We start from the raw sequence: 144,179 nt of genomic DNA on the forward strand, positions 1-144,179 counted from the left end.
AACTAAGCATTAACCATATCAGAACTGCTTCTCATATATAGGTTAACCTAATTACAATATAAAAATCAGGTCATTCATCATAAGAGCCAAATGCATATAGATAAGTGATAAGGCAACAATATGCATGATATGAAACTTAAATTGCAACAACCTATATACCGTATGAGATCAAAGCATCGAATTATATGTAAAGAACATACATAAACCTAATTTGATATCATCTAAACACCTCTCACATGGCTCTAATGCCAATCTATGATCGTCGATTGGTGTTAGACCATGTGTTTTACCTAATCTAAGCAAGAAGAAGACAAGAGAGATTGATTACGGAGTTCAGTTCTTTCGAACCTACATCTCCGGGACTCTAGATAAAATCCGATCCACTATGATTGTAAACGATTACAGATATCAAGGGAAAAAGAAATGTACAGGAATAACCGTATATGGCAACCATTTGAGCTCAAACCTCCATCGAGTCTCCCTCTTCTCGTGATGAACACACGCCCTTCAGAAGCTCCTCAAAGAACCTTCAAGATCGAAGAACTGAAGCAAAACCAGAGAGTTCGAAGCAGCCATGAACAAATCGCCAGAGAGCTCAGAAATCCCCAATTCGTGTAATGCGACCAACTGATTTGAACCAGCCCAAAAGCATAATATACAAACAAGTGAACCAGCCGGTTCAATAGAAAACCAACTTAAAACACATGTAAAATACCCAGATTACCCTTATATTTACTACAAGTGGTTGATTTTGGGACAACTCTTTGCAACATAATTCTACGGTTCTACCTTGATAGGCACAATTGGGTCGCACTGAAGATCCACCCAGTTTATCCACAAGAAAGGAGATTACCGATAGATTTGAATATGGTTTTGAAACATGAAATTAAATAAGGACTAGCTAGGAAAATTGCATTAATATGATATCCTTCCCGTCCCTTTCGACTATACTAATTAGAGACTTAGAGTCCGTGGGAGGAGTAAACTACCCAATATACCCCTACTTGGGTACCCTCAATATCTAAAACATTGGTAACCTAGAAATGGGTACTAAAAACGGAAGGTAGATTTAGGATAGATTTGAACATGGTTCTAAAATTTGAAAAATAGTTGTTCCCTACGTATTCAAAAATTACCTGATGGCAGAATTTAATGGACCACACCAGGGTTGCTCGATTGATAAGATCAACATTTCTTAGTAAAGAGATCATGGGTTTGACTCTTGCTAATAACATATTTAAAAAAATATAAAAAAGAAAAAGCATCATAGGTTGTAATTTGGGATTTCTAGCTCTAAATTTTCTAAACTGAGTAGGATTGAAATTATAATTTTCTTTAAATAATCCGAAAAATTCTTTGCCAATCTTGATTCATGTTGAATAAGATTTGGCTTTTCTGGCTTCTATAGTTATTTTGTGATTTACAACATTCTAGCCCTTAATGTGGTGATCTGCTTTGTTGATTGGTGGTGATTCCATGGTTGTATCCCCCTTTCTTATCTTCTTTATTTTCAGCCTTTATTGTGCATTGTTATTATGTACTTCTAGTCTGTTTTGCTTTATTATAAATTATTCTCACTTTTTCCCAACTTCATAATTTTATGTTCATTCTGTATTCAAGTTCTAATTGAATTCTCTAGTTAGAGCCGTCATCTATCCCTCAAGTTTTCAGAATGTTACATTCTTGTGTTCTAGTTCTTGCTTTCTAAGTCTAATTTTTAGTTTTCTATTTTCTAGTTTTTTGAAGCTACTTTTACTCCACTATGTTAGTCTTTGAAGTTCACACACATGCTCTTTGGATAAAAAACGATAATACGAATCAGAGAGTGTCAAATAGTATTCTTTCAAACTGACCAATCTTAATTGAAATTCTTGTAATTGAAGTATTTGGATAATCATTCAACTTATTAAAAATAAATAGTCTAATTTAGTCCATATTGTTATAAAATTAAAAAGAAAAGTTTACCTGAGATTTTTCTTATAAGTTTGTAATACTTCAATTGCCTCCAGTATATCAAGCTTATTCTTTAGAGAGAAAAAAAGATAAATTGAAAATCATTGTATTAAGCTATAACTAAATACATAAAATAACCACAGAAAATGACAATAACTACGAACATTTTGATTATCCATGATTATTTGTTATCATAAATCATGCATAATATATTTATAAAAATAAAAAATGTCATGCATAATATATGAACAAAATAGTTCTAAGTCACCAAGAACATGCCTCACGTGATTCGCATTTTAATTAACATCATAATTTTAAACATTTCTTTAATTATGTTTCACTTTATTTCACTCCTATTCACTATTTCACATTATAGTTTGAAATATTATTTGTCTTTATTAATACATCCTAAAACCTTATAACTAATGGCCACCAACGAGTATAACTTGTGATAGATTTATTTGGTTGAGAGCTGGCCCAACCTAATTTTGATAAGTTTTACCAAATTTTCGAAGTCCATAGATAGAGTATTATGAGTTCGCTTAGTATTTTTGTATGCAAATATGAAAATTAATTCATTACTATGTCATATATATGAGATACATTATTCGTCTCCCTAGTTTGATATTTTTCTACATCCTCATATATGGCTACAAATACACGTGCACCTAAAAGTTTACTAGTAAAATATGAAAACCAATTAGCTTCCTTCTCTACAACTCCTAAGGTCATCTTCATCTATAAAGGTGATAGGGATAATGGATTTGATGGAATTGCAGAGAAGCAACAGTGGACCATCTTCATATGTTGAAGTATTGAACCTTGTACTTCAGAAATTACTATTGTCTCCTTCATTTTTGTTAAGTGACAGCTAGATGTTAGTATACAATGATCCTTTTTTATATTTTTTTAAACTCAACCATTAATGAAACATCTATTTGATCATCATTGAGATGAATTATATTAACAAAAAAAGAAAACACAAAAAGTGAGCTCCATAAGATTATCACTTTGTTCTCATTGTTCCTTCATATCCCTATCACAAAAAGTGTTTTAAGGCCTCCATTTTGGGGTGCCAGTACAATTTGCTAAAAAAAAAAGGTGAATCAAAATGAAACCCCTCCACAATGCGAAGTGATGAACCATTTGTTCATTGCCTCATCTAATTGTGTAATTCCATGCATAAATTATAGTGGAACCATCTTTAACCTCGATATCTGGAATTGCATGGATGGTGGTATCTTATCACCCGCGACAATCCAGATCCTCTCTACCCAAGCAGGGTGTTTATCCACCCCTCGGGGTTTGGTTGCTTGTGTATCAGAGGTAGGGGGAATGGGTAAAAGCCCTGCCCGGGTGGAGAAGATCTGGACTCCACCCGCGCTTCATTTGGTTCTCTTGCCACTAGTTGAAATATCGTTGTTAGTAAACGATGGCCCCTTCACCGATGCATACCAATTGCTAATATCATTAGAAACTTCCTTACGTAAAAAAAATATATATAAACTTTTTGGTTTTGTTTACTGGAATCAGAAAGATAATGCAGATTCATTTTTTAAAGGGTAATTTTAATCTAGACCCCCTAAGATTTGGTTCATGTCACTTTTAGTCCAGAAAATGTTCCCCTTTGCATATGGCTCCCTTGAGGTTTTTAAAAATGACTAATTAAGGACAGATCATATTTTGATGACTAAAATACCCTTATGATGCAATGGTCAAGATTGTACCAAATATCCATTTCGATGTAACAATTTATGTTAAAAAGACAAATTATAATTACAATTTTAATATTTTTATCTTATATTCAAAGGCTCTTAACATTTCAAATTTACAGACTTATACCCTTGATTGAAAGAAACTAAATGAAATCCCATTCCCATTACGCAAGAAGAAAAAAAAACCCTACTTCTATGAATACTGAGATCTACAACTAGGATCTGAAACTATCCTATCAGCTTATGTCGTCTTTAATGGAGGAAAGCTTAGCAAGGAATCCATGGCGGTGCTCTAAAACTTTTGTTAGATCTCAGCAATGAGTAGAAGTAGGGTTGTGGATACGATAGTTTAGAATAGGTAGAGGAAATCCATGGCGGTGCTCTAAAATCCCATTACCATTCCGCAAAAAAAGAAAACCACACTTTTGAGATCTACAAAAAGTTTCAGAGGAGCAATCGAGAAGATCTCGCTGCCGTGAGAAGCCCTAACAATGCGCAGGAGCAAAACCATTCTTCTATGAGTGCGATGATATCGGTTGTTTGTTTCTACTAGCTTATTCTGTGATGAACTTCAGATTGCAGAGGCCACCGATGAAAACAAATCAAATAGTTATTGCATAGGACGTCTGGAATGCACTCACAGCTCCTGAAGCTAATCCGGATAATGGTCTGGGCTCTTCATCCCTAAAATCTAGCGAAATACCCACTCTTAGATGCAGAACCATATGCATTCAATTAATAATTAATACAATGGAAAATTAAGAGATCAATGTATATACCCCAAAAGAAAATCCTTTGCCACCAATGTGGGTTGTGGGTTGGATCAAGACCCAGAACAGAGTAATAGCAGAGGAAATCAAACAAAGAAGAACAATGGATGAAATAGCATCAATAGATACAGATTAGAAAACGTTCAAACTTCAAAATGTACATTTTCATAAGCTTGAACCCAGTTTTTTTTGACACTGATGATAGATCACTCAATGCAAAATATGGGAGCTTAACCCCGTCATGGGTCACAACAGAATCCAATCCATATCTTGTATCTTTGTTCGATTTTACCACTGCTACGTCCCTACAACCCAACTTAACTGTCAGACACTGAAACTGAAGAATCAATAGAACATCAAATTCTACCATTACTGTGATATAAAATGGCAGGCAATGGGCTTGATACTCTTAAAATTCCGAAACACCCTATAAAATTTTCTTTTTACTTGCGGAATGGGAATGGGATTTCAGAGAACGGCCATTTCAGGTCTCAGCAATGAGTAGAATAGGTATTTCCTCCATTAAAGAGGACATAAGCTGATACGGTAGTTTCAAATCCTGGTTGTCAATCTCAGTATTCGTTTTCTTTTCTTGCGTAATGGTAATGGGAATGATATTTCAGTTATAAGTTTGTACATTTGAAATGTTAAGAGCCTTTTAAAATGCAATTATAATTTGTCTTTTTAACATAAACCGTTAGATCGAAATGGATATATGGTACAATATTGACCATTGCATCATAAGTATTTTAGTCATCAAAATATGGTGGATTAGTAGAGCGGTTAATAGCCCAACTTCCCATGGGAGGTCCTGGGTTCGCACCCATCCGGTGGCACCTATATTAGTAATATTCCCCCACCCTATATATAAACTCTTCGGATTCAAAAAAAAAAAAAATGATCTGTCCTTAATTAGTCATTTTTAGAAACCTCAGGAGAGCCATATGCGAAGAGGAATATTTTTTGGACTAAAAGTGAAATGAACCAAACCTTAAGGGTCCAGATGACTAAAATTACCTTTTTTTTAAATAACGTGAGCAAAAAGGTAAACAATTTCGAGTATCTAAGTCATTTTTTCTTTTCTTTTAATAAATGAGAGTTTACAGATTACGATAATTAAGGCTCTTATTGGTATCAATTCTCATTCTCTATTATGAAATTTTTTCATTATTGTAAATTGTTTGGGATTCTATTGTAATTTTTATTTTTATTTAAAATAATAGAAAAACCTCCAAAATCTACAATGGATTTTTTTTTGTCCATTATGGAATATAGGTGAGAATCCGTTCTACTCATTTATGCGGTGATATACCTAAAATTTTAAGATTAAGATGGGGTACAATAAGAAATACACACTATTTTATAAAAACTCATTTCAAACTCTCTCAAACAATAACGCTACCCTAGTATCGATACCTGCAAAAATTCTTCTCATCTTCGAAAAACCTCCATGTCTCCGAGCTTCGGGGTCAAATTCATCTGTTTATGGTTTGCGAGATTTTAGCTCCGGTGGCAGATCGGTCGGTTTGTTGTTTACCAACTTTTTCTTTTTTCATTCCATTTCAACTAGTGTTTGCAGTCGATTCATAACTTTCGGATTTGAAGATGTAATGAGTTCGTTTTTTGCACTCGTCTTCCTTTTTTTAAACTTTTCAACCAAACGATTCCGTTGAGAGATTTGATTTTTTTTATGAAGATTGATTCCGTCTTTTTGGCCAGCTATGCTCCATTATTTTAATCCCAGACAGTTCTTAATTAAAGACAGTAAAGTCCCTCCAGTGGGGTAAATGAGTTTGATTAAATGCTCCTATATGTAGAATCATTTTAGGTCAAACCTTCTATCAAACTATACTAGTGATACCCCCAAGTTGATTCTCTTTAAGCCAATCCCGCTGATCTTTAAGAGATGCTATGAGATTTTGCATCTCAGCGTCAGATGGTCCAACTCTTAACTCTCATTTTTCTGCCGAAGCTCTGGGAATGTTTATTATTGTTTGGTGGGCAGATAAATCCAATATTTCCATGAAAACTGTTGTTTTAACTTTTAGGCCTAATGCATGGAATTTTTTTTTATTATTTTAAAACTCCACATATGAATCTTGTAATTGCTGCACTCAATTGTGTCTCCTCGACCCTACAGTAGTGGGAGCCTTGTGACTGGGATGTGCTTTTTTTTTTCTTTTTTTATTAACTATATATTTGTGTTATATTTATTTATTTATTTTTATTTTGATAATATTATCACTTGCAATTTAGATCAAATAAAAGACAACATATCAAACATGTAAATATAGTGCGAGATTATCACTTGTAACATAAATCAAAATGAAGCAGAATCATTCAAACTTGTAAATAGCATGTAGGATTCTCACTTATGATACATATTAAGATAAAACACAATATTTCAAACTATAGATAATATAAAGAGTTATTACTTGCAATTTATATTAAATAAAATGCAATATATTAAATACACATTTATTCAAACAAGTGGATGTACAATTATTTTTGTTGGAAAACAGAATATAATATCATGGGCAATCATATAAGACAAATGAAGACATACAATCATAAGAATCGAAAACTTATCTTATTTTGAATAACATGAATGATCTCCTTGTTGAAAGCATCGTAGTATACATCCATCTAATGATGCACAAACAAAGTTAGCGGAGTTGAGACGTGTCGGTGGTGGCCGGCACTTTCTTTAAGGTATTTAAACGCCCCGAATAGTGCACACGGGTTCTAAGTGCGTTTTCACCCCCAAGATCAAACAACCCCTCCATCGCAGACGATGCACCCGTTGCGATGAACTAAGGATCCAAAAGCACATCACCAATCCATAACTTTAAAACAACTTCAAAAAAAACTCATTGAATAAACAACCCCGCACCTTTATAAAGAAAGTAAAGGACACCATAAGGGTTGTTCCAAAAAACATCCCTTCCCAAGGCTTGTTTGTTAGCTACCAAACAGCCTCTCAAAGAAACACCTATTGGTAATTTAGGTGTCCATTAGGAAAAGATACAATTGATTAATCAAAACGAGATTTTTTGAATTTTTAAATAAATAAAATTACAACAATCCCCCACAAAATTCAAAATTTCAAAAAAACAAAACTTCAAATGGTGAACATAGACACGCGTTATAGGTGTCTTTCGGACTTGAACCACACTAGGTCTAATGAACCTCGCACGAGTACGAGTGAAGTCGACTTCTTGAACCTTCCTCGGGGTAGGGCAAGCTCATCAACCATATCCATCGGCCGACTTTACATGATAAGCCCTTTTATAAAATTTATTCTTTTGGACATTTTTCCTCTAAAAGAGAACAGGCCATGTCCAGATCTCGACCTCATGGATGTCTAGAGAATTTGCCTATAAATTCTCATCGAAAAACGACCTTATTTTCTACATCCACTTAGGTTAGCGGTGTGCACCACAATTAACACACCCCCACATTTTGTAGGCTTCACTAATTAAGAACATCTTGTTCAACCTCTTTCCTTGTGATGGTACTACTTTACCATAATATTGGAATGAATTTAGTAGTACTCCTCAAGTCATCCCATGACTTCGTTGTTTACCCTTTGAACCTAATTCAGGATTATAACCTCTTCACATAGGTTGGGTGTCCATCACATGACCTTGGATAGGCTTTCACGATTCATTCCTCCAAACACATCACATTAGTGATTTTGCGGCTTTACACAACTTTTAGTCAAACTATTTTATTGACTACACATAGCGCTATTTTATTAGCCTCACTCAACATATGTATTTAGGACATAATGTCCCTAGCTTCCATGAAGGTATATGTTTAAGACACAATTAATGTCTTCCTTTTCCTATTGATCATGCCATTTTACTATGTTACATGATCATTTACTGCCATATCTTCCATTGTTCATGATAAATATAAACCCCCACAATTTAGGTTACCATGCATAAGATTCAATGGGCATTATGACCACACACACATAATACTGATATAGTTTTGATTTCACATACCATATTATGTCATTGGCAGGCACTTAGGTTTGACCAACTTTCACTCTAACATGACCGAAATAAATTAAGGTCACTTTGAAGATTTGCAAGCCATAACCTCTCTCTCTTTCCTTTTTTTTTTTTTTCTTTGCCAAGTGCATGACATAACTTCACATGCATGATTGCAATGACAGTATAACACACTAGTGCCAAGTTCTCATAATGTAGATCATTAGCCTCATTATTTCTAATCTACCTTCATTATGCATGTACTTGGTGGAACTCAACATATAGTAACACAAAGGTATGCCATTCCTCATAATGCATCTGGAATATAATATTACCAATGTTTGGTTGTTGCCCCTCATTGTTTTATTTTATTGTAACAACAGTGGCCCTATTTGTTAAAAGTTTCTTGAAAACCTACATTTTCCTCCTTTTAACAGTGGTCTATAATTTACCATCGAGGACAAACCTCCTTCTAACAATGGTGAAAACATGGAATTATGATTCCCTTCATTTGTCCAAAGATTCCCATCATCATGGATTTTCCTGCCTTCATTTTAATTACAAGCTGATGCACATGCTTGTAAAGCACCACTCATGATAACTGCATGGGGTTCAAAAACCCCTCAATATCATCTTTTTAAAGGCAATAGTAACCTTAGAAATCTACTTACTTTGATAGTTTCCATGTTGGGATGCAACAAGCAAAGCAATGCTTACATTAGGATTAATACCATATATTTCAATCATAATATCCTCAACTGAATATCAAGTATTGGCTTGATCCTTATGCCTAACACAGACTATCATCCCGTGCTCAAGGTTGACCTCATCGTCCTACAAAGAGCAGAGTGTTGCCGGCACTGCCATTAATACTTGTTCCTCCACAGGCTTCCTCCAACATGGAAGCTTCATGAGAATAAGTAGGAAATGCTACAGTTGAGTTGACAACCACTAACTGAGTGGCCACACTTTGGGCATCTTTTGAAGAGCCAAACAGCCAACCCATTAATACTTGTAGTCCCTTTCAAACCATCCACCATTGTTGCACTTCTATTTGAACATTCCAAAATAGAAGAGACAACTTAAGGTTGTTCACCTAGAACTGAAGTAGATGATGACACAACAAGAAATATCAGACGCTAATATTTCATTGTTTTAGATGGATGACTTATACACCACCCATAAGAGACTCATTTTCCCTAGTGGGCATGCAAAAGATGTTAGCCCAGGATTCTCACCATTAAGCAAAAAGAGCATTCTGATGTTTCCACATTGTTTTTTTTTTTTCATCTGATTCTTCGTTTGTTTCCTTAGCCTTCTGTCTTTGACTTCAGCCATCTTACTAAGTAATAAACGGGTTACTAATAATGTTAGAACTTCAAACAAAGAGTGTGTTTCAGGTTTATCATGTTTATATTATAAATGTGAATATAGTAAATTCTCCTTGAAGATATTGCTAGTAAGAGTATGAAATAGTCGAAAATTGACTCCTGCATCAGCACACATTTCATCTCTAGTCATTGATGTACTAATGCACCCAGCGTCCATCTTTAGTTCTATGAAGTGATAGACATCTGCAACATGTTTTTTAAAAACCATGCGGAACTCTATTCTGAGCTATACTTATGGCAGCCACAAGCATAATCTCATCCAACCAGCAACTTTAGCCTAATGCAGATTATAGAATAAGTCTGTGTTGCAGCGTATGCAAGTCCCAGCCACAAAACATGATAGATTCTAAGCAATAGAGGGTCAATCGGATGCAGAGAGACCACCTGTATTATAAAGATCTCCAGACTAGCAAGCATTAGAGGGTCAAATAAGATGCATAGAGACCACCTAGATAATAAAGCTCTTCCTTAGACTTTATTTCTTTTTCACCAGAATAGGTAAAAACCATTTATCTAGAAGTACTAAGAAAGTAACTACGGGACTTTCAATAGTAAACCTTACAAAGAAAATAGCAATGCAGGAGAATTTGCATGGGATAACAACAGAGATGAAATCCAGAACACACATATTGTAATGAACAGGTTAAAGAAGGCATTACCGTCCTCTATCAGCAAGATGACACAATTCTGATTCAGTCCTTGATACATCACTATCAGATCCATAGATCCATAGCTAAACCTTGAAGGTAACTCCTTGGGGACCCATCAAGGGCCAGGTTCTACTTCAAAGGTGAAGAGGAGTTGCCATTCAATTCGGAAACCACCCATTGTCCATTGACGCCAGGCTTCTTAACCTTACCAAAGATCAATGGACACTCGCTTGTTGAGTAAAGACGCTGCAAAATAATTCCAATACATAACAGCAAAGCACGAATTCAAACCCTCCAATAAAGCAGACAGATTTGTACAGATTCATGAAATGGTGGTAGAAGACAAATAATATCTATTCAATGGTTATAACCTATCTCGGAACACCACAACCCTTGATAGAGTATGAAGGGGTACGAACCCATAACCAGTGCTTCATAAGAAAATAAAGGGGTACGAACGGACCATGGCGAACTCTCTATATTCATCAACCAACAACAAAGATACACCTGATGAAGAACGACCCTATCAATGATGATCTTTCTCACACCATTTGAAGATAGGCTTCTTTCGCCATAGATCCATTCTTACTGTTTTAGTGACCAAACAACCACACGCACATGGCAAAGCAGAGTTAAACCAAACACAACCAAAGGTAATCGTGTTCTATAAGCACCATCTCTGTAACACATTCATGGCCTCTCAACCTATTGTTGTTGGCCAAGTTATTTTAGACATGATTATTCCTACAGCCACTCCATACAATCCAAGTGCACAATGAAGATCTCCATAAGCAGAATTTATTTTTTTGAAAAATAAGGAGTCCAAGACATTAATGAAGATACCAAATCAGACAAGAAACAGATTATGGAATACATCAGAGAATCTGGCAATACCAGTTTGTAGTGAACAATAGGAAGCCAAACGGCTAATATGATTTGAAAACCATGTCGCGTAAAACCCAATTGACGAATGTTAATCCAAGTCTTATATGACGTTTAAATACCTTCAAACTGTTGGAAAACAGAATATAATATCATGGGCAATCATATAAGACAAATGAAGACATACAATCATAAGAATCGAAAACTTATCTTATTTTGAATAACATGAATGATCTCCTTGTTGAAAGCATCGTAGTATACATCCATCTAATGATGCACAAACAAAGTTAGCGGAGTTGAGACGTGTTGGTGGTGGCCGGCACTTTCTTTAAGGTATTTAAACGCCCCGAATAGTGCACACGGGTTCTAAGTGCGTTTTCACCTCCAAGATCAAACAACCCCTCCATCGCAGACGATGCACTCCGTTGCGATGAACTAAGGGATCCAAAAGCTACATTCACCAATCCATTGTTGACACGGTTTTAAAACAACTTCAAAAAAAAAACTCATTCGAATAAACAACCCCTTGCACCTTTATATAAGAAAGTAAAGGACACCATTAAGGGTTGTCTCCAAGAAACACATCCCTTCCCTTAAGGCTTGTTTGTTAGCTACCAAACTAGCCTCTCAAGAGAAACACCTATTGGTAATTTAGGTGTCCATTAGGAAAAGATACAATTGATTAATCAAAACGAGATTTTTTGAATTTTTAAATAAATAAAATTACAACAATTTTTTATTATTATTTTTTTTTTGTACAAAGGCGCTTTTTTTTTATATACAGGGGATAGAGATATTACATATGCCGCCAGTAGGAGTTGAACCCATGACCTCTCCACTGAGAAGTGAGGTTCCTAACCATCCTACTACTCCTCCATTGGCAGGATGTACAATTATTATTCCCCGGTAAGGTGAATCCCTCCCCCTATTTATATGCAAGAATTCATAATAACAATTAAGTAAATTAATAAAACTCAATGTATGATAAATTCTTAAGGGATTAAGTATTTTTAATATAAAAATTAATTTATTATATTATATTTTAACTATTAATGTACTTTGTTTCTTAAGTTTACAAAAAAAAAAAAAAGAAGTGTTAATTTTCTTAAAGTATAAAAATGTTTACGATTTATTAAGCTAACAATCATAATAAATATTTAACTGATATATTATTTATTAATTTAATATTTCAGTTTATTCAAGTAAATTGACTAAAAACGATTCACTTATTTGGTTTCGTTAATTAATTAATTTTTCATTATTTTATTATTTTCTAAAGAAATGGTAATTACTATATAGCAATATATTACAACTAAATAATATAATTAATAATTATTTAATGACAAAAATACTCTTAGTATAATCTAGGGGTATTACAGTTATCATGTATACAACCTTACCCAAGCTTTTGCAAAGAGGCTATTGTTGTTCCAAGAACATCACCAAAAATAAAACCACAAGATAAACAAACTTTAGATTAAAAACACCATTGTATTAATCCTGAATAGCCTATCAGACATTGCTGAGAAATTGTTGGGTGGCAACAAACACCATATGAGATGCTCTGTAACTATTGAGTCCTAAAATTGCAAATATAGAGAAATCCACAATTTATTAATGGGACTCTGCAATTGAACTAGATACAAATATAGAATCCTATCCAAGTATCCACCTCAAAATTGTTGTGTATCCCTATCAAAAACGATCAGCTTTCAGTGGTTGGGGTTGATATGTCCTCAATAATGCCTTTCCCATCAATGGCATCAAAGAAGAAGAAATTCTTGAAAAGAACACCTTTACCCGATATTGCTTTAATGACCTCCTATTATGTTCACATGCAACAAAATCAACTTACAACAAAAATAAATAAATAGGAGTAAAGATTTGCATATTTCTTCACTATACACTCTATGGGCGATATCCTCCCATGCGAGGATCCAATCTCATAAATATGAATATGTCATCCCAAAATCTGTGCACAACATAACTTCAAATATATTATCTTGAATTTAAGATCCAAGAAATTATTCTCAAAATAATTAATCTTGTGACAAACAATATTAATGCCGAACTCATAAAGTATACATAAATGTTGAAGATTACACCATAAAAAACTTCTTTATTTATATTTTTGAAGTACTCCCCTGCAGTTGTTTTCCTTTTGAATCATTTGGTGAAATATAACCTGTCACAAACCAGAGCTCCAGAAATTTCTAGGTCAACTTCTCCTGGTAAAGCTGATTTACAGAAATTTTGTCCTGTTATATCCACCGCCTCCTCCCTTCGGTTGGACCATCAAATGCAAATTGTCCAAGCTTCTAATGGGCTGCCCATTACTCAAACAGTTACCCATCTAAGCCCACCTGGGTTTATTCCCATATCACCCACTTCTATTGTCTCTGCCATCGATAGCCCAAGCCAGCCCATGGCGAATCACAAGAACCCATCTAATTTGAAAATAAGCAGAAGCCTCTCCTCCCAATCCAGTTCCAGAAAAAGAAATATCTTGAACATGGCTGAGCCCTCTAGAACTGTCTTTAAGGGTAGAAGGGGACGCCCAAGGAAGAGAGTGGTGGATATCTCTGAATCATCTCAGTTTCAGTTGGAGGAAATTGATCATTTTTTAGAGTCTGGACTCGTGGAGACTGGGGTTTATCAGTCCCATGGGCCCATATGAGAATTATTAGCTGGAATTGCCAAGGTTTGGGGAGTACCAGGGCAATTCGGGCTATTAAAAACCTCTCCAACTCGAAACTTCCGGACATCTTGTTTTTAGCTGAAACAAAAAGCCAGCAGGGTAAAATTGCGGAGTTGAATAGAAAGCTTAAATTTGAGGATTTTCTATGTGTTAATGCTGAGGGCACGGCTGGTGGTTTGGCTTTATTTTGGAGAAATGGGATTCATATCAACATCATTTCAGCTGATAAGAATATAGTGGATGTGGAAGTTAAGGGTGAAGGTAATCTTTTATTATGACATGTGTTTATGGGGCTCCTTTAAGACAACAGACAAAGTGTGTGGGATCAAATCATGAGAAAAAGCAACCATAGAGCTGGTGCATGACTTTGTTTGGGAGATTTTAACAGTTTTTTAAGTTGGCATGAAAAGGACGATGGCAATAGAGTTGGAAGCAGGGATATCAAGCGTTTTTAGGATATGGTTTCTCATTGTGGTCTAATGGACCTGGGGTCCCATGGGCCTTGTTTTATGTGGAATAATAGGCGTAGAGGAAATGCAAACATCCGGATCAAGCTTGATAGAGTTCTTGCCAATGTTGAGTGGAACTTATTGTTTGAAGATGCAGCCGTTACTATTAAGCCTACCTTTTGTTTGGATCATAATCCAGTGCTCTTGGATTCGGTAGGAGGCAAGATTAGAGGGCCTCATCCGTTTCGTTTTGAAGCCATGTGGATGAGACATCCTAGATGCAAAGAGGTGGCGGTCCGAGGGTGGAGGGCGAATAGTATTAGGGATGGTAGGCACCCCTTTTGCCAAAAGGCTGAAAATTGTAAAAAAGAATATAAGCGGTGGAACAAGGAGGATTTTGGCATTGTTCAGGAGAAAATTAAGGAGCTGAAACTGCAGATTGAGGTGATTCAAAGAAAGGCTGATTATAAAGAATTTATGGAGGAGGAGGAGAGGCTGAAAGACCTACTTGATGAGGAACTTGCAAGAGAAGAGATGATTTGGCATCAAAAATCTAGAATTGAGTGGATCAAATTGGGTGATAAGAACTCTGCCTTCTTTCATGCTTCTACAATCCAAAGGAGAACAAAGAATAGAATCTTAAAACTAAAGAAAGAAGATGGGGGCTTGGACTGCCAATGAAAGTCAACTTCATGATTTATTATTAGATCATTTTAGCGGGGCAGTAACATCTAAAGGCATCTCCCAAGTGGCTCTTGCTCAAGCTCTAGATAAGGTTCATCCAATGGTTGAGGATGATGTGAATGTGTTTTTGTGTAGGACCCCTGAAGATTATGAGATTCTCTCCACTTTGAAATCATTGGGGCCTTCAAAATCCCCTGGGCCTGATGGGTTTCCTCCATTATTTTATCAGAAATACTGGGATATCACTAATGAGGAGGTGTGTCGAAGCGTGAAGGAGTTCTTCAATAGTGGAACAATGTCGAAGGAATTGAATAGAACTTTTGTGTGCTTAATTCCCAAATCTCCTAATCCTGAGATTGCTGATCAGTTTAGGCCTATCAGTCTTTGCGGGGTGGTGGTGAAGCTCATATCTAAAATCTTTGCGGACAGGCTCAAAAACTCTCTTACATGTATTATATCCCCATCTCAATTGGCCTTTGTTCCAGGTAGGCTCATTTTTGACAATATCTACATGGCTCATGAAATTTTTCAGTATGTGAAACATCGGAAAAAAAAGGGAGAAAAAAATTTCTTGTCATGATCATGAAAATGGATATGCGGAAGGCCTATGATAGGCTCGAGTGGCCTTTTATTAAAGCCACTTTTCTAAAACTAGGGTTCTCATTGAGATGGGTGGATATGGTTATGGAGTGCATCACTTCGGATGTCTTATTCTCTTTTATTAAATGGGGTGGAGAAAGGGTCTTTTTGCCCCTCTCGAGGCATTCGGCAAGGTGATTCCCTTTCTCCTTTCATTTTCATTCTTGGTTCCCAGGTACTAAGTTCTCTTATGTAAGAGGAGGAAGACCTTAATTTAATCAAAGGAATCAAGGTGAAAAACAGAGCTCCTCGGATTTCACATCTTCTGTTTGCTGATGATTGTCTAATGTTTTCTGAAGTTAATCTCCAACATATCAACCACCTCAAGGCAAATTTGGACCTTTGTTGCCAAGCCAGTGGGCAAGCGATCAATGAAAACAAGTCTTCTTGCACTTTCAACCCCAATACTTATCTTCGGTTTAGAAGGTGGATTGCGAGAAGTCTGAAGATCAAATATGGGGATGGGCCAGTGAAGTACCTTGGGCTACCATACGAATTTGGAGTAAAGAAATTTGCTTTGTTCAAAGAAGTGGGGGAGAGAATCAGTAAGAAGACCCATGGTTGGAAAGCTAAATTATTATCTCAAGCGGGGCAAGAAATTCTTATAAAGTCGGTTGCATCGGCTATGTCTTCTTATGCAGGATCTCATTTTCTTCTGCCAGCTTCGTTACATAATGAGACAAGGAAGACTATTTCAAATTTCTATTGGGGCCAGAAGGATGAGGAAATTGAAAGATCCATTGGATGTCGTGGTCGAGGCTGTGCAAATCTAAAAGCAAGGGAGGCCTAGGGTTTCGGGACCCCATTTTACACAACTTGGACCTGCTCTCTAAGGTGGCATGGCATCTTTGGGTTTAGCCCGAGTCTACTTGGGCAAAATTTATGAAAGCCGTGTATTTTCCCAACTGTAATTTCCTGGAGGCTCATAAGGGAGCGTGCCCATCGTGGGCATGGCAAAGTATCCTGGAGGGTAGAGAGGTTCTTAAGGCAGGATTAATCTCTATAATTGGTAATGGGCTGAACACCTCAATATGGGGACTCAAATTGGATCCCAAGTCTCCCAAATTTCAGGTTATTCTCATAAAAACCTAGTTGGTGTTCTTTCCAGTGGGTATCCGATCTTATTGATCCCACTTCAGGTTTTTGGAATAGGCCATTATTACATCAATTGTTTACAAATCAAGAGGTCTTGGCAATACAAAAAATTTAGATTGGGAGATTACCAGCTGAGGATAAAGTTATGTGGGGAGCCGCTGCTAATGGTGTGTTTTCGGTGAAGAGTGCATATCACCTGTTATGCAACAACAGGGAGTCCCAAGCTCTTTCATCTCCATCAACATCTCGAAAGCACAAATGGGAAGAAGTCTCTACAAAGGCATGGAAGCTAATCTGGAAAGCTAAATGTTATCCCAAAATACAAACATTTGTCTGGAAAGCGATGAATCAAGCTGTGGCTACAATGGAGAACTTACAAATTAGACAGGTGAAGATCGATCCTACTTGTGGAAGATGCTGCAAAGGGATTGAGTCTATAGATCATATTTTGTTCAAATGTGAGTCCTCAAGGGCCATCTGGTTTGGAATGGGCCTTTCAAACATCGCTGAAGATCAAAATCATGGGTCCTTGATTCAGATTTTAAATAAATGGGATACTCTGCAATTTCTGAATAAAGAAACGAACAGGGAGGTTCTCAGTTTGTTCCTTTTTACCTGCTGGTTTGCTTGGTTGGCAATAAATGATCTCAGCTTTAAAGGTTCACTATGGAGCCCTGATCAGATTGTGGAAAGAGCGTGGAAAGCTTATCAGGAATTCTGGAGTTCTTCTGTGCAGGTGTGCGCTCCCTCTGTGTGTGTGCCTAGAACTTGGATCCCTCCGATAGAAGGCATGATGAAGATGAACTTTGACTTCTCGATGGCGGATGGTGAAACTGCTGCAGGGATGGGTTTTGTTCTGAGAGACCCAAAGGGTTTCTGCATCTCTGCTGTTTCAATCCCGGTTGATTGTTCAAATGTCTTCACGGGTGAAGCCCTGGCGTTAAGGGAGGCGATCCAGTGGAGCCTGAATTTAGGGATAAGACATGTGGTGTTCGAATGTGATTCGCAGAGGCTTGCTCACTGTTTTGTGGACCCTTTTATCCCTGTGGAGTCTGATGCTTATCGGGTGGTGGAGGATATTCGCCAACTTCTAAATTTTGAACCCTCTTGGTCGGTTCAATTTATCTCTAGATGGGCTAATTCGGTAGCCGACTATCTAGCTAGGAAGGCCCTGTCCTATGGAAGTAGGACGGTTTGGCCTAATTCCACTCATTGGCTTCTTGAAGCGTGTACTCAGGATGTCTTGGCTTTTTCTTGCCACTCTTCTAATTAAAGCTTCATTTACCAAAAAATAAAAAAAAAAGAACCAACGTTTACCCAAAAAAGGAAAAGTACTGAACCAAAACAATTCACACCCAAAAAACTTTCTTTGGTATAACACCAGAAGTTGAATAGATCAAAAGCAGAGTAAAGAACCAACCTAGAAATTTGGGGGGGGGGGGGTTCAAGGATATGATGGTTATGTAGGGATCAATCCATCAAAGGCTTGAAAATCTTAAAATCCTTAAATCTTTTCAATGAAAGGATGGCCAAAATAAATAATGGAATAACAATAGCCAGGTAGTAACCGATCATCACTACCATACGCATCTTTTCACCCATATCTTTTCTCCAAAGATGTCTTTTCTTATCCACAAGGCCCACACTTGTTGTAACTAGTGGGTCATTCTCCATCTTGGAAACAAATGGAGGAGGAGATGAAGAAGTACAAAAATATTTGTGGGTATCATGGTCGAATACTTGGTCGTCTTCATTCCTCTGAATCAAAACAGAGGAATGGCGACTGCTTCTCTCCTCTTCCTTGTTGTAACCGTCCAAGGAATCTTTCGACTTCGAAGAGACATCTCCCTTTCAACTTACAACTCTGGATGGATGCTCTCCTCTCCCTGGCTATCTCTTCTATAGCTAAATCATTGGTTCTCACCTTCCACACTTCACCACTAGACATGGTCATGGGTGTGGCCGTGGGCAAAGAATGCTGAAGTTGGACTCGCCTCGGATTAGATTGCATTAAGGTGTTCAAATCCTCCTCTAGAAACTTTAGTTTCTTCGGTAGTTCATCTTCTTTTTATTCTTCTTGTGATGATTTCTCCATTGACCCGTTTCTCTTTTTGCCTTTATTTTCCTTTCAATGGATCTTCATTATATAAGACGTGAGAGGAGAGGGACTTTGAAGTGTAGTGAGATGCAATTTTGTACCCTAGAGGATAAAAAAGAGGAAGAAACTACCCGAGTCTTGAGAATTCTCAGTTTTGAACTTTGCTACAAGTGGTTGATTTTTTGACAACTCTCTGGGTCATGAACTCTAGTGGATAATCATGGTAGAACTTCGGTGGGACCCACGTGGGCCTATCAAGGCTTGGGCTCCTCCAAGTCCCAACTGGTGAAATATGGTGCACTAGTTGGATCAACCTATTGAATCTTGGTTTCCATTTATCAACCCACAAGGGGTGGATTCAAGGTTTCCTGTTCTGGGCCAAAAGCAAAAAGTGGGTTAAATGCAGACCGGGTGAGACTGCACTCTAGTGATTGTGTTACATGCATGACAGTCCACACGTATTGTGAATACTAGATTTCACCCTTCATAACCAATTAGCTTCTGGCCATATTTGGGATAGGAAGGGGGGAAGTTGCTTGCCATTTCAAGAAAACCCAGGAAATTCTCAGATGGCTATAAATCAAACTACAGCAAATATATGTAAATCATTCAATCGATAAGATAAGCCTTTCTACAGAAAATTGCAACTACACTAGGGATCTCTATGTGGCTAGGCATACTATTTTATGGAAATCATTTTTGCACATGCCATAAGCAATTCATGCAAATAAGATTCGCAGTATAACTTCATCCTGTTTCTTGTCTATTTCTCTTAGTCCTTCAAGTAGTATCTTCTGAGCCTACTCTCCCTTTCATTGATGAGTATATGTATGTTTAGAGTTCGTTATGCTGTATATGGAAATCAATAAATGCTCCTCAGGAAAGGACAACTCTATTTTTACATGAAACCAAGGCCAAGCATTAAATTTTGTAGATCATGAATTGATTATTAGTGCCAAGAACTTTTCTTCCATAATAGCAATAAAAGGATTGGTGGCTTGAGGTGGAAAAACATTTACATCCCCCGTCGATTTCTTTCAATTGTATGGTTTGGTTACCATTTAAATTATCTTGTTTATTTTTGGGAGCAATTTTATTGTATGGCACCTTGGTAGCTCTGTCAAATCCTAGGGATGGTTTAAAAGAATAAATACCACATGGCTAGATAAGTTGTAAATGGGGATGAAATTTCATGGGATCTGAAGACCCAGGTTGCATTTCATGTTCCCATCAAAATGGAAAAAATGAAGCCTTGGAGATCTAGTGGAATAATAGTTGTTGAAATCTAAACGGTGCTTTCATTGGAATATTCTGAAACTTAACATTGGTTGCTTACAATTAGATCGAAATAGATTGTTCTTTCATAGTTGATGAAATCTTGGGTAGGCTTCTCCATCCACGACGGGAGAGTGTTCATTGAGTTTGGCACAAATTTGGAGATGTGTAGGTCCACTCAAGTTCACTCATTTTCTACAAGTCTGAGCCATGCACAACAAAAGAAACTAAAGCGAATAAATTTATTTTCCTGAGAAGGAAGATATAGGTTTCTGGATGGATCTCGCTAGGATGGTGTGTGAGTGTGTCTCACGTGATGATGTATCAAAGAGCACATGCAAATGATGACAACTTAAGTGAAATACAACATTTTTTTCTTGAACTAAGCGAACCAGAGCTGCAGCAGTAGCAACTCAAAAGCACCAGCCTAACAAGATCTGTTTGGGTAGTGTGTCTGAAGAGGTGGTGTCTGTGGTGTCCACCATTGGACGCACATCACATGGATTTCATTAAACCCGACTGCATAGAACACCATGTACACTTATAATCAACTTAAGTGAAAAGATGACTGATTCTTTTTTTTTACTCCTTAAATCTTAATAGAATGAATACAAAATAATTATTTTGCCCTTATTATGTAAATGTCTTTAATGCCCCTGCCCCTTCACTCTAACTCAAATTTTCGTCACAAACTCTACTTCAACTCTGCAACTCTCCTTCCCCTTCTCTCTACCTCTGCAGGAAGAGTCAAAGAAAGTTTACAGTTTGACCGTCAAACTCTTATGGCGTTATGTTGGTTACCCTGTTCGAATTTCTGAAGATTTTGGCTGAACTGGTCAAACACAAAACCTATAAGGAGTTTAAATGACAAATTTTCACCTCCTTCTCCATTACCCCCTTCTTCTAGTCGACCAAATTTTATCTGCTTCGCTTTAGCTGCAATCCCGAAGCTAGAAAATGGAAGTCTTGATCGGCAATTCTGTCGATGCGTTTTTCCTTCTATAAGACGTGAATGCAAGATTCAAGTGGTGGAAAAGCATCCTTAACTACGTGGAAGGAAGCAAGGAAATGATCACTAGCAGAAATCATCACTGACATTGCAAATCAAATAATACTTGCATTGCTCAACAGATTCATAAAATCTTCTAACGAAGCCAGAACAACTATAGTAAACAATTCGACCGCCCAACCTCCAATATAAATAAATAACTAAGCGCAACAACACTACAATAGTAGACCAGATCCAGAATTTAAAAAAATTCAAAAGTAGTTGACGAGCAAACTCATCTACATTGATCCGGTTGGAGTTTCAGATTTTGATCTTCACGAGGAAATAAGGTTTTCATAACAAGTGAATTAAATGTTAGGAGATCAACATGGTGGACACAAAATCAAGAGATGTTCAATCCATTGAACTCAAAAAGTAGTTCTGATCTTGAGCCAAAAAGAATAAAACTAATATGAATGGACATGGAGTGAGGGTTTGGATCCTCTCCCAGGGAGGATATCTCAGGGTTTTGTCTACATCTTCCCCATTAGATCTGAACACTCTCCGAGAGATAAATCTAAATTTTTTGAAATAATGACTTCTTTTTCTTTTTCTTCGTTTCTTCTTTAAAAAGGAAAAAAAAATGGTAAAAAAACTCCGAAGGACAATTTTTACCAAAGTACTTAATCTCGGACAAACAATATTAATGTAGTACCCAAAAACTATACATAAATGTTGAAGATTACACCATAAAAAACGTCTTTATTTATATTTTTGAAGTACTGAAACAAGGTTTACCGGAAAAAAAATACCGAATCAAAACTATTCACCCAAAATTTTTTTCTCTCGAGCCAACTTATAGAAATTGAGGTGGTTGTTCAAGGATATCATGGTTATGTAGGGATCAATCTATCAATGCTTGAACATCTCCAAATCCTTCAAATCTTTTGAATGAAAGGATGCCTAAAATAAATAATGGAATAACAATAGCTAGGTAGTAACCCATCATCACTACCATATTCATCTTTCCACCCGTATCTTTTCATGTCTTTTCTTACCCACAAGGGCCACGCTTGTTGTAACTAGTTGGTCACTCTCCATCTTGGAAGCAGATGGAGGAGATGAAAAAATACGAAAATATTGGTGGGTATCAATTCTCCATCTTGGAAGCAGATGGAGGAGTAGATGAAGAAGTACGAAAATACAGGTGGGTATCATGGTCTTCTTCATTCCTCTGTTTTGAAACAGAGGAATGGCCACTGCTCCTCTCCTCTTCTTTCCTATTCGAACCATCCAAGGTGTAGATTTCGAAGAGACGTCTCCCTTTCAACTTACCACTCTGGATGGCTGCCTTCCTCTTCATGCTTATCTCTTCCATCGCTAAATCATTGGTCCTCACCTTCCACACCTCACCACTAGACACAGCCGTGGTCGTGGGCAAAGATTGTTGGAGTTGGACTCGCCCTGGATTGGATTGCGTTAAAGTGTTCCAGTCCTCTTCTAGAAGTTTCTTCTGCAGTTCATCTCCTTTTTCTTCTTCTTGTGATGATTTCTCCATTGACCCTTTCTCTTTTTACCTTTCTTTTCTAGGTTCTTCAGATAAAAAAGAAACAGAAAATGGCGCCCTTATATAAGATGTGAGAGGTGAGAGGAGATCGAGGGAGTTTGAACTGGTTGATTTTAGCCATGGAGAATCAGGGCTGGATCTTAGGTGGGACCCACGTGGGCCTATAGGTAGAAGCATGTATGTGTATTTCTTTATAACACAAATAAAAGTGGGGCCACCTTTGAATATTAATAAATGAATTCATGTGGACCGCACGCTTCGGGGGACTATTCACCCTTTGATCATCAGTCGGGATGATAACTTGGTACCCCTTGGGAATACTAAAGCTTGACTTAAACCTATCTAAGTCATCAGAAGAAAGAGAGAAAATGTAGAACTCAGGTCCCGAAGAAGATTGAACGAAATCGATGTGCCAAGGAGTTAAAGGCTGGGATTTCGCTAACGCCAGGGCATCCCGATCAAAGTTTCTCTTATCAAGCTTACGAGTAATGGTTCCCCGAAAACCACTAGGACGCCGGAATGGCGGACGGGGTGGGGCTTTCCTAGAAGAAAAAGAAACTCGGGACGAGGTCAAAGCTTCAGGAATCAAGAAAACTTGGGGAGAAGAGGTTGAGGGATCATGAGAGGTGGTCGTAGATTCAGGCCTTAAGGCACTCTGGGTAGAAGGGGTAGTAGAATCAGAAGCAGCAGAAGACTCGGGATCATCTCGATGTTCCTCATCCCTAGATTCAACACTAGGAACTTCATGAACTTGAGCCTGAGCAGCTTGAGCCCGAGCGGCTTGATATTCCCTATCCTTACGGTTCATCTCCCTTATCTCCTCAAGAATCCTAGGGTCATCATCAAGAGGACTATCACTAGAAGTACGAGAGCTTTCATCGTCCAAGGACTGCTCATGAAGGTCCTTTAGGCGATTCCCGGTCAAGTTAAACCTCCTTGTTTGATCGCTATCACCTTCACTCGCATATCCTTCGGCCCGACGATGCTTCTTTTCCCGATAGATAGGGATGGGAACCTTAGGCTGATGCCTAAAACCTCTCAAACTCACTCTAGGTTTCTTCGGAGTCATGAAGGAAAGAAACTTATTGCTTAAAGACTTGAAGGATCTCGGGAGCTTAGTCGGAGCAATTCTTAGTCGAGAGCAAAGGAAACTGTAAATCAAAACGAAGATGAAAAGGTCCTATTTATACTGCCAGAAGAAGCGTTACACTTCCTGATCGAACGGTTACGACGTTTCACAATCGACGGTTCAGGAAGAGAGATGATGTAACTCCCCGAGGCAGTCATTATGACTCTAGGCATAGCCATTTGATGTTGCAAGGCCATAATGGACGGGGACTTCGAGGAAAACCATTACAAAAATGGCTAGTCACTTCATACCAGGCATTTAATGTGCCCGACGGCAAAACTCCCTCATTTTCCCGAATAAAGTAGAACAACATTCGGGACAAGATGTTTTTATCCTCTCCTTGGTCGGGACGAACGATGAGACGACATATGATTGCCAAACATAAACAGATATTTCTCTCGCTCTTAACCTAACTTTCTCTACATTACATAGAGCGATCCTCGGGACAATCACCAACGGCTCCCTCGATCATGGATAACCAGTATTCTCTCAAAAGCTTGAGATTGAAGTGATCTTGTATGAAGAGGACCCATTAAGATTAGGAGTCGGGAATGATAAATGCACCCGACAGCTTAACTTCCTTACTATCCCACACGTTGTAAACAATGATCGGGATAGGGGGCTTATGATACGGAAGTTTCCTACCCGACCGGGTCAGACCGGCTGGGGCTCCACACTCAATTAGGATAAGAGTCGACTGGCTTGATCAAGGCACGATGTATGCTCGACTAATATGGCAACCATTCTCAAGGAGGAAAGTCAACTCCGTCGTTGATCGAGCGGGATCGACAACGGGAAGGCATGATCTCAGGAGAAATGATAGCCACCGTCGGGTAGACTTACCAAATACATAAAAGGTAACATTAACGGTATAAGAAGAGGGACATACCCCTCCGGTAAGCATCCAATACATTTTGAGCATCCTCTTGTGTAATCTTTGCACGAGATCTTAGATTGTTCATTGTTTGACTTAGCCATCGGAGGCAGTTGCCCGGTAATCTAGCCGGCCCGCGTCTAACTCTTTTTGCAAGACTCATCGTCTTTAGCTTGAAGGGGGCTCAGTCGGGTGCAGCATCAACATAATTGATACGCATCACTTCCTTATCTCAAAGGATGGCTTCTCAGTTAAGTCTTTAGTTCTCATCCAATTCCCAAAAACCACATCACCAATCTGTAACTCTAGATTAATAGGAAGTCCTTTGAATCTCGGGTACCCTGTATGTTCATATGAGATTTAGTCATACATTGTATGGAGTCATGCTCTATCACTCTACAAAAGAAGCATAAATTTGGAAGTTTCAAATAATTCAATTCCACCCCAGCTGGCAAGATTCCAACCTAATTGATTAGTATACAAGGCCGAAATTGGGGGATAATTCTTCTCTCTATTTTTATTATATTGGGTTTCTTAAATCCCTTAGCTTGTTGGATACCTTCCATTCCTTGAATCTACCAAGTTGACATCCAATCTACTTTGCCATTTCTATATTTCTAAGTTTTAAAGGAAGATTGGACACCTAAACCTCGATTTTAAATCGATCAAAGATGACTTCTGTCAAAGGAATGTGGGATTTCCAAATTTTAAAAACCATCAAATGGCCTTCAATCAGCCTATGACCATGATTCAGAGCCATTGCAACTTCTCAAATATACTGCTTAAACTAAGAAAAAGTTGCTGCCCACTTGTTGAACCTCCAGATCCCTATTTAGTCTCCAGACCGCTATCAAACTATGAGTCATTGTAGATTGCATAAATTTTTTCCTCAAAATTTGTTTTCCTATTAGCACCAGTGACTAGTTGATGTTTGAATTTCTTGGCTCCTCCATGGTCATCCTATTACTCTCCTCTGTTAACATTATTTTAGGCGATTGAGGAGGAGAAAATTCCCCCATCTTTATGTTGCTTGACATTTCAGTTGAAAAAACACCACTTTCCAAGAACATGTTTAGAGCAACGAGATGCTTATTTAATAGATCTATTGTTTTTTGTTATCCTCTTTAGTGCTCCACTCACCTGGACAAAACCATATCAAGAGATTTTAAAAAGTTGTTTGTGCATTAGAGAGTTGACGGGTACGGACTTCTCAAAACGAAGAGAGATTTTAAATCCTCATGGTGTCGTTTACCAAAGGGAAAGTATTTAAGGGCCCATCCATGCCACCTATTCACACCAAACTATGTCGATCGTAAAAAGCAACAAAAAAGTTACAGTGAAAGCCCTAGTTCAATGGTGGACATACCAATGGCAACAAGGAAAAGGAAAGCCCTAATGTAAGGGAAAGTAATCAATATAACAAATTATTATTATTATTATTATTTTAAAATCTTTTCATTAGACTCAACATCATTAATAGGTTTCTCCCATTTTTATCTTTTTTTTTTGTCTGAAAAATTAAAAAGGAAATGTTGTACTTCGTGCATGAGGTTCACACATGTAGCAGAGTTATGACGTTGCTCTAATGTTCACAATCTTGTCTCTTTAATATAAATTTAATTCAAAACAATTCATAATCTTTTTAATGTAATAGTTTAAAAGAAACCCATAAAAAGAGAGTCCGGATGACCTCCTTGTGTGGAAAACATATTGCTTCCTAAACGCTTTATTGCCACAAAATTGAATGGAACCACATCTAAATTAAAAAATAAAAATTAGAGGTGGAATCCCCTTAAGATCTTACATAGGCCCCACCTAATTTCGTGGTGACAGTAGTATGTGGCAGTGTGCTTCCCCCATGGAGAGGTGATCCATACTTGTCAAAAGAATCACAACCATCCAACTCCAATCGGCCGGATCTCTGATCTGAAAAAGAAAACCAACCGGACCAAACCAACGAATTAGAACGCAAAATGACAGTTAAGCCCAGGATCGAGCCAACGAATTTGAACATGACCGTTAAGCCCTTTTAAATTTCTCGAATAATGTTTATTTTCCAGTTTTTTCATAAACCTCGAATATTTCACTTTCATATATAAAAATAGTGACGCCAAAACCCAAACCCTAAAAGTCTCCATCCCCCGCCCAGATTCGAAGTCGGTCGTCGAGTCGTCGTACTAAAGAAGTGTGCGCTCGCTGAACACCGCGCGGAAATATTTATTCCCACCGTCTCCTGTAAAGGGGTTCAGGGGTTTAGGAAAAATAAAGAGGATTTCTGATTTTGTTGCAGAAGCCGAGCTTGGAGCTCTTAATAACTGCTTCAAGGTATCTCTTTTTGGCTGCAAACATGGCTACGTCAATCTCATCCCAGTTGCAGGCATTGGTAAGCAAATCCTTGATAATAGACGATGCCGAGCCAACCAAAAGACCCTTTGCTCGACCATCCATCATCTTCGACCCCAAAGAAGCTGCCGACATCGATTTAGATACACTTCTCTCCATTGCCCTCTCAGGTAACTTCGATTTTACTGATGTTTCTACCTTTACTGTCTCATTTTTGTCTTCAAAGTTTTGTTTTTTAAAGTTTGTCTGTGCTGGTTCTGGGTTACAGGTTTGGAGGCTCTCATCAACACGAATGAGCGTTTTACCAATTATAAGAACGTCCTATTTAGTCACAAGAGTAGAGAGGTAGATAGAGAGTTGATGGGCATAGAAGAGAACAAAAGCATCAATTCATCTATTAGTTCGTACCTTCGGTTACTTTCTGGTCATCTTCACTTGCATTCTGCCCTGCAGACGCTGGAGTATTTGATACGTAGATACAAGTAAGCGCCACATATTTTACCATCTAATGTGGAGGTAGTTGTTGAGTTTTCTGTGTATATCTTTGAAAGTTTGAATTTTAGTTTGAATTGGATGTTTAATTGGATATTTCAGGGTTCATGTGTACAACACCGAGGAGCTGATACTCTGTGCATTGCCTTACCATGACACCCACGCTTTTGTTAAGATTGTCAAGTTATTGGACTTTGGGTGAGGAAATTTTATATTCCAAGACTGGTTGGACATAATTCCCATTTGTTATGAGGTCTGGAGATTCTTATTTCATACTTTTATGATGTAGATATAGAAATAGTAAGTGGAGATTTCTTGAAGGTGTCAAAAACTCTGGTGCACCACCACCGAGAAAGGTTATAGTGCAGCAATGCATCCGTGATATGGGGGTATTGGTGGCAATTTGTGACTATGTGAGACTCAATATCTGTCTGTCTATATTCTTTATTTGCACTGCAAATCAGTGAAATGCTATTTTATTCAAGTAACTACTTGTCCTTTTGTAGGCAATGCCATTGAAGAAGCATCAACCTTCTAGACCTGTGGTTGGCTTTGGTACTGCAGTTGTGATTGAGGTGCTTGGTTCCTTGCAAACCATTAATACTGATGTGGTACAGAAAATCCTCCCTTTTGTCCTATCTGGCCTCCGACCTGCCACAGAATGTGGACCAGATCATAAGGTGAAGTATGATGATGTATTTATACAAAGTGTAGGATAGTTTCAGCTGCATACTCTGTGGCTTTACTGCTTTTCAGCTGTATACTCTGTGGCTTTACTGCCTTGTTGCTATTAAAAAAATCCAGGCTTTTTGGTGGTTTCTTGTAGTGTTTACCAAAAGGAAGTTAGAAAAAGGACAAATATATATGATTTTGCATATGTGAGCTTTTTGTAGTATCACAAATAGATAACTGAGTAATCTCATCCAATGTGCTGTTTTCCATATTGGATATAGAACAGCTGGTAATCATATGCATATGTGAACTTATGTCTTCCTAAATCAATGATTTAAAATTCTGATTGATATTTTTCCCCCTTTTAAGTTTATACTGTTGTTGTCCAAATTGACCATTTACACTGTAAATCTGTATGTGTGAAGACCTCTGTTGTGTTCACCTGGATCCACAAGGTGCGCTGAAAAAAAACAATTGAGTTGGGTCTATTGGATGGGATTTTTTCTGTAGTAGGTATGACTGGTGGATAGGAAATGTAACAATTAGTGGGCTTCGGTTTGTTGAGTAATTTTGTTCCAGCTAGCACACGAGGTTCTTAGTCCTATTTGTTTCTACTATTCCTTTCTTCCTTTTTCGATGTTGTTTAGCCTCAAGTTTGCTTGAGTTTATGGTTTGCTGGAGCCATGGAGATGGCTTTAGTGGATTCCCTTGTATAGATAGGGTTAAAAAAAAGGAAAGGAGACTCATCTGGTTGGCTCAAAAGGGCCTAGCTGGTGGTTGGGTTGGGTTCTGGTGCTTCTGTGATTGTTCTTGCAGAATCCCAATTACAGGGGTTATTTGGGGGATTTATTGAAATATCCCTAGAGCTCTCTCTCCAATGTGAACCAGGATCCAGGGTTTAACTGATTGTTGCCATCCCTAGGTCTAGTTCCACCTTAGTATCCTCTTCAAGTGAATGGGCAATCTTCTAGGGTTTGTAATACCCTATGGTTGTAGAAATTGGGTTGTTTTGGAAGATTGAGGGTTGGGAGTGTGGTATTTGACTAGTGTTTTATAGCCTTTAGAAGAAATTCACATTAAGACTCAATTTTAGAAGACAAATGAAACTAAAAGTGATGTAACCGGGCCCAGCCGCCACTCCCTTGACCCCCACAACCCCCCCCCCAAAAAAAAAAAAAAAAAAAAGAAAAAGAAAAAAGAAAAAGGAAAAAAACCCTCAAAGATGGACCCTAGAACCAAGGGCTGGCTGAATCATATCCGGGGGTATTTTGGTGCTTTTACCTCCTCTTATGGAGCCCTAGTAGGGCTAGTCAGATGCAGGCCATTGTCAGGGGTCCATATCTACTTTTATTCTTGAGTTTGGTTGGTTTGATTTGGTTTTGGTCAAGTTATTAAAGAGTCCTTGTCCGTGTGGGGGTTGACCCCCTGGTCAAAACCCTAAAGTGGTCCATTTAGGGCTGGCTGAAGCCTAAAAAGGGGAAATTTGGTCACATTCAGCCCTACTTATCTGTTGGGATTTAATTTCTGAATTTTGGATATAATTTTAGGCATCCAATCTTATCTAGAAGTCTTAGTTGATTTGTTAGTTGAGTTCTTGAGTACTTGGGAGGACTGTTATAGATAAGTTAAGTCTTTTAATTCAACAGGAGTTCTTGAGTCTTGGGACTGTTCTTTTAAGATAAGACACTCAACAGTCTTTAATTACAAGAAGAGTTCCTTTAGTGTTCAAGTCTTAGAGGGAATTTATTTTCAAGCAGATTCCATTCAATCTTTTATTATTTATTTGGATGGTTGTGATTAAATGTAACGGGATCCTAATCTATAAAGGAGTCTCTCTTTGGTTTAGAGTCTTTAATAGGTTATAAATAGCCTATTCTTTCTTTGTAAAAGTTAAGTCTTCTTCAAGTTTTGCATCTTCCCACAGCGTTCAACAATTTCCAGCAGTAGCCACCATCTTTAAGTAAGTACAGCCCCTACCCTGCTATCCAACCAAGAACACCCCCCACCAGCAGCACCAAGAACAAAACCCACCCCTCCAAAACCCTGTGGAACCCACGTGAGCCCCTTCTAGACCTTGCGACACATTCCCTCCCCCTTTCTTTCCATTCGACCCTCTCTCTGTCCGTTATCTTCCTTGTGGCAGAATCAGAAAAAACAGAAAAAGAGAAAGAGAAAGAAAAGAAAAGAATAGAAAGAAGAAAGGAAAAAGAAAGACAAAAAAAGAAAAAGAAAAGGAAGATCAAGGAAGAAATAGAAGAGATCCTTTTCTTCTTCCAAACATCCAACCTCCATCCATCATAGGATCTCTTCTCAAACCCCATTCTATTTTGAAGCCCCAATTTTATCCTTTCCCCCAATTGATGCCTACTCGTTAACTATTCAGGTTTTACCTTCTACCAAAAAAAAAAAAACTATTTAGGTTTTCTCAACATCTCAAAGGAACCCATCTAGTATTCCCAAGTGTTCCCATCCATCCCTATCTGTTTTAGAGCAGCACTTAGGTTCCTGTATTATTATTGGTTTATTTGCTCGGAGATTCTAGGCATCCCTAAATTTTGGGGGACATTCCGAGAAAATCCTAACCCTAAAATCGGCTTTACATTGCCTAGTTATTTTTCCTTCAACGTAAGAAATTAAAGAGAGCCACACACTCATGTAAAGCCAGACTTGATGAATGCAAAAACTGAATTGAAGGAAGACTTGAGAGTAGTCGTGGTTTTCCCTAAGCTGAAGGGTGCTACTGTTTCTGCAATTTCCAACAACTTAGGCTTCTCTCGCCCTCTCTTACACTTGGTGGTAGCTCTGAAAGTCAGGTTATTCTGCAGTTCTTCAAGAGACCCTCTCCCATGAAGTAAGTAGACATCTGCAGCCCTTCTAACCCCTACCTACCCTAACACAAGACACCCCACACCTCTCTTTCCCTCGCAACTGCAGCACTCCACCCTTCCCAATTCTTCCCTCTTATCCGCAAACCTTCCCCAACCCTTCCCCCTTTAGTTTCCTTCTTCTTTTTCCCTTCTTGATCTTGTGGCAACTTGGGAAGTCAATTAAAGGGGGGAAAAAAAAGGAAAAGAAAGAAAAAGAAAGAAAGAAAGAAAAGAAAGAAGAAAAAGAAAGAAAAAGCAGAAAGAAAGATCAAGAAAGAAGAAAAAATAACTCAAGAATCATTTAAGAATCACTGTAGAATCCAAGAATCATTTAAGAATAATTCAAAGATCAGTTAAGAACATTAGAACAGCCCCCTACCTTCACCAGTTCATTCGTAAACCTATCCTGGACCTAATTGCAATCATGGTAGAAAATCTCGCTCTTGAGCGAGATCTCACTACCATGAAAAACCGAGATCTCGACCATCTCGGCGAGATCTCGGTCGAGATATGTCATTTTGGGCGAGATCTCCGAGATATGCCATTTTTTGAGTGTCAACTTGGTAGCCCATCTTAGTGGGTTTTAGGGTTCCAGTTGGGCTAAAACTTGGTATTTAGCTTGTTTAAGGCCTTTTGAACTCACTAGTGGCCTTGGATTTGTGAGAAAACAGCCTTAAGTATGATTTCTAAGTCTACCCATAGTGTGAAACCGAAATGCTGTAGGATTAGAGAATGCAAGGTTCTATAACATGTATAAATGAAAGCAAGTGTGTCAAATACATCAAATAACTTAAATTTCATCAAGATTCCATCCATATGAGTATTACCATCTTGGCTTTCGAGAATAGAATGATAAAATTATACAACCGTTTGAAGTTCTATATAAGTTATTAACGCATAAGTTCATAAGACAAGTAGAGAATGATTGAGCTTCCTCCGATGTTGTAGATGTGCCAAGAGTAGTTGTAAGTGAAAATTTGGCTGAAACCGCAAAAAATTGGGCAAAAATTGAGAGTTCCAGCTAGATATGGTGAGATCTAGGGCAAGATATGGCGAGATATAGTTGCTTAATAGTTTATGTGTGAAGTTGTTAGTCAAGTCAGAGTCCTAATTAGAATTAGGGAGTCAATTTGAAGTTAATTAGGTTTCTTAGTTTGAGTCTTATTTTGTTTCTTATTTTCAGGCTTTAAATAAAAGCTCCTTACTCTGTAATTAACAGGTTGAATTGAATAAAATTGAGTGTTGCAGACAACTAACTCTTGGCTTCCTTGGGAGGGCCACGACAGATGTGAGAGTGCAAGTTCAGCCCTATCTTCTTCAAGTCCAGCTTTCTTCTTCAAGTGCAGCAGCCAATCCCCCCAACTGCAAGTACAGCCCCTTCTTGGGAGAGCTAAGGCTGATGTTAATTAGGTTCGGATTGGAAGAGATCTAAGGTTTTGAAAATTCTAGTGTTAGAAATTCCTAATGAAGAATATGAATTGCTGAATTTCTAGGGTTTAGAGGTCAAGGGTGGGCTGAAATTTGGGTCGAAGGTAGGGTCAAAGGAGAGGAGTCTAAGTCCTGAAGGGGTAGGTCTAGCTCATAGGGGTTAAGGGAATCTAAGGTTAGATTGTTGCTGCAGCTCTGGTTTTGCAGTTTCTGGAAATTCCAGAACTGCCACAGGTTATAGAGGAAGGAGGAGGAGGAAAAGAGAGGGGAAGGGGCTTGGATTAGTATTGTAGGGTTGGGGAAGGTAGTGGGAGGAATGATGGTGATGCTGCAGTCTTTGGGAGGGGAATGGGATGATTCTCACAGAGAGAGAGAGGGGGCGTGGGGGGAAGGGGCTGTAATGGCAGAACCTATGGTTTTAGGGATGGGGATGGCTTGCGGATGAGGGATAGGATGGTGCTGTGATTGGTTTGTACTTGAAGATGAATAAGGCTGCTGTACTTGAAGGTGGTTGCTGTAACCTCAGAAAAGCTGCTGAATAACACTCTTTGAAGTAGGCGCAGGCTCCCCTAGGAACCCTCAACCTCCTTCGGTTGCCTCCAAAACTCATTCATAATTTTATTCATCAAATTAAGTTTGCTGTTTACAAGGTTTGAAGGCTTATTTATAGCCTACTGAAAGAAGTTGGACTAGGACTCAACTTTAGAAAAGAAATGAGACTTGGATTCTAACTTGCAATTCAAATCATACTAAAACTCTTAAGGCTTCAACCTGTGCAAGGAAACTTCATAACTCTCTCTAGAGAGTTCCAATATGATTTCTAAGAGTAAATGTTTGTTCCTTGCAGGGACTAGGAAATCCCTAGTGGAGTAATGGACTCCTTCACAATCTAGGAATTCAACACTAACGAGGACTCTTCAATAACTTTCAAAGTAAGGACTCAAATTCAAAAATAAAAGTATATCCAGGGTCCTACACAAATGCTGGACCTAATGGAACCCTAGGTGGGGAACCCTAGGTTGGACTCAACATAAGTTTGCAAAAATACCCAAATACCCATGCTGTTGGCAGAAATTCTTTGGGATGCTGGTGGGAGCCATATTACACTGGCCCCTTGGGCCCTCATTAGGCGGTCCTGGATTTGGTTTACATCTCATTTTTATGAGTCAGATTAGCAATTTTAGGAGGTCCATATATGTGTAATACATCCCCCCACTAGTTAGAGACGATTTGTTTGAATGATATGAGCATTTTATTTGAGTTTCGGTACTGTTGAGCCATGATTACGGGATTGGCATCCCAAGAATGACTTCTTTTTCCTCCTTTGAAGAACACCTGCTACAGTTCTGCCAATCAAGCTGCTGTCCAAGAAGATCTTCAACAACTGAGTTATCCCCGACCTCAACTCTTTTGATTCAAATCTTTTAATTTCCCGAACCTTACTTCCTCTTTTTCCTCTTTTTCTTTTTCTCTATACCCCATGCATTAAATCGTATCTTCAGTCCAAAATTACCTCTAAAGTCCATTGGAGATATGTCTCAAAGCCTATACACATGATATCCTTCACCCTATCAAGAGTACGCATCAAATTACCAATCCAAGTCCAAGGTTTCCATCTTTCTTGTGTTTTTGGGTTCCCTAAGAAGCCTAATTTTATTTTATCTTATTTTTTTTACACTAGTCTTACTTTTAGATCTGTCCCAAACTGTTGGGATCATCCTCATAATTCATTACCTTATCCAAGTTAGATCATCGTCCGATGACTAAAATTTTAGTTTAGTTTCATCATCATTAGCTAGAAATTTTAGTTTCGGTATTTCCAGATAGGAATTGGGCATTCTCAGAAAAAAGATGTCTATAGGATTGCTGTTGGCTCTGGGTTTTGGATGGGGTAGTAATGAATGGCTAAAGAGGTTGTATGCCAAATTAAGGATCAAAGAGATCTATGTAGACATTGTAGAGAAGGTTTTCACAGAGATGTTAACAGAGTTGTAGGGTACGGCTCTAAAGATCCTAGTCAGATGGGGATGAAACTTAGGAGAAGTGGAGATGATCATGTAAGGGGATGGTCCCTAAAGTTTGATGATGTTCTAACTGGCAACTTGAGCTAGATCTAGGTTGTTCTCTTCAGGATTTTAGGCAGTACGAGAATTCAAGAACCTTGCTGCTTTTTAGGGTCAGGGTTGTCAGGATGGTTGAAGGATCACACATATCTTGACAAGGACCAACTTAAATAAGAAAATAAGATTACGACCAGAATCCCAACAAGATTCTGGCTTTTCTTGGATCAACTTAGGTTGGACCAGGGCACCCAAAATAATGCCCCTAATCTGGCCAAATTTTCTTAGCTGCTGGGAGGGCCGCTGGTTACTGGCAACCTCCCTAGGCCTTCTTTGGAATGGTCCTGGGTCCAGTTCACTTCAATCCATCAACATAAGCTTGAGGCCAGGTCAGACCCCACGGCAATCTGACCGTTGGATTAGTCCAAAGTTTAGAACCTCATCCCCTCAACCCAAGTGATCTTCCCTCTCAATTTTAGCCCTATTGGACCATCCAAACTCTAGTATAAGCCCTAATTCCTTTGCTGCTCTGATTCCCTAAAACCCTTGAAACCCTAGCCTTCTTTCTTCAACATCTGTCAAATCCTTTGCCTGAATACAATTTACTTTTAGGATTGTCTTGCCCTCTTTACTCCTTGTACTTGATCCCAATTAGGAACCCTAACTACCCCTAGGAGGCCTAATTTCTAACAAACCCTAATCTTCCTAAACCGTTGACTTGAAGTTTCAATTCAGAATTTTAAATTACAGGAAGGTATAAGTTTGAATGTCAATAAATCAAGCCAAAATCCAAAACCCAAAACCCTAATTTACTGCTGATTCAATTGAGCGACCCTGAAGAGTAGCCCTTGATTTGGGGTTTACATCATGGTCAAGGCTGGCTTGTATGAGGCTGTGGAAGAGCTGGAGTGGACCAATGTAGGTTGAGTCCTCGACCAAAACAAGATTATCTTCACGAAGAACCCCAAATAATTCCCATGTAGTGGTTCCTTACCAAGCTAACACTAATTGCTACTTCGATTAGAAAAACATCATAAATATGCAGCAGCAAAAGCTGATGAAGCCAATATCAATAAGCATCCTGCATTCCTGCCTATTGATGGAGATGTTTATATATAGCTTTGCATATGAAATCCTATTGGAATTAGGACATGAAAACTGACTTAAACGAGGACTTAAACTTGGGAACTAACTTGGACTTCTAACTACAATAGTACCTGGACACTTGAACTCAAATAAGAGAATAAATCCAAATAGCTAATTAATATATAAAAAGACCTATCTACCTTCAACAACTTAAATCAGACCAGAAAATATAACACTTGAACCATGGTTCAGTCAATATTATAAAAAGGGACTAAACTAAAACTGAGTATGGGGAATCACGTAGTCAACTCATTTATTATTGTGTTAGGTCCATTAAGCTAGCTGATTTACATTGATAACCCATAGAGTGAAGGCCCAATATTTGTATGACCTACTCGGGCCAATTCCTTAGAAAAGGACATAATTCGGTTTTGGATCGGCATTAGTTAGTTGAGAGTGCTAAGTTCAGTGCCTATAATTTTATTTGATTGATGGCATTATAGAGTTATAAATTGAACTTATTTATATTTGTTTTGCTTCTGAGAAAACTCAACTTCTTTTATAGGCTGGGACGTTGATGATAGTTGGTTTACTGGCAAGTAAAGTAATCTTAAGTCCTGAGCTCATAAAAAAATTGATTGTATCCATAGCTAAGGCAGCTCAAGAGGATGCAAAAGGATCAGCCGACTTGGCATGGCTTCGTATGTCTCTCATGGCTATTATCAACATTGCTCAGGTACTCCTGTAATTGTTACACATGCATTTCTTGCAATAATCAGTACTGAATTTTTGATATCCAAGTTCTGCACATTCTTACCTTAATACTAAAAATTTCATATCTTTTGGCTTGAAAATCAGAATATTTTATCTCATTAGCCCAAAAGTTTCTTTTTGAACAGAACCATACCAAACCAAACCAAACACTGGTCAAAAGAAATTTGTAATGCAAGAGGTCTGGTATTTTACATTCATTCTTCAAGAAGGCACCTAATTGATCCTTACAAGTGATTCCCAAAGTAAACAAACACTTGCTGCATGCAAAAATGAGAATCTGGTTCATGGGAATTAGGAGCTACCTTTTTTGTTTTTAAATTTAAGATCGTCAGTGGGAAAGAATAAAAATATCATGGAATTACTCTAGTTAGTCAATTCTATATTCAATGCAATAGTCAGTAAAATCTCTTGAGTATTAAGAAGCCCTTGGGCCCCCTTTTGAGAAATGATATGAAGTATTCCCTAGGTTTTCTCAGGGTACATGGTTTAGGTAGTCCTATCGCAATATGCTTCGCTAGGTATTCCAAAAGTTCTTAAAGCCATTGTGGCTTAGAAAGAGTTCATTCAGTTGTTTATATCAAGGAAATTGAGATAGAACCGATTTTTATTTGGACCATACTCCTATCATGGATCTCTCGATGCTGTTATACTTCATTTGATAATCTTGGATGAATATAGGACCATCAATTCCTATGATACACTCTTGGTGAGCCTTCTAGTGTTTTACCAGTAAAAGAGGCTCAAGATTAGTGCTTCAAGTTTCTTCAATAGCGAACAGGCTACACCAATTGCAGATAGTGCTAGAGAGATTTAAATTAGCAAATAATTAATCTCATGAATTCTGCAAAACTAGTGTCACCTTTTTAAGCATGTTTTAGGTGTGTTCCAGTAAAATGATTTTATAGAATCTGTTGGCAGTTATTTGTTTGGTTAATAATAGGATATTGTATGAAGTGTTCTTAGCATAGGTTTTCTATCATTTGGGAGGTGTCAAAAGCCATCATAATTTGGGACACGGAGATACAAATTAACAAAACTAGAGTAGCATCACCATAAGACCTAGAATAGTTTTGTAGGCAAATCCCCTTAAAATAGTTTTTTAAACTTTGGGACCTAAAATTATTTATATGAAAATGACTTTGATTAAGCGGGTAACTCAAATCTGAAGAAGCTAATTGGATATTCTATGGGGACTCTTGATGCAGACCAGCTGTCTAATTGCAGCCTTGGGTTTAATGATACCTCTCTGCATGAAAAGTAAAAATCATCACATTCTTGGCTGTAGTATAGAGTATTTATATTTTGTAATATTGTTTTAATTTGTTCATCTTTGATGTTGTAAATTCCAATATGATTTCTAAAGTGACTGTTCAACAGAAAAGTAATCCTAGTTTGAGTTTGAAAGCTGTGTCAGCCATAGTGGCTATAACATGTAAGTAATTCTGATGGTTCCATTATTTAATAAAGAAATTTTTTATTTTGACCATTGCTTTGACTTGTGAGAGCTATTTAGCTCTCCATCTCCTCCATCGTCTTTTTATCTACCCAATGTGCCATATGCAATTCGCTTGAAGCTTCCTTCCTATAGCTGGAAAATTTCTGTAAGCTGAAAGATATCTTCAAGTATTCAACTGGCTGTTCATCAATAATCAATTAGCTGAATCATTTCCTGACTTGGTCTTCTAATCCTCTATCCTCCTAACATTAACCCTAATTCTAGTATTCTACCCCTTTGGTTTCGTCAAATTTTTTTCATAAAATCCTGTTTCCATCTGTGAAACCCCAATGTTGACTAAAACATTCACCTGCGAAAGTTGGGTTCTAATCCAATTTGTAGCTGCTGTTATCCATTAAGACTCAAGTAAACTCCTGATCCTGTGTAGACCTAACCAGCCATTAGAAAGCTCCTGTATTTGGTTCTGATCACCCTTGTTGCCTGTTGTAGCTTCCTAGAGTTGAGGCCAGAGGCCAATGGCCAAGGTCTTATGACAGAACCTGCTCAAATTGGGGATATGGATGCAAATGAGATGATCTCAAATGGGTATTGGGTAGTTTTTTTAGGATGAATCGGGGTAATTGGGGGTGTGATGGGTATCATTAAAGATGAGATAAGGGGGTTTTGGTGTCAGAAATTTGAGATGGGGCAATGAGCTTTTGCAGGGTGATTTTTACTGATGGGATGGGGGTACAACTAGGATCTGGCCTAGTGTTTGGTAGTTTTTGAATGGTTGACCTGGATTGTTGACTTTAGTCTAAACTTGATTTCCAAGAAATTGATGGATCTAGGTTTAGACTGGGAAGAAGGGGCAGCGAGTGGGATTGAAGGTCTGGAGGCTTTTTTCATGGTTTTTTTTTTTTTTTTGGGGGGGGGGGGGGGCAATGTGCGTTTGCTTATGAAGTTTGGTCAAAAACTAATAGAAGAATTGGGAGAAACAGGGGTTCTTGGAAGAAGAATTCTGCGGCCAGGAGGGGGGGTCCTTCGGGTTGTGACTTGGAGCTCTCTAATCTCTATATAACCATGCTTCTTCAACAACTGCTGCAAGCAAAGGCCTGAGGTTGGATGGCATTAAATGCTGTTTGTGTTTAGGACTTGAAGGTGTGACTGGAGCAAGATGTGATCCAATGTGATCCAAAAGCTCTAAAAGCATAAGAGAAGTAGGAACACACATCAATTGTGTGCTTCTCTGGCGGAAGGCCTATTTCCCTTCATTATTTCCCTTCATCCCATAAAAGTTCTGTTGAAAAAGTGAAGATTTGGGATCATGTTGATATCCCATTGATGCACGGCGGATTCTTTTTGTTTATTTATTTTTAAATTTTTAAAGAAAGGTTTAAACTTGGGGAAGACAAGGTAAAAGTTCTGAAAGGGGGCTGTCTGTTGTTCAATAGAGGCCTTTTACTATGTGTTTTGGGGGTCCAGATGGTGTGTTGGAGAAGACTTATTTTTGCACTGTACCTATATGGGTTGTTTTTGCCAAAGCTTCTCTTAAACTATTAGATGATACGTGCTTGTAAGTTTGTTAGGAAGTGTGGTGGGGAGGCGATTAATTACGGATAAAATGACAAAATCTGTGGAATATTTGCTTTATGCCAGATTATGCATTATTCTGGTATTTGATGGTCATGGTTTGACTTTCAACCAAACAGTGGTGTATGAGTGGCAGCCTCCTTTATGTATAATGTGCAAAGTGTTTGGTCATTCTGAGGCAGAACATGGGCAAGGAGAAGTGCAAAGTTGCGGGCGGCTGAAATCCATGCAGAACAACCTCGAGTCGAGAGGAAGCAGGTATGAAGCAGGTTTGCTTCAAGGAGAGACAATCTACAGGGGAGGGGAGCAGAAGCTGGGTTGACAGTGGGTCAACACATGGCTAATGGTAATAGGATTTACAGAAAGGCATATCAACAGTAGGGAGAATCAGTTTGAAGTTCATTAGAGGCTGGAATCTGAGGAGGTATGAAGAGATGGATGCTTAATGGGTTCCTGGAAACCTGATGAGGAAGGGAGCGTGGAGTCCCAGCCGCCTTGGAGATGGTCAACCGTGGAACCGAGGTTAATTCAAATTTTGAGGGAGAATGGAATGAGGAGGCATCAGAAAGTAGGGTATCTGCTCCATATATCCTACATGGGATGGAGGTTGTTGAGTAGATATTGGTAGGGGATGCTTCCCATAAGGAGAATGGGAGGGTTGACCAGAGTAAGGACTCTGATATTTCTGTGGGGAATGAAGGAGTTTCTAATCATTAGGATAGTGTGACCTGTTGATAGAAGTGGAGGTGGAAGAGATGGAAACAAGGTAGCGTTCGACCTGGAATTTGACACTGATTTAGAAGTTATAATCCTTAAGGATGATTAGATCCACAATGATTGTGCCTAATCAGTAAAAGTCTGGGGAAGAGGGCAACCAGGAGAAGGAACTTAGCATCATGCATGTAGTTTCCGATGGGACCCATATTGAGTTGGGTCTAGTGGGTCCATGCTTTAAAGACTCGGGCTGAATTACTTCCAGTATCGGAAATTAAAGAGGATGAAGTTGTAGAACTGCCAGATGGTCCTCTGGGGATGGATTCCAGAAAGATGAACGAGATAGCTAGAAAGTGCTTTGGGAGTCCCTGAGGCACAACAGCTGGGGCCCCCAAGGAAGGATATCAGAAGAATGAGAAGTCTGAGTGGAGTTTTCTAAGGACAGAGGACTGAGATTGTAGGTCGTGGGTGCCTACAAGAGCTGGACAGAATGGAATCCAGCAGCATGGTTATGACCATGGTCAACCCTTTGCCCCCCTCATTCAGACAAATGCCAAGAAGAAACTTAATCCAGGTTGGAGATCTGCCAATAATTGTACATCAAATGTTTATCCTAGAATTTGGGTTGGGTAGGTCCCAAGTTATTTAAACTATGGAAGTGCTTCATGTTAGACCATAGATTAGACTTGTAAGGTGCAATTGTTGGGAACTTCAACAAGGTTTCTTTGTTCTGTTGTGCATGCTATCAACTTGTTAGAGCGGAGAGAAAGCTTGTTGAGGGATGCGAAAGACTTTGCGGAAACTATGAGAAACCTTTGGAGTGTATTGGGTGATTTCAATATTGTTCATCAACAGAGTGAAAAGATAGGGAGGATCTGGTTGATTTGCGACCACAATAGGATTCAATGACTATTTTTGAAGCTAGACCTGAAATGAAAATGGGTGATCTTCACTTGGACAAACAATGAAAGTAGTGTATAGGGTGTTTTGTAAACTGGATAGAGTGCTCTGCTGAACAATGAGTGGCTTGATAAACTCACAATGTCTGAAGTGGTGTTCTTATTCTCTGGGTTGTCTGACTATAGTCAAATTCTTCTGCAGACCCTTGAGGACCATAATCAAGTCCCAAACCATTCAAGCTCTTCAAGGCTTGGACTCCCAGCTAGACTATCAAGGTGTTGTAAAGAGAGGATGGTGCATGTCTGTGAAATTACTATCAAAAGATTTGGGTTAGAATAAGGTATAATGCAAGTTCTTAGTCTATGGATTTGGTGATCAAAAGGTTTGGGTTATAATAAGGTACAATGCAAGTTCTTGGTGTATGGAATTTGTAGGAAGGTTTGGGAATGGAAAAAAGATCCAGATGTGTCGATAGATTTGCCGAAAGTGGAAAGATTAATTCCTTCTTGAAGTGATTTGCTGGTTTGGAAAGTGAATGCTACATGCCTCTTAACAACCAATTCAGCTTTGCTCTAACATAAATCTTAGGAGGTGGATTGATGAAGTGATTTGCTGGTTTGGAAAGTGAATGCTACATACTGGGACGCTTATGAGTTTAAAATTGATTAAAACTGATCTTAGGACTTAGATATCCACCCGAATTAAAAATCTAATTACATAATTATCCCAATAAATAAATAACAAAATCTTAAATTATCTCTAAAACTCCTGTGAAACAGTTCCTATTTTATCTCGTTGCAAGCTGGACTTTGGGCCCACCAAATTTGAATCTATCTCCACACAAGCTGGACTTGGGGTCCACCAAATATGTAAATTATCATCTAGAGTACTGTTCAAGTTACTGTAGTGTGAACAGTAACTTTTGGTTGTTCTGCATCAGTTTGGGTACTTGATGGGGCTTTCAGGGTTCAAGAAAAAGGAAAAAAAGAGGAAAGAATGTGGGTGGTAGTGGGAAGGGCCTGGTCTGCAATTTTCCTGGTGTGGGTTTTGTTCTTCAATGGATGTAGTGGATAATGGCATGGCAGACTGGACGACAGTCACCGCTAGGATCTTGGACATGAAACAGCAGGAAACTTCAACCACCTTGGACTTTAAACACCAAGGATCCCAGACTTGTTGACTTCAACCATCAACTAACGAGATCTAGGTTAGAACATTTAGATCAGTAAGTCTCAGATAAAAGACAGCAAATGAAAGCAATTAAACAATAATCGGTAACTCTCCTGTACAATGGGGTTATTTATAAAGGGGCATTCAGCATTACAGGATGTCCTAATTGGGTACTTGGGGTAGGACCTGGATAAATTAACGTAATTAAAACATGATTTTGCCCTCCTTTTAAGTGCACGAGTCTACTAAATAATAAATAGCCTAGAACTCTGTTAAACAAATAATGGAAGGACTATTCTATCCTTTAAGTTGGAGCAGGAGTCACACATATTGACTAATGAGCCAAACAAACCAATTAGACTGTGGTCCAATCGAACTAAGAGAAAAAAGAAAGGAGCTATATTGCTACTACTAGTACCCAACTATGTTGCTGGGCGGCAACTTCAAGGGTCCTATTTGGGCTACTTCTTGCAGATGTAAGTCTTCAAGCCTTCTTTATGGCTCTAGGATTGCTTGATCTGATTTGCAGCCTCATCCGATTGTCATGAACCCTAAATTTTCTCAGGTTTTTCTGACCCAAAATCTGGAAACCGAACTCTGATTTTCTGTTAATCCAATTTCAGCAGCACTCAAGCATCAACGAGACACCAAACTGTCATTGATAGACTTCCCTTCATCATAACCTAACCCTACCATCAGGCCCAAACCCCAGATTTTGTCCTATGTGAGCTTACTAGTTCATCTTAGATCCTGGATTTTGGTTCCTAATTGGATCCTATCCAATGTATTGGCTCTTTATGATTATATATGTATACCAGTTGATGTTTCAAGCATGAAAAGGGTTAAAGGCCAGTTCTGTATCTAACCTACTCAGCATGACCAAGAAGCACATTCTTGGGTCATCCTCTGCATGTCCCAAAGAAATACTTGATGCTGATAATGGATGGATGACTACTAGTGGCTTGACTAGTTTCAACTAGCTGACTGGGAGCTTGATGAAGTCTCATGTATCAAATTGGGAACGGGAGTGGTTTTTCTCCCCTTCTCTTTCTAAAGAAAAGCCTAGCTCTGTCAAAGTCTTAAATATCATGCGGATTAGTTTAGTGCAGCCTTCATACATGTGAGCATGGGGGAAAGTAACTGTCCATTTGTTTTTTCACTTTAGTCAAGTTGGAGGACTTAATAGTCAATGGTTTGATGAGTTTAATAAAGATGTGATAATTTTTTTTTTGGGGGGGGGGGGGGTGCTGTTGGGGACGGATGCACAACCACGAAGAAGAGGAAAAGTAAAACAAACTCACAACTGTTAGCAATTCAATGTGGCTCAGCAAGATTGCCTACATCCACCCGAGAGAAAAGGATTTCACTGTTACCTGAAAACCTCACCACTCTTAACACCTTATAAAGTGCTACCCTTTGCTTGCACTTCATGTTACCTAGGTTAGCCCACAGAGGCTATTTATAGGGAAATCCAAAACCCTAGTACCAATATAATTACAATTTTATTCCTGTACAAGTAATTGCCCCAAAACCCATTCCAATTACAAATACAACCAAACTATAGTTATATGGACACACAAAATACTAGACATTTGAAACCAACATGTTTGGGGCAGGGTGTGGTTTGCACTCGAAGACTGTGTTTTGGTGGATTTCAATTTCATGGATTGTGGAAACCTGTGCAGACAGATTTCGATACTGAACCATTGGTCGGATAATTTTACTGAGGCAGAGAATTGAACCCTGAGATGGTATAGCCCTTTTTTTCTATTCTATGATTTATGTGTGCCTATGTTTGCTACCTAAAATCATTACTTGAGGAGGGCTTATTGTATGGGAAACTCTGCATTACTGTAGGTTGATCACCAGCTAGGGCTAACTTTTAGAAATAAAATGATATCAGAATTCAGAAGACATCACTATCTTTTGTCATAGTCTTGTGAGGAAAGTGACCCAGGAGAATGTAGAATGCTGTTTTCAATTTTGAAGGTGTAGAAGACTCCTATGTTCAGTAATTGAAGAAACCATTTGGACAATCATGATACAAGCTTCATAGATCCTAGTCATTTATATATGGGTTACATCTTGCATTCTTGTTTATACTTAATACTTTTTGGATGCCTTCTCATTTTTTATTTAGATTATTGTTTCATGCTGTTTATTTTCAACATACAAATAATCTGCGCAAATGATACTAATGATGTGCTATAATGTATTTTCTTTGTTCTTGTTAGTTGTTACTGTGGCTGATTGATGTAACTTTTTTTCAGTTGCAATCTGTGCAAATGGTTCCCAAGAAGGCTTTGGAGATTCTTAATGATATTCGGTAATTATTCTAGCCTGTGCTCTAAGTTAATAGTTTTTCTTTGATGGATGTGCGTATTTATGAGCTATCTGCATTGGCCTTTCTCTTGCTTAAGTGACTTGCCTGGAGTGCTTAAGGAGTTCTTGAAGGAGTTTAATGTTGATAAATTTCTGTCTGTGTACTTGAAATCCTTGGCTGAGTACAGGTATTTTACCTTCTACCTTTTGTCTGTTTTCTTCAAAATTTCTTTTTCTTCACTTATGGAACTGGTTTTAAGTCTTTGTCAGCTATTTGGATGATACCTCCCGTGCCGCTTTAGTAACTTTCATAGAGACTGCCCCATTGAAGGGCTTTATAGATAGCATTGTATCAAATCTGCTTACTTCCTGTATGAAGCTATCAAAGAAAGTGGATAACTCATCACTAGCTGATTCAGGTATCTGCAATTTTCTTGGTTTTTGTTGTCACTGTTTTTCGTTTGTTGTAGTGCTGTGTACGGTTCATTTTAACTGACCTTTTAGATTCTGCCCCCAAGTCTGTTTATTTAAGTTATCATTGGGTTTTATTTTCTTATATTTGTGTTTTCTGATTCTAAAATAATCAACAGGTACCTTGGCAAAACAAATATTTTTTGTTATTAATAAGAATTATCCATCTGAACTGCGGGATGCTATTCGCAAGTTCCTAGAGGTCTGCTTTTTAATTGTTTTCTCAATTCATCATCCAGCCACTCCTGGGACCCTTAATTGTTATCCGACTCTGATTTTGATGCATCCACATGTTTCCAATTTGCAGTCCAACAAAGAAAGTTCAGTTTTGGAGACTTTGTGCATGATGCTGGATGAAAGTTTTGATCTTTCGACTGGGATCTCTGTTTCCAAAATTTGGTTCTCTCTGGAACATCCCAAGGTTTCATTTGATGTTATTTTGATATTCTCAAATGTAGTTATCATAGATGTCATGGTGCCTAGGGTATCCAAGGTGTCAGTGAGAGCAAAAGTATAGCTGACACTAACAAGGTGACGAAGTTGACTATGTGCTGGAACACCTTGGGAACTATGTTAATAATAGTTCTGATTAGCTATGCACATTCCCTTGTGCCCCTCAAAAAAGGCTTGTAAAATGTATTCATTGTTACTAAAATTGTCATTATGCTGTCTGATAATTCTTGTTAATGTTATCTAGGCGGAGATTCGACGAGCTACACTTTCTAGTTTGGGCACATCTGGTATTTTAAAAGCTAAAGATGTTGATTCCCGGGTTAGTTTATTGCACTTCCTCATAATGTATTTATACTTGTTATTTTTTTAACTTCTCAATTTGTTTCTTAATTTTTGAATGTGGTTTTCTGTATGGATTTTCCTGTAATGCTTTTTTAACTTGTATATCCCCCCACCCTCATGTCTCCAAAAAAGAACTCTTTCAAAATTTTGGTCTAATTTTCATGAATCATGACTTTGGATTGTTTCTTGACAATTTTCTTTTTTAATTTTTGACTTCTTTTTTTCATGGGAGTATTACAGAAGCTTGCAACTATACAAGAAGCACTGTTACGGCGACTTCATGATGATGATGATCTCAGTGTTGTTGAGGCGGCTCTTGCTGTCAGTGGATTGTGTGATGTCATTGAGACTCCTCATCTTCTTGAAGCTTTTCGAGATATACTCCAAAGGTGCCGTCACATTGTATTTAATGGTGAGTATTGCCCTTTCTGGACAGCTTGGCCCGATATTTGGTAGTTAATCTTGTCTCTTAGTGTTCTGTTTAGTACTTCTTGTGTGTAGATAAGGGAAGGAGCCACATGATGCTAGTTAGCCAACTTGCTTTTGATTATTTCTGGGGGGGTTTGAATTCTCTTGTATGCTATGTGAGTGATGAGTTACTGTTTTGTACTAAAAGAACAAGGAAAAGCCTGCTTCTGGTTCATGCCTTTCAGGATCCCTGCAAAATTGGGTCTTGTACAGAATTTTGTTCCCTTCTTTTTACAGCCCTTCAATAATGATCAGCTGATGTGCCATGAAGAAGTTGAATTGCATTACACAATAGCAAAACCATCTTCTTCTTCTTCCTTCTTTTTTTTTTGGTTTTGGTTTTGTTTTGTGGTGGAGGGGGGGGGGGCTCTTTTGAGTTATGACACGTTGATTCACTAAATAATCCACTATCTTGTTCATCGAGCTTAGCATGATCTCACCACTGGACGGTTATGATATTTCCTATTTCAAGCACCTTGAGTTTGCTTTCTTAACTATAGTCATGTTTATTGTCTCACCTCACCTTTGGGTTATGATATATTTGTGCAGTCTGTCTGTTGTTCGCTAGCAATTTGTGGAAATTTTCTTTTCACACATTGATCACTTAATAAACCTTAGATGATTACTCACTGTCATCAAGTCAGCTTAACTTGGATGCATGGTTTACTCTCTGTTACATGAGCAGGAATGGCTGGAAACATACCAAATTTTTTACTTGGTCCTTCCTGCTCATTTACTTGATGTTGCTGGAAGGAGAAAGAAGATGTTGGAGGTTACAGCCTTGCAGTTTCAGGTGTGTCACTGCAGTATAGAGGAGAAGAGGATTGAAAAAATAAACTGCTAAACAGTGGAAAAAAAGAAGTGAAGGGGGGGGGGGGTTGTGGAACACTACCTGAGGTTGCCAGTAGGAGAAAACACTGAAGGTTGGAGTCTTGAAGTTGCAACTTGCAAGTATGTTGTGGGAAGCCAGATCCTCGGGTGAAGAAGGTGAAATGAGAGGAAAAATGCAGGAAGGAGGAGCAGAGGAAGTTGGGAAATGATATGAGGTCCAGCAGCCTAGGTTACTGCTCTGCAGCATTAGAAGCGTAATTTGATTCAGGGGTATTTTGGTCATTTTGACAGCCCTACTCAAACCCAACTGAGCATCATTATAATTAGGAGTTTGTTTGGAGTCCAAATCTGTTTTTAAATTATTATTTGAGTCAGTCTAGGTTGAGATAAGTACGAGACTTATTTGAAGTATGAGCCCATTTAAAATAGAAGTTCTATTTAAATTCTGTTTCTGATGTTAGGGTTAAAACCTGTTAGGAGTCAATAATAAAGGTTATACAGCCTATGCTTGTAACAAATACATTTTTGAGGAACATAATTATTGAATGAGAGTTACAGCAAAGATCAAGGGATTGAGTAGGATTCTAGGGTTTTCAAGTGCAGGGATTCCTGCGGCAGCTTGTTCTTTGCATTCTTCCAATCAATATTCATCTACATTTCATCTGGTAAGCCATCATTCCCTAGCCTTCCCTCTTTTGTCCCCCTCCATTGCGCCTAGCCAAATCCTCTCTAACACCATTCGGCCCTTCTTTCACCCCAAAACCCTAATTTCTATAACTCCCAATCCCCCCAACTGAATTCCCTGCTCTTTTGGAATCACCACCCTCTCACTCCCCCCAGGGCTCTACTCTTAAGTAGCAGCCTGTTTACCCCCTAGAAACCATAGAAATTGAAACCTTAACTTTCCAAAACCCTAGAACCTTTGGAACTTGAATCTGAAACCAAAACAGCAAGGTTCAGATTTGTGTTTCAACAACCCTAAGCCCATAAGTTCTAACCAAATCTAGTACAATCCTCCTACAAACCCTAAAAACCCTAAACAGCCTGTAATCCCCTAGCCACAAGGTTTAATAAACCCTAATTTGCTTGCTATTATCAAGGATTCTTGGTTTAGTGGCCCTCATCCTGTGAGGCTACATCATGATAAAACACAAAAACTCACTGGAGGAGGAAAGCCTGGACTCAGGAGGATGAAGTGCCGTTCACTGGAGTTGCTGGAGGGTAAAAGGGGATTTCGAGTTAGTTTAATTGTAGGAGTCGCTGGCTCTTGAACACTCTTAGTTTCAATTCTTTCATGGGGTTTTCCCATTTTGTTTTACATTCCCCACTTTTGCGCACTTGCGCAATGATTATTGTTGTTAGAGTTTTTTATGTGACACCCACTATTATTAGGGTGAAACTAGTGACTACCCACTACTATGCTCCAAATTACATGGCACCCACCTTCAACATTACAAGTTACCCACAGTTAAGATTTTCTGGTAAGTGATGGTAAAATGACCTAAAAGCCCTTGCCCCCGCTCAACTCATTTGAAATGCAAAATACCCAAATGCCCTATGGGCAGTAAAATGACATTATTGCCTCCAATTTGACTCACTAAATGACCTAAATGCCCTTATCCCCATTTAACTCATTCAGTGGGTGGAGGAAGAATCCCTTCACCCAACTTCTTCCTACCCCTTGCCTGCTGGAAGACACTTGCCACGGCAGGCTCCCTGCCGGAAATCATTGTCCCTTTCTCTCTCTCATGAAGAAACCATTGCTTTCGTCTATGAACTCACCATGAAAGCTCCAATGAAGAAACATAACTCACCATTCATCTGTGAACATCCATCGCTAACCCATCACTTCCTTCCCTCTTTCATTTTGTTTTCTTCTTCTTCTTCTTCTTCTTCTCTCTGGTTCTCTGCTTTCTAGGTTTCAGCATCTCTCCTCTCCTAGGTATGGGCTCCACCTAAAACAAAACGATTCAAGAACCATTTTTTAAAAATTTAAAAATTTCACAATGTAAATGGCTGTTGCGATTTCCTGGATTTAGTATAGGTCCCACACTCGAACTCAAATTATTGAAAACCAAACTCTGCAAATTTGTTCTCAGCTAATTTAATGAGGGGACATATCATCTTGAATCATTCACATGGATCCAACTTGCCATGCTGGATTGGAAAAATCTCCATTTCACAAGAATCTAGGTTGGAGATAACAAATTCATTCTTTAATGGCCAGCAAGGTCAGTAACGTTTTAAGTCCCCAAATTTCAATTCTATTTTTCCACGTTCAGTGCTACCAATTGAACATCCCAAGCTCAGTTAACTTCACTCTTCCGAAGCCGAACAAACCCTCTGCTTCCGCCATTCCTTCTAGCATTATTTGCGACAATCTCAGTTTACGATTGTACACGGCAGCCACCCGAAGGATTCACCGGCATCAGACTTTAGTTGCAGTATCTATGTTGCCGGAAAATCCAAGAGAGAAGACAAGATAGGTTAAAGCGGTGAGAGCACAAACCAACCATGGTTAAGAATTGGAAAATCCAAACCGTAGGATTAGAATAATGACGTGTGTACACCATCTGACGATGATCTGGATAGAACAAGAGCAGGGTTTAAATGGGGGTAAGGGCATTTATGTCATTTAGAGAGTTAATTTGGGGGCAATAATGTCATTTTACTTCCTAAAGGGCATTCATTTGAGTAATTTGCATTTCAAATTTTAAATGAGTTAAATGGGTGGTAAGGGCTTTTAGGTCATTTTACCCATCACTTAATAGAAAATCTTAACTTTGGGTAACTTGTAATTTTGACAGTGGGTGCCATGTGATTTAGAGCATAATAGTGGGTGGTCACTAGTTCTCCCCAATAGTAGTGGGTGCCGGGTAAAAAAATCTTGTTATTGTTCTTATTTTTTTTTGGGGGGTGACTAAGATTGATATGATCCCAAGCATCAAACTTGTATTATAACCTCTACAATTCCAGTTTCAGTGTTAGATTAGATATCTATAGATAGCCAAATATGACCCCATTCCCCTTCCTCAATAATACATATGTGTGACCAGGTAAACCCAATTCCCCTTCCTCAATAATACATATGTGTGACCAGGTATAGAAGGCATCTGAAGACTCAAGAGAGGCCTTGTTCATCTAGTCAATGCCTTTCGAGTTGTCCAAAAAATGTCACGCACTCAGCCTCTTCGGAAACCATCAGGAAGTGACGCAGATCTAACATGGGATTGGACTGTTTTCCTTTGGATCGACCTAGGGTTTACACTCATGTGTGTTGGTAGTTTTGGCCAATTAAGAAAATAGTTCAATTATGTAAAATTTGCTCAATTTAAGTTGTAAGGGAAGAATAGTCTTTTCATATGTTCCATGTTTTAAATCCCGTAGGAGTCCTAGGTTTAGTAGATTTGACTTCCATTTTGTTGGGATTTTTTTTGCATTTCTATTATGAGTTGTTAGGTTGTCTAGCCTATTTATGCTCCCTAGAGGGAAGAATAAGCACAGTTGATGAATGGATAATTTTATTTTCAAACTTGGGTCCTTTTATGTTTGATTGTGCTTTCGCTGCTATTTATGTCAATCTTGGTAAAAGTAACTCCATGCCCATGGATTGATAAAACATAGGGTTCTTGGTGACATCAAGCCAATTTCTTACTGTGGCTGAACTGACAGCCTTCAAGAAGATACTCCATTTGGTCCAAAGCTTTGCAAGCCTATCCCATCTAGGTACTTGGTGGTGTGCATCACATCCACCTTCTCTTTATCACCCTTTTTTTTTTTGGGGGGGGGGGTTATGGACTTCTCATGACACCAAAAATTCAAGGTCAGGTTTGTCCAAAACTTTAGGCACGTCATCCCACAACCCTAGTGGCTTTAGATCCTTGTTTGACCCATTTTGGACAGGTGAATAGCAAGGTTTAAATATTTTCTTGAATTTTCATACTTCTTAAACTACGGAAATAAGGTACCCCATATCTTCTAATTTAGCCATCTAAATCCAACCAAAGTTGGAGGATCATATACATATATCATTTCCTACATTCCCACCAAATTTGAGCCCAATCTGACACCTGAAAGCTCCCATCTGCACCATTTAGAGAGTTCTTAGTTTCACCCGCATTTCAAGAAATCTCCCTTTTGCCTTGACATCTAGTGTAACCTTTTTGAAACCAAACCTAAGCATCCCATTTGAATTCAGTAAGCTTAATTATGTCAAACATCTCCATCTTTAGCAATGAAATCATCCCATCATCCTCTTGATAAAGCCATAACTCATACCTACCTAGATCTAACCTAACTCGTCCCATAATTTGGTTCTGTTCCAGATCTGGGAAGAACTAGCTTGTAGTTGTTGATCATCTAACAATCTAGGACTACATCAGGACGCCTAAGCGTGCCTTGACACCTATGGTTGTGAGGGTATTAGATTCTAATATGGTAATGATAGGGTTTGTTGATAGCTTCCACAGATGAGGAAAGCTAGGGTTTATGGTTTAGAGGCTATGAAGAAGAAAAAATGAAATTGGGATGATTTAATTTACTATTGTTGAAGATATGATTAAAAAAAAGGCTTGAATTATTGAAGATGTTCTTCATAGGAAGAACAGATAAATGAGAGAATAATGGGAAGAGAAATCAGGTCTGGGATTTCAAGTCCAATATGGCCATATGCAGATCGTTCAACAACACTGAAACCTCTACAAAAGTAATATTCTTCACTTCTTCTTCTCTTCTTTCTTTTTTCCCCCCTTTTCCTCGAGGGTGTTTAGGGAAAGTGGGTTGTGGGGTTGGGATGTATCTTTTATTTGTTGATCGTCTAAAATTCCTAATTGGGTCATAGAAGGACTCTTGATCACCCTAGGATAATCAATAAAGTAAATAAACTCCAGAATTCTATCTATCTACTAAATATCCTTGTCTAATTGAAGGACTCAATTTAACTACAAATCCCATGCATTGATATTACCCCAAGGGCTGCAAGTGGGCCAGGTTGGGCCGGGCTTTTGCAATCCCAAGCCCATCCCTATATGTTCTAATCTGAGCCCATTCTCGCCTTGACCCTAATTCAGGGCCAAGGATTATTGTCCTTGGCCCTAAGCCCTACAGGGACAAGCCAAGCCCATTCCCGCCCTAATTGGCCCTAATTGGGCCGGGTCGAGATGGATTGGCCCTAATTGGCCTTAGCCTTGACCTTGATTGGCCCTGATTGACCTTGATCCTGATTGGCCCTATCCCTGGCCCTGACCCTGATTAGCCTTGTCCCTGGCCCTGATTGACCCTATCTTGGCCCAAGCCTTAATTGATCCTCTCCTTGGACCTAAAATATCAAATGTAAATTCATAAAAAAAATATAATAATAATAAAAATAAAAGTATCATGAGTAAACTAAAAATAAAATTCATAGAAATATAAGATGATTTAAGCTCATACAAAATGATAAAATAATCAATAAGTTGATAATGTTGCTTTAAACATAAATAAATTCATACTCCATAATTCTATATTGATCTCTGAAAGTCTCTCGTTGCTTTGACAATGGAAATTGAAAACCTCTCCCATTACTTTGGTGGTGGAAATTGAAAACCCTTCCCATTGATATCCTTAATCACCCCAAAAAAAAAAAAAAAAAATCATATTCAAAACTTTGTTAACAAGTAAAGCAACGATAATTTAGTATTGATATTTTTTTCGTAGTTAAAGAAAATTATATTTTAGTTACAAACATAGCTATCTGTCCTTAATATTTTTTCCCCCTTCTTCTAAAATATCACATTGGAGGCAAAAGAAAGATGTCAATATTCATGATGAGAAGTTAGGGTATAGTTTGTTAGATATTAATTCTCTATATACTAGCTTTTATTATTTATAATATATTATCTCGCCTTAGTCCCAAAAAAAAAATCAATGATTTTTTTGAACTAAAAATGACTTAGTTCGAAAAATAAAAATTATCTTAAAAATAATATAAAAAGTGAACTCATAGTCTAATATGATCAAAATGACTGAAGGTCAAAGTGGAGACTTATAGTTATATCAATGTTAATGTGAATATAGGGTAAAAATCAAATACATGATTAGGGTCAAATTAACATTAAGACTATAGCCAAAATTAGGGTCAGGATCGGGCCAAAATCAGGTGGATGCTTACTACATTGGTAATGAATATATAATTTATTTTTATTAATTTTTTACAAAACATGATCATGTTTTTAAAATTTGACATGTGTCAAATATTCACCCATATGGATTATAATTAATTTATCTCCATATGGGTGGAGGGTGCAGGCTCAAATCAGGGCCAAAATCATGGGCCTAGATCAAGGCCAAGTTTAGGGCCAATATCAAGGTAAGGATCAGGGCCAAAATCAAGGTCAAAATTAGGGCCAGAATCAGGGCCAAGATCAGTGTCAAAATCAGGATCAGAATCAGGGTCAGAATCAATGCCAAGATCAGGGTCGAGATCAGGGTCAAGATCAGGGCCAAGATCAGGTCGAGATCAGGGTCAGAATCAGGGTCAGAATCAGGGCCAAAATCAGGGATGGGCCGGGATGGGTTGGGCTGGCCAGAGAGTAATCCCAGGCCCACCCTTGGCCCTAGTTCAGGGCCAGAATATTTTGGCCCTAACCCGCCCTTAGGGCCAAAATCTTTAGCCCAACTTGCACCCCTAATTACCCCGACTGTATGGGCTTATATATTTGGGCCCTTTACACCAGTGAACCCAAAATAAGCAGCATAAGGCCTCTGTGTAAGGCCTCTGGTACCTAATCATGGAAGAAAAATTATGTTTGTGAGGTAAAATTGACTCAAATGGAGCATACTTAGTGCGTAGGTCAATTCTTATGCATGCGGGTTGCGTTTTTCCTGTTTCTCTCCAGTTGTTGTTCTACTTGTTAGCCTCTAGAAATATTCTTTCTGGTGTCAAGTAGGCTATAACCCCACCAGCAACTCAAGCCCATTGAAATTAAACTCTATTTGTAGTTCTGCTGCTGTACTGAAGTACTGTTAGAACAGGGCTTCCCGTTGTTTCTATTATCTACTAGTTACTAGTGCTTGGATACTCTAGCTATTTCTGTTCACTTGAGTTTCCTAATCTGATTTCTTATTCTACTTTGGGGCATGTTTTGCCAACTTTTGTCTCTGGTATCTATTTGTGGTGGTCGGAAATCTGGACTTCCTATTTGAGCATCATCTATTTTTAAAACTTCTTCATAGCTTGATATCTAATCCTTCGATTTGTGCCAGAATTTGCTAACCCAAAATTTACCTTTGCTAGGTAATGTTGTCTAGGTTAGGGTCATGTCTGACTTCATGGACCATGCTTTGGCTGTGATTGTAGGTTCTCTCTTGTTTTTTGATCCCCAAACTATCCAACACCGTATGATTAGAAAATCTCAGTTTTATATTACAGCCTTCTATGCTCTGAGGATATAATTGCTCAATGTGTTCAATCATTAGAATCGCTTCACTTGGTTTGAGGTTACTTACATTCTTAAATATGACCACTTTTATGTCTTGTTCTTTTGGGATTATGATCAACTAGCTGAGATTGCTCACCAGTGGCTGGAATAAAGATGGTGGGTCAGTCTGAGTGTTTCCTTCATTCAATGTTTAGTTTCATTTGCATATTGGTTGACACTTGCACTTTGTCCTCTCTGCATTCCTCGGAAATTGTGTCCCTCTATTGAACTCCAAATTTTACTTTTTTCATTCCATCAATCGACTTCTGAGATTACGTTAATCTTCCCTTTGATATGTTTGTTTTCTAAACATGATAATGTGAGATGTTTAATCAGCTGTGATGTACGAGTAAATGTCTGCTGCTTTCTGTATTGATTATTTTTCAAATGATGGAGATGTCTTGCTTGTGCTTTGCATATCTTGACTCATGGTGTTTTATCTTGGGAGAAGTAAAATCTTGGCCATATTTACTTTTTTTAGACTTAGATGCTTTGTGAGGGCTATTTGTTAGTATCTGGACTATCTAGTAAAGGCCGTGGTGGGCACAAGAAGCTCGAGACACTGTTGCGGCTCTGTGTGTTACTTCCATATTCTAATGTCTTATTTGTCTGGTGTAATTGACTGATAGATGCTTTTATTATGCAACTCTAAAACTGATTCTGATGAATCATTAGCGATCATGGTCTTTAGTTCAAACACCAGAAAATGTAGTGGGATATTTCATATATTTTTCTGTCGTACTTTTTTCATTCTTGGTTCCTGTTGCAGGCAAGCCAATTGAAACATCTCGAGCCTGTGATGTCGCTATCTCATGCATTCAGTCTGCAGCTTCCATGTTAAGTGATCGGCCTGAATGTTTGAAGTTCGTTGCTACCTTGATCTTTCCCTCACTTTTGATTCTACCAAAGGTATTTACATTAGATTCTGTGAATAGAAATTTGTTGCTTTTGGAATCGAGACTATAAATTCCTCAAAAATTCACTTAAGTGTTCCTGATGATCTTTTCCTTCATGCACAGACATCGAGATTAAATGTGAAAGCTGTGAATTTAGCCAGTGGAATAGGTTGGCCGTTTTACCAGAATCTTTCTGGGACCTGTGACAAAATCTTCAGAGAAGAGAAGGTAAACATATGTTGTTTCTGTTAAAAAAATGAGGGAGGGGGAAGAAGATACAGATGAATTATAAGAAGATACTATGGTGATAACATGACATTGCTCTGGAGTAGGGAAGGCATGAATATATGTTAGATTACAGTGGTGGAATTTATGAAAATGGAATATTGATAAAATATTTGAAGAACATTAGATATCTATTAAACTGTAAACCTAGAATGGTTTAGGCAAATATTTTTTTGGATGTTTATCATTAAGAACAATGATGTATCAAACAGATCCAGCTGCCCTGATGGATGGTTTAGTTTCATCTGAGCTAATTATTGTTCTATGTTCATCTTGTTACTATTTCACTTTCTACTTTATCTTAGGTTTCTATTTTGGTTACTTTCTATTTGGATGACTTTTTAATTTTCTTATTGCTTGGTTGACCGGTAATCTCCTTGGAATAGTTTCCGTTTTAGTAGATTTGAGATATTCTATGCAATATATAATTTTCCTTTTTGCTGTAATTCACTTTAGGAAAGCTTTTTTGAAGTGAGATTTGATTTTTTGTTATAAATAAAATACTAGGGAGAGCCTCAACACACACATGAGCTCTCTCTTCTCTTCTTCATTCTTCTTCTTCTTCTTTCTCTCTTAATTCTTGGGCTTGTTATAGGATCCTAAAATTCTAACATGTGATTGCTTCTTCTCTCTTGATTGCTCAGTTTTACTCCTCTCTTCTTCTTCTTCTTCTTTCTTTCTTTTGTTTTTTGTTTTTGTTTTTGTTTTTGTTTTCTTTCTTTCTTTCTTTCTTTTGTTTTTTCTTTTTCTTTTTGTTTTTGTTTTCTTTCTTTCTTTCTTTCTTTCTTTCTTTCTTTCTTTATTCTTTACTTTATTCTTTAAGAAAAAAGAAACTTTACCTGGTGTGCAGCCACCCTATCGCTGTCTCATCCATGTAACTGAGAAATTTTTTTTTGGGGGGGGGGGGGGGAGGGGAGGGATAGCTTATGAAGAGATCTCTACCTATCTGATACTACTACCAGAGGATGGAAATTTTTTTAGGCCTTGTTAAGGAAAGCTCAGGTTACAAAATCGCTTAGCTGTTAATTAATTAAGTAGTGGACTAGTAGTGAGGCGTCGGTATGGAGTTGCGTCAGTTGTGGATATAGACTAGGCTGAGGGACAGACTTCATCTCTTCTTTTCTCTTCACTGCATCTGTCCATGGTGCTCCAACTCACTCCAAAGCCTAAAATGCTGCCCCTTAACCATCAATGAGTATGGATCCCACTTTTCGACTGGAGTAATGTAAAGTACTGATGGGTCCTGATCATCCATTGTCTCCAGTTTGTGATCTGCTGATGTCACAAATAAATCAATGCAACCCTACTCCTATTTCCTAAGATTTGTCAGCCTCATTGTGATCGATCTGCTGAGGTCACGAATAAATCAATGCAACTCAACTCCTATTTCTCGAGATCTATCAGCCTCATTGTGATCCTCTAGGATGTTTGTTTTCTGGTGTATAAGTTTGTTTAGTCTATAAACAATACAGCCTACTGCCCTTGTGTTGGTGGTCTTTTCTTTCTTTTTATTGGCAAATACTGCGAACCAATGCTAAAGTATTACGATCTACTACTAGTGCTATCACTTCTATTGCCGTTACTGCTATGGTGTTTTGCATATGTTAAGATGCTACAACGGTCCTATTTATCATAATTTACTATAGTTGTTATTCCTCTTCCCTAATTACCGATTGAGTGCTGCATTCTGTTGACTTGTCACTACTGTTCTGCACTTTTTGGGTATTTGTTTGACACCAGTAATGACTGGAAGTTCTTGTGCCTGGTTTCATCAAGTAACATGGTTCATTCGAGTACCCAAACAATTACAAACTTTGAGATGCTAGTAATTGATTGTTATTAATTGTCCACATGTAATGCTACTCATGAGGGGGAGATTGAAGGTTTGTTCTTTATCAGCTCAAGAATTTAACATTTTTTTTTCTTTTTCTTCAACAATAATTACCTACCTACTTAGTTCGTAGTAACCCATACTACCTTTTACCTACCAACTTGGTCTTCAATAATTCATATTACATTTTGCCTACCTACTTGGTCCGCAATAACCCATACTACGTTTTACATGCTTACTTGGTCCATCGTGACCCATATTGCCTTTTAACTATTTGGTTTGTAGTAACCTTACTGCCTTTTGTCTTCCTACTTGATTCACAATAACCCATACTGCCTTTTTCCTACCTCTTTGGTCCGCAGTAACCCACACTCCATTTTACCCACCCATACTTTTGCCTGCTATTTGCCTTCTTGCAAAGAGCTTATATGTGACTTTGAGTTGCACATTTTATCTTCTTGTGTGGAGATTGCTCCCTACTATTGGCATTTTTTGGATAATGCCCTCGGTGTTTTGTTGTTGCTATTTTTAACTACTTGGTCCGCAAAAACCCCTATTGACTTTGTGTACGTATTTGATCCATAGTAACCCATACGGCTTTTTACCTACCTACGTGGTGCATAGTAACCCATATAGCCGTTTGCCCACCCATACTTGCACCTACTACTTGCCTTCTTATGAAGAGTTTATATGCAGCTTTGTGTTGCACTTTTTTATCTTCTTCTGTGGGGATTCCTCTCTACTACTGGCATTATTTGGAAATGCCCTTAATGTTATTGTTGCTTCTATAATTATGAAATGATTCATCTTCACCATGACCTATTATTCTCGTTGCTGGATGGTTCATTCTACATGAAGATTGTTTACTTAAGTTGCTATTGATTATCTCTTGGGTGAGTTCTTTCGGTGTCTATCGATATCTATTATTGCTACATATGCTCAAGTGTAATGAAGTTTCTTGACATGTTCTTGTTATTCCAAACCGGAGCTTTCGACATGTATACTTGACCTTGAGGGGGAGTGTTAATATTTCATTTACTATTTTAAAGGGGGAGTGTTAATATGTCATTTACTATTGTAGATTAGGTTTCTATTTTGGTGACTTTCCATTTTGGTCACTTTCTAGTTTTCTTATTGCTTGGTTGACAAGTAATCTTCTTAGGATTGTTTCCGCTGTAGATTTGGAGAATTCTATGCAATATGTAATTTTCCCTTTTATTGTAATTCAGATTTGATTTTATGTTATAGATGAAGTACAAGGGGAGAGCCTTAGCGCACACATGAACTCTCTCTTCTTGGGCTGGTTCAGGATCCTGAAATTCTAACACATCTATTTCTTAATGGTTTTTTCTTAGTAATGTCTGTTACTAGGGGGCAGCATCTTCTTCATGCACAATTCTTTGAGTTTACCTTTCAAAAGTCAACACAAATGGATGTGATTTGATTTTTGTCGGTCAGTTAAAGGGATACAAGACGCATCCTGCTTGAAAAGTGTTTAGGCTTTGTATTGACAATGCCGACATAACTTGCCAGATAGAGATAAATTCTGGTTGTTCTGGCAGGTTTCCTTGTCATGCCTGGTTGGGCCTAGTTGATCATCATGGTGAGATCAAGCAGTCAATACTTACGTGAACTATTTATATGGTTGCTGAATGCATGAAGCTGTTCCAACCAAGAACTGTCTCTACTGCTATTCCCGTCCTTGAATTTGGCCCATTGATTTTGAGGTCTAAAGTGAAACTCAGGCCTCTCTGGGCTGACCTTGGTTCATTCAGATCCAGACTTTACGCTGTTTTTATAATCTAATGTTACATGGTCGTAGTTATAACATTTATTTGATTGCGACCTGTATGTAATATTTATTATAACCATATTAATTACAGCCCGTCCCAGACCTGCATTGCTTATGCATCTGGCCACTCCGTTTACTTATTATAATCTTTGTAATTTACAATTAAAATATTGTATTTTTCATCTTCTATTATTAAAATTAATCATTCACACTATAATATGAAAGAATTCACATTAATTGAGCCTGTGAAGTTCAGGTTCTTTGGTGCATTACACAACTGTGGACTTATGCGTCACTTGGTTTCAGTTCAAAGAAACCAGAAATCAATGAGGAGTAGAGAAGAAGAGAAGAAGGTGGGATAGTTGCATGGAATGCCATCTCTTCCCTGCATGGAGGCTGTTATATTAATTAGACCAATCTCAGTTTAGGAACATATTTCTTAAACTGGTTACAAACTTAAAGGAAACTAAATCTCATTAAAATAGCCAGTCACCCGAAGACTAAAGTAAATGGGACAAAAAAATCGGATGTGAACTAAATGTATGTTAGACATCCTTTACTTTTTTGCTGCATTTACCTTAGTCTTCGGTGAGTGGCCTCTGGGCTAGTGTGCTGGCCTTGGTTTATTCAGTTCCTGAAATTCTGCTATTTTTATAATCTAATTTTACATAGTTGTAATTGAAACATTTATTTGATTAAGGTAACATTTATTTGATTAAAACTTGTAGCTAATATTTATTATAGCCATATTAATTAGAGCCCTTTTGAGACTTATTATAAACTTTGTAATTTAATTTACAATAACAGTATTGTATTCTTCATGTGTTATAACTTATTACTAAATATGATCATTCACAGTATAATATAGAAAGAATTCACATTAATTGAGCCTCTGATTTTCAGGTTCTTTGGAGCATTACACAACTGTGGACTTAATGTATTACATAGTGTCAGTTTAAACAAACCAGAAATCAATGAGAAGAAGAGAAGAGGAGGAGGAGAAGAAGTAGGGAAAAAGAGAAGAAGGTGGGATAGTTGTGTGGGATGCCATCTCTGCCCTTCACGCAGGCTGTTATATAAAATTAGACCAATCTCAGTTTAGGAAGATATTTCCTAAACTGTTTACAAACATAAAGGAAACTAAATCTCATTAAAATAGCCAGTCACTGGAGACCAAAGTAAATGGATCTGTTGATGTGGCCTTTACCAGGATACCCCTGGTGCCAAAAATATGGTTGAGTGCTGCTGGTCAGCAGCAGAATGTGAGTGTTTTTACTACCATGGGAGAGGACACAATGCCAAAGACTGTCCTCGAAAGAAAGGAAGTACTATCCTTGACACGAGCCACCAACACCCTAAAGATGACATCATATGTCCACCTCTAGAAGCAGCCCTTTCTTCTATAAAGAAGAATACTTTGACAATAACTATGATGTTAATGAAATAGTAGAAGATAAAGAGCTGCTGCCTGTGTCCTGCGAAGTGATGTTAGAAGAGAATGATATAGACAATGGAGTTAAACAAGAGGACGACCAAGAGTTGACTCAAGCCCTTGATGAAAAAGTCTCCAAAGCTGAGGATGTTGCTACAAAAGCTCGCAAATGCATGGTCGAAGCAGCAACACCAGCTGGAGATGTGATTAAAGAAGATAAAGAGCATGCCCCCTGATTTTGAAATTTGAACATATCGTATTGACTTTTTCATAACCCCCATGGTTCTTGTAAGAGAAAGCTCCCAGAATTGAGGACTTCATCCTTAGTGGTATTGCACGAGTTTTGCCTAAGAATGTTACAAGCTGCAACCCACATGTTACTCCCCCCATGTCCCTAGAAATTCGAGGATGGATTTTTTCAAGATGGGGAGTAGAGATGTGGGATGAGCAGCCCACAACACTAGCCAGCAGCACTGAAGCATATTTTGGGTACTAGGAGGTGTCCTACTAATTATGGGGTAGTCCTACTTGATCCAGCAAGGCCTATAAGGACCGAAAGAAGGCCTAGGGTTGCTGCCTAGAACTTGCAGCACTAGCCAGCAGCATAGGAACTTGCAGCCAGCATGAAGGGCAATTTGGTAAATTCAGGCAGTCCTACCCAAGTCCAGTTAGGTCCAGTTGAATATAAGGCATCTAGTCATACTTATATTTTGTTATTATTGTTTGAGTCAGTCTAGGTTAAGATAACCAACAGTCCTAATTGGAGTAGGAGTCCTATGTAGAATAGAACTCCTCTTTTGTTTCTGTTTCAAAGTTGAATGCTAGTAGGAGTTGTCTAATAAAGGCTATAAATACAGCATGTTGCTTGTAATTAATGAGTTTTTGATGAATAAAATATTGCAGTGAGAGTTACAACAGAAATTGAGTGTTTTAGCCAAGGTTTCTGCAAGCATAGGAAGGGTGGCAGTATTCTTGGTTTTTTTCTTCAGGATTTCTTCATCTTCAACCTCACAGCAGCAGTAAGTACTCACCCCTACCCCTAGCCCACCTCCTAATCCCATCATCATCTTCCTCTCTCCTAGCTTGTGGTACTCTTTCTCTTCTTCCCCAACCCTTAAGTTCTAGATCTTTCAATCCCCTCCAACAAATCTCACCCCCTTCTGGAATCATCACCTCCTCCCCTTTCTTAGCACTTGACCTCAACCCTACCCCAACCCACCCCCCTAAAACCCTAGTTTCCCTAAACCCCAGTCTTCTGAAACTTGAATCTGAAACCACAATATCAAGGTTCAGAATTAGGTTTTCATCCGCACTTAGCCTGCATACCATAATTGAACCCTAATTACCCCTTTTTCCTTCTAGCTGAACCCTGTTACCTCCCCTTCAACCCTAATAACCCTTTAAACCCTATAAATTCTGGCTGCAGGGTTTTAGAAACCCTACTTGCTTGCTGATTTCATTAGTTGATCCTGGTATGTGGCCCTCTTCCTATTGGGCCTACATCAGTACGCTTTGTAGTTGCTGAAATAACCTTAAGAGACATGTCTTCCTGTGAAAACTGTGATATTCTTTCATACAACTCACAGTTACAGGAACTATTTTTAGCCTGAGAATGGCTTTAACGAAAATCGCCAAAATTCCCTTAAGCTAAGGTATGAAGCATTAACTTGGCAGCAATATAGGGTACAACATTATTTCATAACCAGGTTTTCACCGAAGAATTTTTGTGCATCCATTCACTGTAGAATTCACTTTAGGAAGGTCCTTTTTGAGGTATATGATTTTCTATGTGGCATGAACATAGGCCTCATAGAAGATAATTGGGTACACCACTCAGCTTCTGGACATGTAATATATTCGTTGGAGGCTTTGATTCAATCATTGGAAACTCAAAAAAAAAAAAAAAGAAAAAGAAGAAACAGAAGCAAGGTAGCCGACAAACAGAGGCAATAGCAGGAATAGTAGCAATAAATCAGCCCAAAACGGGGGATATTTTTGAGCTATGAAAACTGCAGCAAAAAGATAGTACTAATATAGTGCAGCAAACCCTAACAGAAGAGAACAAATAAAGGTAGCTTGGAGCATTGAAAAAATTTCGAGGGAAACTCTAGTTTCGACTGAGTGAAAATGGGGTACCTAGGTGGGAAACTGGAAAATTTTGAGGAAATTTAGGGCTTTTTCGTGCAAGCTTCGACATCAAGTTTTGATAGGTTTTAGGGAGTATTTTAGGGTGGGATTCTGCATCTAAGCTAATTAGAGTATAAAGAACACATTGACACATGCATTTTGCTAAAAAAAGTCAACGTAGATATGCCATTCAATGTACATAATATCAATGTAGAGTTGTCTTAGAAGTACACTATAAACTTAACTACTTAAGGACATAACTTTCAATATATAACTTCTAAGTACAAAACATCAAATACAAAGTGACTAACAATAAAATGAAAGTAAAACTCAGTGCCAAGAGGAGTGCCTTGGTGGATCCATCCCGTCAGCTAAGTAGTACTATGCTTGTAACATCCTCTCCTTCAACCAACTAACATAGACATCCTATGACATTTTATGCCTATGGTTGTCAAGGTAATTGACAACTGCAACTTTATAAGTCTGGTCATCAACATGCCTAAGATAACCAATTTGAGGGAATACACAATTTGGATAGGGAAGTCCTGATGGATGGGGTATTTGTTGTGGTATTTGGGGAAACATGAAAGAAACAAAAAGATTGAAAATTTGGGAAAACTATGAAACTTGCAGGAAAAAGTCCCCAACTGCTCTAGCTGGGTTGAACCAGGTTTCGACAAGTTTCAAGGTTTCAATGAAATTTTGATGGCTTCAATTGAAACTCGGGATTTTTTTGGTCACCCAAAGTTCCGTTTCGAGGTTCCCAAAGTGATTGAAATTTCACATGTTTCGATTGAATTTTGTACAGTGGCTTGAAGAGTATTCTGCAGCACATGGAAAAGGCCAGAAAACAAGAGTATCAGCAGCAAGGAAGACTCGAGAGAGCAAGATCAGCCAAGAAGAAAACTACCAAATTTGGATCATGCTCTTTGTCTGTAAGGGAAAACCAACATCAAAATCTCAGTTTCATTTGATGGGTAGACATCCTTTATCTTGGCCTAAAATAAACAGGAAAAAAATGGCCCAGAATAAAGCAGTGTAGGTGATAAAGTCAGCATAGATCAGACTGAGAAGATTTAGTTCTTTGTGTGATGGGTTGTCTGATCACATCCTAGCAGAAGACACAGCAAACTGCTGCATTAAGTAGGACCCAAAGTTTCTAAGGACTCTAGATTCCATCTGATGGAAATTGTATTCAATGGAGATTTTAAAGCTTTAACACCGTGTCAGTTCAAGCAAACAAGAACCAACGAGACTAAGGGAAGAGGAGAGGAAGTAGAAGAAGCTGAGGAGAAGAGAATAAGGAAGGAGAGTTGCATGGAATGTGATCCCTCCCCCTCATGCAGGCTGTTAATAAATAGATATCTATCTCGGTTCAGTAGTATATTTCCGAAACTGGTTACGAACTTGGAAATAAATCTGGTTCAAAGAAAAACTATGGTGACTATTGGAGACCAAAGTAAATGGAACAAAAATGCCGAACTCTCTATTTAGGTATACATGACCCCTTATATTGGATTAATACTAAACCCTTCGGATTGAAAAATCTATGCTTCACCAGCATTGCTGATGTGCAGCCTGTACTTTGTTGGTGGCTTCTTGAGCTACAGGGTTAGTTTTGGGGATCTGATCAGGAATTGCACTCTTACTATGCTTCTGTTGTGGTTGTCAAGAATTAATGTCTTATACTTACTATGCTTCTGTTGTGGTTGTCAAGTATTAATGGCTTATATTGTGCAGTGTGTATTTCTTGTTTTTGTATTGAATACATAACTAAAATATTTGGTATCTGAATGATGCAGAAATTGAACTCTAGCTACATAACCTCCACTAATATGGTGACTGTTGAAGCTTTGGCTGAGACATTCTCAGCATGCCCTGTTGATCATATGCCTTGGTTGGTCGAATGTTGTAATGATTCTGAGCTGTCAAAGACATTGTTCTTGTTGGTGTTAGTGCAGTATTTCACGATCCAAAAGGAAGGTACATATTGTATTCTATACAATTTCCTGATGTGTTTTTAATGTCTGTATCTCATTCTATTGCCTTGTTCCTCTTAGTAGATCCTAATTTTGTTTCTCTATTTCGTGTATTTGCTTTTGTAAGAATAGCAGCTTTATTTGGAAACTTTTGTTTATGTAGAAAATCAAATATAAACTAGAATTTTCCCCCCCTAGAATTGAAAGAAAATAGGAAAAAAAGCATTCATTCCCCATTTGTATTAATTAAATTACCAATAAGTATAAATGTGAATTGAAATACAGAATTTTAGTAGTTCTGTCTTTTCAGGATGCATGGATTTGCAAATGTATTCACTAGCTTTTGTCAGCAGCTAATTGTTTTGTCTTCTTCTTTCCAGATGTTCATAGTTCTTTGGTTCTATTTCGAACCTGCTTTCCAGTTGTCAAGCATGAGTGGGATAAAATTGAGTCTGGGGGTGGTGTTATATTCGCAGAGGAGGTACTGCAACAGAAGTCTGCAGTACTTGAGCTTTACATTATATTTTATGCTATAACATTTGTGTAGTTGCTTTTTCTTCCCACTTCCCTTCTTTTCTGTTCCTTTTTAATCTGTCTTTTTCATTTGTGCCATCTGGTGTGCAGTTCAATGCTGGAAAATTGGAGAATGGTTGCAGAGGATTATTGGACCAGTTGTCTGTTTCCAAATTTAAGGAATTAAATACAAACCTTTTGATTCGCTTATTTTGGATGATGCTGACTTGTGTTGGTGCAAGAGATGCCTTGGTCAGTAGACAATTATTTTTCCTCTCAGTTGATGGCGGGAACTTTGTCATATATTAAAGACATAGCCTCTTAATAGTTGGTTATATCGCCATTCAGATGGTTATCCCTGCTGATTATGTACACCTGGTTGACCTGCAGGGTAATGATGGGGAGGGGCTATGTGCACTTCAGGAGATGTTTGTCCTCTTTGCATCATCGAAATTGAAGCATGTCTTTAAGGAACATCTAAAGTTCTTTGTGACAGAATGCAACACCTCTCCTGTTCGTTTCCTATCCAAATTTTTTGATAGAGAAGGTTGTGCATCTTCACTTCCTCTGACTGCATTCTTCGTCATAATCACTGTTACATGTTTCTCTGAAAATTCCTTTTTTTGCTTCCTTCAATTTGCAAAGCATCATTTAGTATCAGGTTTTCTTCTAAAATTATACTGAGCCAGCAACTAATGTGAGTCTGGCTGGGGGGAATGTTGGTATATGCAATTTCTCATTTTTGTGTTTCTTCTCCTCTTAGGTTTTTCTGTTGCTGTCCAACTTGAGAGTCTTCAACAGTTTGCGTCTTATTTTGCTTCCTTGGGTGAGAGTATAAGAAGTAGCAGTTTGCAGATGGAGGATATTCTACTAGGAATTCCTTCTGTTTTTGTTCCACTGTCTAGTGACAACCAGGTTCTGTATGATTGATTTAACTACTGAATACATTTGTATTTTCTTTTGCCTATTTCGTGATGCATATGCATTGCCACTATATTGCACTTTAACCACTAGGAAATTGCACGTTGGTTGCTAAGGATATTTTATCTTGCTGTTCAGGATTTGCGTGTTGCAGCTATGAATTGCATCAAGGAGCTTCACAGAGTGTGGGGCCGTTTAGATGCTTCTAGTGGGAAAAATGGTGCTTCTTTTGTTTTAATAACTAACTTGATAACATATTGTGTTTGGATATCCTTTTCTTCTTTCTCCTGGTTGTCGTCATCTCTGACATAGTGAAATGACAGGGAACGGAACAATGTTAACTCATAGCAAGTTGACGCCTCTCAGGGAGCTATTGGGGTTAATCGTTGAGCAGAGGCATCTGATTTCATCAGAGAGGAGTTTCCTCCCATCATTTTTGACGGCTTTGCTTAGCTCCTGCTGTGACACTCTTTTGGTACCTCAGGATACTGACAAAAGGTCTTTGCGCAATGTTACATTTATACATATTTTTTTATTTGGTTAATCCATTCAGAAGCATTATTATATCTAATTAGTTCAGTTATCTAAAGGAAATATATGTTGGTTCTTTCCCTCCCTCAAATGGTTTTATAGTTTTTGTTCTTTCTTGCATGTCAATGGAATTTGTCATATTAAATGAGGGGAAGAGCAAGAAAGGAAAATGGATAATTGTCTCTTTAGATGAAAAGTGATGCAAGTACCTTGCCTGTTGTATGTGGCTGTCAGATGATTTTCCGTGGACAGTTTCTATTTGAACCTAGCAGAACCTGCACTGTGGACAACTCCTGTGTTGTCCGTCTATTCTATCTGTAGAATCTATTAGGCACTATCAGGAGATGCTGTCCTAGTTTCTTCCCTTCTTAATTAACAGATTGAATGCATATTAGTGAGATACTGTGGTTCTATTATTGATGCCCAGTTGCTCAACGTTTTTGGTTGGCTTTATAGTTCAGGATTTCATACTTCTATCAAGACCATGTTCTTCTTCATAAATCAACATCCTCTTTTCAGGTTTGATCAATGTACAAAAGAAACTATCTTACGCCTCATATTGAGCTCGGCGCTACAACTCCCAGAATATGGAAAGGTCTCCCTGAACCTCTTAATTCTCATTCTATTCTGCTTTAGTTTGTCTTTTTTTTTTTTTTTTTTTTTTTTTTTTTTTTGGGGGGGGGGGGTTGAGTATCTGTTTTAGTTGTAATTGTATGCTGACATGTGTCTATTGCTCATCATCAAGTGATGGTATACTCTAAAGCTTTTCTGATCACTGTAATTTTGCAACAAAACGTCGTTTTGAAATATATAGGTGCTGAATAGAGATTAAATGGATACATTTTTGCAGCTTATGGTTCTATCATTGTTCAAAGGAATGGGCACTTCAATCATGACTATAGAAGCTGTCAATATGTTGCTAGCTGAACTTTTGGAAAGGCGAACTCAGTATCATTTTCGGATTGATAAGTCCAGAAAAAAATTGTCAAAGATTGAAGTTGAGACTCTGTGCCTCCTGCTGGAGGTGAATTTACTGTTTTTTGTTCATTGTTCATAATTGCCTCATTCTATAATGTTCTGTTTTTTGAAGTTCCATATTTAATTATTTTAGGTTTGTGCTACTCTAAATACTTCACTTGGTGATGATATCCATGTAGAGCATCTATTTAAAGCCTTGCAAGTAAGTTGCCAGTAGCTCTTGTATGTTATATTTTGAATTTGATGATCTAAGATGCTGTTATATGAATTCATGTATGCATTCTTTGTCGTGTGTTGTTTGATTTCCCAGGTGGAAGGTGTGTTCACAGAAGACCCTGCAATTATACAGCCTTGTGTCACCGTCTTGCAAAAGCTAACTCAGTCTGTCTACCATATCATGAAGGCTGAGCAACAGGTTATTTTTGTTTGCTCTTAGTTTGAACTTTGAACTGGTGATTCTTTGTTTCCAATACAATAGATAATTATTGTTTGCACATGAGCATGCACTTGCACAAGCTCAAGAATATAGACTCAAGTACTTGGATGTGGCTTGCTTAATGTAATGGTATGAGTTGAACGGTATCTTGGTCATATGTGTAATTTGTTATGTTATGAGGGAGTGATGTTATTATTTAATCAATGATCAACATCAGTTTTGAGGCTTGTTTTGACCAGCCAGAAATGAGATACGGCCAAGACAAGTTTTTGAGTTAGAACCTGACGTTTGATGAGCTGATGAAAACTGGTTGAAACTACCAAAACTTATCAAAATTAGTTGAAACTACTGAAACTGGGTTGCTTGAGATGGGCTAAACTTGATAAAAACTTGTACTGAAAGCTGTCAAAACCAGTACAGTTAAAACTAACCTATGATTTTGTCTTGGTTTCTCGGAAACTGAGGTTTAACTATAAGGATCAGCAACAAACAAGGAACAAGAGCTGATGGGTTGAGAGCAGCTGAAGGAAGAAGTGGAGAGTAATGCAGCCTTTGTTGGGGCAGTCCTAGCAAGGCAGCAATTCACCAGGATCCTCTGAACCGAACCAGATTTTTTAACTGTTGAACAAGGCTGTTGGTGAAGTTTTAGTACTATTTACGGGCTTGTTAGGGTTGTAGCTTTAAGATTAGGCTTAAAAAATTTAGTCCTAGACCTGAATGCTATTTGGGATTTGGAGTACTCCAAAAAATTCGCAGCTGGTTGAGGGGATTTAGGTATTCAAAGTCAGAAACCTAATAGCGGGCAACACTTGGGGAAGACAGGTTGCAGGTTCAATGGTTGCCAACAGGAAAAAAGAAAAACAGAAAGAGGAGGAAAAGGTCCCTAGATGTGAGAGAAGTTGTTGCTTGCCTGCCCTCCCTGTGGAGACCTGCTTGGCCAACAATGATTGTTGTTCAGCAGCTGTGAAGGTCCATTACATGTGGCGATGGAGCCCAACAATTATCGTTTGGTCCTTCCCGTAGATGCTTCATAAACTAGCTGCAGACAGCAATAATTTCTCAAAAATGTATCCTGCTATATTTTTCCATGTGGTATTGTCGTGTCGAATGAATGAGGGTGATTTCTTCCAATATCTTTAGAGAGAACCAACACTAGGAAGGATAAGATAAGGAGGGATCATATTAGAGCTGGTCTAGGAGTAGCTCCGGGAAGTGATAAGCTACAAGAAAGTTGTTAGAGGAGGCACAACCTCATTCAATGGAAGCCTGAAAATGTCCCTGTACGGAGAAGTGATATAATCCAGATTGAAGGAATTTGAGCAAATGGGACCTAAGATAACCTTAAGAGAAGTGGTGGGAAAGGATATGCATAGCTTAGGCTTTTTATCTAGTATGGCATCAAACATAGTTGACTGGAAGGCAAGAATCCATGTAGCCAACCCCATTTAATTGGGACTAGGCTTGTTGTTGTTTTTGTTAGTTGGTAATGTCGCCTCAAATGAACGAGGGCCAGTTCTTTCATGATGTTTGGAGAGAACCAACTCGAATGGGCACCTAGAAGGCTAGAACCACAGCAGCGCTTAGGCATGATGTAAACCCAAGTCTAGGGCTAAGGGTATTATGGTAATTTTCCCTAGATGTAAGGGCTGCTCAGGAATTTTAGCAAAAGGGAGGGTCGATTCAGGGTGTTTAGGGTATTCTAAAACTCTAAAAACCCTGGTGTAGCAGAAAGTCAGATCTCAATTTTACTAAAATAGGAAACTGGGGTTTTGAACGGAATTCTGGGTAGGGTTGGAGTGGGGAATTGTCTGACTGTCCTGCAGTTCAGAATTGATGTTCTTGCTGTTCTGTGACTTTGAACTTGATTCTAAGGTTTGAGAAAGGTCTCAATAATAGGAGTTTAAAGTTTACAGAAGTTGAGGAGAAGTTGCAGAAATTAGGGAAGAAGGTGAAGTGCAGAATTTTCTAAACTAGTTAGGGTTGAGGGTGTAGATGAATCTGAGGGTAGGACTTGTGGCAGGGAAGAATTGCAATTCAAATAGAGGGGAAAGGGGCGGAAAGGGTTGCTGTATCGCAGGGGAGAAGAAGGGGATGGGGGTGACCTACAGTTGCAGGGATAGGGTTGGGGGGGGGGGGGTAAGAAGGGGCTGGGGGTGTCATGGGGCCCAGGGGTGCTGCTGGATTGATGCAGCAGCAGGGACAGGGGGTTCGGGAAGGTTGTGCAGGACATGGGAGGGTGTGGGTGGTCTTTGAGCTTACTTGGGATGCTGTGATTGTTGGAAACACTGTCCTGTGAATGATTGCAGACTACTGATGGAAAACCACCGTGGCCCTCCCAAAGAGAACCACGACCCTGTGTTGCACAAACTATAAACTTTATTCAATCAAAACTGCTGATTACAATGAAATAACAGGCTATTCATTGTCCTTAAAAAAACTTTGACCCAATGTGGGAATCCCTAATAGACAGGGATCCTAATACTTGACCTAGATTCTTTAACTTGGTCTCTTAAGTAATAAAAGACAAATATCAATCAAAAGCAAACTCCTAAAAAATAAGAACCCTCTTTGATAAAGAGTCTTATCTTATCCACAAACTTTCCAATTCCAACATAACTCAAAATTACTAACTTACAATGGACTTGGACTCTTTTGTAACTCAAAAAATACTAACTCAAATATAAAAATAAAATTAGATCCATAACCCTTGGATCGAGGGGGTTCCAACCAGATCCATCTTGAACCTTAAGCTGGAAAAATGACCAAATGCCCTGGGGAAATTTGGCCAGCTTTGGATTGGCTTCTTTGGAGGCCCAATTTTGTGTGTGTGTGTGTGGGGGGGGGGGGGGTTAACCTGGTTCACTTCAAGGTGCTTAGGTGACACTGACAAATAGAAAACATTGATCTCATCAAGCAAGTAGTGGTGTGAGTTGGTCCCAACATTATAGTTCACAATAAAAAGGAGCTATAGATCTATTACCATTGGAAGGATTTGATGAACAATAAATTTTAGCAAAAATGCATGGTTCACACTCAAATTCATGAGAAGATGAAAAATATCTAAACAAGTGAGGTAACTGTTTCCTCATAATGCAAAAGAAAGGTGCCTCACTGGTTGATGCCATAGCATTGAGGACTCCACAGAACAACAATAATTCCTCTGACATAGATAAGACTAATCAATGGATAAATGAGATCACTCCGGCTTAAAAAGATGCACTCCTTTTCTCACGCCATAAGATCATGAAGAAGACAATGAGAAGGGAAAAAGTGACAACAATATGAGGATTTTGTAAGGTGACTAGCAGAAGTTAGTTGAGGAAATTTATGGTCAACATTGACAATTTCCTTACTTAGATTGAGTAGAGAGAACCATCTGCTACTCTAACCTTAGGTTTACTAGAGAGAATGGAAGGGTGTCTAGTTCCCATCAGTCTCCATTCTTACTTAGAGGAGATATAGTACCCATGGGATTATCTGACATTATTTTAGGGAGACCCTGGTTGTATGATAACCATGTAACCATCATGGGTAGAGAACAAGTGTAAGTTCAGGCACTACGGTCAGAAAATTGTACTATTACCCTTGAATCTACCGGCAGTGATCAAAGAGAATTAGACCCTCAAAGCAATTCGAAAGTACTCCAGTACCAAAACACAACACTTTGGTGGATCCTAAACCTGAATGACCTGGTCAAGAGATCAAACAAGGCACTACCATCCACTCCAAGGCTCCACACCCAGATGTTTAATCTTCTTCACCATTCCAACAATTTCTTATAGAGAAGGTGATAGAAGAGCCTGACAAGGTCATAGCAACTAAGGAAAGAGCTAAGGCACTCCAAGGCTCCACACCTAGATTGTCCCACAGTTTCTTATGGAAAAGGTGATGGAAGAGCCTGACAAGGTCATAGCAACCAAGGAAATAGCTAAGGCTCCCATTCCTCTAGGGGTTCTTTACAGTATAGGAAGAGCATTGCTACCCACATACATTAGATCCATTCCAGCACCCATTCCTACAGAGACTGGACCTCTTTGAGTCTCCCACTTCTTGAAGGAAATTCTATAAACCTCCAACAGGCCATAACAACAATGATGATCAAAGTGCAGACAGAAAGGGGCTCCAAAGGCATGACCATCGACTCCAGCCTTCCTCCTACGACTCTAGCACATAGGCCCCAGGATTGAAGACTACATTACCACTAGCCAAGTTCACCATGGTACTGTCAAGGAAAGGTGCAAGCAACAACACACCTAGTGCTTCCTCCTAACTGGAAGATGTGAGGAAGAGTTCACACCAAAGACTTCCAGGGCATTGATCCAAGAGAGCTAGAAATGCGCATTCATCAGGATATGAATGTTTTCAACAAGGGGAAGATTGATGTATCCAGCCCCCAACCAGCCCAAGAGAGCCAAGAAAGGGGCACAAGTCCATTTTTAGAAGTTGGGGCAAACTAAAGGGGGCAAATCCTATCCAGGGTTAAAATGGTCATTTTCTTACCCTGGATTGAGCTTAACTAGTTGACCGAGTCCAATTTTATTTCTGAATTTTTATTCTGTTTTATTTCTTAATTTGGAGTCTTAATAGTTGATTAATTTTGGTATTTGTTTGTTCGTGTGATAGGGTTTTAATTTTAGAAAGTTCAGTTTTGGTAAGTAATTGGATTCCTATTTAGTAGGGACTAGGGAGTTCATGAGTTGAGTCCTAAATAGGTTAGTCTTGGTTACTTGGGAACCAAGCTTCATTGTTTGAGTCTATTTGGGTTAAGTGGCTATAAATAGCCACGATTTCAATGTATTTTAAAGTCTTGAGTTAATGACATCACGAATTGAAGAAAGACTTGGTATAGTCGTGGGATCCTTGGGAGGTGACTTGCAGCTGGGTTTTGAGCTTTTTTCCATTTTCAAGTTGTTTTTTTCTTCAAGTACTCAAGCAATTATTCCAGCATTCATGCAAACTGGCAATCAAGTTTTGAAGCCTCCATCATCAAGTCCAGCAGCATCCTTCAACCTTCCAACGGCCTAAGTAAGTAGAAAGCTCCCACGCAAACCCTAATCCTCTCCCTCACTGTCCGCAGCCATCACTGCCCCCTCTCTTCGATCTTGGAACTTAGAAACAGCCCCAACCCCATTGCAAATCACCCTTTCCCCTTCACCTTCTGGTCCAGCTGCCTCTACCCCATCCCCTAGCATCCGTAAGCCCTCTCCCTTTCTTTCCAGTTTCTGCTATAGCAGCAGCCTGCTCCCTTGATTAAACCTACCACCTCAACCCCTCTTGACCCCTTCCTTCCCCTCCTAGGGTCGCACCTAACCCCTGAACCTATCCCCTAAGTTAATTACCCCATTCAGCCTATTTTAACCTAATCTGAAATTTCTGCAAGGCTTCTTCAACCTTGGGATTTCTGCTGTTCTTTTTTATTTTTTTATTTTGGAAATTCAGAATTGGAGTTTTATTAGGTTCCAACAATTAGAATGTATTCTAGTTGAAGGAATACATTATAATTCAGTTCTGGAAGGCAGAATCAGAAGCCCTAGCCTTCCTTCCCACCCTCGCCAAGACACTATCTTGCCCTAAAACCTTAGCCAAAAAACCAAGACACCCTTATAAAGTGCTGGTCATTTTTGCCCCTTGGATCGAGTCTATTTAGTAGGGTTAAGCTCATAATAATTTCTGATTCTTAATTCTGGTTTTATTTTCTAAACTGGAGTCTTGATAGTTAAGTAAGTATTGTTTCCTTTTGGTTTTGAAGTTTCAGTTGCAAAGAGTCATAGAGTTGTATAAACTAAGGAAAAAATTGTTTTCTTTTTAAGAAGTCCTACTTTTTGGTTAACTTAAATTAGGAAGAATTATTTTCTTTTTGGGTCCAGTTTGTTTGTAATTTAGTTGCTTAGATCTTAAGTTATCTAATTAACATTAGGTGACTTAGAAGTGTTTAAGTGAGATCTCAGATCCAAGGGCTGATATCGCGTAGTAATTAGATTCCTTTTGATAAGTGTTTTAGAGTCAAGTTGTGATGGGGTCCTAACAGTTAGGGTAACCTAGTGTTAGAGTTCTTTGTTTCAGGCTATAAATAGCCTTTCTAGTATAAGTTATTTTTAGATTTGATTGATTGAATGGATTGAGTTTTGAGAAAATAGACTACTGTAGTTGTGGTATCCCTGGGAGGGTGACCTGTGGCTGGTATGGTATTGTGCATTGTCTCTCCGACCTCAAGGTTTTCTTCATTACCTCAACCATTCAAACACGAAGATTTCTGCAGTTCTTCAACTACAAGTAAGTGAAATACCCCACCCAAACCCTAACCATATCTCTCACAGTCTGCAGCCTTCCAAACCCCTCCTTTTAGTTTCAGACCTTAGGAGCAGCCCTGACCCCATCACAAATACCCTTTCATCCTTCCCCTTTGAAATTCCAGCCCTTCTCTAAGCCCTAGAAGCCATCTGCCATCCTCTTCTTCTTCCTTGCATTTGCAGTCCTAACCCTAGTAGGAAAATCATATTCCCAGCCCCAATTGAACCCTTTTCCCTTCCCTTTTGGTCACACTTAAGCCTAGAACACAGTCCTAATCTTATTTCCTCCAATTCAGCCTTTTTTCTGAAGTTCAACAAAAACGTGCAATTCATCTTCTTCCTTGAACTTCCAGAATTTTCGGAAATTTTCAGAAATTAGAATTTTATTGTGTTGACCCCACTCTAGTCGAAGAAACTACAATAGAAGGCTGTCTGATCTGCCAAACCAGCAAGTTTAAACCCCTATTCTACCTTATTCAAGACACCCTAGAAACCCTAATTGTGTGATGGTTCCAAATTTGAGGATCCTATAATCTAACCCTAACCCTGGGTTTACGTCAGTAGGTCTCATCCAAGGATGGAAACGGGTGACTCCTCAAGATTTGCAACCGAATGGGTCCAAATTCCAGATTCATCCAACCAAGTAAATTGAGAACTTGTTCCATATCAGGATCTTATACACCTTAGACTCATCTGCAACATTAGTGACCGGAGATCTCCATAAAGGACACTCTTTCCAGAGTCCAGTGATAGTATTATATACTGATAGATACTCAGATTGCCTTGCTTCCAAGTGACTACTCTGAAAAAGGGGTAGATTTTTGCAGTCATCCACTCTATCACATGTTTTACTAATGCTTCCTATATTTTCTTGACAGTCTCTGTGCTCATGAACCTTCTACCTAGAATCATCAGTTTCCCATTTATGATAAGTGGGATAGCTAGTCCTTTGAGCTTTGATGGAATCAGCGACATAGCCCTGCTTCCCTCTACTGTGTAGGGACAGCTTAATGGAATGTTACCAATAAAAAATAGTTGGTGTTATTCAAATCTACAATAAAAATTTGGGCACTATGGTTTTCGTAAGCAGAACCAGCAGGTTTTGTACCCCCAGGTCATTTGTAGTAAGAGGGGTGTTATCACTAACTTCAGAACCTGCCATGATAGCACACCAAGCAACAAGGAGACCTTAATAGAAGTTGGGGAGAAAACTGAACCCACAAAAAAAAGAGGCAAGCACACCAAACACAGATTCTGTTCTTCAGCCAAAGAACTCAACACAAGACCATTTTGCAACTCTTAAGGTCAGTTTAGAAACATCAAACCACCATATTAGTATAGCAAATCATGAAGTAGTGGTCACTTATTGACTGACTCAAAGAGATTCAGCCAAGGAAGAACAAACAGAGCTTACAGTACCTGTGCTGTGGGGGGATTTAGAGAAGAATAAGCCTATTTGATGCCAAATGACAGAATCAAAGGTCAAACAGAAGATTGGATTGATAATGAAGAAAATTCAGTTCCTCAAAAGTGTCTAACAAGAAGATCAAATATCAGCTGCCTTCAAAAGAAGCGCAAAACTTGATTTTATAGTGCCAAGAAACCCTAAAACGAAAAACACAAAATGACAAAAATGCCCCTGAACACAGAAAAATGCCCAAAATGCCCCAAAATGTGAAAAAACGACTTTGGTCGCTGCACCTAGTGAGTCTTTCTCATGAGCTTCTTTCGGATCTACGTGACGAATTCATACCATTCCTAGTGTGGGACCCTTGGTGTATGCTTGATGATATTGTGTTGATAGATGGGACTCAAGTGGGGATTAATACCAAGTTAGAATCATGGAGAACAACTTTGGAGTCAAGAGGCTTTAAATTAACTAGAACAAACAAAATATCTAGTTTGTAACTTTAGTCATGATTGGGCAAACGATGAGGTGGAGAAACTTGACGATAATGAGATTCCTCAGAGTGATTCTTTTAGGTACCTAGGTTCAATCATAAATAAAAGAGGTGATATAGATGATGATGTTTCCCAAAGAATTAAAATATGGTGGATGAAATAGAGAAGTGCGTCTGGGGTCTTCTGTGATCGACATGTTCCGTTAAAGCTTAAAGGAAAATTCTATAGGACCGTTGTTAGACCAGATATGATGTACGGTGCAGAGTGTTGGCTTGTTAAAAAGAATCATATAGATAAACTCGGTGTAGCAGAAATGATGATGTTAAGATGGATGAGTGGCAAAACTAGGAATGATAAGATAAAGACTGATAATATTAGAGTTAGTCTGGGGGTTGCTCCTATAAGTGATAAGCTTCGGGAAAGTCGTTTGAAGTGGCACGACCATGTTCAACAAAGATCTATAAATGCCCCTATACGGAGAAGTGATATAATCTTGATTGAAGGAACTAGAAGAGGTAGACCTAAGATAACCTTAAGAGAAGTGGTGAGAAAGGATTTGCATAGCTTAGGCCTTGCATCTAGCATGGCCTCAAATAGAACTGATTGGAAGGCAAGAATCCATGTAGCCGGTCCCATTTAGTTGGGACAAGGCTTGTTGTTGTTGTTCTGAGTGTGGGACCTTGAGTTACCCCATGTGCATCAAGGCTGCAGTAGCTTCCGGAAAGCAGGCCGCAGCTGGCAGTAAACAGAGTAATGGGCAGCAATATTGTGGAGAGATTCAGACCCTGATTATTGCTTCAAGCGTTGATTGCGCACTTCGATATGTCTTTACCTGAGGTAATACACCTCAAAGAACACTCCACTGTCTGTACTTAGATAATATGACCTCCAGCAGACCCTGATTGTTGCTTCAAACGTTGATTGCACACTTCGATATGTCATTACCTGACGTAATACACCTCAAAGAACACTCCACTGTGTGTACTTAGATAATATAACCTCCAGTGGTACCCCTTCTCTTCTAGGTTCCATTGAGAGGGGGGAATAAGAGGCTCTTGGTTGACTGTTATACCTAGCTCTGATACCAAGTTTGATACTATTAGGATCAACAAAAAGCCAGTAACAAGAGCAGCTGAAGAAAGGAGTAGAAAGAAGAAGAGGAGAAGGTTTAGAAGAGCACAAATCAAGGGTGAGAGATACACTGTCTTGCCTTATCCATTTCTTGAGATATGTTAGGAATTACAACTACCTCCTGAGGGAGGTTAAAGAGAAAATAAGAATAAAAAGTGACAACTTGTATTGACATAGTATATGACTAAAGTATCCCTATTGCATTCTAACAACTTGAACTGGTGCTCGCAGTTGCTCTCTTTTTCTATGTTAAAATAGAACCGGCATTCTGTCTTCAGTAACAAGTTATTATTTCCCAAATCGTTGTTCCCATTAAGGTATCAGTGCCAGAGCCAATTTAGCGATCCTTGCACGAAAACTTTGCCATAAAAACTATACAACTTCAAGCTGCCACTTGTAGATTTCCTCCACATTTCCAGTCATTGTCCTTGGTTTCGTTTTTCTCTTCCCTTCCACATCTTGTTGATCTTATCCTCTTAATCACATTTCTTTCGATCTTCTTCTCATGCTTCTGCCTCCTTCCTCCCCCTTCAAGGCAGGAAAACTGAAGCAAATCATGGGGAGGGATTTATCATTTATGTACATTTCTAATCGATTTCACAACCTCATCATTAGCTTGGATATATATTTATGTTAGAACTAGTATCCCTCTATGATTCTACTTTTTTATTTCTTAGCTTCCAGTCTGTGTTGTAAACCCTTTCTTCTTTTCCTCCATGTATTTAATGTTTGCATATCAATTTTTATGAATATGAGCCACTTCTTCAGAAATTACCCTTGGTCTGTTGTCGGTCAAAATTTTGCCAGCTTATGACCTCCCTATCCTGAGATATTCATGCAAAAACTTCCTGTCTGTTGTAGGTTTTATCTGCAGGGACACTTAACTGTACAATAGCATGAGCTGAAATCTCAATATGTGTCCTGTAACAGTTCAATTGACATATTTTTTGTTGTTGTTTGTTGGGTGCCTGCTTCATTGTTGATCTTTGATTGATGACTCTTTTTAACATCTCTCTTCTGTTTTGGGCAGGATCGTCTTCTTCATGTTCTTGTTATTCTGTTTCACAATGACCATGGAGATATACGGAATGCAGCTAGAGAAGCTCTGCTGCGTCTAAATGTATGTTAATTCTACTTTTGCAAACCTGTTCACCCCAGTTTAGCATCTTATTTAGATGCTAGGGATCATATTGCTGCTACTCATAGTTTTCTGGCTGATTTATTTTAGCCACCATTGTATTGTGGATGATTGTAGTTGTTGATGATCTGCTAACTTTTTTTAATCTGTCTTTCATCTTTCTTGTTTTCTATTTTCCATATTAAGGTACTGATGAAATAGATTAACAGTACATGATGTCTACCTTCTGATATGCTTCTCGTTCTCAAAATATATCAGAAGAAGAAAGAAGTTATGTGGGGTGAAATAGTTTGAAAAAGCAGGGACAGGAATCAACCTTCTGGAGAAAAAAATTGGAAAAAAAGATAACTAAACCAGCTCTGTTTTATGTGGCTCTAACGTAAACCTGTCAAAAGTGACAGCCAGCCTGCTAGAGGATTAATATTTAAGTCAGTTCTCAGATTTTGCATGGAATTTTAGGAGCAATAAAATACAAGAACTGAAGAAGGAAAAAGAAGTTAGGTAGTGTCTCTCAAAACTCGGCTTTCTCATCCGTGGCCTATCTCTACTTTCTCATGGAGCAAAGTTCCAAACATGTGCTTTGCTTCCCTCTTCTCTTTTTCTTTTCCCTCTTCTTTTTTCATCATTCCCATTAATTCAAGTTTGTGAACAAGGATGTAACCCCATACAAACTTGTATGGAAGCCTGAAACATAACAGATGAAATACTAAAAAAGAAAGACCTAACCAAATCCTTAACCTATAAAGTAATTAAACAAACTGACTCAAACATGATTCTAACTGAACATGTGCATTAAATCATCCCTTTTTCCTGCTTCCTACTCATATTTTGGGCTCATTAAAGTGGTTCATAACCAAAGAGAGCCCTTGGGATCACAGACCCAACACCTATGAAACCCAACCCATGGCTCATTTGCAATAAAATAAGCCTCTGGGAGGCAACTTATCTGCATCACCTTTGCTAGGGGATACAATTTACGTGGAGTTGAATTTTCATCCTGTGTTCCCTTCCCTTCCATTATTTAAGGGCCTCAATTAGAGTGTGCTGACTTTGTCTTCATTATTTATTGGAGCCAATCTTCTTAGTAAGTGGGTGGAGATTCTTTTAATGTTCTGGATTCCTAAGTTATTGCTGAGTGGTACCTAGTGCTGGTTCTTTATATGGAATCTGAAATATGTGATCTGCTATTCTGTAAGATATGTGGTTGCTGGTTTATTTATTTATCTATTTTTTATTTTTTATTTTTTTGGTGTTAAGGGGGGGGTGTTTTTTTTGGTGTTAAGGGGGGGTGTTTGAGGGTCGGAAGAGAGGAGGTATTGGGGATATATTTGTGTCATGGGACTGAGGGAATTAAAGGTTCTGGTTGTCATCATTATATGGTTTGCTTGTTGCTCCTAAAAATCATTTAGAGAGGAATGTGACACATCAGGTTAGTACTCTTCATATAAATATTTCATGCTACATTCACATTTTCTTTCTTCATACTTAATAACCCATAGTATTCCATAAGTTATGGTCTTCTACAATCCATGAGTCAAAAACCACTTCTAACGTATCAAGTTCCTTTGTCAAGTTCCCATATGTTTGTTTTTCCCCCCTATTATTAGGACTTACAAGGCCATAAATTTAATTAATTTCTATCCCCAGTTCCTTAGATATTCTACTGTAACTTTCATTACATTTGTGCATGCTACTCCTAGGTTAAGGTTGTTCCTTTTAAAACCCACATCACTATGAAAGTTCCATAAGCTGGACAATTTTTAATCATATATTACATGTCATCTTGATGAAGAATAGGAAGGAGAATCCCTGATTTACAGAGGTTGTGTTTGTTGATGCAGTTGAAGTACTGTACCTCGATTCAGTGTAATGGAGCTGCCTTAACTCGAATAGCGTAATTACTCTATTTATAAAATAGTATAATTGCTATATTTATATGCATTAAAAGGATGCAACTTCCAGAAGATGACAATTCCTCATGTAATGTGGTTGAATGCTGAGGAAGTCAAGGAGTTTGAACTCTGCAGACCGTTCGTTTGCTGGAATAAAATGGGGTGGAAAAACAGGGGTGGGAAAAGGGTATTGTTTCCAATGAAATTCCATAAGCTCACTTTGTTTGGTTCATTGGGGTTGGAAAATGAGCAGACAAGCTTTCTTCAATTAAGGAATCTGTTTGCTGACAAGTCACACTTATGCTTAGAAGAGTCCTCCCCCCCCCCCCCCCTTTTTTTGGGGGGGGGGGGGACTGTGGATAACTTAAATAAGCTTGTGGGTCCCACCTTTCTATCTTTCCCACCCCTTTTTCTCTTGCAAATAAAATGTTCCCTTGTTTTGATATGGTACAGCATTTTTTTTAGAAGAGCATCATTATATCTGTAAATCTCTTAGAACATGTCAGCACGCACACAACACTCTTAGGATAATGGTTAATAGAAAGTTAAAAATATTAGGAAATTTACATGTACTTCCCCTGAGGTAAGTGTAATTCCACTTTCACCCATGAACATTCATTATGTATATCTACCATCCTTGCTTTCCAAACTAATTGATTACAGATCAACTCCATTAGTTATCCTTGTTGGGTGCACATGTTGATAGTATTTTGATAGTATGACCAAAATATCTTTTCCATCTTCTTCATCGTCTTCTAGCATGATCCAGTGGTTTGATCTCTCTGTAATGCCTTCTACAGGGAAGATGATCAATTAGATCTTGAAACCCTCAATTAGGAAGGGAGCAGTCAAACATTAAAAGAACTTGCTTATGCAGTTCAACTTAACTAGGAGCCTCTTTTCCTTCTTCCCAGCTCCCCAAAAATGCTGTTCTATTTGCATGTGTTAAGGATATCACTCCAAGCAGTGACCCTGAGGGCTATAATGTTCGTCGGGGAAATTGCTTTGCTCCTTCACGAAGACAGATTGCTGTTACTGTGGGGAAGATCGCAGCCATGAATGTGGCGGTTAAATCATGCTGGCCAAGCTTTATTTGCTTAGGTGGTAGAGAAGAGAAAGGAACACGCTTCACCAGATGGAAAATTCAAGTTTCTTAATTTATGGGCTGATCTGCTGTTTGATGGGTACAGAAACCTCAGTCCGGTCAGTCAATGGTATACATTGAGTATCCTCGTATTATCTCTTGAAACTGCTCTCTTGTTTCTTGCAATGAGGGATCGTTGTGAATCTGCATTCTATCACCAGACAATATGTTGCATTTTTTCAAATCTAGATTTCGTTCACCAAACTTTATGCCAATGGCAGGACTCAGTTGCAAGCACTCTCTCAGTTTCAATTGGGTCACCTTCAAGAACAGGGTCAGTGTCAACACCTTCAATTTCAGACCCTAACCTCCTTTGGTAGGGTGTACCAGTGCACTGGATGGAGAAATTAAATTCCAGCAACCCAAGGCGTCAGATCAGTCCCAAAAAAAATGAAAAAAACAGTTTAAAGAACAACCTCAAACTGATTCATAAAAGCTCAAATAATGAACCCAAGCTTAGTTACAGATGAAGATTAATTGATGAAATTGATTGTCCAGAGATTTCGGAAACCAGACACAATAGAATTACAGTTAATTTCCTTTTGTGGTTGATGCTTTAAGCCTAAATCATCAGCCAAATCCTGGTAATAGATGTGGATTAATTGATGAAATTGATTCCCCCAGAGATTTTGGGAATGTGGAACCACAGAACTGCGTGGTTATTGCCTCTTAAGAGTCTCAGGGCAGTCCCCCCTTTCGTGGTGTGACTACATTTTGGCCCCAAAGTGAGATGGGACAATAGAAAGTAGTACTGGAGAGCAATCAGTGATGGAGAAGAGGAAATAACAGTAGATGGTAATTTTAGTAGAGGTCAATTTAGTCTATTTATAGTAAATTCCAGCATTTTCAGTTACATATTAATGGATTGGATTTACTAGTCAATTAGTTTGGAATGTACAGGAGGTGCAAGAAAATGAAAGTTGTCGGGCGAAAGTGGAATTACACCTTACGTTAGGGTAGGTACCTGTAAAATTCTCATATATCACTACCATCAACCATATATTAATAAATTTAGGCTAGAAGTTGCTGTCAGGTTGTGTAGTATCTGCAACAGCTCATAGGTCAAAAGAGCGCATGCAGAAACATTTGACTGATTGGGATTTTTCGGTTCACTGCATGAGGGGGGGAGTTGAGTGGTAATTTTGCATGGTACTGTCTTGAGTGTTGGAACCATGGGACCAGGCAGTGTTCTTTATCTCTGAAAATTTGTTGATGCTGTGAAGGTTTAGTCTTGAAGGATTCAATGCCTTAACTTGAGTAGACTTGATGTTGGGAGGACTTTGCTATGTTCTTCTTGTAGTGGTTTATATATTATTCTAGTTTTCTTTTTTAAGTAACTAATTTATATGTAACGAAGAAGAGAACTTTTGTAAGTAATAAAGTTTCATGTCATAGAGCAACAGCAGGACCTTCCATCCCAGACATCGACTCTAGTGTGTATGTGTTTTTTTTTTTTTTTTTTTTTTGTTGTTGTTGTGGGGGGGGGGGGGGGGGTTGTTTGTCATGTCATGAACACTTGAATGGAGTGAAGTCTTTGTGCCAAACAGTTGAATGCTTTTCTCTAGGGGATGGTGTTTCTTGTCCATACTTGGGTCAAATTTCTGTGTCTGTCGCTCTGAAATAATTCAACAGTTCATTGAAGAAAGTGACGAATGATGGGGATTGACATTTTAATGTCTTACTATATTTTAGGCAATCAGTCTTTCCTTGTCTTGCTTGTTAATAACTGCACCTTCAAAATTTGCAGATTACGTGCTCTGCCATTGGGAGACAGCTTGATTCTATTTTTGCAGAAGAAAGCCGATTAGTTTCTTCCTCAGATGGCAAGAAGAAAAGGAAACCAATAAGATCCGAAGTTTATGAATATCATAATCATTTATTGAAAGGAAAAGACATTGTCTCTTTCCTTAGCTCCTTTCTTGATGTTCTGTTGCTAAAGAAAAATATAGTCAGCAGGTATGCTTCACTTAGCTCTCCTGGCTTTATTACATTATGACTCATTTCTCCAATACATTTGGTTCCTGTCACTTGATGCAGTTTCATACTAACTGGATGTAATTTTGAATTCATAGGGATTCTCTCATTGGGCCCTTATTTAAGCTTCTGAGCAAAATCTTTACTGATGGCTGGCTACTGGGGTTTGTTGCCCAAGATGAAAAACCCCTTGACCCTTTGAATGAGGATTCTCAAAATATTACCAGCACAATTTGTTACATTCAACATAGAGTATTGATAATCCTTGAAGATATTTGTACTTCTCTAGTATCTGATAATTCGCTGAAGGTATGCCTTTCCTTTTTAAGAACTTTGAGAATATCCTGTTCTATTTAGAGTCCAGTATTACTTCCCCTTAGTCATCTGCTTTCCTTTAAAAGTTATGTGCATCTTGAAATATGGGAAGCACAATCTTCTGGATGCAGGCTGGTGTAGTTAATAACTTCGACATAAATCTGTTGGTTGGATGTGCACGTGCTGCAAAGGATGCAGCGACTCGCAATCATGTATTTTCCTTGTTACATTCTATTGCAAAGGTTGTTCCAGACAAAATCTTAGATCATATTCTTGATATCCTTGCGGTCATTGGGGAGTCAGCTGTTACACAGGTTGGTTATTTTCTGTTGATTTTATGTTCAGGCTTCTTCCATAACATTCAAGTTTTGATTGAGCATCAGCAACTCATTGTTTTTCAGATTAAATTTCATGCCCTTTAGTTGCAACTTACGGTTTGAATTTCCATTTCATCTGTCTTTCTAGTGTGACGGTCACTCACAACATGTGTTTGAGAATTTGATTTCCACTGTGGTTCCATGCTGGCTATCTAAAACAGACAATGTAGAGGAACTGCTTCAGGTATATAGACGAGTACAATGTAATATCCTTGGGTTTTAAGGATCTTTGGCATGTTGATAAAAAGTTTATCCTTTGTTATTTCATCTCCCTGCCCCAAACACCCCCTCCCAGAAAAAGTAAACCCTTTGTTAGCATGTGCTGATTTCTTGAATGTGTATTTCAGGTTTTTATTGATGTGTTACCTGCGGTCGCTGCACATCGAAGGCTAACAATCATAGTTTTCCTTTTAAGGTATAACTTTGACATAAATATTGTTGGCAGTTCTGTCCTCATTTACCTTCTGTTTGGTTTGATATCCTCAATTTGCAGGGTTCTGGGAGAGAAGAGGTACTTGGCTTCACTGCTTGTACTTCTTTTTCGATCTTTGGTTTCAAGGACCCTCAAATCATTTTCCGATGAGGATATACATACATCTGGAGATTTTCTTTCTGTAATTCAAAAGGAATGGGAATACATATTTGCGCTACAAGTTTGTGAGCAGTATTCGTGCATGATATGGCTTCCCTCCCTGGTTGTGCTGCTTCAAAAAATAGGAACAGTTGATCAGTCTCAAGTGCAATTCGTTGAGTTGCTCTATGCAATGCAATTTATTCTTTACAAATTGCAGGACACAGAATTGGTATTTAAACTTGAATCTGGGGAGGAATCGGATGACATTCAGGTAATCTCTGTTCAATCCTGAATATTTTATTTTCTAAATTCTGGTAACATATGATGATATGAGGTTCATTCCTCTTTTCTTTTCTAATCTTCCCCCCCCCCCCTCTTTTTTCTCTCTCGTAAATGTCCTTGTATCAATCTTCAAACATAATGCAGTGAATATTTGGTATATGATTAGTGCACTTACTACAATCCTTTAATCTAATTAGACATTTTAAAAACATCTACGTTGCTATTTTCATACATAACATACATGAATTCTTACCAAATTGTAAAAATCATTCACATATTATAGAAGAGAAGGTTGGTATTCCAGAGGGTCTCACACTATTGAAATTGAAGCTCCTGTAGCTCCCAACTAGCGACAAGCCCGATATCCTCTTGGCCTTCTTGGCACCTGAACACCTTAACTTGACCAAATCCCATTTGGACTGATGCAATCCTTGACCATATTTGCGTCTTGATCTTTGCAGCTGACTCTCTTAGTTCTCACCGTAGATGTTACTGGCCAGTTACTACATAAATTTTTATTGTTTTCTTTTTTAATCTTGATATTCATTTATTTAAACATCCTCGTCTCCTTAACTGAAAAAATGTTTGGCTGAGAACTATAATCACATGCGCAGGTTCTGGCAGTTCTGAAACTATTTTTATCTACAGTTGAAATGTGATCCTGGTGCATTACATTTTTTCAAAACCAATTCCTTTTGAGTTGTATCAACAAAGTAGTTTGGGATTGGCTTTATGCTGTTGTATTTCCTTTCATTGTTCTTTTAAAGATTTATCCATGTGAGTCCTATCAAGCAAGTTGTTTGGCATTTGCTGTATGCTGGTTTATTTCGTTTCCTAGAAAGAAATTAAAATCATCTTAACCAGTTTTATATACCACATGTTAGTACAACCTTCAAGAGGCTTGCAGCTAAGCCAACTATGATTGTATGTACGAATTTATGTATTCCCAAATTGGTTGCATGATGAGTTTCTTGAATTCCACAGAGAATACTTGGAGCACTAGTGGAGCAAGTTGTTTTGCTCTCGCAACAAACCAACACCAGAAGCAAGAAAGTGAATGTTCCTATTGGCATAAGGAAAGAGATGAAGGAGTGTATGCGTACTTCCTTGAGGATTATAATGAAGGGAATGATCCCCTCGGCCTACTTCAAATGCATCACTCTGTTGCTGGGTCATTTAGATAGAAGTGTGAAAAAGAAGGTATGCTGATTTTCTTTTGGATTTGAATCTTTAATATATGAGAGACAGCATGATTAGTCAACACTAATAGTACTACTGAGGTGGTGTTTCGGTAACTGGAGGTGAATCCATAAAAATGAAAGCTGACCAATTTTAGCCGAGTCAATTACCAATTTATTATTGGGCTATATATATGATCAACTTCGTTAGAGAGATCCCTGCATCTGTCATTTTTGGTAAAATGTTGAGCTTTTATTTTACTATTCATTAGCTGACCCCATTTAGTTGGGACAAGGCTTGATGATGATGATGACTTATTTCGTCAACCATTTAGATTACCGTACTGTCCTGTCATGTCATGCTGTTGGATTCCTTCTTTTGGAAGTTGATATTATGTTTAAAGAGTCGGTGAATATGATGGTAAATTTCATTCATTGGAGTTAAGTTTAGAGAAACACATAAAATGGAGGTGGGTTGCCATTTTATGGGATATGCACATGCTATAACGTTGGTTGATCAATGGGTTTGTGGATTTCCTGCCATATGTTGATCTGAATGACTATGAATTATGTTGATCTGATGTGTTGGGAATCATCTCATTTCAGTAACTGTTTTTCGTGTGTTTTCCTTTTGATCAGGCTCTTGGGCTTCTGTGTGAAACCATTAAATACCATGTGATGAACACGAAGTGTAAAGAGAGAAGTAACTTACATCAGAATTCAAGTTATTCATGGCTTCATTTGGATGGAGATGCCTGGGGGGCCTTTGACAGGCTGTGTGCAGAAATTGTAAAGTTAATTAACGATTCTTCGGATGACTTCGATACTTCCTTCAAGTTGGCAGCAGTTTCTGCTCTTGATGTTTTGGCAAACCAGTTCCCAACAAATAAATCTATCTTCAGCACATGCCTTGTCTCCGTTTCGAAGCACATTGGTTCATCTAATTTTGCTTTCTCCGCCAGCTGTCTCTGTAGCACTGCTTCTCTAATTAATGTGCTTGGTCCAACTGCGCTACCTGATCTTCCTCGCATTATGGGACACTTATTGAATAGAGTTCATGAAGTCTCTCCGTGCGTGGCTTCAAAATCCAAGAATAACCTGGATAGAACTGTTAGTGAATCCTTTAGTTCTAAGGAATCTCTAATGATGTCTATTCTTGTGACCTTGGAAGCAGTAATAGACAAGCTTGGTGGATTTTTGAACCCATATCTTGGTGATATTATAGACATTGTGGTATTGCATTCAGAATATGTAACAGGATCAGATCTCAAGATGAAACAGAAAGCTGACATAGTGCGAAAACTGGTTACGGATAAGATACCTGTAGGTTATCTTCTGTTATTACATTATTTAAGTGTTGATTTTTCACCTGAATTTTTTTTTTTTGGGAGGTCTGGTCCAGAACTTGTCTTTAATCTTGATTTGTATGTCTAGGTTCGGCTTACCCTTCCACCGTTGCTTAAGATATACCCTGGAGCTGTCAATTCTGGGGATTTTAGTTTGTCAACTTCTTTTGATATGCTTGCGAATTTAGTTGGTGTGATGGATCGATCATCAGTTGGATCTAATCATGCAAAGATATATGAGCACTGCTTACTATCACTTGATCTTCGTCGCCAACATCCTGTGTCGGTTAAAAATGTTGATGCTGTAGAGCTGAGTGTTATCAATGCGATGGTTTTCTTGACAATGAAGCTCACTGAATCCATGTTCAAGCCTCTCTTCATCCGGAGTCTTGAATGGGCAGAATCTGAAGTTGAAGGAAATGGGGGTATGGAAGGAAGAAATTTGGATAGAGCTATTTCTTTCTACAGATTGATCAATAAACTTTCTGAGCAGCACCGGTTAGTCATTTAATCTCTGCTCATCTCTATTTTTTATGGTTTTGAATGCATCATACTCACAATTTTTCCTTCGTCAAATGTTTACTTTTTTGAGGGGGGGGTGGTGGTGGTTGGTGGGGATGGTGGTATTTGTTGATACAAAGTGTTTTTTATTGGCTAGAAAGTGCAAAGAAATATTTGAATATCCTATGCTTTTTTTTGTTTTATTTGTTTATTTGACCAATGATTCTTTGCTCTAATCAGTTTTACCTGTTTGCAAAGCATCCAGCCCCCACCCTCACATTTCTTTTCCCTTGCTTCTCCCTGTTTGGGAGCTTAAATTTTTATGGAAGTTTGAGATATATTACCTTTCAGTTTCAAGTTTATTATAATTCACTATTTCATGTATGTGGGTTGTTTGAGTATGGTTTGATTGGTTTTAACATTCAGGTAAAAGTGCCCAGTTTCTTTGAATAATCAATCAGATTTGTTGTGTCAGTTTCCTTCATTTTACCTTTTTAGCTTGAGAGATATTTCATACTTTTCCTGAGAGTTTCAGTTCTTATTCTGGGATTATCTATTAAATTAAATGGATGTTCTTGTCTTTATAACAGATCCTTATTCATTCCCTACTTCAAGTACTTGCTTGAGAGTTGTATCCGTTATCTCTGTGATGGTGGTGATGCCCAAATTAGTTCAAGCCAGAAGAGAAAGAAGGCCAAGATTCAGGTTGCAAATAGTGATAAAAAAGTAGGAAAAGGAGTATTGTCTCTGGAACAATGGCATCTCAGGACACTAATCTTATCATCACTCCATAAATGCTTTGTTTATGACACTGGGAGTCAGAAGTTTCTCGATTCTGCAAATTTTCAGGTTTTTATATTACCTTTTGCTTTCCAAATCTTGATGTTAACTTAAAAGGAACAGTTGTTTGGTAATTTATAGAGTTATTTTGGATTAACTAGTAAACTGATGATTACTGCAATCTGTCCCTCGTTCTTTCATCTTTTTCTTTAACAGAAAATTACTCCTGGAATTGATTTGGTTTGGATAACTATTGTCCTTAATTTTCTTGAGCTTTGTTGACTTATTGTCATTAGTTTTCTTGAGCTTTGTTGACTTATTATTATTATTATTATTATTTTTCTTTTTGGGGGGTTAACTACATTCACAATGTCTCTCAAAAAGCTTCAGTAACAGAAACCAAAAGAAAATCTCTAATAAACATAATCCTGTCTCCACAATGTAAGACCTCACATACCCCAGATAGGTGGTTCCAAAATTCAAACCTTTGTGGAAAAAATGTATTTTACCCGGTGCAAAATCTAAACACACTTAGGAAGCACTACCCTTATCACAATCAAGTTCACACTTCAATGGTGGATGACTAACTTTAATGAGTTTATGGAATCGTTTCTGTCCTATTCATACTCTCATAGAAGGCAGTTTCTATAAAACAATGTTCTAATTATATAACGACATTATTTACGTATCTTTTCCCCCTTAAGAGAATCTTCTGTTTCGGAGGGGCTGGCCTTGGCCCAATCATTGGTGAACCACAGTTGTACCTCTGAGGTCAAGGCATCGAAACAGCCTCTCAGCACAAGTTGTTTGCTTAAAACTGCATAGGAAAATTTCCCTGGACTCTGCTTGTGCGGAAGCCTTCCGCACCGGGTTCACCATTCTCAGAGAATCTTTTGTTTCTAGTAAAAACCCCCACGTGTGACAGGAAGAAATCACCATGCTGACATGTGGTCAATTTATAAACATCTTTGACGTGATCGAGTGCCATTAAGAAAACTCCATTTATTACTTTCTCGTGGAACATTGCATATAGCCATAGCCCACATTCTTTTTTATGTTTTTGACATGTTTTTTAATTGTCAGACATCATTCAAAGGATTACTTATACAAAAAAGGTATTTTCTAGGAACTCCTCTGAAGTATTGAGTATTTTGGAAGCCAAGGCAAGCAAACTAACACTGATAGTTGAGCTTTGAGCTACAATGCTGATGCAGTTTTATATCCATAGGAGATCAACTAGGAGCTGATAGCCAGGATTTTCAATGGACTAAAAGGTTTGAATAGGCCAAAGTTGGGTTCCTGTTCAACACTTCAACTACTAGGGTTAGGGTTTGATATGTTGGGTATGCTAAAGCACTTGTATAGTCTATTAGTCAAGATTTGCGATTTTGTAGAGGAAGGAATTGTCATGCCATGCATTAGGTTACCCTAGTTGGATACAGCTGCAGTAATCCTTCAACTTCAAAACTAACCAGGACCCCAGATGCTAAGAATGATCACTAGCCTTAATCTTAAAAATTATCAGATTGCTACCTAACCTTCATTCAAGTAATGGGAATTTGTCAAATAGAAGCTGATTTTCATCTAAACTAGATGCCCATTGTTTACAATTTACTTAACAAAAGGTATTACTAGCTGGTTTGATGACATAACCATTTTCACTCTTACATATTTTATCGCTATAGACACCAAAAGAAACAATGCCATAGCCTTAACACTTCACATGACCTATAGAACTAACCAATCACAAACTTGCAGAACAGCAGGCAAGAGCAGATCATCAGGGAAATCCATAAACACTTCTGTCGTAGCAACAGTTGGGGTAATGGTCAGCTAAGTCAACCTACCTATTGTCTTAGGGACTCAAATCCTGATGTGGAAAGCCTGACATAATTCTCAGGTTCATATTCATCTACACCGTATAAAAGGAGATTCCACCAGGAATGAGCTCCACTGAGCCTAGCAAGTAAATCCAACGACACGTGTATAACCTACTCTAATTATCAAGTATATAAGACTGAAAGAGTGCATAAATAAAGAACAAGAGCATTGTTGCAATCAAGGAACATTATTTGTCGGGCACTGTGTTTGCGCTACCAACTCCCCGGTCAATTCACATGGACATTTTCCTGGAAGTCACTCATCATTCAGTCACTCCATCTAGGGAAGCACCCGGGAGATTGCACATCCATTACCTGCTCCTCCTAGACACTAGAGTTTCCTTTAGAATTCACTTATTGGACAACATTCATTCATAGAGTTATGTTTGTACCTAATCCATGCTTGGAAGGGGTAGTAGTACAGGGTTGTCCAAACCAGCCCAATGCATTCAATGATGTGCATTTATTAAAAAGAATTCTTATTTGATTTCATATCTTCTGACATCAGCATCTTACCCTGGGTGACCAAGCAGTCATATAACAATGACATGGCATTTTATCATCAGTGTTAATTTCTTTTTTGAGCTATAATCTCAAGCATTTTAACCTTGGGAACTATCTAAACTGCCAGCACAATATGGCTTTCATATAGTCCTTGTATGCATACATTCCATGTTCCACATCACATCACATCACTAATTCCTCAATTCATGGAAAAGCACATATTAACTATTTCATTAAAATTAGATTTCATAATCAGCTATACACATATCATCACTTTTCTTTTTTTAAAAAAAAAAAGTGAAATATCACTGTTCAATTTCACATCATCATATAACAGATCTATTATTTTATAAACAAGAGTCATCGATATCCGATCACATACAAACATTAACAGGTAATGCAACTCATTCATGTATTATTTCAATCGACATCAATGATGGCAAGTACTTTATGAGGATATTTTAGGTTTACTTACTGGGGTTCAATACTTGTGGGAAAGTTCTCCAATTGGTTTTGGTCTTTGTCCTGAGTTCTCATACAGTCAATACCTATAACCATTAACATGATTAACATTAGGGCTTAGACTTGGGTATTAATGTGGGTGTTTTAGAGCTGTGTTCCCTGAATCATAGGGTATGAAGGGTCTGAGGTGGACTGTGGTATAGGGGGCAATTACTGGTTTGACTAACTAGGAATTGATGTGAACAACATTCTGTCCAAGAAGCCGATACACTTAGAGAGATGTTGGGAGGGAGGCGTTGGAGAATTAAATGCCGATGTTCTCTAGATAGTAATTGGCCCTTGTCCCGAGTTCCCACACCAAGAATCTTTAACTCGTATGGTTAACATTAGGGTTTATACCTAAAGATTAGTATGGGTTTTTTAGGGCTGTATTTCCTCATCGTAGGGTATCTAATGGTCCGAGGAGTGTGGTATAGAGGGCAGTTATAGACTGAATTCATGAGGAATTGATTTAGACAGAGTTTTGTCCTAGAGGCCGATAGGCCTGGAGAGATGTTGGAATGGAAATCTTGGCCAGGGAATTAAATGCTTGGTGGCATTTGGACACACGAGTCTTGGGAACATCATGACTGCATAACTTCAAAGTAGTTCCCTTGAGAGAGAAGTCTTTGATATCTATGTTGGGAAGAATTGGGGTTTTTACAGTTATCATGATTATCTTCTCTCTTGCCAGTGAGACTAATTAGGGTACCCATACCAGAAGGTTTAGGAAAACGGCCGAAGTATTTATCTCATGCAGGCTTTTCCAAGGAGAGATTAACTTGGGCCTAGTAGAATTAACCCTTCCCTAGGGGTTGATGACTCTATACATGATCCTACGCCTCTGCCATCATGATGTCCTTGCAAATCTTCAATATAGGATGCACTTGATTAAGCTTGGATCATCAATATTTGTCTTCGAAAATCATACTGGCCATAGAACCCATAAAGGAACAACCCTTGTTGAATTTTTAGGCACCAGATATCGGTCTGCAGGGGTATCTACATGGTGATAAAGTTGCTTTAATTTCCTTCACTGGCCTGTGTTTTCTTGTAAGAATTACTCTATAGTCTGTCCTGTGTTACTACCTAAAGATTGGTGAATGCAAACCAGTAAGTAATGCAGACCTGAGGAGGGTCTGCTATGGTGGGCTTCACCGAGACAGAATTAGGAGAACAGAAGGGGGAGGGAAGAGTCACATTGAAGCATCCATGTTGGAGCTTCTTTACAAAAACTCTGTCATTCAGATTTCACAACTCAAAATGAGAGTTCCCAAAACAGTTACAATGGTAAATTGGGGAATAGGCCTTGCATTAAAAATAGAAGCTTAGGCGAGATAAATAACATAACCCATATAAAAAAACTAATAATAATAATAAATAAATAAAGAAAACCATGCATAATCTACCCATGCCAAAGTATGTAAGGATTACTAGTATTACTAATATTACTATATTCCCGCCTTTCCCAGACCAGAAGACTGGTTTAGGCCCAGCCTTTGTGGTCTGGGTTTTCAACGGGGATCATGTTGGCCCAGCCAGGATAAGGCTACTGCGTCAGTAAGGATTTTTGTAATTACTGTAATTTGAGAATCTGTCCATAACCAACAAAGGAAATTATGATGCGTGTGCGGGTGGCAGGGGTGGGAGGGAACAAAAAACAGTGGCACATTTTTTATTTTCATTTCTTAAATGAATAGTTGTGCTTCCATTTTCTTGCAGATTTCCCAGATGGTACTATACTTATGATCCCTGTACTGTCATTAGAGGCATTCCATGGCAAATTGTTGTGTAAATTTGCTTAAGTAGAAACTTTTATTTTGTCAAGTTCTATATACTTGTGTCGATGAAGCCGCAATGTAAGAAAGGGAGCATTTATTGATTTCTCTTCTATGACCTAAATTGTTCCTTACAGGTTACACTGCTGTAATGCATTCTTCTATTCCATTTATTGTTTTTTCTTGATAGGTGTTCTATTGACTCAGTCTAACATTTCTTGCAGGTGTTGTTGAAACCCATCATTTCACAACTTGTAATAGAACCACCAGCTTCTGTTGAAGAATTTCCTCATTTACCGTCCATTCAGGAAGTAGATGATATTTTGGTTGGTTGTGTGGGTCAGATGGCAGTCACTGCTGGTTCTGATCTTTTATGGAAGCCCTTAAACCATGAGGTGAGTGAAAATCTCTCAATGTCCTGTCTATATGTTTCTATCATTCCAGAAAACCACTTTATAAAGCATTTGCCTATATAGATGTCATATCTTTACAACTTAGTTTTAATGTCATCTATTGATCAAACGATAATCTAATTATCTTTACCACATACACCTCACGTGAAAGAATTAGTTTTAATCTCACGTGAAACTTGATTCTTGGATAATACTGTGGTTTATAGTACCTCCCTAGGTATACAAGTGGAACTAATTCAGAATAGGTTACCATCTTCAGTTTTAAATCTGATATGGTGGCTGACTGGATTTCAGTAAGACATCCGAATTTGACTGTGTCAAGTTTTTTGGGTACCCAAATTTTAATATGTTTTTTTCTGTTAATATTCAAAAATTTTAAAAAGTATTTAAATATCATTTTTGTGTTACAGAAAGAATAAACATTTCAAAATATGTACAAAATGTGATTATTTTAAATGCATTTATTTCAACAAACATCCAATAGTTGAGTATGAATTTAGATCAAAGCTGAAGTTGGCAGTCCATTCATTTACCTATTCCTGCTTTTATTATTATTATTATTTTTTTTTTTTTGGGGGGGGGGGCTAGTATTTTAGTTTTTGTTTTTTTGAGGATATTTTAAAAAGTTAATGTGATTTATTTATTTAAAACTTTCTTAGTTTGTATTAGCAAAAAGAACTCTGTCAAGGAGTATGGCCTACACCAGCACTCTCGTGAGCCTAGCTCTTATGATAAGACATTGAACAGAGAGAGAGACATGCAAGTACTGATGTAGGCCACACTCCCCGACAGAAAATTGCTTCCCTAATAATAGATCTCAGCTTCACCGTTTACTGTGTGTTCAAAATTTGTTGCTCACATGATTCTATATGTAAAGGTTTTCCAATTGGGGGGGCTAGTATTTTAGTTTTTGTTTTTTTGAGGATATTTTAAAAAGTTAATGTGATTTATTTATTTAAAACTTTCTTAGTTTGTATTAGCAAAAAGAACTCTGTCAAGGAGTATGGCCTACACCAGCACTCTCGTGAGCCTAGCTCTTATGATAAGACATTGAACGGAGAGAGAGACATGCAAGTACTGATGTAGGCCACACTCCCCGACAGAAAATTGCTTCCCTAATAATAGATCTCAGCTTCACCGTTTACTGTGTGTTCAAAATTTGTTGCTCACATGATTCTATATGTAAAGGTTTTCCAATTTGTAGTGCTATATTTCGCTGATATGACCTTGTTGCCAAGTATGGTAACATAGGGCAGTGCAATATGGAGGCCTAACTTGCTAAGTCGGTTCTTGAATAGATAAGACAAGCCCATGGATTGAAACAAGTCTTAAAAGTTAATTTAAGTATGTGGTATTTTAAGTGACTAACGTAAGTTGAACCAACATCGAACCAATTTCAACGGTTTAACATAAGTAATAAACCTTGGGAACAAAGGTCCAATGCCTATATCTAACCCTAGGTTGATTTCAAAGGAAAATAGCCCAATTCAGTGCTGGATCTGCATCACATGTTTGAGCTTTCAACATCAGGGGTGGTCATTGAACAAGTGACAAATTAAGCACTGATCATAGTTCTGTGACCTATGATCAGGAACAGAACTGTTTTCTCCAAGAAGAATTGTCTTGTGGTTGATCGAGGCTGGTAGGCTTGAAGCTTGATGTGAAGCCCTGCTGGTTCTTCAGAAGCTTCTTTTTGGTGTTCTTTGTGCAAAAATCAGCTTTTATTGGAGTTTTTCATACAAACAAACAGCTGTCCAAGTATTCCTCAACAACAACAATAAGTTTGATCTATCCTTTGTCTAGCCTTGGAACGACCATACCCTAGTATTTCCTCATTGTTTCTTGTTTTCCTGAAATTCTAATACCACCAGCCCATACTTGGGTTGAATTCCCTTCTGCTCCATAGAGAACCCAATCGTTGTCTGCTCCCTTTTGGCCAATCTAAACTCTAGAAAGCCCTCTTTTCTTTTCCAAAAAACTATTCCTAGACCTTGCAACAAGCTCACTCCAGCACACCCCATCCATCAAAACTTAACATAAAATTCATTGGACTTCCCTACATCAAGTTGACCTAATCATACCATTGAACTGCGGACCCAACCAAGATCTAATCCTAGTTCAATACTTTTCACCAACTATGGATGGGTAAAAAGGCCAAGTTTCTTATGTGACCTACTCCCCTTCTTAAAAACATATGGATGGGGGGTGCAAGCTCTAATTACAGCTTAAAAAGGTTGTTTGACAATAGAAAATAATATTCTGGAATTACGTAAGTTTAATCACTAGTTCAACCAGTTTTGATTGGTTATATTTAGAGGCTGAGAATAAAAGCTATGAGAAAATAATCCTGCATGTGGAAATCCTCACTGAACTACTTGGACACCTAGAATACTAGTACTTATTCTTGCGGATGTAGGACTTCAGTTCTGCATCAGGAAGTTAGCATTGTCAGGGGGGAACGATAGTGAATTGAGGGCATAGACAGTTTTTGAGGTTGGCGATATCCATTCTTGTTTTCTCCTACCTCATTATTTACCATGTTATACTGTACGAGGGAGTTTTGGCTCTGTTATCAATTGATGTGACGATGTGGTTGGTAACTCTGGCTATGGATCACTAGAGGCCCACAGATAGATACTCCAGTTTAAGAATGTATTGGCGGTGTTATTTGTCTAGTATGTCATAATTCATAACACTGTTATACAAGCATGAACTCAGAGAACATGGCTACATTTTTTACTACCTAAAATACCCTCAAATATTTTTACTAATTTCCTTATATACCCTTTGACTGTTATACTTCTTAGTAAAGTTTAATATGCTTCTTTACCTTCTATTATTCTCTATTCATTTTCCTAGATTTTACTTGGACAAATACTTGTTACATGCATCATTACAATTACCAATAACAAATATTAAAATAATTACAAACATTTTATTTGTAGGTTCAATAATTAAGGTACGCCTGATGGCTAATATACATAATTTCAATTAATAAAATGATTTTTTTTTTCGAGTTTGGTCTGGATAATATGCAACTTAAAAAGGAATTATATAATTTAGTTAGGTAATTCATATTTAAACAGACACCCATATGTGCATTTGCTTGTGTAACCTCACTAGTTTGTGTGCGTGTGTATGTATTATATATATTGGCAGTGTTGTAATTATCTTGGTAGTGAGAAGGAATCAAGTGAATAATATTGAAATATGGAATTAAAGATATAATCAGAAACAATTATTCATAGGGGGTATTTCTGGAGACTAGTAAAAGCAAGGGATGAGTGTAGCAAATATGAGGGTTGAAGGGGTATAAAGCCAGTTGGACAATGGGGTTTGATATCTGTTGGAGAGGAAACTGCTTTAACCTCTTGACCCTGAAACTAGCATAGGAGGGTTCTCTTGTAGGTGGGAGAACTCTTCGACTGGCAGTTGTACATATTAGTTTCTAAACAAGAACAGCAGTTGAAGGTTAACCATGCACTGCGTCATATGTCTGTAATTCCTATTTCCTCTGTGTCTATTTCAAATGAAATACAAGTGACCACCTTGAGAATAGAATTTTAAAAGCTTTATCAATGCTGTGAAGGCCTCGAGGAAAGGGTAGACCTTCCAAACAGAAAAATAGGTTCTTGTTATATATCAGTACAAGAAAGACTACTAACTCTTCAAAAATAGAGGGCTTAACTTCAGTTAGTCCTTAGCTTTTTGTGCTCTCTCGTATTCTAGGTACAGAAGTTGATCTCAGATTCTCAAGACCACCATGTGAGCAAGAGAGAATCTTCTGGACATAGTATTAGGATCCACCCAGCATTCCTTTTGGTTCACACTGCATAGCTATTTGTGGACCAAACAATCTTGCTGCCTTCTGTTCTTATAAATAATAGACAAATAGGAGATAAATGGTTCCAACACCTTGATGTCCTCAAACAGGCGTCTTTCTGGTTTGCCTTGACTTGGGAGTTTCTGATTTTATGAATGGATTAGGAATATCAGTAGAAAACATTCAGCATGGGACTTCGTTCTCTATGTGGATATTTAGCACATCAATGGTAGGTTGTGCAGAAGTCAAGCAATATACTCTACGTAGCATGGGTCTGTATCATTTAGGTGGCTATTCAGAGCCCATAACTGGTACGAAGCTTGAGGATTCTGGAATTGGATCTTGATCTGTTTCCAATTTGTGCTGGGATTGCATACACTAGGGCATGAGTACTGTTGTTGAGGTTTTCTGTTAAATTGTTGAGCATGAATTGGTGCATCTCTTGAAAGCTTGGTTTTTCCCCCTACCATTCGGAGAGGCAGCAAGCAGTCGGGGGGCGCCCCAAGGTGCAGTAGTGCATCTCGGGCAGATTTATAGGAGCTAGATGGTTGCTACCTTATTGTGAGGCATCTTGCACTAGTTTAATTGGTATTGAACCAAAATTCAGCAGTTAGTTATGCTAGCTAAATATCATATAAGAAATAGCTTTTATATTTGATATTCAATTTACCTAAGATATTATTCATATATAAGAAAATATTTCCTATTTAAATTCACTAAAAATAGTTAAAAGATACACAACAACAATAACAAGCCTTGTCCCTAATAAGTAGGGTTGACTACATGGATCCTTGTCATCCAATCAGCTCTATTTGAAGTCATAGTAGATCAGGTTGGCTTGTCCTTCCCCGGGCCGGTTTTGGCCTGTGGTTTTTCTTTTTTCTTCCTTTTCCCCCCCGGGGGGGGGCCCGCCCCCCCCCCAACTTTCGCTTATGCATCCGGGCAGATTTATAGGAGCTAGATGGTTGCTACCTTGGTCAGGTCTGTATGAGGCATTCCTTGCACTAGTTTATTCCTGGTATTGCCACCTCTCTTGCTCCTCTTTTGCCGCCCCCCCCTGCTTTTACCCCCCCCCCCCCCCCCCCCCCCCGAGGCATATGAAACAATCCAGGAAAAGAAGGGGAAGGGGGGCGACACCGTCGCGGGCCGCCTGGTCTCCGCGCAGTGTGTCAACATTTATCCATGTCGTAGGCTTGTGGCCAACTTAACAAAATCGTTTCAGGGTATGTTCATGGTTTAGTGACATTTTTGTTTTGGGTAAATTTAGATGGATATTGATCACCAAAAAAGGAAAACAATAAAATTTGAGATGATCAATAATCTCCCAACAAATGTTTTGCAGCACCGGTTGGCTTCTGGTTTTGCTGTGTTATCTTCATTAATCTTACCCCCTTTAAGTGTCTTGGACAATGATTTTTAAATTTTTTTTTTAATAATATAATTTGTTGTTATAAGCTCCTTTTTTCCAAACAAATTAATTATATTGTTATGTAACGAGGAAATGGTAGTTTCACTGAATATTATATGGCCTATTGATCCAGAAGAGTTAAACCTGGTATTTTTCTGCGCTAATTGGAACATGTACTGAAGTCCTTGAACTTAATTGTAAGCTGCTTATGTGGCGTTCATTGGCCTTTTCTCTTAAAAGTGTGTGCCAACCAGAGTTTAAAGTGCTTGTGCCGACCAGAGTTCATTGGACTAGTCAGTCATTGCTATCAACAGTTGGTAACTGTCAATTATTGCCTTTTAATTGCGTTGCAGGTGCTGATGCAAACTAGGAGTGAAAAAATCCGCTCACGTATTTTGGGGCTGAGAATTGTGAAGTACCTCTTGGACCACCTGAAAGAGGAATACCTAGTCCTCCTGCCTGAAACCATTCCGTTCCTTGGAGAACTGCTTGAGGATGTGGAATTATCTGTCAAATCTCTGGCTCAAGAGATTCTCAAGGACATGGAGACCCTGAGTGGTGAAAGCCTGCGGCAGTACCTTTGATTGAAAATAGCAATAGATCCCAGTTTTGCACACCCCCCCACCCCCACATTATGACTTCCCATGGTGGATTGCAGCTGCTTGGTGAATTCCAAAATGGAAGAAGGTAGGTGCACACAATTTTGAAGGGAATTGGAGCTGGCTTGTGAGGGAATTGTATTATATGAAGAGGTTCAGATGTCTGACTAGACAATCATGTAACTAAATTATATGTTATATATAAAATTTTGAAGTCAAATTCAGTATAAATATCTTCAGTGCAGGAATTTTTGTGTCCCAAATCTTTTCAGTCAAGGAGGTTGTTCTCAAAGGTTGCATCAATCCCATATATTCTTGGTATGTCTACATCCTACCTTCCATCCGAGGGAGGTTTCAGGTTCTTGGTTGCGACCGTCTCATCCCTTTGCCTTAATAGTCTGGTCTTTTATTGTGATGTTGCTGCTGTGTGGTTGGAATGTCAAATTTTACAGTTTTGGTTGACTTGAGCAAATTTTTGGGCAATGTAACACCCTACTAATGTTGGATGTAACTGTTCCCGGCTGCTTATGCTCATGGCGTCGAGTTACATATAATGTTATTTATTTATTTATTTTTGAACTGGCGAGTTGATATTATGGGGGGTATTACTAATATATGTGCCGGGGGTATTACTAATATATGTACTGCCGGATGGGTGTGTACCCAAGACCTCCCCATGGGAGTTTGGGTTGTTAACCACTCAACTAACCTACCATTGACGAGTTACATATAATGTTCATAAATACATAAAATCACTTGTCCTTACCACATGGTTAAATGGCTTTTATTTTGTGAGCAGATGATCCGAATCTAAAACTACATTTCCAAGCAATTAACGACTTCTGCAGCCCCCAATGGGCAGCATTCATACGACCAGATTTATTACTGCACAACCATAATCCATCCTTTTGTATAACAAAGCAGTCTTAATGCAACATTGTATGAAATGGCAACAGGAGAGCTTGGAAGAGCATTTACCTTCATGTTGCAAAGTTTTAACATCTGCCAATTAAGTGATACCTTTACTAGAACCAGCATTTTCTGAGTTGGTAAGTGAGAATTAACCTTCAGAAACTGGGAAACAAGATTTTCTTTGAGAGGATCAGACTATGCAGTCTCTATAAATCATATGTTTTTCCTCTTCTATGCCCTGTCAGAACTTGGTAGTTCAATACTTCAATCACAGGCGGGAGGTGCACAATGCAGGGTGTTCTGAAATTCACCATTGTTAGGGTTGAAAGTGGAATAACCCGTTAAGCAGCCAATCAAACTACAGCTTCCATCTGAGTGCTCAGCTTCAAAATCTTCAAAGTGGAACCTTGAGAGAACACTTGATGGCTAATGATGTGTTTCCTGATACCCCCATTTCGATGAAGAACCATTAACAAGAAAGGCTTGTTCTGCATTTGCCAATAGGCCCTGGACCTGATGGGTTGGATTGGATTTGAATGCTCAACTAATCGTATTCAAATCCGATAATTCGGATCCAACTGTCCAGGGGATTTGAATTTGAATCCGGAACCTTATTGGACACAGGATACAATAAACTATCAGTTGATTGCTTGTTGAATGTCATTTTTTTTTTTTTTTTTAAATTTTCGATTTTCCAGTTACCGATTAGCAATTTTTGAATTCAATTATTAGCTCTCTTTAGCGGGAAAAAAAAATGCATAATTTAATGATTTTTCTATAGTTTAGCCAATTGGGATTTGATAGTTGATAGGCCTTCTTAGGGTGAGTTCAACTAACTCGTTCAACAGGTCAAAATGTCAATTTTAACATATTCTTTTTTTACTTTAATCAAATAAAATTTTAATCGGTATTATTCAATCCCATAAACAAATATCCATTCAAATCTCACTGCTAGAGATACAAATATTTTTTCAGAATTTTTTTTTTTTTTAAAATTTTGACATCATCAAACGAATACGAATCTAAAGGTAAATTTTGGCCATTCATTTGTATGTCTGCTCTCCATTATGGATTTAGATTATTTTGGCTGATTGCTTATAGGCTTCACTGTTGCACATTAAATGTGCAGCACTACGCTGCTGAATGTCGAGATCAAATCTCAACACATGCTGCATTTAATTCGACGCGTCTAAACCAACCAAAGTGCAAATCCAAAACACGATCCCTGAGTTTTTATCTTTTCCGTTTAAAGATTTATATACGCATTTATAAGCCTCAAAACATCAAAATGGAAAGATTACCAAAAAAAAAAAACATCAAAATGAAAGAAGAATTAACAGGAAGAAAAGAAAAGAAAAAAATGCAAGGTCTCAATAAAACTTTGGTGTTTTGTAGTTCTGAACCTAGTGAGATAAAATGGGAAAAATAATCATCAGAGATGAAAGAGAGCAAAATAGTTGGCTTAGGATCCAGTTCAATCAGATTAGCCCAAAATTTGGCATTCTTCAGTGAATTTACATTGAATCAGGGACGTCTATATACTATTATTACATAATGAAGAATTTTAAATTTTTAAAATAAACTCATTTATTCCATAAGATAGAATCCCATTTTAATGTGCCAGGGGACAATGCCCGCATGGTTGCACATAAAAATCAAAAGAGCCTTATGAGATCAGTTATTAGGTTAATCATCATATAAAGAAAAACAAGTATCTTTCATATAACAATGAAAACAAGAACCATGGTAATATTATGTTACTAGGGTGATCAAAAAGAACATTTAAAAAGAAGACTGTAATGCATGTAAATCTTTACTGGAGAAGAAAGACGCTAAGAATGGGAAGAAATAGTAAAGAAGATGAAATCAACTTCCCTTAGTAATTTTTATATATTTTGAGAATTGAACTTACTCATTTTATTGTTATTTGACCACTTTAATTGATCATATGATTTGTTCTTAATCCAATTTATGCTTGTTTAGTGGGACAACTCTATAATGTAAAAATAAATGGATATTTTGATGCATCCATGCATTTAATTGTGTTTCATTGTTACGTTGTTTTGGAAATAATGATTTTATTGTTGTCCATATGTGATTTTTAACCATAATTGACGAATTAATTATAACCATGGTCTTGGGCTTAAATGTATGTTTGGCCCTTAAATGTGACGGTGTTCAAGGCAACCCATGAATATAACGATATTTAAAGGTATGACGAAAGATTAACAAATAATAATGTTGTTTATTTGATCACAATTATTAGATATTCATTGTTTATCTCATTTTTGTTTACTTAGTAAGTAGACTTCTATTGTGACTAATAGAAAAATAGATATCTTATGATGAAACATATAATCTACTATTATATGACATTGATGAACTTGTTAACTAGATCAAGGATTAATGACAGATTTTGTGATTGGGAATTCCATAGCCACATCAATTTATCGTAACAGAATAATTAATCTAGCCTAAGTAAGAGATTGTTAAGTTTATCCTAAACAATATGTGGACTTGAATTAATTACTATGGGTTAATAATTGATGAGGATCTCAACCCATTGGGTCGATGCATTGTCATTAGCTTTGAGATGGGCCAAATTAGTCCATTGTGAAAATAGACTCATATTTGGAATTACTGTAACAAATAACTATGATGGGATCTCTCCAATTACTTAAATTTTTTGTTCTCTCTTCTCTCGAACAAGAAATACGTATGGAAAAAAAATGAGGGGATTGGGAAAAACTTCATTTGCAAGTTTTAGCATTCAAGGTTTGATTTTATTTTAATCAGCATATGCTAGTGTAAGATATCCATGATTCTCTCTAATGTTATTTATAGTTCTAGTTCTTAATTAGGGTTTTATAAGATTACTCTAACAATAAAAACATCAAATTGGAAGTTTTTTTTTTTGAAAAAAAACAATTAAAACCTCATTTAAGAGAATTTTTTTGGGGGAATATTTAAAACATCATATCAAAGAAAGAAAGAAAAAAATTTAAGAACTTTTTTTCTTTTGAAAAACAATTTAAAACGTCAAATCAGACAAAGAAAGTTTTTTCAATTTAAATGTCTAATTAGAGAAAGAAACTACTTTTAGAGAACAATTTAAAACGACAAATCAAAGAAAGTTTTTTTTTGGTGAAAACAATTTAAAACCTCAAATCCCTTCAGAAGAGGAAGTTCCTTTTTTTCCCAAAAAAAAATAAATCCTTTCTCTGATTTAAAAAATTAATTGCTTTTTCCAAAAAAAAAAAAACTGTCTTTGATTGAACTTTTTCGTTTTCTCAAAATCCTAATTAAGAAGTACAATATAACATTGAAGAGAATCATACATATCTTACACCAACATAGGAAGAAAATCAATTCAAACTTAGAATGCTAAAACTTGTAGACGAAACCTCCTCCAATCTCCTAGTCTTTGATTTAAATAATTAAAAGAATCACATTATAACTATTTATAATAATAATCCCAAACCTTAGTCCACTTCCACAATGAACAAGTTTGGCTCATTTCAAAACTAATGGTAGTCCCGATGTATTAAGACTCCTATAATTATTAACCCCAGTAATTAATCCAATCCACATATTGTTTAGGATAAATTTAACAATCTCCTACTTGGGCTAGATTAATTAGTCTATTATGATAAATGGATGAGGCCATGAAATCTCAATCACAAAATCCGCTATTAATCCTTGATCCAGTTAACAAGTTCAATGTATATTTCATCATACAATATATATCTTGATATCAGTCACAATATAAGTCTACTTACTAACTAAACTGAAATGAGACAAACAAGGAGTATCTAACAACTGTGATCACATAAACAACATTATTCCTTCTTGATCCTTCATTAGTCCCCTAAATTTAGTTATATTCGTAGGCACTAAACATACATTTAGGCACGAGGCCATAGTTAATAACCACATATAAACAACGGTAAAATCACCATTTGCAAAATGATATAATAACGAAGCAGAATTAAATGCATTCATGCATTAAAACATCGATAAGAAAAATAATTCATATATCATATATATATATCATCAATATCATTTTATTAGCTCCAACTGAGTTTTTCCCCTAAACAAGCATAAATTCGATTAAGAACAAATCATAAGATCAATTAAACTGCCAGATAACAATAAAATGAGTAAATAACTTCAATTCTTAGAATATATAAAAAAAATACTAAGAGAAGTAGACTTCATCTCCTAGATTACTTTTCCTTCCCATCCTTAGCGTCTTTCTTCTCCAACCAAGATTTACGTGCATTACAGTCTCTTTTAAAATTTCCTTTAAGACCACACTAGTAACACATAATATCATCATAATTCTTCTTTTCCTTATTATATGGATGATATTTATTTTTCTTGAAAGCATTTTGTTTGTTCTTGTGAGACCCATTAGCAAATGCCTTCTTGTCTTCAACAAGATTTATTAACAAATGAAATTAAACATATCTATACCCCATAACAGAAAGATATATATACATGCACATTATTACATACATAATATCCAAGACCCAAAAAATGTAAACATTTTTACAAACTCCGGTTCTTACTATAAAGAGGGAAACTCAGCAATCTCTCTCTGTGATTCTTAGCTTTTTATTTCATCACTGGATTCTAGGTTACCTACTTCTTCTGCTGACACAAATGAAACACAAAAGGCCAACATTTAGCCAACATGTTAGAGAAGAAAGAAAATCAACTTGTAGGAATGCAGCTCTTGGCAATCTACATCAATCCTAGCAACAGTGACTCACAGAAATGCATCAGAGATTCCATTAGTTAAGATGCTCTTACCATGAAGAAAAACCAAAATGAAAAACTCATTCTTTGAATCCTCAATGGTCATCACTATATTCAGTGTCCACCAGATCTCTGTACATTCCCCCTCTTCTGAATGTACAGATTCACATTGGTAGTTCTAAGTGAGAATATACAGCGGGAATGGGTGGGTGTTTTTTTTTTTGGGGGTGGGTGGGGGGGGGGAATTGGCCATATTTGGACCTAACATGCCCTCAAATTATTAGAATTTCCCAAAGGCAGCTGCTCACAAATCCCCTTAGTACAGATACTACCTTTAGCAGACAAGGTTACTGATAAGTTGATTTCATACATATTATTTTATATGATTAATTTATTATATTTCCATGTATTTACAATTGTTTTATATCAATTTACCCTAATATGATATGAAAATGAATATGTTGCACCCTTTCCTTTAATTTCTATAATTTTGGTGATTTTATATATTTCCTAACAAATTCTAATAAAGATTTATTACTTTTACATGTAGGAAATTATCAATCAAATCCGGGTATTATTGCAAGAGTCCTACCTCAAGTCAAAAACATAAAGAGAATGAGTCCTTGCATGCTTCTACGTTTTATTTCCTATTTAGGATTTGATCAAAGAAGGGAAAAGAGGAAGAAGAATCCAATTCAAATAAGAAGGAGAGAAGAATCCCGATTTTGAGTGTCTCTGTCCAGTTTTGATCAAGATCTTCATCGGATGGTCATATGGTGTCCGATCGAGCTGATTTTTGGAGGAGAGCTTCAAGACTTCTTGGTCTTCAAATCCAACGGTGGGATTATGCATTGGAGACCTCTAAGTTAGTCCGATTCATACGTCAAGACACTCCTTGGTTAAGTCAGACAAGAACTCTGAGTTTGATTCAAACTCTGAGTTTAATTAATCTATAAAAGGAGAGCAAACTCCAGGAAGAGAGGGAGGACGTTTTTGGGAGCTTTGGAAGAGCGTGGAGGTTAAACCAGAAGACGTTCGATGGCTTTGGAGATCGAAGCTTGGGAATAAGTTTTCTTCATCTTCTTTCAATGTTCTTGAACTCTTCTGTAATGTTTTTAGTTTCTAATATGAACTAATTTAGTTTTTCTAGGGATCAGATGTAGCCTATCTTTGAATTCCCACTCTTGACTTCATCAATATAATTTTGAATATTGTTTCCCTTGATTGAGTTTTTACTTCTATTCTTCATGCTTTTGATTAATTGGCCACTAATCAACCGATTTGTTAATCATAATGAACCGAGAGGGGATTTATGTGTTTAGTTCATTGGAGTAAAAGCCATGAATTACATGTAGGATAGAGATATACTTACATGGTTTGTGTAGTTGTTACATGGGAATCCACAGAATTTAATGATTTCTCGGTTGTTGTAACCCACATAGAAATATAGTGGGTTAGCAATTGAGGGAATTTCAAGACGAGAGAGACTAAAGATATGAAAGGGAATCCGACATCAATTAGGAAAATATCTCAAATTAAAAGAGGGAAAGAGGGTGGGAATGCTAGTAGGTGAAATGACCCTAGGTCTTAGCAATTAATAATCTCAATTTAACTTCAATTGAATAAGTCAGAATAATATCTTTCTTATTATTGTCAAATAAAATTGGTATAATTAATTTGGTACTTAATCTATAGTCTTCGAGGGATCGATCTTTTATCATTATATTACTTGTTACGATAGCGTACACTTGCGTTGTACTTTTTCACAACAGTTACCAAAGCAATTCACTATAGGAACGCTGGTCACAGTATCATCAGTTTCTTATCCCAGTCTTCAGGATCAGTTTGCTCTGTTTTACCATTCCATTATAATGAGGAATGTTCTATCTTCCCATTCATTCTATTAAAGATGTTCAATCACAAACTTTCCCTTGATGCAGTGGACTTTAAACGGTTATTGTTAATTACATCATACCCTGAGAACAGAATAAATGAAACCCAAGTTAAGTGGTGGCACATTAGCCTCGGTCCTTGCATTATGATCAAATATTCCCAGTTTGCGAAAAACAGAAAAGGGTACTAAAGATAAGCTCCCAATATCTTGATATCTTAAAACTATGACACTTTTAAGAGGCCCAATTTAACTTGCAACCAAAATTCTCTGTATCTTAAAATTATGAGACTCTTAAGAAGCCAAATCTAACTTAAAATCATCAACTTAATCCAACAAACATACCTGGTACCTGGCATCTATAGCTTCCAAAGGGTTGAATGGTTCATCAACATGTTGGTAAACTGTCTCTAACAGGGTTCTCCGTAACACACAAATGACTCTCTCTATTTGAGGATCTCCAACAATGGCAAATTCCTAAAAGTCAGAGAGTAAAGTTTCAGAGACTTGGTGTTTCTCTAAATTCTACAACCATCTAAGGGTATTAGCTTGACAGCATTTCCAGTTGCTTGTCTCCGAACATTCAATTGAAAAGATGGATTGGAAGAAGAGTGGCAACTTTTCAATAAAAATAGAAAGTATCAACTTTTCAATACAATATCAAAATAAGAACAAGAATTTCCAAGTCCATTGCCAATTTTCCACTTGCATCCACTTCTCTATGCGGATTAATCAACATATAAAATATTCAATTCAAAATTGCTCAGTACAAATAATTTTTAATCATATAGTTGTAAAAACTAATCAGGATTCTGTGATTCCACATCTGGTAACATACACGCACACACACAACACATACGCATAAACAGGATGCATTCATTGAAGCAGACAAATGCAAACACAACCAAAAACTTTAGCAGAATTTATCAACAAGGCATCATGTCTTGTTACTAACGGAAGAATATTAATGCTGTTTACCATTTAAGTTGTAGAGCCCTTATTTTGTTGCCAACGGTGACCAATAACAACAAGTCCCATCAGAGTTGCAACAACAAAAACGGACCAATATGCGTTCGCCTCCTTTGCGTTCTTGTACAGTGAAGCAATTCTTCTTTTCCACAATGCCTCACAAGGAAGTCTATATTTGTTCAATTTAACTTCTTTTGTAGGACTTATTGGCTTCAGAACATCTGAATGACTCTCTAATTTTTTCTGAGAAGAATCAAACGATTCAGCAACAACTGCATCCTTTTCATACATAGTCGATTCACCAACGTCTGCTTCAGTGTCAAGAGAACTAAATTTAGCAGAATTGTATATATTTTCCTCTTTATCAACTAAATTTAGCCCTCGGAAACCCATGTCTTCTTCAAAATCTGTTCCATTTATCTTATCAGATTTGTACACATTGGATATACCTTCATCTTTTGATTCATTATCGATCTCATTCTTCTCTGACTCCAGCAATAGGTTTTCGTGCTCGGTAGGCTTTGGAGATTCAAAATGACCAGACATGAATAATGCATCTGTGGTTCCATCATCATATACACTGAACTCATTACTCTTATCATCATCAACTCTTTTCGGGCCAGGAGCAGCAGAATATGTTGATGCCGTGAGTGACACGACTTCCCATTCATTTCCACGGGAAGAAGCTTCCACCCCCTCATTATTGTCCATTTTCAAAATTCCAATTCCCTGCAAAATCAGCAAAACTAACCAATATCATCAACCGGAAACAAGACTAAAAATTCACAAACCAATTAATCCCTTCATAGAGAAATCCTATCAAACAGAAACCATACGTGATTGATGGACATGTAAAAGTGTCAAAACTTATTCGAATTACACTGAGCAATATAACAGGAGACTTACAATTCAAAGCTAGACAAGCAACTAACAAGCCGATTTCATACAAACTAAAGAATTTCGATCAAATGAAACACAATAGATCAAAATAATATCGAACAGTCGAATATGGAAAAAGGGGGAAAAATCAAGATTCTTGGAGGCAATCAGTGGATGAAGATGATCATGATTCAAAAGATTTTACAAATTCAATCTTTGACATGACAAAAATATAAGAGGAATTCAAGAGTTTCGATTCGAATAACCTAAAGAGAAGATGTATCTGAAACCAGCGATCTTCAACCCCGCGAAGGAACTGCTCTGTAGCGTTTGACACTGAATTACCCCCGGGAGCAATCGAGATAAAAAGGGCAAACTAGTTACTGGTTCAGCCGGTATTCTCTACTTCTTTATCAAGTGGTTCTATAGCCTCCGATTGCGTATTGGAAAACCGAAAATTATTCTTCTCTATTGGAGGAGCCCCGACTTGAGATGACGCGTTGACGAAAGATAAATGAATAGGAATTAAGATGAAGAGTTCGAACCCTCGGGCGCGGAGGGGGAAGCCCTCTTATACGAACGATTAACTGAAGCATCTTCATTCATAACCACTTTATGTTTAAAAAGCCCGACAACCCTAATTCAATAAACACACTAGTCCATTCTGTAAGTGAAACTGTTAATCCACTATTAAAAATTTTTAAATTCCAAAAATAACCTTACTCAAATCGGAATTCATGGACGGAATGGTTGGTTTGCGTTTCTCCTGCTGCTGCCAATAACGATCATGATTAACCTTAGAAAGCAAGTTGCGTTTCATCTTAAATCGTTGGATGATTAACCACAGAAAGCAAAATTGAAAAACGAAGGAAGCCGGGTAGGATTCCGATGGAGGCAAGAACAAGAGCTGAACCCGAGTTGGGGCGATTCCGAACTCCGAGTGTTCATCCGCCGCGAGAGAATCTTGTTGGAAGTGATGGTGTGGGAATCTTCGAGATTCCCTCTTACACCTTGCAACCTTGCGATGTCAAACCCAAATCGGGGCGGGCCACTCTTGCTATATAGGCATATATGGCTCATCGCCGGAGCAATCGATCCGATGCGAGCAAACCCACCTCCGCTATATAGCCCATTGCTGGAATTTGCTCGTTCGTTCAATCTCAACCGGGTTAGCAAAGCAACCCACCTCTTTTTCTTTGTTTCTTCCTCTTCCAGCCCGCTTTCTTTTCTTTTTTTTTTTTTTTTTGTTTCTTCCTCTTCCCACACTCGCTTCTCTGGTGGTCGAGAAGAGAGAAGAACATTAAGAAATAAAATAAAAATGAAAAATAAAAAAAGGAAAAGCCGCTAGAGTGAGAAAGAGCGGGAGAGCCAGCTGCGCGTCCTTTTTAATAGCGAGTTCTCAATCTCAACCGAGTACGGGGGTTAGTTGGGCAGCCCAAATGGCTACCCGTCTCCCTCTTTACTCATCATCCTCTCTACTGGCTTCATTGCAATGCATTTCCAGGAAACACTACCTTAACCATCACCACCATGCCCCATTGCCAAACAAAACTACGAGATGCCCTAACTAAACCATCCTCTCTTTGAAGGGGAGCGCAAGCAGGAAGCCATGGCAGGAAGAAAGAGAGAGAACAAGAAAGAAGCAGGAGAGGGAAGGAGGGGAGGCGCAGAAACAAGAAAGAAAGGGAAAAGAAAAAAACAAGAAAGGATAGTTAAACATAAAGGGGGGTCGGGTAAGATATTGGGGGGATGATTAATTATATAAAAAATGCTTTGAGGGTGTAGGTGCGCAAAGACCTCAAATCCAAAAAATAAATAAATAAATGAATAGGAATAGAATAAAAAAAAAAGAGAGAATAAGACCCGAAGGAGTGGGTTAGTTGGCAAAAGATCAACGCTTCCACATAGGAGGTCAGAGATTGAATCTCCTCTGGGCCAGGGGCAAAGCCTCTTTCTATATTAATTATATAAAAGCTCACCTGAGGATGTATAAAAAAAAAAAAGAAGACGACAAAGGGGGCCCCCCGGGGCGCGGCTTATGGGAGGGGGGGCGGTGCTCCAAAAAATATAAAAAATAAAATTAAATAAATAAATAAATAAATGAATAGGGATCCGGACAGTTGGTGTTAATTCTGTGGTACAGATCTAAACCATTGGCTCACTTCATATAAATTGTCTCAAGGTGCCAAAAATCAAACCAAATTCTGTGGTATAGATCTAAACCATTGGCTCACTTCGTATAAATTGTCTCAAGGTGCCAAAAATCAAACCAAAACTATTTTAGTCAAAACTTAGGGGTGTCAATTTGGGGTCGTGCTTCAGTGCATCAGCACGGTGAAGCGCACGGTCGAGATTTTGATCTCGACCGTGCGCTGCACATGCTGCGCATTTAATGCGCAGCATGCAAGTCACACTAGTCAATTTGCAGCTCAAAGCATTAAAACCGGATTGCACCGGTCCGTTATAGCCCGAACCGGCCCAGACTAAACCTTGATGGGCTGTGTTTGGGTTGAGGGTAGCAGAGCTCGCACCAACCCGAATCCAAACCGCAATCCGTTATAAACCGTTTTACAACCCGTTTTATAATTTTACATTAAATATTATTTGAATCATCATATTACCACTAGGTATTTGATATAGACTACTAGAAAAATTGAGTATGCATTCAAAAATAAATAGTTTTCTACTACTTGTAAAGGACAATTAGAAGGATTAAGTATGAATGTCCAATTGAATGTACTAAGTTTGTTTAAATTATATAAATATTTATCCAATCCAGAGGTATTTCTTTGCATATCAAGCTAAATACCAACAAAAAAAGAGACGAATTTCATAAAGGGGAAAAAAAACCAACATTCTCACAAAACAATAATCCAATTTCAAGACAATCAATTATAGCACAAATTGAAATTTAAAAGTTTATTTAGTTTGAAAATTTGTTTCAGGAGGACAATTCGGTAGGGTTTGAGGAATGAGTTTGTAGTTTCTATGTTACTACTTATTATCTGAGTTCTTGATTTTTATAAAGATTTGTATAAAGTGGATGTAATTTTTACAATGTGGAATGACTTTTCATTTTTTAATGGAAATTGATCAATAAAAATTTTATTTTCCATAGAATTTTGGTTTTTGTTGCAGATAGTCAACTATTTCTTTTTGTTCTATTCTTGCATACAATAAATTTTTAGCCCAAACCGTTAGTCAACCTGAGTATAGACCAGTATCCCAAACCATTAGTTAGCCCGAACCCAAACCGAAACCGGTCCTAAACCATTATTTTGCGAGCCATATTTGAGCTAGGTGTATTTGAGCCCAAAACCGTTAAGCCCAAACCGTTGACATCCCTATCAAAACCTTAATAGTCATGGTTTTAAAAATGTCTACCAAAAAAGATGGTTATTTTAATTTTGATTTTTATGGGGGTAAAACTGTTTATTTCGGTTCATTTGGTTCAATTTAAACCGGTTTTTTTCTTTCTTCTTCTGTTCAATTCAATATAAACCGCTTAGTCCACTGGTTTCACATGAATTCAATAATTGTGTTGTCCTTTGAACGAGAAGCATGACCCATGGAAGATTTAATCTAATGCAGTATAACATTACCAATTCCACCAAACTGGTTGCTAGAATTAAGGGTATCAATTTGTTGTCAACTAGTGGCGGAGCCACGTTAGGACCGGAGGGGCCATGGCTCCCCGGATTTTTTGAAATTGTAAATATCCTTGTTTTTTACCTTATTTCTCTCTCTTTAGATGTGAAATACCACTCTTGGCCCCCTTCTAAAAATTAAAAATAAAAATTTAAGATAAAGATGATGGATATAAATGTCGTTCATAATCTTTATCTAATGGTTATCATTAAATCCCTAGTTTTAAGGAATAAAAGGTTAAATTCTAATTAAAAACTAACTTACAATCCATAAATTTCTCCTTATATATTCTCTCATATTTTCATTTCTATTTATTCTCTCATGAATCTCCTCTTTTATTCCTATTTTTTTCTTTTTTTTTCTCTTTTTTTTTTCTCTCTTTTTTTTCTCTCACACATCTCACAAAATATTGAAGTAGTTAGCAAACTTTGGAATTTTCCTAAATCTTCTCCACATCAAGTATTCACTCTCTCTTTCTCAAATTATTCATTTATCTCTCTCACACTCACGAATTTTCTATTAATTTACCTAATTTTTAATGTAGACTCTACATTAAAATATAATAATATATTCTAAGATGGGACCTACAGTGGGTCCCACATTGACCCACATACATTTGGCCCCCCATGTTCAATCCTGGCTCCGCCCCTGGTATCAACACCACGTAACAAAACCCAAACGGCCTATATAAAATTGTATTTTTTTTTTTTTTGTTGAAATATAAAATTGTATCATATCAAACCATTTGAAGAATGATATGATATATGATTCGGTTTTCACAACGATATCCAGTATTTCCACCTATAGAATTAGTTTCTAGTTCAAAATCGTCTTTGCACGTCGAGACCATATCATATATTGTTTAGAATATATTTGATGCTTTATTTTGTATTATTTGCACCAGTTAGTAATAAAACCATTTTTATATCATATATTATTGTGTAAGATATCATTTTCATATAATATTAAAATTCTGCTGCAGTGGCAATATATAAAACTGTTGGAAAAAAAAAAAGATTTTATGCAGTATGATATGGTTTTGGTTTTGGATAACAATTCTATATCATACCTTATGATAAGTAAAAAATAGCATACGGCTAGATCAAACCACGGTCGGCTCAACGGTTCATGGATCAGATCTAGGGGTATAGTAAGCACAAAAGGAATCCGACGGTTATAGAAGAAGAGGTGATCCCGTTAAACTCGGGATAGACGATTGTGCTCCATATGGAAACCAAAACTAACTCATATTGAGGGAGGAAAACCCTATGATTGGATGTCCGATGATGAGACTTATGGATTAAATCTAACAATTGACAAAAAGAGGTAAATTCTATACAAATCCATGTATAATACGAAGAGAAGGTAACTAAATCGTTTCCCTCCATTCTCATCTTTCAATTAAGCTTTGTAATTCGTTAGAGCTATGTGGTGGTGCCTCTATTGATAGCCTTTGGAAGTGGCTTTCTAACCACTGAGTCGGCCCACATTTGACATTGTTTGCAGGAATCCGAGGGCTGATAAATTTTTGGATGCATCATTTGACGTCATCTGTGGGAAACGGTTCAAAAAGTCATGGTAGATACTAGATCAACACTTTAGAGGAATCAAAATCAAATTCGCCCACCTCCTTTAGGTGGAAATCTTATTCCTCTAGGAGAAGATCCATCTGGAGAGAATGAGCAGCACGAGGAAGAAGAAGTGATCGGGGGAGGACATTAAAAATATCGGAATGGGGAGATTTAGATGATCCCAATCATTTAGGAACAATTGAATCAAAGCCAACAATAGATGAACCAAATGCAGGTTCAATTCCTCGAGATGTAGGCCCTACTTCGAACAATGGTGAGGTGTTTGGGGGCGCCAAGGAACCCAAATCCTTATGATCACAAAGAGACAAGAAGACAGACTTGGAGAGCGGAAAGGAGGAACTCCCCAATAAGAGGATGTTCGCCACAAAGAGAAAGGAATCCGACAAGGGGGCAAAATTTTCAACAACCTCCTGAAAATAACTTAAGTCAACAAGAGGCCAAAGGCGAACTTTTGGGAATACGAAGAACTGGGGAGCTCCAACGGAGAGATGACATTGAGGTTCTAGATCGATCACAAGGCAGTCCAATGGAAACTCTAACCCAGCTCGAGAGAGGCGTTCGGACACATTCAACCACATCCCAGCTTTCGGACAGGGATAGCGTGTGAACGCCAAATGCTAGAGCAATTTAGATCGATTGAAAACTGGCATAAATAAATCAGAAGCTAAGACAGTTTTGAGGGGCAAGAAGATAGATGATATATATTCAATCATCAAAAAAACACCATTCGTTGATGCAATTGTTAGGTATGAATTTCCTCACAATTTTAGGCTCCCAACCTTCTCCCTATTCGATGGATGTGGAAACCCAGTGGCCCATATGAGTTATTACCAGCAAACGATGGCAGTAACTCGGAATTCGGATGAAATCTTGTGCAGGGTATTCAGGTCCTCGTTAACTGAAGCTGCTCAGAAGTGGTTCTCAAACCTGCCCTCAGGAAAAGATAGTTGACTTTGATGAGCCCACCCAAAAATTCATCGGTCAATTCCAAAGTGAAATACAAACTAAGAAGACCGAAGAGACTCTTTTCACTATCAAACAAGCAAAGAATGAGTCCATTCAAGATTAGCTACAGAGATTCAATAAGGCAACAATGGAGATCAAGAATATTGATGAACAGGTAGCAAAAACAACCCTTCTTACAGGACTTTCTAACAAGCGTCTTCTGGGGCTGTTGCTACAAGACATGCCGACCACTTATGCCGAACTTGCTCAAAGATGTTAAAAGAAGGTAGAAGTCACAAAGATTCTTGATGCCCGACAAGGAATGGCGAAGGCAGCCACCAAGGAGTATAAGGCTTTCAAAAAAGGGTAGGGTTTGAAAGGGGAAAGCAATGATCGAGGGAACAAGGGGAGATTCGCTTGGAGGCAACGTTCCCCCGATCAGGCTGAATACACCCCCCCTGAATGTCCGACGATTAAAGATTTTGATGTAGATCACGGATCGGGACATATTGAGATGGCCGCCTAAAATGTTGTCCAAACCCGAAGAAAGAAACATGAACAAATACTTCCAATTCCACAGGGATTATGGGCATTACACCGACGAATGCGGACATTTGAAGGTGGATATTGAGAGATTAATATCCCAAGGGCATTTGGAAAATTATGTTAAGCATAGAGAAGATGATTAGGAAAGGAAAACAAATGGTGAAAAAAGAAGAGAATGGTTGGGTAGTAGAGACCATAGACACAAAGATTCTAATCCAAAGAAAGGAAAAGAGATAGTTAGGGTAAACAGATCCTTGATTCTCATGATATTTGGAGGATCGAGCCTTGAATCTCTCTAAAAGCTAAAGGCAAAGTCAAAGTTTGTGGGATCGGGAGAAGAAATCAAGAAAAGAAAGAGACCAAGCTCTTAGGAAACAATCATGTTTAATGAGGAAAATGAAAAGGAGTGTGTAGCCCTCATGATGATGCAATCGTGATAAGGTGGAAATTGATCTTCGAGAGGTGCACCGAGTGCTTGTGGATATGGGGTCCTTGGCGGATCTTTTATCTTATGAGGCACATCAGAAGTTGAAGATGGAAGAAGACTTAATGATGCCAACTTCAACCCGTTTATATGGTTTTGCAGGATCCTCAACTATGGCAAAGGGAGTAGTATAATTGGATTTGACAATTAGGACATTTTCGAAGGAGACTTGATTGGGAAAAATATGGAAGCCTACGTCGATAATATGCTCGTGAAAAGCCTTTGGTGCTCGAATCGTGTCTCCGACCTAGCAAAAGTCTTGGTGTACTAAGGAAATATCAAATGAAGTTGAACCCAGATAAATGTGCATTTGGAGTGTCTTTTGGAAAGAACCTGGGGTTTATGGTTTCACAGAGAGAGATTGAAGAAACCCTGTTAAGATTCAAGCGTTGATTGACATAAAACCACCAAAGACTATTTGGGATGTCCAGTGCCTAACTGGACAAGTAACTGCCTTAAACAGATTTATAGCATAGTTGGGAGAACGATGCTTGCCATTCTTCAAAGTGTTGAAAGACTTGAGGGGCAACAAAGAAGCACGATAGACAAAAGAATTCCAAAAAGCGTTCGAGAGCCTGAACTAGATGCTCGGGAAGTCTCCCTTGTTATCCCAACCATAGAAAGGTGAAAGACTACAATTGTATTTAACATCTTCAGCTTTAGCAGTGAGTGTTGTCTTAGTTCGAGTACTTCTCAACGCAGAGACCCGGTATTCGAAGATTGAGAAACAAGCTTTGGCATTGATGATGGCTACAAGAAAATCAAGGCCCTACTTCTAGGCCCACCCAATTGAGGTGTTAACTAACTTCCCCTTGAAGAAAGTGCACCATAAGCTAAACCTTTTGGGACGAATGGTAGCATGGTCGGTAGAGCTGAGTGAATACGACATGGATTTTAAACCCCGAACAGCCATAAAAGCACATGCTTTGGCTGATTTCATGGTTGAAACCACGGCTTCAATAATAGAAATTACCAAACATTAGCTCGATGATGTGGAATATTTATGTAGACGGTTCGAGTAAAAAACAAGGAGGGGGAGTTGGAATCCTACTAAAGAGTCCTGGAGGTTTTCTCATACGGTATGCATTAAAGTTCGGGTTTGAAGCAAGCAACAATGAAGCCAAGTATGAAGCTTTTCTGGCAGGACTTCGATTAGCGAAGACACTTGCCATCCTAGAGATAACCATTTATAATGATTCTCAGTTTGAGGTAAATCAAGTTCAAGGGGAGTTCAAGATAAAAGAGCCCCAGTTGGTAAAGTATCAAGAAATGATACAAGTACTAATGAAGGGATTCAAAGAAGTTTGGATCTTCCAAATCCCGAGGAAAATGAATGAAATAGCAGATGAACTCTCAAGATTGGAAAATGCAAAGGTAAAAAATCTTGAACCCTCAGAATACATCGAAGAGCTTAACTTCCCGAGTACGAGGGCGAAGGAAATGATGTACATGAAAGAAGAGAGCTGCTGGATAGACTTGATTGTCAAATAGCTTTGGGACGATTGATTTCCTGATGACTCGAAGGAGGCACGGTCGATTAGGTTTCAAGCTACAAGGTTCACTATCCATAATGGAAGACTATACTGTAGATCTTATGCGGGACCGTTACTAAGGTATTTAGGACCAAAGGGGTCGAAAAGTGCACTAGCAAAGGTTCATGAAGGGATCTGGGAGCTAGCACACAAAGTTCTCAGGCTTGGGTTATATTGGCCAAAGATGTCACACCCCACTCGCCGGTCTCGGTTACCCGTCCGACAACCTGTGGATGCAATCCGTCACAGGATCCATGGTCTTACCATTAATAATAATAAATGCAAGAAATATATAATCAAGAGCACGAGCTAGTTCAAATAATTAATCCAAAGAATTACAGGAGTCCAAATACTTCAATAATAAATCAAAAGAAGGAATCGAATGAAAGAAATCATGAATCAAAAGTTAATGAGTTCAGCGGAAGCAATCAAATAAACTAAATCAGTTTCTTTCCATAAGACTTTTCTAAAGCTATAGTCTTCTCTTCTAAAACAATAAGATAAGGAGTTCTCCGGTTCTTCTCTAAGGACTTCTGAAAATGTCTGACGATCTGCCTTCTTCGGCCATCAATGGGTGCTATAAGTGCACTCCAAGCATCCGCAGGAGGCTTCATATGATACATCTTCGTCTCCCACTGATGGTGCCACATCCTCTTCAAATATGAAGTTGGACCCATGTAGAATTTCTCCAGTTTTTGACAACATGCTACCATCTATACAACATAATATAACATACAGATAAAGGAATGAGTTCTGACGAACTCAGTAAGGATAACACATTTCTCATACATATGTCAACATATCCAGCAATGCATATATGAAATGAATATGAATGCTACTAAGATCTAACTATGCAAGTCTCTAGATAGTTAACATGCTTTAAGATATAATGTAATATTCAGCCCTATTCTAACCTTGACCCTAACCCGGATCCATTGTTGTATTCAGGTCCGAAGACCCAAAGCGGTGGTAGAAGAGACCTATGGACCATTCTGATTGATGATCATGATTCGGAGACTGAGCCTATGGACATTGATGATGATACCCCTTGCTTAAATGCATTATCAGTGTTTAAGGAAAGTCTGTGCATTGGAGAAGATTAATCTCGTTGATATACCTATTGACCTCCTGTGCACAATCCGAAGGTATTCCCCGAAACTAGACTTCTTGATTGAATTGTGGAAGAAAACCTCACTCAAATTGACCTTGTATAGCCTTTCAAATCCCTACTTGAAGTTGCTGAACTAAACCTGTTTTTCTGCTGAGAAACATTTTGGTCGATACCATCGACCAAAACCATCGACCAAAGTTTCTCAGTTTGCCAAGTTAAAGATTCCATGGAATATTTCATTTCTTTTTATTATAACCTGGAGCCTTGAGCCTTGTGCAATCATTTTCTCACTTGAAATTGTGGGGAGAGCTTCCCAAGGCACCTCCTTGGCTAATGTGAAGGGCACTTCATCAAAAACTCATTGTTTACTATTGATTCTTGTCTACTTCTTCCACAGTAAGGTATGAATCACCATTCCACTCTCTACCCTACCATTTTCTACTCTTTTCTTTTCCTTTCTTGCTAGTGAGACCTTGGAAATGGTGCTGCAACCTTGCAACCACCACTCCAAGTGTCTACACATGATTAATCTATGAGTTTCTTAGCCATCCATTGATGTTATGCCTCCACCTCATGCCTAGCATATGTATTCCTCTATTTTCTATTAACATCATGTCATTTTGTACCAAATTGAGTTGTAGGGCATGCTATGTTCATGTTTATCACTTCTATATGATTCCAATCGAATTTCTATTAGTTCCTCTAACTATGCAATCAATTCCAACTCATGCCATGATGTTTATCACTTGAACTTGTTATCTCAAATTGGGGCTTTTTGTTTGGACCATTGGATTGGGTAATTTTCTTGACTTATAGTGTCCTATTACTGTTGTTAAATGTTCCCCCAAGTTTCAGATTGATCCGAACACCGGAAAACCAATTTAGGATGAAAACACCCAAAATCCATCATTCTGTCCCGAAGGAAATTTTGGTCGATCCTTTTGGTCGATGGTATCGACCAAAACCATCGACCAAAGTTGTTGCTGACAGCAACCTTGGCCAGTTTTGATCCAATTGATATCCAATCTTCTTAATCCCTTCTCTAACTTATTATTGATGTTTGTTTAGGGCCCTAACAATTATTTTGGACTATTTCTTGGTACTCTCAATTCATCATCAATTCAACCCAAGGTAAGGATAGTTATCTCCATAAACATATAGATCACCAACTTATGATTTATGTTCTTGTTTATGAATGGAACCTTTTGATTACTTTTAAATCTTTATAGGACTGTTATATATGTATTAGAACAGTAGTATTGACATCTTTATACTCTTGTCATGTTACATTACTATTCTTATTTACTTATGTCTATGATGATTCATTTCAATATCATGTTTTAACTTTTATGATGATGTATTGGATGCATGAAAGATGATGAACTTGAATATGTGATTGTTTACGTATTTGATTTGGGATTGGGGAGTGTTCTATTGACACTTCTGTCCTTAGGCATCGGAGGGAATAGTATGGGATGTTCTCCGATGGTGCCTATCGACACTCTCCCGGGTTATTGGATGACATACATAAGGATTTGTCTAGTTGGTTGGCTAGGTTTATCCTTGTCGTGTCAGACCCGAATCAGAAGGGCATTGAGACCGAACAACCCGTGGTAGTGTATGGTTGGATGGGCGCTCTAGGCCGGTAACCAATCCGGTAGGGGACATAAACCATGCTACGGATACCTGAAAGGGGCCATTTATTGGTAGAGTTGCATATGGATAGACTTGGGCTCACGGGTGTTCAAGACCGGTAACCAATCCGTGAGAGGACGTGAGAGCTTCCCGTTTACTATATGTGGATGACCAATAGGGTTGATGAGTCCAAAATCCGGGATTTCGCTGACTCTAGTGTGAAGGATATCGGAAAGGATCGCCGGGGGTGAGGAATGGACGTATCTGAATCTGACTTGACCGACTGAGTAGATGACTTGCATTGGGCTAGGCTTTACTGGGACATGCGCCAGTACTTGACCAAATGGTGATGTGAGAGAGCGGTGACCGATCCCCTTACCACGGTTTTTTTGATGACTTTACCGATCTTCCCCAAGCATTCCCAAGATATGGAAATGGGAGAGTGACTGACGACCCAAAGAAGTACGGTGCTATGACTTAAAGCATGTCTACCCTAGAGACTAGCATTCATAGAGTTAAGACTCATATTTGCATCATATGTTCCATATCGCATTGCATTATACTATGTTCTGAGTGTGTATGATTTCTAATTATGGAATAACTGCCTTGCTGAGTTCTTCGAACTCATTCCTTTTTGTGCAAATGTTTTTAGATTACATTCCAGGTACCGAGGACTACGATGGCACCTCCTTTGAGGCGGACTCTGATTCCACATACTACCCTCCGGGTAGTGGCGTCGGTGAGGATCCGTATATTGGAGCCGAGGAGGATTACTATCCGCACTAGGTTTAGCCCCACAATTGTGTGGGAGCGGCAACGTTGGGTTCACTTCATCCGTACTATTGAGGAGACTACTATTAGTATAGAAGAAACCCTAGCTTAGTGCCCCATTCCTCTGGTGTATTTTTGGAGTACTTGGATCTGTAATTAATTAACTTTTTGGAATTATCTTTACTACTTAGACATGTACTTAACTAATTTTACTTTCCGCTGCTTTGAGAGAGTGGCTACCACACCTTCTCTCCCTGATATGATTTTGACCACATTCTGATATTATCTACCTTCCGCACTCTGATATATATTTAATCCTATCTTATACATATTGTTTAGTATTAATTGTTTTTACAATTGATTATTACTGTTCATGATTATGTTACCGTGTATGTGGGAGGCATGGACCTCAGATCATTGATCCTTGGACTATGGATCACATCCCGGGTATTCCAAATGGGGTACCGGCTGGGTGGATGTGACATATAACACCAGCCCTCCTCTGGGTATGTCTAGTCACTCGATCCCTCACCAGACTGGTTACCTTTATTGGGATCCCGGGTAACGGGGTTAAGTCCTTATCAGTCATTCATGGCTGGGGTTTAAGTCAACACTCTCTTACCAAGACCAATGGCATGAGTACTGGCGGATGTCGAGGTTTCTAATCCAATGCAAAGTCATAGTGGTAACATACTACATGAAGTCCAGATACTTCCCCTATGGTCCCAACCAACTCGGTTCCGTATCCTTCACAACCTAGGAATGAGAACCCTCACGGACTGGCTACCGTTGTTGGACTCCACTCCCTAACTCTATGGTCATTCACATATTATTGGGGTAGATGCTCTCATGACCCTCATGGCTCCCTGGCCGCTCCTTGGATTTCTATAAGACCAAACCCTAACATATGCAACCCTACCATTGCATGATCAACAGTGGACCATTGAGTTTCCGCATGGACTGGTTACCACTGTAGGATGAAATAGAGTCACATCACCATTATCATAGGTCATTCGACTTCAATTCCCCTACTGAAATGGTAGTAGCATGTATGGTACTTAGCCATGCAATCTAGACTCCATAGGTATGTCATTAAGCAGTTATAATATTGCTGGGAGCATCAATGAGCATGTGTCCCATACCATAGCCCTCTGATATCCCAAACAATGGATACCCTTCCATCACAACTACATCACATCATCCACCATCATAACATAATCATTTGTTCAATATCATAAAGTGATAAAGTATATTGAAACATTACATACAGTAGGTATTCAACAATATAACAATGACTTATACAACTACATCAAGTTACATGATTAATGAACAATGTAAGAAACAATTGATTCATCATATAGCATGTCATTGTATATAAACAAGAAAGTGTGTCCTTATCTGTAATTATGTAAAAGCTTACTAAAGTGTAAAGAAACCTCAATCACAAGACTTCCAGTAAACTTAGAGAACACCTAAACATAAGGTTACAAGAATATATTAAGGACATGGGTCAAATCAAAGAAAAAACAAATCTCACATAGTCATTGTGACCCAACCAGTCACTTGGGTCAAGCGACCGCCCCTATTACAGATAGTTAACAAGATCCAAAATTCTGACTTTTGATCACCCAATTCCAATTCCAATTTTAGGATGATTCAAGTTTGAATTCCATTTTTAATTAGTTTATAACAAAGGTACAAATCAGCAACCTAAAATTTTAAAGATTCACTACCCAATTCATCTCCTTTGATTAGATCCATTCTTTATTCAAATGCAGGGATTCCTTTTCGGACAGGATCTCCTCAAAATCATTGATTAGGGAATAGAAGTAAATAATTTAGTCACTATCAACAAAAAAGGAAATAGATCTACACTATTCCACAAGATGAAGGAAGAGAATGGAGTGAATGGAGATCACTTACCTCTTCAAGATTCGCAAAACAGACGGGGAATGGTTCCACTTCACAATCCACGCTTCTCTCACCTTCTAGCATGTGTTTTCTGCCCCTTAACCATCCACAACAGCTATCCCAAATATAATAATGAGTTAAAAAGTTGGGGTTGCTCTTTATAGAGGCAAGGGCAAATTAGGGCAAATTCCCGCAAGCAGACCATGGCGGTTGTTTGGGGCGGTTGATTGGCCCAATCAATCTCCTTAAGCAACCGCCCCTTAGTACTTTTCATTACTTGGGTGCTTTGCACAAGGGGTTGATCCCAACTCAAATCTAACCCTAAACAACATGTGGGGGAGGTCTTACCTTCAGTCTAGACATCTTCAAACACCTCGTGACTTCTACAAGGGATCAAATTTCCCAATAAGGCAAGTTCTTCATCAAGATAATCCAAATCCATGGATTTAGGGTATCGATCAAGGACTTCAATCCGGATACTCCACAACTTATTCCGGCTTGACCTTCGGGTTATTGGACCTGCAATACGAATTCCGGGTTAGAAATATGGGGGTTGTTACAAAAGATGCAGGAGGATGCGTTGGAGTATGTACGACATTGCAAAAACTACCAAATGCATTCGACTGTATCAAAAAGAGCAACAGTACCTCTAGCATCCATCTTAGATCTGATCTTGTTCTCTATGTGGGGAATTGACATATGGAAAAATTCACCAAGGCCTCGAGAGGAGGGGAATTCTTGGTTGTAGCCATCGACTAATTCACAAAATGGGTTGAAGCAATTCCACTCCCCACAATTATAGAGAAAAGGGTCAAGAAATTTGTACTAGATTCAATAATAAAACGATTTGGCCTCTCGAAGATCATTATTACCGATCATGAGACACAGTTTGATAACCCAAAATTCACTCAATTTTGTGGAACCTATTTGATCGAGCACCGAATGTCTTCTATTGCATACCCCCATAGTAATGAGCAAGTTAATGTAACCAATCGAACCTTGCTGGATGGAATCAATAAGATGCTGGAAGCAAATAAGGCTTTATGTGTTGAAGAACTCCCGAAAGTGTTATGGGCTTACAGAACTACAGTTCGAACGCCAACTAAGGAGACACCATTCAAATTGAACTACGGGTCAGAGGCCTTGGCTCTAGTAGAAGTGATGGTCGGGACTCTCAGAGAAAGAATTTGAATAAAAATTGAACGAGGAGGGTTTATTAGACAACTTAGAGTTCCTAGATGAAGTTTGAGCAGAAACAATAGTTCGAAATCAACAATACCACAGAAGTGTATCATCCTATTACAACACACGAGTAAAGCATTAGCAGTATCGTTTGAGAGATCTTGTATTGCGGAACACCGTAGCTGTAGACCCTTGACACTAAAGGAAGTTGGATCCTTTGTGGGAGGGACCATATATTGTTGTGAAACACGTGAGATTGGGCGCATACTGACTAAGAAATCCAACAACGTGTCAAGAGCTTGATCGGTCATGGAATGCAAGAAACTTAAGGAAGTATAATCAATAGCCTTCTTATTATTTTTAATATCAAGATTTCGTAATGAGCCTTGTACCCAGAATTCAATTAAGTGAAGTAGTTTTTTGCTACCAAATCTCTTTTGAATGGGGGCTATAAAAGTGGTGAATGAATGAATACTTTAAAATTTTGAATTCAAAAGGCTTCGGTGACTAAGACCTTCTAACACTTAGAAAAATTTAAGGCTTTTCTCCAAGGAAAGGCTTCGGTACACCTGACTAAGACCTTCTAACACTTAAAAAAAAATTAAGGATTCCTTTTAAGGAAAGGTTTTGGCACGTCCGACTAAGACCCTCTAGCACTTAGATCTGAGAATTTCTCTAAGTAAAGGCTTCGGCTCAACTTAATTGCAGACATGAAATGCTTCAAGTTAATTCAGTAAACAAAAATTTTATTAACAACAGAAGAGAGAAATTCAACTTGTATTATACACAAAGGCCCGGGGGGGTCAACCCTTACAAAAAAAAGAAAGAAAAGAATGAAGTACCGAACACTCTCAATAAGAAAAAAAGAAAGAAAGATTTTAAACTATTGATTGTCAACAGCACCATTGGCACCACCACCATCGGCTGGGTCTGAAGGTTGGTCAACGGCGAACTCGGGGAGATCGGCATTGTCTTCCATGGCTTTAGGCTCAGAAGTAGCGGGGGGCTCGTCACTCAGATAACCCCCAATGTTAGGATTTTCTAGCATGTGATTGGGCTTTTGGAGGACCCACTCAAGGACTTCCAACTTTAGCTCCTCGAAGACCTCGGCATTTTAGACATCTTTATGTAGATCGATCAGGAAGGAGGCACTTTGAGTCTAGATCTCCAAACCTCATTTTGGTCGTCATGGTAGGCCATGGAATTATAGCTAGCAAGAAGGGCTGCGAATGGCTTACTATTCAGGTACTTCTGAACGCAAACTTTTTGAACTTCGACCAAAAGACCTTCGAGACTCGTAGGAACAGCAGTAAGGAGATGATCTTGAAGATCATATTGTTCCTTCACCAAGCCTTCGACCTTGGCGTCCAAAGCTGAAATTGCAGTTTGCATCTTGATTACCTCTTGTTCAAGCTCCCCAATCCTTCAGGTGGCCTCCATTAGCTCCTCTCTAGCTTTACAAAGCTTAGAGTTATTTCTTTGAGCCAATAGACCTCATTTTCTTTGGCCTCCATCTCCCTATCGTGACGCTTCACCTGAACACTAAGGCTACCCACCCTCAACAAAGCCTCCATATGCCGATGGAAGTCATCGGTGAGGACCCTGCAACCAATAAAAGGTCAAAATGTAGAATATTAAGTAAAAAAAGAAGAAGAAGAAGAAGAAGAAGAAGCAGAATCAGAAACATCACTTGATTGAAGAGTTTACAAACTCTTTGTCGGGCATAGTGGTGAGGATCTCCCTATTTGCTGGCATTTAAGTGTTTGTACTCCACTCCAAAGCTAGGTTAGAATCCTTGGAGACTCTATCCCTCATTGAAAACTTCCATGAGGGGATGTACACACCCCTACTTGACCCTAGCTTTCTTCAAAGCAATGTCGTCAACAAGGTCATGCCTCCTCTTCGCCAAATTGACGTCATCTTGCGTCGATTTGGTGACATCGATCGGGCCTTTTTCCCGTGACCATTGGGTCATGACGAGTCTTTAGCAGACCTTTGGGGGTGTGCGTGGGAGCCTTCAAGGTCGGGTGAGAGGCCTCGGGCTCCTTCTTTTTAGTTCTAGCCGCCTTATCTTCGATAGCCTCAAACCCTTGGTTCGCTAGGACTTTTATTGCCTCGGGATTGTACTTTGGAGGGCACTATACAAAAACAAAGGAAAAAAGTTAGTAAAATTAGAAAACAGACAACATGGAAAATTGAGTAGACAATTGGGAGCTCACTAGGGGCTGGAGCTCACTAGGGGCTAGACCCCACCATCAAAGTACATCTTTGTACTCTATGGAGTGTCCATGGATCACCTGACGTGCGTGAATGGATTTTATGGTATGAACAACGCTATCCTCATTCGAAGAAAGGGGGAGTGGCTGGTTTACTTGGGTAGAAGGCCCCCGATTATTCCAAGTAATCAAGAAGTTTAACTCATCAGGAGGCACCCAACAGAATAGGAACCGATGGCGCCACCCTTTGTGATTAGATGGGAAAGTACCATTAGCTATGATACTCCCCGACCAGCCCAGCTCACTTCTTGGGCATTTGGATAAGAAAACCCACCCGAGAGGATTGGATTTGCTCAGGTAATAAAAGTGGGAAAAAAGAGGAAGTGAAGGAGAAATTTCTAATTTGAAACACAAACCTAAAAAGACGAATGATGTGATGCCAACTGTTCAGGAGGAGCATACCAGGACACAAGTCCCAGTGATTCAAAATAGCAGAGAACAAGTGAGAAAAGAAGGGAAACCTGACACCACTTTTTTAAAGTGTCAGCATAGATGGAGAACTCATCGGGATTCTAACCCTCTTATCAGAATTGGGGACCTAAAGAGTATGTAAAAGGAATAGAAAAATGATTGGAGATATTGTCCACTTCAATGGGACGGATATGGGAAACAAAGAAGCTTGGGCCATATGAAGGCCTCTTTGATGGTCGGGAGCTTCCAGCGACAACTTTTGAAGTAGCTTTATGCTTTCGAAATGCAGGGGTGAAGAAGCTACTCCACCCTCCATCTCGTTCCTAGGTTGCTCCTGATGAGTAGATTGAACTGAAGGGCCGAACCAACGGTCGGTGACCTTAACATTTCTATCCCTAGACAATTCAATGGAAGTTGAGGGGTTGGATTGGATAGAAGAATTGTCTCCCTCGACCATTCAGTTGATAGAGTCGTCTTTAGAGGTCCTACCACTACCCGTCGTCAAAGGAAAAATCTAACCTCTAAGGAAAAAGCTTGGAAAAGGTCTAGAGGCAAAACCCATAAATCAGCAAAAACGTAGAACCTAACTAAAGGAAAGGGAAGAATAGAAGAAAGAAGAGAAAGAAAAAGAGTATGTAAAAGGTAGAAGGGACTTACTGGTCAAAGAATTAGGCAAATTGAAGCTAGCTCTGGGAGACTTGGAAACTGAAGATTGCTTAGAGCTCACTGGGATTGTCAAGCATAGAGGAATTCACAAACTGACAAAGTAAAAGTGAAACAAAATGCGTAGGGGTTTAAATAGACCCAAAGCCCAATTTGAACAAACGAGATCAATCCAAATCAACATTCGAGCATGAGCGACGGTACGAGACCAAAAATTCAAAGAACGAGATCAATCTAAGATCAACGGCCAAAATATGGTGATGGTTTGAGAAAAAGGGCGTCATGATGGCTCTTGTTCCCAATGGACCCGTGGCATTAATGGCACGAGTTGAGATAAACGAATGTTGCTTGAGAAGATGTGACATTTTTGACAATGAATGCGACACTTAAAGGGTGGTTGGGAGACCTAGGAACGTTTAAACTTCCACCTATTACACCCATGGCTCGTGATCGAGAAAGACATACCAAGCGATCGGTTCCCTAACCCCGATCCCTTGGTCTAGGGTGTTGGTGATAAGTAAAAAATAGCATACAGCCCGATTGAACCACGGTTGGCTCAATTGTCCTGGTGGGGACTAGTTCATGGATTAGCTCCAAGGGTATCATATGCACAACAGGAACTCGACAATTATTGAAGGAGACGTGATCCCATTAAACTCGGGGTAGAGGGTAATGCTCTATATGAAAACCACAACTAACTCATATTGAGGGAGGAAAACCCTATGATGAGAAGGCCAATGGTGAGACTTATGGATTAAATCTAACGATTGACTGAAAGAGGTAAATCCTATATAAATCAATGTATAATACGAAGAAAAGGTAGCTAAATCGTTTCCCTCCATTCTCATCTTTCAATTAAGCTTTGCAATTCGTTAGAGCTTTGTGGTGGTGCCATTATCGACTTCAAAGGTGGCTTCTCGACCGCTGAGTCGGCCCACATCTGACATTGTTTTATAAGAATCTGAGAACTGATCAATTTTTAGACGTATCACCTTAATATTTGAAACCATACCACTTGACACTATTAGCTAGAATCCAAATTTCAAGCAAATACCTCCCGTTCAATTCTACGTAAAGTTGGTTTTGGGGCCAAGTGGGTAGGTTGGTTCAGTTCTATGTGCTTCAAAATTCTTGTGCCCAATTTAAAGATTGACTTGTTCTAGTATATTTTGATGGCAATTCGAATAATCTATTTGTTTTAAGATCCACAAATGAAACAAAAACGCAATGGATTGAGCCAGTTGAAATACTATTAGCCAACAAATAATTCAAAGTATTTATTTTAGTTCAGCTTGATTTTATTTATTTATTTGTGAAATGTAGGTGCCATCTTTTTGCTTAGTTTGATATTTTTCTAATAAAAATTATAAGAATTTATTCTTGTATTTGCTACGTTTCAAGAAATAAATTAATGAAGAGTAAATTTCTATCACTCTCTTATATTTAGACTTTATTTGCTAAAAGCCTCCTAATCAAATTTTCACATTTGATTTCTAGAAAAAATGAACTCTTATTTCTTTTTTCTCTCCTAATGTTTTTAAATATCTCATTACCCCTCTATTTTTAATCTAGTTGATTTTTTTTTTCTTTCAAATTGAACCAGTTTACATTATTTGGTTCAAATTTATTTTGTGAATCGCGGAACTATCTTGTATCTTCTTAAACACTAAACTCAATATTACTCAGAAGAAAAAAAAAATTCTCAATAAAAAGTTTTAAAAAATAGTTAGATTAACTTCAAAATTCAGTTATAAATATTTCATTCTAAAAGAATTATATTTTTTTAACCTCTTCAATAGTTAAACTTGGCGACTACCATTATGAATGTTATGGAATTAATCATAATTATTATTTTTCCAACTCTTGAATTAACTTTTTTTTTTAATTAAATTATTTTAACTATTGGAGTGGTTAAAAATATTTTTAATTGAGTTTTTTAGGTTAATCATAATTATTATTTTTTTCATTTTTTCCTTTCAAAATCTTTTTCTTTCTCTTTTTTCTTTTCAGTAATATTAATTCTTTTTTAACTAATATTAATTCTAATGTTTGAGAAGGTACGAGATAATTCAATGGTTCAACTATTCAAGTAATAAGTTTGAACAAAATAATGTAAACCGGCTCAACTTAAAAGAGAGGAATTGAATGGTTTAGAGAAATAAAGGAGTAACTTGACTATTTAATAACATCAGAGGAAAAAGAGAGGTGAGAGTGTGTTTTTTTTGAGAGAATCAGATCTAAAAGTTTGAGTGGGAAAGTTTTTGTAAATAAAGTCCTAATGTAGGGAAATTCATTCGTTAATGAATGCTTCTTCTCTATACTTTTGAAAAAAAAAACAAGGATAAACATTTGAAATTACATAAATTTTACATATTTTAAAATATTATAGTACATATATAATTTTTTTTTTCCTTTTCGGGACATGAGGTAGTACATGTGGTAAGATTTAATAAACAATCTATGTACATTGATTCTTTCATAATGCAAAACTCCTTTTTTGAAAGAAAAAAAAATCATTGAAAAATAAATAAATAAACAAAATTCTTTTTTCATGAGAAAAAAAAGTCAAATTGAAAAAGTCAAAGATGCACTTCTCCCTATTCTTTGTTGTTGGCACATAGCATGATTTGTGGAAAAGATATTATTACCTATAAAATGTTTCAATAATGCACTTCAACTGAAGAATTGCTTGCATATGAAACCTCAATAAATTCTGAAGTAAGAATAAAAAACTCCCATTAAGGAGAGAATTCAATGGGATTGAGTTTTAGAACATAGGTTGTTGGGACTTTCCATATCTTTTGGTTTATTTTTCTTTTTGCAAATTATAACAATCTTCCTTTAAACCTTTCCATCTCTTTAATGTGTGGCATACATATATGCAATAATTTTATTTAATGTCATATCATCACTTTAATATAGAGACAAAATATAGCTGCAATGTAACATGAGTAACTTAGAATAAAAACAGAGTGAGAACAGAGTTAAATCTGTGATAAAAGACTTAGTAGTTTCTCACTTCAGCTTAAGTTCCTTCAAGATCAATGTTTACAAAACAGCTAAAGTTCCCAAACATTTCTTAGCAGATCAATGTCATATCTTTGAAGACCATGCAAACTCTTCTTTAAGTTCTTTTATATGTGCACAACTACTATATTTCTCTCATACAAGGACAAACCCAGGATTCAACATCCCATGGGGAGGACAATAATCATGATTTTGGTATGGAATAAATCAAAAGTAACAAGAAATAAAGAACCTATATAAGATTGTGACCTATGTTCAATCCAATCCAAATCATGAGACATTTTTCTTATTCCCTTATAGTCTGATCTTGCATTTGTAAGATTATAATCTATTTTTACTCGATTACCCAAAAAAAATAATTTATTTTCATGCAACTTTCTTACTATAAAACTAAATCTACTAAAGAATCTATTTTTAATATGAGAGAAGGGGACAAATATTGATATTTCACATAGAAAAAGAGAAAAACTATGGAAACTAATCGAAACTATTGAAAAATCGGGGTAAGCAAATGTATAGTTTTAAAACTAAAATCCATAGTCAACAAGAATGTGATAACTTACCTGCTCAACTATGTTGTATTATATTATTAATTATAAAGGTTTGCTATGGATCTTGACAGATTTCTGAGTCACTACAGGTAGCTAAATCAAGACAAATGATTTGTTTGGGTTTGTTCTACAGCCAAATGATACACCAGGGACTTTAATAGCAAAGAAATTTTATTCACCTAACCTACCACTGGGTCTGAAAATGACCTTGACTGTTTTTTACAATCTGCTTATGTTCACCTATTTTGCTTTTGCTGAAGAGATAGTCTTCTTGCTGTTTCTTGTCCTGAAGATCTACATCCCCAACTGGTAAGGACTCCAACAATGAGTTGTAGCAGAGCAAAACAATCAACTTTAGGGTCTTTTCGGTCCCAAGAAAGAGTGATCTTCAAGATTGCTGAAGAGCTCTCATCGTTCATGTCGGTTGTTTTTCCTTTGTGGAAATTGAAACTACACACACCAATTGTCATGAAGAACGAATTGGCTGAACAAATGAAGCAGTCACTGGTTTCTAAGCTCTTTATGAGTTGTTTGATACCAATGGTGCAAAAACTTTCAGAACAGTAAGATTATCCTTTCCCTGTAAGATCACCTTCAAAATTCATTCACACATACGACGTCATTTTCCAACTAACTTGTATAATCAGATCTACTTTGCTGAGTATCCAAATGAACCACTTTGAGAATTTTCACCCACTTCATACTGCCCCTAATGCATCCTTCATCTCTGTAAGATATCTGTGTGGATTAATTGATTGAGAACACTTCATCAGTGTCATGACCGAATCTACAACCTATAGTGCCGATTACTTGTCAATGCACAAAATCTAGGAACCACACATCTAATCTCCAATCAATCTAAGATCCTCTCACGATTCCTCACCCATGAAAAATGGGTTCTGGACAACACTGACTGTCAGCATAGGGACCATCTCAGCTGTCAACATTAGATCATGGGGATATCTGTATCTATTACTAAGCAGCTGCACCATGATCACCATTAAAATTAATGGTCCACCATACTGAGGTTCTCAATGCCCAATTTCTTCAAGCTTTGAGAGGACTAGCTTGATATGTGGTCTCAAAGCAGGGGAAGGAGAACAACAAGCCATTGCCAACTGAAAAAACTTGAGAAGCTGTTCTTCAGTAATCAGATTTCCATCACTGCTTCTTTTAACAAGTATGTTGGTGTTAAACATATCTGATATTCTATGTTCAAGGATTGCATTTCTCATGGAATTCGGCAGATACTGATCCGGTCTAGGAACTGCTTTATTCCCAACAATAGACTCCTTCCCTGTAATTATTTCAAGTAAAATGACCCCTAGGCTATATATATCACTTTCTTTGCTCACTTCCTTCATCTTCATGACTTCAGGAGCTTTGTACCCCTGAGCTGCAGAGACTTCAAGCACCTCTAGGCCAGCTGATGAATCTAAAAGGAGGTGCAGACCAAAATCTGAAACATAAGGCTGATAAAACTCATCCAGCAAGATATTCTTTGACTTTAGATTTCCATGGATAATGGGAAGCTTTAATCCAGAATGTAGATGATCAAGTCCCTTGACTATACCAAGAGAAATCCGATAAAGGACAGACCATTGGTGTGATTCATCATTTCCATCTGTTCATAAGAGAACATGGTCCCCCATTAAGAATAATAGAATCACCATATTGATAAATTAAAAAATTTTGAAATTGGAAACCAAACTTGAGCTGAAGAAAGAATTTCAACAGTTGATTTTGCAGGATGGATTGGAAAGAAGAAACAAATACAAAAAGAAGATGAATAGCTATAAGCCTATAACAATTATTACTATAAAACAACAGTTGAAATTGTTGATAATCCAGAACCACAGATACCAGTAATCAGCAAATACATAATTCCAAGAAAAAGAAATAGCATTACATGAAGAAAAACCAGAAAATTTAGCAGAAAATACAAATAAAGACATTAAATAAAATCTGAAATGGGAATGAAATGTAAGCTGAAAATTAAGTAGGATACCTATAAATTAAAAGGAAACTTTGAAAGAGACAGAGAGAGAGACTGAAGAAGATATTTGAGGCAAGACAAAGACGCCAGATAACGTGTCTCAGAATTAATGGAAGAAACAGAAATTTATAAAACACAGAAGAAAAACAAAGTTGTATATGAAATATGAAATTCTGTGGAACATAAGGACCCAGAAACCAGAAGACAAAATCTTCAACTAAGAGTTACACTCTGAAAGAGATATCGATGTGACTTTAGAATCCCATTTTGGATAGCTAAAAGCCAAGATACAGCTGTGTTGCCCATGTCTTGCAAAATTGCAAGATTCAATCAAAATCCCAAAAAAAAAATCCCCTAAAACGAATGGAAACGAAGGAACCATCAAAATTAGAAAAAAAAAAGGTAAAGCAGATTACCTCGAATGAACTGAGAAAGATTGCCATGGCTAAGGAAGGGATGAACAAAAAGCTTTTCTCCTCTCGGACCACCGTAAAATGCCCGAAGAGGCACCAAATTGGGATGCTTGACGAAACCCAGCATCTGAATCACAGGATGAATCTCTTTCAACCTTCCAGTGCATGTTGGCCTCAGAAACCTAAGCAGCACAATCAAGCCAAGCCTTTCGATTGTAGCTTTATACAGAGTTCCATAGCTCGATTTCCCCACAACTTCTCCCGGAGCATCTAGGATGTCTTGGATTGTGAAATCCTCAGCACCAGGAAAATTGTACAAATCCTCTATTTCCACTTCACATTCTTCTTCCTTCCCATAACTCTGCTTCTGTGATGCCTTATTTCTTGCCCATCTCTTACAACAGTAGAAGACGATGCAGATAATACCAATCACAACAACTGCAGGGACCACGCCAACGACAATCTCGAGAGTGAGGCCAAGTCCCATTTCACCAGAGAAATTATTATGAATTTATGATAGATTTCTATGCTTGTCTGCCATTTCCAATTTCCAAATTCCAGGAATGGAAAAGCAGCATCGATCGAGAGCAAAGATCTGAAAGAATCTGATTCAGTAAGAACAAGAAACCACTATATAATAATTGCCTAAAAGTCGATACAAATTAAGAAAGTCCACTAGGAAACCTAGAATGTATTTAAGAACTTCAAAGAGTTCTTAAAAGAGTTCTGAGGTTTCGAGGTAGGCACAGAAGTAGAACATTTAAAGGTTTTAAAGAGAAGTTGAGACGAAAATTTTCCATTTTTGGAACTTGAGAAGCTTTTTTTTCTTCAGAAGGAGAACGATAACAGAGTCAATAAAGAGAAACCGTCGATGACTCGATGGAACAGAACCGAAGCTAGTTTGACTGAACTGAACTTCAATCAGGTATTGATGGAGTATTATTTTTAGTTACAACGAGATGTATTGTATCGAAACCTTACACCAACAACTTAACACCCACTTTGCCCTTCCATGGGGGGATCTTTTTTCAGTGGTGCGTCTCATCCACCATTAAATGCAAATTTTATTAAATCCCAACCGCTCAACTTGCATCTACCAAAAAAATATAATTTTATAGCTCTCAACCACCATGCCAGACGCACCGGTCATCATGGGTAACACGTAAATAAGAGGTGATTCATCTCATGGAATGGCGAAATGACCAAAACACCATTTCTCATGTCATGCGATTGATCCAGTGATGTCAGCAATGAACGGTCCAGATCAATCAGGGAACCATACCTTATACCTACTTTACCCTTTCATGGGTACCACGAAGAAAAGAAGTGATTCGTCTAAGCGTCGTCTCAGGGAATGGCGAAATGACAAAAACAGCCCTCCCGAGGTCATGCCCTGGATCCAGAGATTTAAGCATTGAACGGTCCAGATCAGTCATGGGATCACCATTGATGGTTGAAGATCAAGGATTCTGTGCAACTGCTATTTTTGAAAATCGTTTTTTTTTTTTTCTGGTAAAGCGGCTTTAAACATCATTAATTTAGTAGACATTCATAGTTCTTTTAACTTAACAACAAAGCTTACCCAAAGAAAAAAATGGAAAATGGAAGAGCAAATTTCATATATACCCGTCATATTTTTATATTGTTATATGTTCTAAACGATGTTTTTATATATAATAATTCTTAAAAAATAAATATAATGTACTTTGACTAAAAAATAATTAATGGTTCAGATTATATATAGAACTTCTTTTAAACTAACCATGATGCATTTCAAAATCAATACCTCTAAATAAGATGTAAAAGTTAGAATTTCACTGGCGCTAGAAAGGAAATCTTGCTTTATATTATATAATACCTTTATCTCCAATATATAAAATTACCTATTCCTAAAAATTATAATAAATTTCAAAGTAAATCAATCTAAATTTATTTATAAAATATTTAAGGAAAGGTGGTAGATGAACGGAGGTGTGAATACGTTAATTAAACGGTTTTAAATATCTATCATCATATCTATTAATTAAATCAGAATCATGTAATAAAATTTATATTTTTTTCCCATTATTTATGGGTTAGTTAAGTTAACTTAAATAAATAAAATAAAGCGGTTAGAATAACGTCTTTTTCTTCTATTTCTTCCTTTGTTCTTTACAAGGAGCGAAACAAGCCTTTTAATTGATTGTATAAACATCCACGGGGAGGTCTTGGGTTCTCATCCATCCGGAGACACCTATATTAGTAATATTCTCCCCACCCTATATATAAACTCTTCGGATTTCCAAAAAAAAAAAAAAAAAAAGATTGTATAAACATCTAATAATGAAATCACAAATTTCACACTAGAAAGGTTTCAGATCGGAATTTCTTCGCATGAGATACTTTTCACCACACATTCCCTCACCAAAAAAAAAACCAAAGGACGCAAAAAAGTTAAGAGAGAATAGAGAAATGCCTTAGGGCTTGATTGGTTACATGAGTCTAGAGATTTCAAATATTTAGAGATTTCAAATCTATGGAGTCATAATTTATCAAATTAAATGTTTGGTTGTGGAATGAAATCTGTGGATTCATCCTAAAAAACTATTTGATCAACATAATTTTTGTGAATGTGCAAATGTATATCTTTTTTGAAATCTCAGAGATTTCATCCCTACCTATAGAAATGCTAAAGATTTGCGCTTTTACAAAAATCAACGTAAATTCCTAGATTTCATGAATTCAATGATTCACACAACAAAACAGATATAAATCTCTCATTTGTGAATCCAGAGATTTCAAATCTTTAGATTTATATAACCAAACAGGCCTTAAAGAATTCTCTTGAGAATAATGGAATGTACGCAATGGAGAGATAATTTAGTAGAGATAGTTGAGAATTCCAAACAAGGAAATCATTGTTGTGAGAAACATAGGGTTTGCGAGGAGACAATAGAAAATGATATGGGTAGAACAAGAGATCTGATATTCTGTCATCCAAAGGGTTTACAAGTGAGACGAGAGAAAATGAGGTACTTGTGAAATGAGTTTTTTTTTCTCACTTCTTTGAGACAACAACAATAGAATTACTAGAATCATAGGGTTTTCAATGATGAATTCTTAGGTTGATGAATGCAAGTAAAAAGAGTTTTCAGTGAAACCGATATAAAAAGAATAGAGGAAGAAGAAAGAGATGTTACTACCAATGAAAATCCACAACTGGTGATATTAAGTTAAACCTAATTAACCCATAAATAATGAAAAATAAATAGATATTTTATTGGACGATTCAGATTTAATTTAACAAATCTGATAATGAATATTTAGAATTGTTCATCTAACCTATTCATATTTCATACATTACACTTTAGTAAATTTTTAATTAATAATTTATAGAAAGAACTAATGCATCAGAAGTCTTCTCATAATTCTTTTTAAAAAATCATATGGGGCCTTAATAACATAATACCTTTCTTTTAAAGCCCTGGTCCTTATTTTGATAGGGACTTGTTTAAGAGTTGATTCTATAAAAAGAATTTAAAATGTCACACCCTAATACATCTGACTTCAATCATGATTCATGAGTAGTTAAAGAAACATTTTTCTATTTACCCAAAAAAATTAGGAATTTTGTTTTATTAAATCTAGAGTGGAAATCATCTATTACCTCAACAAGTATATCATCTTGAAGTAATGTAGTTGAAAGTTAATCTTTTTTTTTTCTTAAATAAAAAAGATTGAAAATATCTGTATTACTTAAGTCCTTAGCAGGATTTACAGCCTAGTTGAGTAAACTAGTCAATCAGCGTGGGCGTGGATGAATGAATCAGACTAATTTTTATGTCCTTAACACAGATTCACATCCTCTGTAATTTCTTTCTCTACAATTCCCTGCAATTTTCTCTTAGGATTGTGCCATGTGGCATTTAAGTAATCCAATGGTTACCCAACAAATTAGAGTTTAAATAAAATTCAAATTTATGAGTGGGTTTAAATAAAATTCAAATTTAGTTTAAAATTAGGTAACTGTTGGATATTTGAAAGTTGGACTTGATCTATCCCAGCACAAAGTCCAAACAAAAGTGCCTCATTGATTTTTGCATTTCCTAATCCTTTGGAGCCAATATACTCTATCTCTTCCTCCCAAAAAAGTCATACACTCCATTATGTGCTGTCTACCTGTGAATTATGTACAGCAACACACATTAGCATAGGTGAGTCAAGCAAGTTAGTTCTCAGAGATGCCAATATAGTGGTGGATTCTTTAGCCCCGGATGGCACAGTTGGCCAGTAGCATGACCTGTTTCTACTCCTTGGATTGTAGATTTTTCTATACTTTGCTACTTGAATAACTGAAATCTTTCTACCAAAAAGAAAAGGTGAAGCAAGTTGGTCATATTTTTAGACCATCTCCTAGATCCTTCATCCATGTAGATATGTTATGTAATACTCAAATGGGATTGGGTTGGTGTTTATAGAAAATTTTATGGTTTCTCTCTCACCATACATAGTAGCATGTTATTAGAGTCGATTTTTGTTCTCAAAATATATGGGTAAATGCAACAAATGTGATGTGATCTTTAACGATGCCAATCCGATTTAATTCATTAGTGAAGAGAAATATCATGTTTACCGGGTGGCTTGTGGAAGCGCGCCACATAGGGCGGCCCGGGAGGCGGCCCACCTATTTAATTTATAAAAGCGCAGAGGATATAGTCATGGTGCGTGCAAGCTGGCCCGGATGAACTTTATTCCAAAAAAAAAAAAAAATTTATGTTTAAAAGTCAATCTAGGAATATAAAATTTGATTTTCACGTGCTTACAAAGATATACAACTATCACATTATCTTGGAAAAGATAAATGTCTTAGAAGTCAGAACCAAAAGTATACACTTCATCCTTTAAGATATTAGTTTTTTTTCTATCGAATATATTGGAATTTGAAAAAATATCAAATCTTATAACTCAAAATCAAATCCAATTTCAAGTCAAATCACATCCAATAATAGGATTTCACTTATTAATGCAGGGTTGATAGGGTGGTAAGATTCATACTCACAAACTTGCCCGGATGAACCTCAAAAAAAAAAAAAAAAAAAAGAAAAAAAAAAAAAAAGAAAAAGAAAGAACGGATTTCATGAAAGTTATATCAGTCACAACTTACAAGCATAAACGTGAGACACACCCTAGAGTGTCCAAAAATTACAAATAAGTCCACTACGCTATTCTCTTATGTTGGAAACCCTAGACACTATTCTTAGGTTGTTGACCTTTGCAACCTCCGTCCAACCACAACCACAACATGGAATCAACACAGCAAAACTGTTCTCCGTCTCATCATCTCTCAGGTAAATTGGTTTTAATTGTGATCGTTGGATAATTTAAGACCATATGTCACAATAGAATTGCAAGATTGCTAATTGTAGAGGATGTGAATCCTTGAGGCGTTTGTGGTGACTTTCAAGAAGAAAGCAGCAAGACCTTGGCAGGGGAAAGGTTGGGCAAGGTGGTGGTTCTTAACTTTATTTTGTTTTTAAAAAAATTTGTTGTGGTGATTTGCTGGGGGACTGGTGGAAGGTGATTTCTAGCAAGGAGGTTGGGTGTTGGGGGAGGGGGGGGAGCGAGGAAGGGGTGGGTGGAGCAGGTATTTTGCTCATTTCATCGTTGTACTTAAAACCTCTCAAATAATGTTAGTTTTTTTTTGTCAACTCAAACAATGTTAGTTGGAAGACAAAAAAAAATTAGTTGGCTCTAGACTTAGATGTAAGGTTTCCCATTAAAGATATCTAACAAGATTTTAACTTTTATAAGTGGGACCCAGACATAAGATTTTATTTTTTATTGAGATAATTACTATTGCCCCCTATGCTTTAATTTTATTATTAAAAAAATTATATTCTTTACGAAATTACTGTTGCCCCCCTTCCTTATAGCGGTATTAAATAACTGTTAAGTTGAATATGTAATGTTTACTTTGTCTATTAAAATAAAGTAATCAAAAGATGATAGATGCTACATCATTTATAAAAACTAGATTAAATATCAATTTTATCCTTATTTTCAAACCTCATTTATTTTGACTTAAAAAAAGGCAAAGTCCAAACCCAATTTGGGTTCACATCTGCTCCCATTTGTCTTCTTCATTTGAACCTGCTCTAGAAAAAGAAGTGAAAAGAAATTTTCAAATCTATCTCAGCAAAGAATCTTGGAAATATGTTATTTATTCGTTTTCTCAGTAGCATCAAGCATGTAAGTACCTTCATCTTCTTTCTTCAAAACAAATAAGGAAACAGATTTTTGGATTTTTTTTTAATATCAGAGGTCAACCTTGAATTGCGGTTTTTCCTGGTGGAAGGAGCAACAACACACCAACTGTGTATCTAGGCCATGGTTTCAATAGGAAATATAGGTTCTTACCAATTTACTAAGGCCGGTTTGGTTACATGAATCTGGAGGTTTCAAATATCTAGAGATTTCAATTCTATAGATTTCAAATCTTTTGAGTCACAATTCATAAAATTAGGTGTTTGGTTGTTGAATGAAATCTGTGGATTCATCCTAAAAAATTATTTGGTCGACGTGATTTTTGTGAATTCACAAATGTTTAGCACTTTTATAGTAGCAATGAAATCTCTGGATTTCACTTCATACCCATAAATCTACAGATTCACGTTTTTAGTGTAAAAATTTGAATCTCTAGATTTCATGAAAATCCAGAGATTTTCACAACCAAATGGGTATAAATCTTGGATTCATGTGATATTTCAAATCTTTGATTCATGAATCTAGAGATTTCAAATCTCTTGATTCATCTAACCAAACAGGCCCAAAAGAATGGAATGTGCAAAAGCACAAATTCCTAAGATTTGAGAGATTTCTTTATTCTCTACAACTTCATTTTCTGGGTTAGAGAGGAATAAAGCAACATGAGCTCTTAAGCTTGGCGAATGTGAAAACTCTCAGGCGGCCCTTGTTAATGTTCATGAGAAACTAGCTTTAAGGTTTATCATCATTCACAAAACTAAGTGAAACTAGCCTCAAGCCCGTAGGAATGAGCAGAGATCATCATCATCTTCTTCTTCTCTCTCTTTGTTTTTTTGACTACAAAAAAATAAATGTTATAAAAAATATATATTAGAGACAAAGAATAAAACTAGAACAAGATCAATCAAACTGTTCATTGAGTTCGAGTGCATTACATATTTATAGTAGAAGTAACATCTTATTTGATATGGAAATATCAGAGTCTACAAAGAAATACAATATATGATTCTTGCATACAATAATGTTCTTTGATATGAAAATATGATTGCCACTCAAAATAGAAGGTGCATAGAATGAAAATATTGACTGCCATTGTGTTTTAAGATGACTGTGATCTTCAATTAAGATGAGAATGTGAATCATCAAGATTGCATGCTGAAATAGTTGAAATCTTCAATTAGAAGTATTATCTATTTGGGAGTGATTGACATGTACAATCAATATTATTTATAACAATAAGTAGATTTCTCAGTTTTTTGACTAATGTCACGGTCGACCTAAACTGCTGCTGAATTTTCTTCTCGTTGCTATCGTCCTTGATTCTTTTGTTTGGTTTATCGAACATGGAAGAGAGAATGAGGTCAGAAACCTAGATGCTGAGAAACTGTGATTTCAATAACCAAATTGGGTTTCGGTTTTAGTTGGATCTTGTGATTTCACTTGAGTTAATTCGATCTTTCTTCCTCTTCAGTTTCTATTTGAGTTTTATTGGATCAATTTTTTCTTTATTTGACGGTTTCTTTTTAGAGAAGAAACGGATTATGGTTAATTTTTTTCCATAACTATTTAATGGTAATATTGTAACTTGACAAAAAGGTAAATAAGTGAAGAGATAAGTATAGAGTTATTTTGGGGCTTTTGAGAAAATATAAAGATGCCACCAAGGTCTGAAATGACGGACTACGTCGTCGTGTCGGTGTGGATGGCGACACCACCGACACAATGACCGGCTTTTGACAGGGTGTCGATAAAAATTCAACCCCTGGTGTCGGAGGGTATTTAGGGTCATTTTGGCTTGAATTTTGTCATTTAGTTTAATTTGAGGCCAATAAACACACTAGGAACATTATTTTGGCATGAAACATCATTTAATCTAAAGTTTTTGATTGGCACATATTCGGCAATATGCGAGCAAAACTGGAAGTTTGGAATACTCATATAAACTAATGTAAACATGCAATGAGAATATAAATACACAAATAGTGAAGAGAAGTACTAAAGTCTACGATTCATTATACAATTATGTTGAGTATGACTCATGCTTTACATTCTGTTGCCAAAGGACATGGGGTCCCACTCCTCAATGAATGGGCAAGGGTCTAGGGAGGCTGCCTTGCAAGGGTGTGGGGGCAGTGCCCTCGGAGCCTGTAGAGGTCCTACGTCATTTTGGAAAAATCAAATGAAAAATCGGTGAAAAATCGAATGAAATTTTGTTAAATATGGTGAATTTGGCAATATATCGCTGAAAAAGCGACTTTTCACAATACATAATGTAAATCTCATATCGCTGGGGGGAGTCATATCGCCCCTAGCTATATGGCAATATATTGCTGAAACTTCGTACCATGGATGCCAAATCATTGATAAACTAACGGAACTTAACGGTAGAGAGAATTAGTAATTATAGACAAAGTTAAAAGTTGGAATAATAATTTTGGAAAGCACGGAGATAAAGTAGTAATAAAATCAAAATACAACAACAATTATCCCTTTTTTATTTTATTTATAAATTTCTCTTATTTTCTTAATCATGTGGGCCTGATATAACTTAATATCTTTCCTATAATACCTCTTCCTTATTTTGAAGGGGTGGGGATGGGGGTGGGTTTGAGAGTTAGATTCTATAAAATGTTTAAGAGTACATTTGACTTTAATCATGATTCATGACTAATTATATACATTTTTTTGTTTAAATCATAAGTAGAAATCATCTATTTAGTGATTATTAATTACTTCAACAAGCGTACTAACTGGAAAAAATGTAGTTGAAGGTTAGAATGGGTTTTCATTCTCAAACGTCAAATTGGATGTGAGTGAGTTTTAAAATACCAATCCGATCCAGCGATTTGATTCCAATATCGAGATTACAAACCTAAATAGAAAAATATTATGCTCAAAAGTCTTGACCATCCATTATTGACTTATAAATTACATGGCATTCACAGTCAAAATTACAAGTTACCCATGATTACATATTCGGTTAAGTGGAGGTGTAAAATGACTAAAATACCTTTACTTGCATTCTACTAATTTAAAATTTGAAATATACATTACGGAAATACCATTTGGGCAATAAAATTACTTTAATTAGCCTAGTGCCTTCACCCTAACTTTCCGGCTGGACTCCGCTTCCCCTTTCTCTTTAAGAGGAGTCAAGCCCGTGAGTCAAGGTGAAGGCACAGGGACATGAAAGTAATTTTACTGTTCAAAAGACATTTAGATAATTTATATTTTAAAATTTAAATGAATTGAATGCAAATAAGGGTATTTTTATAATTTAACATTTTTACTTAATTAAATATTTAACTGTGAGTAACTTGTAATTTTAACTGTAAATGCGATGTAATTTATAAGGCAATACTGAGTGGTTAAGAGTTTTGCCCATGTATAGTTGGTGCCATATAATTAGCTCTTAATTTTTTTGTTTGGTGCAAGAATATAATTGGGATAATTACTGTTGCCCCATTGTATTTTGATTTTATTACTACTTTATCCCCTGTACTTTTTAAAATTACTATTCCAACCTTTAACTTTGTCAACAATTACTAATGCCCCCTACAGTTAAGTTCCATCAGTTTACTAATGATGTGGCATCTATATATTTTTTCAAAATCCCAACAATAACCGTGCAATTATCTTTTTACTT

The 144,179-nt window shown here is 37.7% G+C and overlaps 4 protein-coding genes across 10 annotated transcripts; 2 read left to right on the forward strand and 2 right to left on the reverse strand.

Annotated features, from left to right (window-relative positions):
* The first annotated feature begins 14,515 nt into the window (after window positions 1-14,515).
* LOC149029378 (uncharacterized) lies at window positions 14,516-16,619 on the forward strand. The gene is made up of 3 exons (XM_089143227.1): window positions 14,516-15,083; window positions 15,214-15,675; window positions 16,129-16,619. Exons 1-3 carry the CDS (start codon window positions 14,516-14,518, stop codon window positions 16,617-16,619), a joined length of 1,521 nt encoding a protein of 506 aa, XP_088999353.1.
* A 10,351-nt stretch (window positions 16,620-26,970) lies between these two features.
* LOC149029379 (ARM repeat superfamily protein) lies at window positions 26,971-101,198 on the forward strand. The gene is made up of 39 exons (XM_089141702.1): window positions 26,971-27,368; window positions 27,467-27,680; window positions 27,793-27,888; window positions 27,980-28,103; window positions 28,197-28,370; window positions 36,369-36,539; window positions 44,660-44,715; window positions 44,810-44,899; window positions 44,982-45,130; window positions 45,302-45,384; window positions 45,490-45,603; window positions 45,880-45,954; window positions 46,218-46,389; window positions 55,503-55,642; window positions 55,753-55,857; window positions 64,899-65,079; window positions 65,456-65,556; window positions 65,700-65,840; window positions 65,979-66,135; window positions 66,352-66,503; window positions 66,648-66,729; window positions 66,833-67,007; window positions 67,560-67,635; window positions 67,891-68,064; window positions 68,152-68,220; window positions 68,329-68,433; window positions 78,808-78,897; window positions 83,699-83,907; window positions 84,024-84,234; window positions 84,372-84,554; window positions 84,706-84,801; window positions 84,965-85,032; window positions 85,111-85,462; window positions 86,458-86,673; window positions 87,291-87,974; window positions 88,086-88,495; window positions 89,089-89,347; window positions 94,166-94,336; window positions 99,939-101,198. The coding sequence occupies exons 1-39, from the start codon at window positions 27,203-27,205 to the stop codon at window positions 100,167-100,169; spliced, it is 6,522 nt and encodes a 2,173-aa protein (XP_088997828.1). The 5' UTR covers window positions 26,971-27,202; the 3' UTR covers window positions 100,170-101,198.
* Window positions 101,199-105,180: 3,982 nt separating this feature from the next.
* LOC149029380 (ATG8-interacting protein 2-like) lies at window positions 105,181-109,990 on the reverse strand. Of its 7 annotated transcripts, none has more exons than XR_016171110.1 (4): window positions 109,863-109,990; window positions 108,727-109,446; window positions 108,094-108,225; window positions 105,181-105,749 (listed from the first exon to the last, which is right to left on the reverse strand). XR_016171110.1 is itself a non-coding variant. In XM_089141723.1 (3 exons), the coding sequence occupies exon 2, from the start codon at window positions 109,426-109,428 to the stop codon at window positions 108,730-108,732; it is 699 nt and encodes a 232-aa protein (XP_088997849.1). In that variant the 5' UTR covers window positions 109,429-109,446; window positions 109,863-109,990; the 3' UTR covers window positions 105,186-105,752; window positions 108,727-108,729. The 7 variants fall into 7 exon arrangements, 5 of the variants coding, with proteins under 5 accessions (XP_088997849.1, XP_088997840.1, XP_088997852.1 ...); XR_016171111.1 differs by lacking the exon at window positions 105,181-105,749 and adding an exon at window positions 107,635-107,833 and having other exon boundaries at window positions 108,101-108,225; XM_089141723.1 differs by lacking the exon at window positions 108,094-108,225 and having other exon boundaries at window positions 105,186-105,752.
* Window positions 109,991-131,745: 21,755 nt separating this feature from the next.
* Window positions 131,746-135,174, reverse strand: LOC149029381 (putative kinase-like protein TMKL1). The gene is made up of 2 exons (XM_089141728.1): window positions 134,294-135,174; window positions 131,746-133,505 (listed from the first exon to the last, which is right to left on the reverse strand). Exons 1-2 carry the CDS (start codon window positions 134,775-134,777, stop codon window positions 132,913-132,915), a joined length of 1,077 nt encoding a protein of 358 aa, XP_088997854.1. The 5' UTR covers window positions 134,778-135,174; the 3' UTR covers window positions 131,746-132,912.
* Window positions 135,175-144,179: the final 9,005 nt, after the last annotated feature.

Source organism: Hakea prostrata, chromosome 1, assembly GCF_041222555.1.
Source record: "Hakea prostrata isolate BN-2017 chromosome 1, UWA_Hpros_2, whole genome shotgun sequence".
NCBI classification, from domain to species: Eukaryota; Viridiplantae; Streptophyta; class Magnoliopsida; order Proteales; family Proteaceae; genus Hakea; species Hakea prostrata.

What these genes read in the sequence shown, in the direction of transcription:
- LOC149029378 (XM_089143227.1), top strand. Translation starts at nt 14,516, where the DNA reads ATGGTTTCTCATTGTGGTCTAATGGACCTGGGGTCCCATGGGCCTTGT. An exon ending in AATTGAGTGGATCAAATTGG is followed by an intron (nt 15,084 to 15,213) that starts GTGATAAGAACT and finishes ATTTATTATTAG; the next exon opens with ATCATTTTAGCGGGGCAGTA. An exon ending in TCAATTGGCCTTTGTTCCAG is followed by an intron (nt 15,676 to 16,128) that starts GTAGGCTCATTT and finishes TGTTTTCTGAAG; the next exon opens with TTAATCTCCAACATATCAAC.
- LOC149029379 (XM_089141702.1), top strand. Translation starts at nt 27,203, where the DNA reads ATGGCTACGTCAATCTCATCCCAGTTGCAGGCATTGGTAAGCAAATCC. An exon ending in CACTGTCTAGTGACAACCAG is followed by an intron (nt 66,504 to 66,647) that starts GTTCTGTATGAT and finishes CTTGCTGTTCAG; the next exon opens with GATTTGCGTGTTGCAGCTAT. An exon ending in GGAAGCCCTTAAACCATGAG is followed by an intron (nt 94,337 to 99,938) that starts GTGAGTGAAAAT and finishes ATTGCGTTGCAG; the next exon opens with GTGCTGATGCAAACTAGGAG.
- LOC149029380 (XM_089141723.1), bottom strand. Translation starts at nt 109,428, where the DNA reads ATGGACAATAATGAGGGGGTGGAAGCTTCTTCCCGTGGAAATGAATGG.
- LOC149029381 (XM_089141728.1), bottom strand. Translation starts at nt 134,777, where the DNA reads ATGGGACTTGGCCTCACTCTCGAGATTGTCGTTGGCGTGGTCCCTGCA. An exon ending in TCTTTCTCAGTTCATTCGAG is followed by an intron (nt 133,506 to 134,293) that starts GTAATCTGCTTT and finishes TCTTATGAACAG; the next exon opens with ATGGAAATGATGAATCACAC.